General features: G+C 30.5%; 6 protein-coding genes and 3 long non-coding RNA genes across 11 annotated transcripts; 3 read left to right on the top strand and 6 right to left on the bottom strand.

Moving 5' to 3' along the window:
* Positions 1-13953: 13953 nt before the first annotated feature.
* LOC123271477 lies at positions 13954-18746 on the bottom strand. Its single transcript, XR_006510882.1, has 3 exons — positions 18732-18746; positions 18201-18651; positions 13954-14032 (listed from the first exon to the last, which is right to left on the bottom strand). It is a non-coding gene; the product is annotated as an uncharacterized LOC123271477 (long non-coding RNA).
* A 12452-nt stretch (positions 18747-31198) lies between these two features.
* On the bottom strand, positions 31199-37975 carry LOC123271713 (hemicentin-1-like). The gene is made up of 16 exons (XM_044738104.1): positions 37892-37975; positions 37675-37802; positions 37341-37554; positions 37123-37277; positions 36911-37052; positions 36703-36845; positions 36444-36633; positions 35412-35529; positions 35163-35344; positions 34941-35104; positions 34706-34841; positions 34517-34633; positions 31873-31983; positions 31579-31803; positions 31356-31511; positions 31199-31263 (listed from the first exon to the last, which is right to left on the bottom strand). Exons 1-16 carry the CDS (start codon positions 37932-37934, stop codon positions 31199-31201), a joined length of 2289 nt encoding a protein of 762 aa, XP_044594039.1. The 5' UTR covers positions 37935-37975.
* A 6607-nt stretch (positions 37976-44582) lies between these two features.
* Positions 44583-45953, bottom strand: LOC123271712. Its single transcript, XM_044738103.1, has 6 exons — positions 45809-45953; positions 45633-45728; positions 45345-45446; positions 45036-45266; positions 44813-44968; positions 44583-44717 (listed from the first exon to the last, which is right to left on the bottom strand). Exons 1-6 carry the CDS (start codon positions 45951-45953, stop codon positions 44650-44652), a joined length of 798 nt encoding a protein of 265 aa, XP_044594038.1. The 3' UTR covers positions 44583-44649.
* Positions 45954-46692: 739 nt separating this feature from the next.
* LOC123271649 lies at positions 46693-47222 on the bottom strand. The gene is made up of 3 exons (XR_006510937.1): positions 47132-47222; positions 46936-47046; positions 46693-46863 (listed from the first exon to the last, which is right to left on the bottom strand). It is a non-coding gene; the product is annotated as an uncharacterized LOC123271649 (long non-coding RNA).
* A 37-nt stretch (positions 47223-47259) lies between these two features.
* LOC123271711 (platelet-derived growth factor receptor alpha-like) lies at positions 47260-49844 on the bottom strand. Its single transcript, XM_044738102.1, has 9 exons — positions 49821-49844; positions 48951-49157; positions 48716-48895; positions 48499-48643; positions 48080-48403; positions 47891-48008; positions 47608-47792; positions 47350-47541; positions 47260-47267 (listed from the first exon to the last, which is right to left on the bottom strand). Exons 1-9 carry the CDS (start codon positions 49842-49844, stop codon positions 47260-47262), a joined length of 1383 nt encoding a protein of 460 aa, XP_044594037.1.
* An 8791-nt stretch (positions 49845-58635) lies between these two features.
* LOC123271650 lies at positions 58636-62227 on the top strand. The gene is made up of 2 exons (XR_006510938.1): positions 58636-59305; positions 61736-62227. It is a non-coding gene; the product is annotated as an uncharacterized LOC123271650 (long non-coding RNA).
* Positions 62228-65329: 3102 nt separating this feature from the next.
* Positions 65330-78452, bottom strand: LOC123271651. Its single transcript, XM_044738035.1, has 7 exons — positions 77710-78452; positions 71347-71491; positions 71114-71251; positions 70815-71005; positions 70498-70736; positions 65740-66129; positions 65330-65671 (listed from the first exon to the last, which is right to left on the bottom strand). Exons 1-7 carry the CDS (start codon positions 78268-78270, stop codon positions 65374-65376), a joined length of 1962 nt encoding a protein of 653 aa, XP_044593970.1. The 5' UTR covers positions 78271-78452; the 3' UTR covers positions 65330-65373.
* Positions 78453-88135: 9683 nt separating this feature from the next.
* Positions 88136-117536, top strand: LOC123271481. Of its 3 annotated transcripts, XM_044737829.1 has the most exons (8): positions 88136-88382; positions 97371-97617; positions 97682-97771; positions 98851-98890; positions 98956-99131; positions 100181-100407; positions 101917-102075; positions 102150-102466. In XM_044737829.1, the coding sequence occupies exons 2-8, from the start codon at positions 97561-97563 to the stop codon at positions 102334-102336; spliced, it is 936 nt and encodes a 311-aa protein (XP_044593764.1). In that variant the 5' UTR covers positions 88136-88382; positions 97371-97560; the 3' UTR covers positions 102337-102466. The 3 variants fall into 3 exon arrangements, with proteins under 3 accessions (XP_044593764.1, XP_044593765.1, XP_044593763.1); XM_044737830.1 differs by lacking the exons at positions 88136-88382; positions 102150-102466 and adding an exon at positions 117293-117536 and having other exon boundaries at positions 97204-97617; XM_044737828.1 differs by lacking the exon at positions 88136-88382 and having other exon boundaries at positions 97210-97617.
* Positions 117537-140429: 22893 nt separating this feature from the next.
* Positions 140430-141161, top strand: LOC123271710. The gene has a single exon (XM_044738101.1). It carries the CDS (start codon positions 140430-140432, stop codon positions 141159-141161), a length of 732 nt encoding a protein of 243 aa, XP_044594036.1.
* The last annotated feature ends 3018 nt before the right edge of the window (positions 141162-144179 follow it).

The raw sequence follows: 144179 nt of genomic DNA, 5'->3' as shown, positions 1-144179 counted from the left end.
ATGAACTGAACGTCGATTATAACCTTACATCTGTCATATTTATTAGTCATAGCTTAACATTTCATGGATTATAAAAGTTTTGTAACTGCGAATATTAGTTGCAGTGATAACTAATAAATTTTTATTAACATACGTATATAAAATAGTTCTCATCGATTGATTATGGATCTAAATCTAGAGTTTTCTAGACAAAGATCTAGACAAGATGACAAGATTAATGTTAAATTTTATACTTTCACGCATCATTTAATGAGCGGTATTCACTATTTGGCAGTGCGAAGAATACCGTTTGGTATACATTGCTCTACGAAATAGTGAATAGTCACTATTTCAGTTTCAGAGAATGAAAAGCTGTGTCCTGTAGAGGATCTTCGAGGACGAATAAAATAATATAAAAAAATTTGGTAAATCCAAAAGTGCACGACTCATAACGTTCATTCATTTTTTAAGAAAAAAATTAATTGTGTAATTGATTAAAAAAAAAAAATTATAATTAAGTAATTTCTTACAGAGTATTTTTTATTTTTTTTTTTTAAATATCGGCGCTCTTTTTTCTTTTCATATGCGCACGCAGTTTAAAAAAATCTAGCTTGATCAAGTGGCGCCATAGTTTTCTCGTGACAAATAAGAAAAGTTCGTTTGGCTTTGTACGGTTGTATCGTAGTGAATTTTAATAAAAATTCAATTTAAAAAAAAATACGTAAACTAGGCCACTGATATAAAATACGGACCCAGTTAATCGAATTCTTAAACTAATAAAAAAGGTCCGGTCTTGAAATATCAATTTGTTCGGGAGTAATCGTTGGTACATCTAAAATGGGGTGACATCCGGACTTAATAATAATTAAATTATTATTAATTGTTATTATTATCAAATTAAGTGTCTTGTTGCAACATAATTTAAGCCTTTTTTTTTTTAATAGACAAAGTACAATTGGAGGTAAAAGATTAAGGTTTTTTACACAATTAGCGTGACTATTTATTTTTACATTCCACGCGTGATAATGACGATCAAATGCTATCGGTGTTATACCATACATGACGAGAAAAACATCGTTCGCTATTGCATCTGCAATATTATAAATCCGTAAAAATCTAGTTGCTTGATAATAAATAATTTTTTTGAATCATAAATATTTAGTTGTTGCAGCTCAATTTTATGCTATTAAGGCTACATGAAAATCATGTGGCTACCACATGATTTTTCTCATGCTACCGCAACAATGGCTGCAACATGATTTCATCATGTTTATTTACCAAGATTGCATCATGGTGCATTTACTACAATGAAAGAAGGATTTCTTAGCATTTAAGAAGATTTCTTTGTATTTAAGAAATCATTTCTTAAACATCATTTAACAAGAAATATAAACACTCAGAAATATTTCGTAAATATAAAGAAATCTTCTTAAATGCTAAGAAATCCTTCTATCAGTGTATTTATTTTTTTCCGTGCAGTCAGTTAGTATAGCAAATGTTGTTGAAATGGCTAAATTATTTTCGACAAATAACTAATTATTTTGTTAGCTAAATTTTCTTAGAAACATTTTTCCAAGACAGTAACTAGATTTTCGAGCTCGAAGTTGTATTTTGAGTAAGAGCTACTAACTTTGCAATAGAAAAGTTTTTGAGCGTTTTGAACTTTAATATAACAAGAAATTCCAGGGGTAGCCTTTAGAGTTAACCATATCCAGGACTTTTTAATTGTTACAATAATAAACAAAATCGTAAATTATAACTTTGATGACAATTTTGGAGAAAAGCTTAGAATTTTACTATTTTTGTCAACAAAATTATTTTGTTACAGCAACAAAATGAACATAGTAATGTAGCAAAATTATTCTGTTATCGTAATATAATCAGTTGTTAGGACAACAAATTAATTTAGTGACGTAATAAACTGGATTGTTATTACAACTTGACTAATTTTGTTCAGAAAATTACTGAATCTGTCGATCTAAGAATACACATTTGTTACAATACATATTCTACCGTTCATCTGTCTTCGGTAGTTTTAAAAAAATTCCTTCTATGCTTATAAAGTAGATTATTTTCTTTCAATTTACTCTTAACATAAAATCATTTAAAAATTACATGATTAAAAATAGAGTTAGTGTCTTTCTTTTATTCCAGTAAGGATTAGTAGAGTACAGAATCATTTATAACACAATAAAAGAAGGGTCACAGCACTGAAAATTTTCTTCCAAATCACCCAATATTATTTTTATCGATAATTTATTAAAGAAAGCAATTAGTACCAATGTCACAATGAAAGTTACAGTAATCGAGTAATAAACTTCCTCGGAGTTTAACATTCAAATGTTGGGAAGAGTTATGACTTGTGACTTATAAGTTTTTAAAATAACGAGAGTCAATAACTTATAGGCCAATAAAGCAGAGATAAGAGTTGAGAGACTTTTGATGGTGCGTATCATAATGGTGGAAGTTATAATACTAACTTGTAAAAAAGAATACTTTACTTTTTCTTATTACGAGGTATGAAAAATAACAGCTCAGCTCGTATCGGGCGTTAATGTTTCTATGGGGATTGATGTCTGCTTTTATGGGTTATTTATTTAATACTGACAAATTTACCACAGTAGAATACACCATCGGCTTTTTATACCACGAAGATATTTATTCTAATACTTTTTTTTCATTACGGACATTGGAATCATATATATTCGTTATTTACCGATTTTTTTTTATGCACGGTGAGAAATTTCCATTATTTTTTATTCTGCATGGATTTTAGATATTACAATGGTGCATATTACTAGTGAACCTTATTGACTCAGAATAAAATTTTACAATGGCCCATAGTAATTTCCGAAACAAATGAAATCAGACATAGTAAATGGTAGAAATTGAAATGTACCATAGTAAAATGAAAAATGCAATAATTTAAATTTCCGAATGTACTATAGCAAAAAAAATAAGAAAACGTTTGTAAAAAATAAAAAATTTTAGAGTAAAAATGTTTTTAGCAATCAAAAAATATCAAACCAAACAAGATTTTTTTGTTTGCAATAATTTTTAAAAATATTTTTTTTAAATATAGTTTTTTTTATTTTTTTTTTCATTTTTAACAAAATGAACGTAGGATTTATTTTGGCAGTTAATTTTATTATGAATAATTATAAACACAATATATAACTTTTAAATTATTTTTTATTATTATTAGAAGTGTCGGTTGCAGGTTAACCATCAAATGTTTGTTTTCATTTTAATTTTTCACGGTAAATTATTAAATATTTTATTATTTATGAATCTTACAAATTTTCATTAACTATTCATGTGTTGATGGATTTATAAACTAATATTTATTTAAAACTTAATGTTTATTGAAATTTTCATAACACCGTTAACCACTACTGATAGCGTCTGTACACTTATGATGACAAAACAAAGCAGCACGAAAAAATGAAAGAGCGCGCGTCGCGACTGACGCGCATACGTTTACTATGGGACATTTGAAAATTTCATAGTCACAATTTTAAATTTAAACCGAGTACACGTGACTAAATGTGAAACTTTTATAAATTTTTATTGTCGACTGAGCAACAGAAATTTTACTATGGAACTATAATGGAAAGTTTTAAGCACACGAACAGTTTTTGTTCTGTCAGTTTACGAAAATTTTTTATATATGTTTATGTAACAGTTGCATGGTCAAATTTACTATGGTCCCTAGTAAATATTGATTGGTACAATATGATATTCTTAAATTTTTATGGTAATATTTTGAATTGAGTCATTAAGGTTCAGTCTTATTATGTATGCATAGTAAATTTCTACAGAAATTTCTCATCGTGTGGAGTAAAAAATTAACCGTACTAAAAATTTGTTATAAAATAATAAATTCTTTGGCTTAGTGATTTTTTTGAAAAAATAATATGAATTTTTCATAATTTCAAAATTTTTTTCGGGTCCATTTTTTCCGGGTCTATTTTTTCCGGTCTATTTTTTCCGATTACCGATTTTTTTATATTCATGATACTACACATAACGTAAAAGGCCCTATTATTGACAGGGCTCCCACTATTGACACTTTATTTAATTTTATTATCTTATTATTCAACTCTGTTGATAATCACAATTGTTGAAATTTTATGACAATTTTATATATTTTTAAAATTAAAAAATAGTAAAATTTAATTTCAAGGTATAAACTATTTACCGCAAAAAAATTTCATTTTTTCAAGTAGCCCAAAACTGCTTATACGTTTGTAATTTCTTAACAATATTGTTAAGAAATACCTTATTTTCAAATCCAGATTTCTCAATGTTTCTTTATGTAATTGCATTATTTAAAATTATTTTAGATCATTTATTGTCTAAATAACCATATAATCATTTATTTATACTTTATCGAGTTAAAATTAATTTTAAAATATCGGATGTCAATGATGGGGACACAAAAATTAACTTGCGTCAACTAACGACATAGAATATAATGTAAGGTAACCTAACCCCCTCAACATGCATATCAACGTATTAATGTTTACATACTGTCATGTGATTTTATAAGAATCAAAGTATTTGAGACTAGAAAAAATTGCTAAAAAAAACTTGGTAAAAAATATAGAAAAGATAGGTCTTAAACGAATTTTAAAATAATAAAAATTATTGAAAGTTTTGCATTAGTTAGTAAAAACAATTATTGTTAATATAAATTTAACTGTAATAAACGACCTGTCAATAATAGGGTCAATGGTATGTCAATAATGGGCTCTTTGAATTTTTTGCGCTGTCAATAATATATACATTCGACCTGTTGGTTTTAAGTTGATATAATAATTATTAAATTTATATTTACTGAATAAATAACTAAACAAATGACAAATCCCCTTAAGTAAAATTAAAAAATTTCAGATGAAATGATTTATTTTATACCATTTTCTATTCTAAAAATTTTTTCTAAGGCACGAAATTGACTGAGTGCAAAATGGTAAGTAATTAACGATGCGAGTACAGCAATCCGATCGAAAGCTATCGGAAACAACGATTTGCTTGTCTTTGAACTGCTTAACGCATTAATGAATCCAAGATCTGAAATCTTCTAGAAATGTTGTTTTAGTAGTATTACACACACTTGGAGTATTAGCATATAGGCGGTCTCTTTTATCCAACAATCGACTCCTTGTATCGACAAACTACGCGGCTCTTTAACGCACACCCCACTACACTTGCGTATTCAAAACTTTGATCTTTGAGCCGACTTATATCGCCTCATCGCACGCGTTCCGTTCCCCTCTATAACCACTTACTTTTTGACATAACTTGACTATGTGTACAAGTATATATATATATGCCTATAAATATTGCCGCTACAAACGTTGATTATGCTTTCGGATTTTTTTTTCTAAATTCACAACATAGCTCTTTTTCGCACTTTGCCATTTGCCGACTTGCTGGTGGTCTAATAATTTATATTAACACTAATCATCTTCAATAATAAGTCATAAGATTATAAATATTACTTGAGACGAGATTATTAAATTTATTAATTTAAAAAGTACTCAAACGAAGGTAAAAGCCTCTATTATTGAAACTATAAGAGTGATCATAAATATTTGAATTTTTTTATCGTGTGTGAAATTAACATTGTCAACTTTTTTTTATAGGACACCTTAATAATTGTTTTTACTTATATCATTTAATTAAGAAACTTTAATAGCAATAAATTTAATAATTATTATATCAACTTAAAACCAACAGGTCGAATGTATGTATTATTGACAGCGCAAAAAATTCAAAGAGCCGATTATCGACATACCATTGACCCTATTATTGACAGGTCGTTTATTACAGTTAAATTTATAATTAACAGTAATCATTTTTACTAACTAATGCAAAACTATCAATAATTTTTATTATTTCAAAATTCGTTTAAGACCTAGCTTTTCTATATTTTTTACAACGTTTTTTTAACAATTTTTTCTAGTCTCAAATACTTATAAAATCTAAATATATGAATTAATCTAAATTAAAATCTAATATATAAATCAAATATAAATGATTCTTATAAAATCACATGACAGTGTGTAATCATTAATACGTTGATATGTATGTTGAGGGGGTTAGATTACCTTACATTAATACCTATGTCGTTAGTTGACGCAAGTTAATTTTTGTGCCCGAATCATTGACATCCGCTATTTTAAAATTAATTTTAACTCGATAAAGTATAAATAAATGATTATATGGTTACTTACACTATAAATAATCTAAAATAATTTTAAACAATGTAATTACATAATAAAAATATTGAGAAATCTGGATTTTAAAATAAGGTCTTTTTTAACAATATTGTTAAGAAATTACAAACGTATAAGCAGTTTTGGGCTACTTGAAAAAATGAAATTTTTTTGCGGTAAATAGTTTATACCTTGGAATTGAATTTTACTATTTTTTAATTTTAAAAAATATGTAAAATTTTATGAAATATCAATAATTGTGATTATTAACAGATATTAATAATTGAACAATACAATTAAATAGGGTGTCAATAGTGGGGGCCCTATAAATAGTAGAGGCTTTTTTTTTACCTTATGTATAATGTTATGAATATCAAAAAATCATTAAGCCGAAGTTTTCTTATTCATAAACTAACTGTTACTCGCCCGCTCCGCTGGGCGCTTCATAGAATTGCATTTTTAGATCTAGACTTGAAATTTAATTATAGTATTATTTTGACTTACATAGATTCCCAATTCTATCGAATTGACATGCACCTTTTATCCATGTAATTATTCTAGTTAATATTCATTGTAACTTTAAATGTGCAATCATTATAACATTCCCGTGTCTTTCTTACAAAAATGAATAATAATTAATTTGAAAAAAAAATTGTAATGAGCATTAAAAGTTTCAGTTAAAGAAATTGCAGGTTTCATAAGTGAAAAAATCTGTCTAGTAGATAAACATAACCAATAGAGTTAAAAAATTAATTTTGAACAAATGACAATCGAATAGAATAAATTTAGTTACAATAAAAATTCATTATTTCTAAGTCAAAAAAATATAGGTTCTGGATAAATAATCACCACCATATCATATACTAAAACCTTCTCCGAAATACGCTGCTTCGTATGGTATGAGAATTATTCCGACCGGTTCAGTACACGGAAAAAAGTAAACTGTAATAAATTACACTCGATTTATAATAAGTAATGATCAACTGCTAAAAATTACCATTTCAAACAGTAAAATCGTGATTTTACTATTCACTTTATAATATTTACCATTTAAACGTTACAATTTACTCTTTACATGGAAGAAAATACTATTTCAAACAGTAATATTCGCTATGTACACAGTAAAAAATTTTGTGTAAAATCAACACAATCCTAGTGTTAGAATCCGTCAACAGAATTTTAGTGTTAATTTTCAACACAAAAAATAGTGTTGAATTTTTAACACAAGTATTGTGTCAAAATTAACAGTAATTTTGTGTCGATTGTATCTAACACTAAAATTGTGTTGATTTTACACAAAATAAGTGTTAACTTACTTATTATTTGAGTTTGAATATAAAGGTTAGGGAATTATTTAAAAATAAATAAATTTTTCATGGTTATTAAGAAAATTAGTTTATTTCATTTCTTTAAATTTGAGTCAAGTACGAATAGTCTTCAACTTAAACATATGATTTACTCATCTTAAACTTACTTAATGCTTAATTTATTTTTTATAAATTAATAACAATAATTAGTAATCATCACAGAATTTTCGGCATCCAATTCGTGCAATTCCCAGCTTTTAATGTATGGTAAATCTAAAACATTGATGACAAATGTCTGACATGTTTGTTCAGTAGCGTAACCAAAACATAAACATAATATTTCGTTGTGAACTATCAGTCATCTTTATAAAAAATAAAACTAGTGTCAGAAAATATAAAATAAAAATGCAAAAGAAAAACATAAAATCAATAAATTTTTTGATATTTTTTTTATGAATTTGTTAAATTAACAGAGAAATTGTTCAAAGTCTGTCATTTTTAATAACTATTATAAATTTTATCGTTAAATAATATTTTATTTAGTAAATTTATTATAGAAAAGTGAGGTTAGTTGATCATTTTATATGATTATAAATACAGTAAACTTTTACTTACTTTAATGAATATCAAATTTACTTTTTTTTATTGAAAACAACCTGGTACTTTTATCAAATATATTTAAATAAACTATTTTTCACAATATTTAACACTTTAATTTATACGCACGCGTGGTTAAATAGCTGTCCGGTAATACAATGCGTTTGGTGCGTAAACTGAAGAAAGAACGCGCTAACAACACAAACTTAGTGTTAATATTTTCCGCTTAGCACTAATTTTGTGTCATTTTATCTAGTAACACACAAAACGTGTTGATATCGTGAAAACAACACTATTTTAATGTTAAAATTCAGGTAACACAAAAAAAGTGTCAAATTAACACACAAAAATCAACACACAATTTTTCAACACAGACCGTTTTTGACGCAAATACACAATATTTTTTACTGTGTAAATGTCTAAAATGTTAAAGTATAATAATTAAGAATTCAGACTTTGATATTTATCATTTCGTACCTAAAAAATGATCTTATGATATGTAAAAAGTATAAAATAAAGGTAGTAAATTTCTAATACAAGCAACGTCAACATTTACAAAGTAAAATGGTAAATTTTAAACGCAACGCTAAAAATCAAACTGTAATTATTGATTTGCTTGAACTGGTAAAATGTATATTTTAAAAGTATAATTTTTACTGTTTCAAATGTTAAATTCTTCCAGAGTGAGACCCCCTTCTCTTTCATCTGAGTTCCCCTTCTCCTCATAATATGGACTATATATTGAAATGGAAATTTTTACTGTTTGAAACTGTAATTTTTTAAGGTTAAAGAGTCGTTATTTACTATAGTGACAGCTACTAATCACTTATTTTGGATATTAAATTATAAATTGTGGCTTTTATACTTTCTACATTAAGTTCTGTAATATTTATATTTTTGCCACCCCGATGTCCGCTTTACTGTTTGAAACTATAAAAATTAACCGGAATCCGAGTGAATATTACAGTTTACTTTTTTCCGTGTAGTTTTTGCAGTGTAACCGGACAAAAAAATCGGCTTTCCATTTATTAATATAGATTGTAAATCTCAGCAGTCACATCGTAATCACCGTTATTTTCTTGCTCAGTTTTGAACAAGAATAGCCAAATTCTTTTAAAAATTACCAAAATTGATTATGACAAAAAATAGAGTTTTATTTATCCAACAAACAAGATAGAAAATATGAGTATCCCCCAGACATAACCTCCTATCCATAATTTCTTATCAAGATCAGGGTCGTCGTCTTGTTCCCCCTATCACTTTCTCTTATATCCTGTTTACCCTCCCCAGAACACAAAAAAGACAAGATCACGTAAGGGACAAGTAGCCCGAGGTAATGAGTCCAAAAAAGCGTCAGCGGCGTCTAATGTCAGGAATTATAGCATATTGCCAATAAAATCCGATGGTCCAAATCGAGCCAGCCTAGTCGTTGTCGTTTTCATCCTTGTATCAGATCCCTCCCTCTCCTCTTCACATCTTGTCTCTTCTCTTGCTGGCGCTCTCACCCCAGCGACGCGAATTTCTGAAAGAGAATGCCAGCACTATTGCTGCCAGGGACTACACTAGGGTGACCGAGAAATGAAAATAGGTTGTCTATACACACACTTAATGTCTTTAGTATTAGTATATTGGCGTATACTTTTGGTTATCATATAACGAACCCTCCATTAGATTTTTTCATCCCTTGTGAGGTTATTGAAGTTAGAGATATTATTGATGATCAATGAAATGAGATAACGGGATTATTAGTCATTATGGAGGAAATATGAAAAAAAAAATATAAATGTTAGAGTAATCGCTAAATGGGGTAATGAGTCTGATCGTTATTTATGATTTAAGATTATTAGCTCGGTAATGGAAGTATGATGTATGAAATCGAGAGATAAATTTTTTTATTGGGAGTTGAGTAATTTCTGAGCCGATCTAAGAGAGTGATTAGAAATGGTAAGAATTTTAGTACTTTATTGATGATATTTTTTTTATTTATTTATTTATTTCTGCGCAGGAACAGTATCAACAAAGAAGCTGGTTTTGGCACGAAAAGAAAATTATTACAATTGTTTTTTTTTTTTATAATTATCAGAAAATTATTAATTTCTATCAAATTCGAACGCTACAAAATTTATTATAAGTAATAATATTTGATTAATAAATATTCTATTTTGCGTATGATAAGCTGCATCAAAAAATGATTTTTTTATTTTAAGACACGTATTAAAGGCTTTTTAAATTTAATGTACATTCGAGTTAAATTAAAATTTTGAATTTTTCAGATGAATTATAAAAAAAAAATTTTTTTTCAGATATTGTGAAAATTTGTTATATTTCAACAGATTAATTCTGCAAGCAGAAGCAAAGTTTGTGAAAATAGAATTGTTATTCGTAATAATAATTAAAAATTGCTTGACCGAAAGAATAAAAGTCATCCATAATCATTTACAAACTTTCGTCAAATATATTCAATATAAATTTATATTAAGTTGAACGTCAATTACATAAAAGAATTTTCAAACGGAAAACCTCTAACTGAAAAATTGTAGGTAACTAAATTAAAATCTAGTATATCAAATGATATTTGTGATTTAGAGATAACCGAAATTAAAAATGAAGAATAATTTACGCGGAAAAAAATTATTCCTGCAATCAAGTGTGTTGAAGCAAAAATTGAGAATGATTGAAAATTTTTTTTAATTAGTTTCTAAATCAGTTTTCAATTTGAAATTAAATTTAAAATAGAATTAACAATCCGAACAAAAGTAAAGAAACTAATGATGGATATTTTTTGTTGTGATAGACAAAGTAGAATTAATGAACAGAAATTTTTTATTCTTCAAATAAAAGAAACTAAATTAAAGAAAAATCGGATATAAAAAATAATATCAAAATTTTATAGTTATTAAAGTTAGAATCGTAAATTAAAATTGATTAATTTATCTGTTTAAAATAACTTGAAATTTATTAAATGCTCATAATATAGCTAGATTAAAAAAATTTTTAAGGGAATATAATAACTTGGTTTAAAGTTTTTGCAAGCGAGAAGCAAAAGCGCCTCGGTGCCGCCTGGTGGTCATTTTAAAAACTAAATTTCAAAAACGTCGTAAATGCAAAGGATGATTCTTAGGGTCAACCGTTGTCCCAATTTTTTTTTATGTAGCATGCTATTTTATATATTTTTTATTACACAAAATATATATTTACTAATTCACCATTTATAAGCAATAATTCATATTATAAATTAAACATTATTAATACGACAAATTAATTTAGTGTAATTTTCAATTTTGAGCTTTTTGTAACAAATAAATTATAACATTAAAAAATTAGAAAAAAAAAATTGACTTCTAAAAATTGTTAAAAATAAAAAATACAATTTATTAAAAATATTTTTTTGAAATAAATAAGTTTAAAAAAATTTTTTTTAATTTTAGATAAAAGTTATTGTAAAATTTCAATAAAGAAAATTATATTAAACTTCTTAAAAAATTTAATACTAAAAATTCAAAACTTTTAATAAAATAAAAAAAAAATATAAAAAATTAAATACTTAATAATAAATGTAAATTCATAACTTTTCCGAGTCGTCAAATCTAAGCTCTCTAGTGTCACCAGCAAGCCCCTCGACGTCAATCTTATATATTTAACCATCAACTACACACCACTGACACTACACCTATTAGTGTATTAGTGTTAGTGTGGCAGCAAAACTACACATGGAAGGAGACGGTGAGCCTGTACGAACTAACACAAAGTAAATCTCTGGAGTAAGAGTCTTTGTCATTTTGAAATTGTCCGTATAACAACTGACAATAATTCGAATCTGTGGAAATTAATGAAAAGTTTTGAAGTAACCCCAGTACTCCTTCCTCCTTCTCCTCCTGCGTTCTGCTCCTTTACCGGTATATATCTGTATACTCGTATATGCGCCTCACACTATACCCCATAGTTAACTTTCTCTGTTCTATAACTAAGCAGTGTTAAATATGCGCACGAGAAGATTTAAGGTCTAAAGGGGTTGAGAGTAATTTTACTTAATATCGCCTTGTGCTTTATCCAAGATCGACTAATCGTGACAAATAATACTCTATTATTCAAATTATTATCCTTTAGTTAACTCTTTCAAAATTCAATTGGTAATTAATCACATGGAAGAAAATATATTGTTGATCAGAGATTTAAATAAGTTAAAATTTATGATGCATAGAAAAAGTGTTTTTTCGGAGTTACTCCGAAATTTCTAGTTTGACCTCAGAAATTCTTTATAAGGCTTAAAATTGCGTAGAATGCCGCTAACCGCGTAAAAATCGGTTCATTTATTCAAAAGTTATTGCGGTTTGAAAATTCAAAAAATAGTGTTCTATGAAACTTCTATCAGACTTTTGAGCTCAAAGAGCTCAAAAGCATAGAAAAGGTATCTTTTTGAGCTCGGAGAGCTCAAAACAACACACAGATTGTATTTTTGAGCTCGAAGAGCTCAAAAAAAACGGCCAGGATTCACGGAATTAGCGGGAAGTTGCAGAGATAGCCTTTAGGGTCAACCGTTTTCCTATTTTTTTTTAATTGTATTATTCATATATTTTGCCGGAAAATACCCGTACAAAAAACATTTTAGTTCCTGATGAATTTCCGGATAAACTTCAGATTGTGAAACAAATATGAATTTCATCGGGAATTCCAGCTGAATTTGAAACAAATCGTGTATGAAACTTAATTATTTTAATTTGTGAAAAAATATTTGGATACAATTATATTGGAATTTTTAGTGCAACTTACACTAACTCATCATTTACGAATCTTAAACTTCTATCTGGATAAATTTTTTGGAGTAAAAGAATACAATATTAAAAATAATAATTCGAAATTAATCATGAAAGTCAGCTGGAATTCCAGATGAATTTCATAATGAATTTGAAACACATTGTATATGAAAATTAATTTTTTTAATCTGTAAAAAAATATTTGGAGACAGTTATATTGGAATGTTTAGTGTAACTTACGCTGACTCGTAATTTACGATTCTTAAACTACTATCTGGATAAATTTCTTGGAGTAGAAGAACAATATGCAAAATAATATTTCGAAATTCACCATGAATTTTAGGGCGAATTCCAGCTGAATTTCATGATGAATTTGAAGCAAATCGTATATGAAACTTAATTTTTTTAATTTGTAAATAAATATTTGGAGACAATAATATTGAAATCTTTTGTGTAACTTACACTAACACATCATTTACGATTCTTAAACTTCTATCTTGATTAATTGTTTGGAGAGAAAAAACACAATATGCAAAATAATTATTCGAAATTCATCATGAAAGTCAGCTGGAATTCCCGATGAAATTCATATTTGTTTCACAATCTGAAGTTCATCCGGAAATTCATCAGGAACCAAAATTTTTTTTTGTACGGGTAGATTGTCAATGTTACAACGGCGTACACACAATACAAAGAAGCAGACGTCGCCATCTAGCGTTGTCGATAAATACTCTAAAGCGAATCTGTAATGGTAATTCTTTACTCAGAGAATTGATTACTTCTAAATACAACTATAGAATCTTGCAAGAGTTACAAGATTGCTTCAGTAATCTCTGAGAAAATTTTAATAAATATGAAAAAATTTTTTTATTGACTTTTAGATACATAATAATATATTTCAATAATAGATTCTTTGATTAATAATAAAAAAGACTCAACTAAGAAGTAGAGAATATTTTTCGATGAACTTAAGGCTGTTCGGACAGTACTCCGTAACTCACAATAGAATCTAAATTTTTTTTTTTTAATTAAAAATTTGAATATTTGCAGAATCGATTTATCAGGACTACTATATATAAACACAACTACTGCTCATAACAACATCAACAACATAAAATATATGGCAGTATTATTGATAACTGCAATATAACCGAAACTGAAATCACAGCAGGGGCTGAAACAAAAAATTTATGATGACCTTGACATCAAAAAATTTTGCAAAGATTGATTGTTCTGTGAACTTCCTGACGTATGCAGGAGTCCGATACCTACCATTGACATGGACGTGATAATGGTTTTTAACGGTTAAGCCGTTCTTACCGCTACGAAAATCGAAGATTTTCAAAAATCGGGAAGTTATTGTTTTCACCCCGTTTTGCAAAAATCGAGTTTTCATCAGATCTCGACGTTTGAAGGTCACAGGAAGCTTCCCTGACTATCCCCGCGAGGTTTTCACGGCGTCTGTATGTATGTATGTGTGTGTGTGTGTGTGTGTGTGTGTGTGTGAAAGTATGTGAACCGCTTATAACTTTTGAACGGCTTGATCGATTTCATCGCGGTTGGTGCCATTCAAAAGGACTTGACCAAACTTAGATTTTGAAAACTATTTCGACCAATTCAGATCAATAGATTTTGAGAAATCTTAAAAAAACTGAAAAAAAAAATTTTTTTAAATGTGGTTTTTTTGGAATAACTTTTAAACGGCTTGACCGATCAATTCCAAAAACTAATCAGCTCTTAACCTCAAAAAACCACGTCGATCGCCACCAGTCTGGTCAAAATCGGTTGATTCATTCGAGAGATATCGTGAACGAAAGAAAACCGAAAAAAGTGTTTTTTCGGAATAACTCCAAAATTTCTAGCGCGATCAATTCAAAATTTGAGATTCTTTATGAGGCTTAAAAAACTGCGTCGAATGCTTCTAACCGCGTAAAAATCGGTTTATTTATTCAAAAGTTATTGTGGTTTAAAAATTCAAAAAATAGTGTCTTATCAAATCTCTATCAGACTTTTGAGCTCGAAGAGCTTTAAAGGATAGGAAACCAATCTCTTTGAGCTCGGAGAGCTCAAAATAACCCATAAATTGTATTTTTGAGCTCGAAGAGCTCAAAAACGTCATTGGTGCAATTTTAAGCACCTAAGTATGAAATTAGCGGGAAGTTGCAGGGATGGCCTTCAGGGTCAACCGTTTTCCTAATTTTTTTGGTAATCAGTACACGTGTCTCAGCTGCAAATGACGTTAAATTCCAATCGTTTATCTAAAATTGTCTACTATGGATAATTTTCTGTAGAGATTACTACTAATCTAAAAATATTTCTTCTAATTACATTTTACATAGACGTAAGTCCACTTGATATCTATTTCATCATAATTTTCTGGTGTTACGTAAACGTCTCGGAGATTCAGCTTTTTTTTGCTGGCCTCAACACATCCGTAATATCCAGTGTCTCCAAAAACTGCTTTTGGCCTTTTGAATATGAATTTTGACCCTCCATGCGCAGTTTCATTGGTGATTGATGATGGTGACGTGTCCACCTAAAAAAAATTCAATCGTCTACTTTAATAAGCCTTCATTAACAGATAAGGTAAATTCTATCGCTGATGGAATCCAAATTTGAACCAGAACGCCGGAATTTATCACCTTGAACTGTATTCTAATGTGATTTTTTGAATAGATTAAGTTATCCAACTTATCAAGCCTGGAATATTTTTCGGATAGAAAAAATCGACGTCTTCCGAAGCTGTGCAGGTTATTTCTAATAAATCGCCTTCATTTATCACAATTTGGTCAGTTGGTGCAATAGTCAGCTCTGACAAACAGACTGGAAGAAAATCAAAAATTTGTATTTACATTGTAGTTTTCAGCTGATGAAATATGAAAATGATTCAAAATATTATTGCACGCCTCATAGCGCGAAGCGTATGAGGTTGTGCTTATACTCGACTCGTCAAGATCAAGCAATTTTTGTGATCTTTAAATGCCTCTATCACAACCATATTACACTTATTCAATAATATAAGTAGATGTACACCGAAAAACATTTAAATTACACCATCTTTTACTTTCTAAAATCATTTCATGTTGCTATTTTGAAAAAAAAACGTTTTGAAAAAAATTTTACGTGAACGTCCGGATTTCACCACATTTTTGATGTACCAACGACTCATCCCGAACAAATTGATATTTTAAGACCGGACCTTTTATTAGTTTAAGAATTCGATGAACTGGGCCCGTATTTCATATCAGTGGTCTAGTTTATGTATTTTTTTTTTAATTGAATTTTATTAAATTTCACGGATACAACCGTACAAAGCCAAACGAACTTTTCTTATTTGTCACGTGAAAACTTTGGCGCCACTGGATCAAGCAAGATCTTGTTAGACTGCGTGCGCATATGACAAGAAAAAAGGGCGCCGATATTTAAAAAAAAAAATAAAAAATACTCTGTAAGAAATTACTTAATTATAATTTTTTTTTTTAATTAATTTTTTTCTTAAAAAATGAATGAGCGTTATGAGGCGTGCACTTTTGGATTTTCCAAACTTTATAAATAATTTACTTACGATAAACATTGATAAGCAGAAGTATAAAATGCTTGTTAAGTATTTTCGTTCTTTAATTTTCAATAAAGTCATCGATACCTGAATGCACGGAAAAAAAATTCTATGAAAAATTACTATAGTAACATCGTAATCCAGGACTAGACTTTCAGTATCTCGATTTTTACGATGCTGCCGTCTACAGAATACAATTTGAATTATTGAAAATTACGATGTTATTTAGTAAATTTTTTTTCCGTAAGAGCAAGTGAATAAGGACGCATACTATATGTTTTAATAAAAGAGAGACTGAGTCTAGCAGTTTGCGACGCCACCACCGAAAGATGACCAACTACTGTATCGAGGGTTTTATTATGTGACTGAACAGAAACTTTAGATAGTCCCTCCGATAGCGTGAGGGGATAAACCTTGGACTTGAGGCGGAGAGGACACCGGGTTCGATTCCTGGATGATACAGAATTATTTTTTCGGTGACCTAAACCTCTTTTTAATTTGAGTGATAGAAATTTACAATGTTGCATCGTATAAATTACGATGTTTGAGTTCTGATCCGGCACTGCAATGACCTATACTAAAAATTACGATGTTTTCATTGTAATTTTTCGTACAATTTTCTTTCCGTGTGCGCCATGAGGTTTTTATTCTTACGCAGACATAAAATATCTAGTTTAGTATCTCGTAAAATTAGTCTTTTATATTAGTTTTTTAATGCAATTTTATTACGACGTCAATGCCGATATCCGTCTTTAGAAGTGACAAAGATTGATAAAATATTGTAATACTTAGTGTTAGCTCATAGTATCCGTTAATTGCATCGATGAATTATTAGAATTAAAAAGTATTAGTAACATACATACAAGTATGCCCCAAGCGCTTGCTTTTCTTATCGGTAGAATTCGTCAGACATAAAATGACACAGTTCAAAAAATCGTATATGTTTAAGGATTCATTATATAACTCAATTAATGTAAAATCAGCTGCTTTCAAACCCGAGCACTTTTGATACAGCTATAAATTTTTTGTTTTCTTCCGTTTTATCAAAAAAATTTCTATGAAATTTTCAAAATTTTTTACCTACTTTTAATAAAGATATAAACTTTAAAAAAATTTCTCTATTTTTGAACCGACATATTTTGATAAATTTATCTTCAGGGAATTTTTTTTAAATTTTAATCTTCAAATTGACCTTGAAAAATATCGGTAAAATTATTTTTAGTTGTTAAGACCTCCGACAATTATCACTTTTTTCAGACACGCTATAATTTTTTTCTGGTTAGATATTTTTAATGTGTTGTAGTTATTTTTTACAAAATTAAAAAAATTTTGAATTTACACTAGTAATTTTCCAAATAATGGTGGTTTTCAGATTTTCAACTTCCCGTTACATATAGTTGCCGAAGATCAGCGAAATACGAAATAAAAACAACTTTTTTATTTATTAAATTTATTCAATTTTTAGAAACATTTATTGACGTTTACAAAACAACATGTGTTTAAAAGCATCACAAATTCATGGTTACAGAGAAAGTCTAAGTACAAATTACAAATGACACCTAAAATATGCCATCAAATCAACGCCGTATAGATCCATCATGACTTCTTTGATTTTAGATAGCAATTGCTTAGAATAACACTAATTACATAAAATATGCTAGCAATATTATCGACAACTGCATAATTACCGACGCTGAGAACACAGCAGACGCTGAAACAAATAAATAATTTATGATACTCATAATATCAACACACTTTCTGACGTAAGCAGAAATTTGATACCTACCATTGACCTGCAAGTGATAAAAATTTCCAATAATAAGACCATCATCCATCGTTCCTTCGCAACTGTAGTCACCTTCGTCCCATTTCGCGACATCTGATATGGTTAATTGTGATGAATGCGATTGCGATACATTAGTATAACTTATCATAATTCTCTCTAAAATTGACAATTTAATGGTTAGATTATTTATTAACTGGTTTTTGTGAATCCAAAGTGAACTTACCATCAGTTATCAACATATTGCTATTATTAAACCATTCGATATCAGGGAACTCGTCAGTCAATGCACTACAATGCATCGTGACAGAAGCACCTTTAGTTGTAATTATTTCTTGGTTTACTGTGCCTAATTTGTACAAATTGAAGTCATTTTTCTTGATAGAAGAGTTTGTCAAGTCAATATCAGATGCATTATTTTTGATATCAGGATTCTTTGATCCGGAATCAGAATCTTGATAAAACAAAATTTTGGATTACTTTCCATTTTGCAATCATCAGTGATTGGTCTATTGAAATCAATTGAATACATACCTCTAATGCCTATCTGTAGGAATCCTGCATCTTTTTCAATTGTCTCATTGAAATCAGAATTCTTGAAGCTAGTAGTAGGCTCTGGAACAGAAACAAAATTGTGTTTAATAAAATTTTATCTTTTTTTACAAGAATAGAAAAAAATTTACTTTTGATAATAATCTTTTCTCTGAGAATATCTTTGCCATGAACGTTATTTGCTGTGCAAAGAATAAAACCACCCTTATTGATAGTCACATTTACAGTAGAAGACACCTCACCGATCTTGGGTCCTGCTTCAGTAATCTATTAGCAAACAAAATGATTTTAATCCGTTTTCCGTAGATTCTTTCCTTATGATTGTTCAGTATGTCCATTGCACCAGTTACCTGATTAAATTCAATTGGTACCAAGTTTAGGTGTTCATCCCAATACTTCCATGCGATATTCGGAACAGGATTCCCTCTAGCTCGACAGTGGAACTTTGCTTCTTCATTTAACGAGTAACTCGATTGTTTTTTAAGTCCCTCGGTTTTTGGTGGTGCTAAAAAGAATATTACGATCAGTGACTGCGCTAACCAAGTGTGAAGCTTAATATTGACACTTACAGTTTACAACAACATCGAAGGTAATGTTTTTAGTTCCTGCTGAGTTATTAGCCGTAAAAGTCAATATGCCCATGTCATCCAATGTGAATTTGTGTGCTGATAGATCCACAGTGAACTTTTCGCCATTGACCTCAAAATTTTTGAACTTAGACGGAATTGGTAATTCTTTTCTTTCTGGATTGTACCTATGAAGATTTATGGTTACAATTGAAGAAATCATTCATTTTTGGATCGATTAGATTAGATTAGTTACCAGTGAAGTTCGGGCATAGGGTATGCGTCAACATCAACTTGTAAAATGGATTCTTCTTTTCCGCCTACAGAAAATTTACCATTGGGAACTGAGATTGATAATTCCAGATGCTTTCGTTCTGATTCAGAATGAATATTATTAATAAGCTGTCTTACGAAAACCTATTTTCAATGACTTACCATGAGGTGTCAAAGTGACTTTAGCTGTTTCAATAGACGCATATTTAAAATAGCGGCATTCGTAGTCACCAAAATCTTCAGCAGTCACATTTTCGATCGTCAATTGATAGGACGCATATCGAATTTCTGAATTCACATCGTGACTATAACTTGGAATCACATTGAACTTTCGGGACATGTGATTAGTCTGAAAAGACAAACCATTGAATATGAAATAATTGAGTCTTTTTTTATCGAATTTGTTTGGATCTCATCAATTATATCAGTGATTTTACCGTTTGAGGGGTCACCCAAGTTAGGAATAAGTTGTTATTATAACTGAGAGAAACTGAGCAATCCATTTTGAAAGTTTTACCGATTTCCATGTGAGTAGGGGATTTTGTGGTAATGATTGGCTTTTCAAAAAAGTTTGGTTGATCTTGAAAAAAAAAAAAAAAATTAGGTGATAACAATAAAAAAAATGCAATTATAAATGAATGTAATTGATGCAAAAATTGTTACCAAAAATCACGATTCGAAAGTCTATTGCTTTTTTCAATCTGTCATTCAACATAATGACACAAACGTAATCTAACGGACTGTCTGCTTTCAGATTTTTCATCAACATTCCTTTTTTTGGGTCAAATTCTGCGTCGATTACCTGGAAGCGGACAATATTTGAACATGTGGAATAAGCGCGTCTATTTTTAATCTATAGGACCAAAAACATGTATTATGTGTGACGTTCAACTTACTTTGCCAGCGGAATACAGTTTTACATTAAAGTCTGGTGAAGATGGTCGGCAAGGCAGAAGAACATCCTTACCCACTTCTCCGTTGACGTAATACTTACCATTGTTATCTTGGTAAAAATACGGAGAATCAACAAACAATCGGAAAGTCGCTAAAGCAGATATAGAAGTTTAATTTATAGCAAAGACATGCTTTTTAACAAATTCTAAAGAGTTCTGTGGCATTACATGCGACAAAGACGTAGATCCACTGGACGTCTGAATCGGTGTAGATATCTGGCGTAAAAGGCAAGTAACTTTCGATTGGGATTTGATATTTCTCGGGCAGATTTGAACATCCGTACCATCCACTGTCACTGTAGGTTGTCTGCTGACGTTCAAATCTTCCAGTGTGTCCATTGTCTGTTACCAAGGTGCTTATATTTTCTTGCGACGTCACTACCTATTTGATGTTCAAGTTTATGATCTTTAGCACCAAAAAGTATCATAAAATTTTACACCAGAATAAATTTTTTAAATACTCACGTTTCTATCAAATTCGGGGTAGAAAAATGTTATCTTCTTAGAACTCTTACAGTCTATAGTGAGTGGGTCTCCTACATCTAACGAAATGCTTCTGAAGGTCGTTGGTGCTTCAGGCTTCAATTCCATAGACACTAAAGAAGAATATATGGTTTTACTTTGCATTGCACCATTTTTTGAATCTACCATCAATGTTTACCTGGTACGTTAATAATTTTCACAATAGAATATACGCAGTCAACTTCATTGCACGCTGTACAAATAAGTTTTCCGGTTCTTTCCGCTTTAAGCTCGAATGTCGATTTTGTTTTGTTAACCCCATTGTTTATTGAGCTTATCTGTTAAATTTCTTTCAGTAAATATTAATTTCCAACTTTTTTAACTTATTTTAAATCTCACAAACCTTGAATGAAGAATTATTTGGTGAATTTTCGGTCAAATTAGTGAAATGATTCGAATATTTCCATGATATAAGTGGAAGTGGTTTTCCTATAACTTTACATTCGGCTTTTACTTCATCACCTTTTGAAACCTCGACAATTGGTATAATATCGGTCTCAAATATCTGCAGTTTGACTGAAAATCATAAATTTTCTAAACGTAATTCATTTTTGTCCGACTTTACAGTAAAAATTATTCAGAAAGATTAAGATTTAGTAGCGTACCTGAGATACCGATGAAAAAAGTAAAAGTATCATTGCTCGCAAAATTAGTGACTATTAATGTATAATTTCCCTCGTCCTCTAAAGTAAGACTACGAGTTTTTAATTTGATAAAAAATTTTTCACTGTTTACATCGTAATACTGAGGCGTCCAATTATTTAAAATTTCATTTCCTTTGGGGTCAATCCTACACAAAAAAAGAAACAAATGGACATGTAAATATATTTTAAAGAGAGATAAATAATTAAATTACAAGATTTTTCCTGATTTAGGGGAGAAGGGGGTCAATTGAACCAAAAAAAGTTTAGTAATTTTTTACCATTCGAATTAAAACTAAATAATAACTTTTTTTTTCTTGGAATGATAGTTTATTAAGTCTACTATCATTATCAATACATAAATTAGTTAATAAACAACGTGAATTTTTAAAAATTATTAATTTATCCAAACGCGTCGAATGGTTCAATTGACCCCCACTCGGGGGGCAATTGAACCACTGCTCGGGGTCAATTGAACCAATGACATTTATAACTCAAACCCGAACTTTTAATAAATAACATATTAATTGTTACTTTCTAATATTACTGTTGCACATTTTTAATACACATATATTATATTTAATAAATTAAAAATCGATTTAAAAATAATTTTAATTACAAATTGAGTTTATCAAATTGTTAGGTTATTTCCCTGAGTATTTTTCACGTCGAGTCAAGATGCGCGCGCATGTCCCATGCTTCTCCGTATGGTTCAATCGTCCCCGGGACTGCTGGTTCAATTGACCCCGTATAATTTTAAAACAATTAATAGTAAATAATAAATAAATAAACCATTCTATCACTATAAACAAAGTTGAGGATTATAAAATATAAGTATATACAACTACTATAATTCAAATTTTATCAATTAATTCAAAAATTTAAATATTATTAAACAATTTGTCACCAGCCGAAAAGAAAGTTTGCATGCCTAAAAATAAGAAAATCTCAATTTTTCAAAATTTATCGATCGCAATGATTTCAAATTTTGATCATATCCAAGTTTAACATATTAGAATCTAATTCTAAGAACATGAAGCGTTTTTTCAATTTTTTCGATTTTTTAAGTCGAGTGGTTCAATTGTCCCGTGGTTCATTTGACCCCCTTCTCCCCTAATAAAATAATGCTTTACCATTTAAAAGTTGGAAGTGGGTACGCAGAAACGCTTATCCAAGCATCAAGTGGTTGGCCATTTTCTATCATTGTTCCGTTGAGAGCTTCCGTGTCTTCCGTAGACACGTTTAAATAATTTTCAGCTAAAATCAAACGATTCAATAAGTAAAATCCAAATTTTTCTAAGCATCAACAGGCTTACCGTGTAATTGAAGATTCGCTTTTACGATTTGGATGGGACCAGATCCGTAGAAACTACACTTGTATTCACCAACGTCATCATTGGTTACATTTTTGATCGTCAGTTCACTGATATAAATATCTTCTCCTTTAGAATTCAACTCTTTCATTAATTTTACGATTGGTTGAGTCTGGATGTAGTATATGCTGATTAGTTATTTACAAAACAAAAAATTATCATTATTGGATTAATCTAATACCTTCCGTGGAGTTTTCCAATAGAGTACGTCATCTGTAAAGGTCCCAGAACTTGGTATAGAACAATTCATCGAAAAATTTTCACCTAAGGTAAGTTGTTGCAAAGTGTCGGTGTATATACCTAGTGCCAATTTTTGAGAAGGACCTGTAGAAAACATGAATGTGCAATTTGATGTGAATCGGTTTAAGTATTGAAAGCAGAAATAGATGGAAAGTTTTCAAATTACGTGAAACGGTTGCTTTTACTATTCCAAACTCTTTATGATGTTCTTGGACTTTACAGAAAAAGTATCTTTTGTCAGGCTTTTCGAAATCATTAATAGTGAAACCGATTTTTGGATCATATGACAATTTTTTACTCATAGGAAAAATTGTTGCAGTGTCCTGGAAAAAAAGTAAAATGATGGTAAAAAACGACGGGACATAGTAATCATGTTTTTAAAGACGAGTCATTTAAGACTTCACAACCTCAAACAAATAGACCACTTGTTATCTAGACTGATCTCAAAACGTTAATGATTAACCTAGCATAGAAGATTTGTTGTTAAATCGACTTGTTCTTCGATTTCCAGAAAATTAATTTTTTAATCTTTACTTACGACAACCGAATCAGATAGAGTGACATTATATTTTGGAGAAGTTGGTCGGCAGGGTATGACTAAATCGTTACCAGTTGAGCCCTCGATGAATTCGACGTATCCACTGAAAGTCAATGGATGGTTATCAGCTGAAAATGGTCTAATGTATCAATAATTTTATTAAGCCCGTCTAATTTTGATGTTTTATACTAATCAAAAAATGTTTCCTTAAATTACATTTTACATAGACGTAAATCCACTTGATATCTATTTCATCATAAGTTTCTGGCGTTACGTAAACGTCTCGGAGATTCAGCTTTCGCTTATTTTTGCTGGCCTCAACACATCCGTAATATCCAGTGTCTCCAAAAACTGCTTTTGGCCTTTTGAATATGAATTTTGACCCTCCATTCGCAGTTTCATTGGTGATTGATGATGGCGACGTGTCCACCTAAAAAAAATTCAATCGTCTACTTTAATAAGCCTTTATTAACAGATAAGGTAAATTATATCGCTGATGAAATCCAAATTTGAACCAGAACATGCTGGAATTTATCACCCTGAACTGTATTCTAATGCGATCTTTTGAATAGATTAAATTATTCAACTTACCAAGTATGGAATAAATTTCGGATAGAAAAAATCGACATCTTCCGAAGCTGTGCAGGTTATTTCTAATGAATCGCCCTCATTTATCACAATTTGGCCAGTTGGTGCGATAGTCAGCTCTGATAAACAGACTGGAAGAAAAATAAAAATTTTGACGTGATAACGTCTTATAAATCCGAACAAAAACAGTTTCACTGTAAAAAAATCACGCCAAGTCCACGTTCATAAGACTATTAAGAAAAAAAAAATTTTATTTCTTTACAAAAAGATATAAAATAAAAAATTTAAAAATCCAAGTAACCGATATACATAGTTGTATATGATTTTCGGAAATTAAAAAAAATTTTTTTGTAAATTTAAAAATTAAAAGAAACAATTTTAGAACGTACTTGGTGTGCGTCATTGTGTACTTCAACTTTTTTTAAAAGTCCTAGTAGATAGATTTTAGGAATTTCATAAAAAGTGAAATTTTTCGTAACCACGCATACGTGGTGTGCGTCATTGTGTATTTCAATTTTTTTAAAGTCCTAGTAAATAGATTTTACCAATTTCATTAAAAGTAAAATATTTTGCAACCACGCACACTAAATACGTTCTAAAATTTTTTTTTAATTTTTAAATTTACAATAAGATTTTTTTAAATTTTCGAAAATCATAAACAATCATATCGGTTACTTGGATTTTTTTTATTTTTAACTTCCCGCTACGAAAATCGAAGATTTTCAAAAATCGGGAAGTTATTGTTTTCACCCCGTTTTGCAAAAATCGAGTTTTCATCAGATCTCGACGTTTGAAGGTCACAGGAAGCTTCCCTGACTATCCCCGCGAGGTTGTCACGGCGTCTGTATGTGTGTGTGTGTGTGTGTGTGTGTGTGTGTGTGTGTGTGTGTGTGTGTGTGTGTGTGTGTGTGTGTGTGTGTGTGTGTGTGTGTGTGTGTGTGTGTGTGTGAGTGTGTGTGTGTGTGTGTGTGTGTGTGTGTGTGTGTGTGTGTGTGTGTGTGTGTGTGTGTGTGTGAAAGTATGTGAACCGCTTATAACTTTTGAACGGCTTGACCGATTTCATCGCGGTTGGTGCCATTCGAAAGGGCTTGACCAAACTTAGATTTTGAAAACTATTTGGACCGATTCAGATCAATAGATTTTGAGAAATCTTCAAAAAACTGAAAAAAATTTTTTCAAATGTGGTTTTGGAATAACTTTTAAACGGCTTAATAGTTCAATTCCATAAACTAATCAGCTCTTAACCTCAAAACATCACGTCGATCGCCACCAGTCCGGTAAAATCGGTTGATTCATTCGAGAGAGATATCGTGAACGAAAGAAAACCGAAAAGTGTTTTTCGGAATAACTCCAAAAGTCCTAGCGCGATCAATTCAAAATTTAAGATTCTTCGTGAGGCTTAAAAACTGCGTCGAATGCTTCTAACCGCGTAAAAATCGGTTTATTCATTCAAAAGTTATTGCGGTTTAAAAATTCAAAAATAGTGTCATCAAATCTCTACACAGAAAGAATGATTCACTTGATCCAAGAAAATATTTTTCTTGCTAATTATTTTCTTGGGCGAAAAAATTTTTTGACACAAGAAATTTCACTTATCCCAACAAAATTAATTCTCTTGCTTAAAGAAATACGTATCTTGATCCAAGTCAATTTAGTCAAATCAAGAAAGTTTTCTTGTTTTGAGAAAATTTTTCTCTTGCTCCAAAAAATTAAGTTCTTCACAGAAGTAAATTTTCTTGTCTGGAGAAAATTTTTCTCTTGCTCCAAAAAATTAAATGTCTTGATAATAAATTTTCATTAATATTTTTATTGACGTACATGTCAAATGGGAAGATCAAATAATATTGAACCATTTTCTTTCATTCAATATGTATAATTGCGTGCTAAAATAATCTAAAATGGGTATCAAATATTCAAGAGAAAAATTTTCTCAAGGTGAGAAAATTTTTTCTCAGCTGAAAGTAGGTGTCGCTGCTTCCCTAAAGTATCTAAAAATCTTTATCCAATATAAAAATTTATTGTATCAAGTATATATGATAATTTGAATTAAGAAAAAATTACTTCCACCAAAAATAGAATTTCAAGAAAAATTTTTACTTCGGCCAAGACAACTTCGGTCTTCCTTTGGGCACCCGAAAATTTATTTGAGCCAAGAATTTTATTCTCCAGTCAAGAAATTTTTTTTTCTGTGTATCAGACTTTTGAGCTCGAAGAGCTTTAAAGGATAGGAAAGCAATCTCTTTGAGCTCGGAGAGCTCAAAATAACCCATAAATTGTATTTTTGAGCTCGAAGAGCTAAAAAACGTCATTGGTGCAATTTTAAGCGCCTAAGTATGAAATTAGCGGGAAGTTGCAGGGATGGCCTTCAGGGTCAAACGTTTTCCTAATTTTTTTATTTTGTATCTTTTTGTAAAGAAAAAATAATTTTTTTTTTCCTAATAGTCTTATGAACGTGGACTTGTCGCGATTTTTTTTACAGTGAAACTGTTTTTGTTCGGATTGATGAATATCGACAGCGCTCACGAAAAAATGTAACGTTCCGCCTGAGCCTGTGCGTGCAAGCGAGAGCGCGCAACAAAGGATAGAGAGGCACGACCAAACAAACGATAGAGAGGCCCAAGCGTTGGCTTGTGTCACATATATCTCTTTTATTGCGTGACATCAGAGCTAGCAGTTAGAACACCGGTCTATAACTAATTGTTCATGATTATATTTAAAAAGAGCGTGTGTACAGAGTACACATGTTAAAAGTGAAACTTCTTTGGCAAACTCAATTTAAAATTTATTAATTAACAATAAATATTTACCACTAGCTACTATAAAAATATCTGAATGAATAAAACAGTATAAACAAACACGAGGTTATAAAATATATAATAATAATAATATTTAAGAGCAGTGTGCCTACAGTCTAAAATACAACGCATGCGCACATGAAAATAACATTTCTATAGTGTAAAAGTATAGTTTTCCTTTATATCTTTATCTTTTACTCTCCGATTACGTACATATATGCGTCCTTTAATGTGACGCTCATATTATGATTATTGTGACGCTCATATTATTATTATTGTGACGCGACCTTGAAATTTTACCCTCAACGCGCGCAAAGAAGTTTCACTTCAACAAATTAATTAAATTAAATTTTCAAAAACTGTTAATAATATTTGAAAATTAAAAATTAATGTTTTTAACTAGTTTCAAAAAAATTTATGTCAAATTATATCAATTATATCAGATTATTATTGTTGATAATATTAATGATTGTTAATCAATATCATTAATTATAAATAAATAAATTAATAATAATTGTAAACAATAAATTAATAATAAAAAATAATAAAATAATTAATATTAATTATAATTTATAATTATATCAATTATCAAATTATTGTATCAATTTTTAATTAACAATGTATCAACAAGTCCATTTTTTTGTTAAAATAATTTTTAATTATTCAAAATTTTTTAATTTTTAAATACAAAATAATGATAATTCAGTGATAATAATTCAATTCAATTCATAAAAGTGTGCAATTTTTCATCAATGTTTTTTTATGACGTTATCACGTAAAACTATCGTCCGTAAACCGACTTTACAGACAACCAATTTTTTATCTACATTGTAGTTTTCAGCTGATGAAATACGATAATCATTCAAAATATTAATAAATAATTTACTTACGATAACTATTTATCAGCAAAAGAATGAAATGCTTACCAAGCATTTTCGTTCTTTTACTTTCAATCCTTTGTTACAAGTGCGAATTCGTCGTTTAATGTTATATAAAGAATATATATCTAATATTAGAACACGCACCAATCGGTTATTGTATCAGTTTTTAAACGGAATTTTATTTGGAAGTGAATATCTGTTCTTTGAAACGACTCATACTGATAAAAATTTTATTGTATTTAGTTTCATATCATTTTATTAGTTAATTGTTATAATGAATCGTTATTACTAGAAAGCATGAGTAATTACGATAGATATTACTCACACACTTATAATTCTTATCAGTAGATTTTATTAGAAATGTAACAAGAGCTTTGTAGTTTACTATTTTGAGAATTTTGTCATTTTCTGTTTTTAGATATCGAAAAAGTACGAAGAATCGCACATATTTGAACATCTATCGCGTACCGAATGCTGGAAGGATCTTCTTAAATTATTATGAGACTCGTAGCAAAGATTTTCAAAAAGTTAGATTAACTCTGCTGCATTTGGAATGCTCTATTATTAGATACATAATTCGCGTGCCTAATGCCAAAAGGGCGTATTGAAAGTTATACGCCCTTTTGGCTTTGCAAAACCAAAAGGGCGTATAATTTTTTTTTTTTTGGTGCCAATCGTTTTGTAAACATGTTCTGAGCCAGTCCCATGGCTAAGCGGTATAATGCTTGTCATGCTTGCTTGGGACTGGTGAGCGTGGGTTCGAATCCCGGTGTGAGCTGAAATTTAATTTTCAGTGAACATCGGTGCTCGTAACTCACGCCGGGCTGTACAGGTTTGGGTTTTTCGATGGTTTCCCCAAGCCCTGTGCTACCGGTGGGGCACAGGCAAATGCGTGCAGTTTCCCCAAAGTCGGCCCATCGCCGCATTACTCTCCAGGCTGAAAAAGTATGTAATACCGCCAAACTTATTCTGCCAAATTTAATGTACCGATCAGCCTGGAGTCCCCTTCCGGTCTCGGCCGGACCCCCATCGAGACAGAAGTCTGAAAAGCGGGGTTAAAATAAAAAAAAAAAAAAAAAAAAAAAATTAGGAAAACGGTTGACCCTGAAGGCCATCCCTGCAACTTCCCGCTAATTTCATACTTAGGCGCTTAAAATTGCACCAATGACGTTTTTGAGCTCTTCGAGCTCAAAAATACAATTTATGAGTTATTTTGAGTTCTCCGAGCTCAAAGAGATTGCTTTCCTATCCTTTAAAGCTCTTCGAGCTCAAAAGTCTGATAGAGATTTGATAAGACACTATTTTTTGAATTTTTAAACCACAATAACTTTTGAATGAATAAACCGATTTTTACGCGGTTAGAAGCATTCGACGCAGTTTTTCAAGCCTCACAAAGAATCTCAAAGTTTAAATTGATCGCGCTAGGAATTTTTTCCCGCCGATAAAAACAAAAGACGAGCATTTTTCTTCAATTTATTTGTTTTTTTTATCGGCATAAAAGGAAATAATTTTTATTACGTTACTTTTTTGAGAATTTAGTTCCATATATACCTACGCGTGGGCGAATGCGTGGGTGGAAAATATACATATATAACGAAATAGGGTTCCTTTGATAAAAGTTGACGTCAAAACTACTGAAGCTATCGGGATGGGACTGCTACCTTTCGACGCAGAATTTTTCATATATGGTTATAGGCTACTTATTTTTGGATTTTATCAACCCTTTCTCATTTTTTTTAAGATTAATTTTTATATACATTTTTTCCCGCTAATAAAAACAAAAGACTCATTTTTCATTTATTTGTTTTTAATACGATTTTCTTTTGTTTTTATTACATAACCTTACTATTTGATTGATTTCACGTCATTTAAAAAAAAAGTTAAAGAAAGAAGCTAATTATGTCTGGTGAACTAAGTGTTGAAAATTTATATTTATATGCTGATCGTATGTTTGATTATGGTAAAATTGGTTTCAAGAATTAAAATAGTTAGATATCTATGAAATCTACTGAAAATGTTGTTTATCAACTAGGACTTTTTGAAACATAAAATTTAGACCCTGTCTATTGAGTTTCAATAACATTTGCTAAAAATTTCCTTGCAACAAACGTCTCTTTACCAGCGGGTAAAAAGTCATTGTAAGGTTTCCAAAACTTAACATTATATGTAGTAATTAGGTCAACAAACTTAGAATTTTACATACATGTTATTTTTGCTGATTACATAACTTATAAATTGTTCTTATTACGGGATCGAGGGAATGTTACTGATTAAAATGAATGCATTTTCCAAACACTGGGTATGTAAAAAACATGTTAAGTTTATTTTCTATGAAAAATTGATGTCGCTGAGAAAATTTTAAATGACAAAAAAATTCTTCGCACTTGAAGCTAGACAGACTTCAACTTTACTTATGAGACTTGCAATGACATTAACTAAAACTTTCAATACTCATTTGGAATCTGTGCAAGTCAAAACAATACTCTAATTAAATTTCAAGTCTAGATCTAAAAATGCAATTCTATAAAGCGCCCAGCGAAGCGGGCGGGTAACAGCTAGTTATATATATGTATATATGAAAAATATATCAAAATACATGTGGCTACTCAAATGAAAGCTCTTGATGAGTGTACTATCGGGATGAGCTTATATCTTTAAAAAAGTCAACAGTTAGGAAAGTACAGTACAATTTAACAAAAGTCATTATTTAATGAAGCAAGATTTTATTTATTTATTGTTCTTAAAAAAAAAAAAAAAAATTTTTTTGTTTATTCTATAAATAAATTATGTCGCAGGAAGCTGGCTGACCTTTATTTCTATTTTTGGTTTATCGTTCAAAGAGAAAAATTTTTATATTTTATTTTTTATTGTTGAAATTTCCGTTAAAAATATAAACTTACATTGAAAATTTCAAGTTATAATAAAAATAGATTTTTCCAGATGAACAAGCTTTTCGTATTTTTTTTTTTAAATTAACATATTATTTAATTAATTATTTAAAATATTCTCAATAGTAATCTAAAATATTTGGATAAGAATTTGTGTCATATTTTTATAATATCGATCTATCAGGACTTCATTAAGCAAATAATAGCAGCATTATCGACAACTGCAAGATTACTGACACTGAAAACATAGCAGAGGCTGAAACAAATGATTAATCTTAATCTCAACACATTAGCAAAGATTGGATGATCGTGTGCAAACTTTAATGTGTGCAAGAGTTCAATACCTACCATTGACATGCACCTGATAATAATTTTTAACAATAGAACCGTTCTTCGCCGTTCCTTTGCAAGTGAAGTCACCTTCGTCCGATATCTGGATATCTCTTATAGTCAAAAGTGACGAATGAAAAGGTGCTTCTTTGGTTTCTTTTATCACAACTCTCCCTAAAACTGATAATTTCGTCATTGGGTTATCCATTAATTGGCTGCTGAGCAATAAAAGTGAGCATACCATCAGTTGCAAGGAGATTGGTAGAGTTGTACCATTTAATATCATCAGGGAACCTGTCAATTGGAGCACTGCATTGCATTGTGATAGTCATACCTTCATTAATGATCATTTCTTGGTTAACTGTGCCTAAGCTGAATGAATCAATATCACCTGGCTTATCAGTAAGCTTCGTTGGTTCAGTTCTAGTCGCATTATCGTCACCATTACCAATCTTGGATCCAGGCCCTGAATTTCAATAAACAAGACGTTGTGAAATTTTCCAATCGAAGATCAGCTGTAATTAATCTTACGTACCTTTGACGCGTATTTTTGGTTGACTGTTATCTAAATTCACAGACTTGATAGTCTCTTTCGCCCCAACATTAGGAGTAACAAGTTCAGCATCAGGATTCCGAAACTCGCAAGCTAAAACTTAACAAACCAAGTTGATCGATTAATTGCCATCAGACGAATTTTGGAAATCAACTTATTGACAAAAATACAGTAATTCCCTCGGCATAATCGGTCGATAAGTACAATGAATGCGAAGAAACAGCCCCATAACTGATAATTATCAGATAATTTTACAAAATTGTCAAATTTAGAAATTCATTTCTGTGTCTACAAGTAAAGAAACTCATAAGAATCGTAAAAAAAGACTCTAAAGAAGATTTCCAGACCCATAATCGATCAATCCACCACAGAGACACGGAGAAACAGCCCCACCCACACTAAAAAAATATATATGCAGGCAAAAATATATGTACGTTGCACATATGAAATATATACGCCACATACTTTTTTTTTGCCCCCGTATATGCGGTATACATTTTTTTTCAGTACGGGCGTACGTTATTATTTCAAGCTTATTTTATTGGAATATGACATTTAAGAATTTAGACGGTTAAATAAAAATATGTCAGCTAATTGAATAGAAATTTAATCGTTTAAAGAAAAATAAGCAGCGAGTGGATATTACAGAAAATAATAATGCGTCAGCAAATAATTTTGACAGCAATTTTTCGATCAATCATACAATGATTCCCCAACTAGAAATTTCAGTGAGGCAGTGATTTGGCGCAAGTAAGGCATGCCGAATTCCAAACTTGCAGTAAGTGAGGCATCCAAACCAGGCCGAAGTTTGGGATGTACGCAGTTGCGAGGCTCAGCCTAACTTGGCTTCCTGATTAAGTTGCAGTTTGGAAACCAAATTCGCAACGAAGAATCCAAATCTAATTCTTTCTTGATTTTTAGCTTTTTTATTATCAAGCGAAAATTAATAATAACAAATGCTTATTTTTTTATCTTCTTTTACTATTTTAAGTATAAATATTAAATTTAGGACTAAATTTTTTAAATATTTCATGAATAAAAAAAACAAATTCTTTGTTGCTTTTATTTAATATTATTTTTATTATTTAATTTTATTTTTTCTGTAATTTTTTTTTGTTTTTTGGAGCGTTTTTTAATGTGAAGAGGTTTTTTTGATTGGTAGATTTGATAAGTCAAGGGGGAAGGAGATGATGGAGGAGTTAGATACACTAATCACACATAACACTTAACTTTACTTCACACTCGCCTTAATAAGAATTATAATTAGTAATTATTAATTATTAAAAATCGTACATGTCGAACGCGAGACTCGAACACGGTACCCGACGCAGGAGGGCCCTATACCATACCGCGACGCTACGCCGATGATGAGCGACCTCTTATTTCAAGATACTTATAAGCATAACCAATGTTCGGCTTGCCTAATTTAAAACAAATAAGATTCGAATTGGGCTAGCCTAAGTTCGGAAAGCCCAGTTCGCTCCGAACTAGCAAAACTCAGGTTATCGTTACTTGAAACCAGTTTGGCGTTCCCATGATATATCAGACTTAAGGAATCCATGAAACTTTCCTAGTTACGTTCAAATATGGCAAGCCAAACATTTCGTTCTGCCTACCTTGGTTTTTATGAGGTACAACCTAGGCAAGCCTAAGTTAGGCAAGCCAAACTTGCCCCGAATTGGTTCTTCGGCATATGCCTCACTGAAATTTCTAGTCGGGTACATGAGACACCATGTTTATATGTACATTACACAAATACTCTCATAAATACCCACTTTTATATGTATAGAACTAAAAGGCTTAACCTTGGAAAGACTTAAAGCCAAATATCTTCTCCCACTCCGTTTTAGAGTACTTTGGCAAGAAACGCCAAAGTTCGTCAAACGTTAGGAATGCCTAACTTGCAGGAAATTATAAAATCCAAAGGTCTACGGAAGTTCGGTTTGCCAAACTTGAAAGTAATTGGGGCCATCTATGGTAAAACGAAGTTTGGCGAATGTTTGGAATACCTAACTTGCAGGAAATTATAAAATTCAAAGGCTTACGAAAGTTCGGTTTACCAAGCTTAAAGGTAATTAGGGACATTTATGGCAAGCCAAACTTCGGCAAATCTTTGGTTATCGTTACTTCCAGCTATTCAGGCATTCCAAAGGTTCGCCGAAGTTCGGCTTGCCATAGATGTCCCAAATTACATGCAAATTTGGCATGCCAATCTTCGTTTTGCCTAACGTGGATTTAATAAGGCGCAAATTAGGCTTGCCTAAGTTAGGCAAGCCAAACTTGCCCCTCACTAATTGTTCAGCATTCCTCACTACAATTTCTAGTCGGGTCATTCCGCTAGTTTAATAAAGCAGACATATGCATCAAAATCATAGACTTTTTCATTTCCTGTAGGAAATATATCTAATCAAAGCATTTTAATCAACATGGCAAAAATTTTCTAGAAAATTGCTGTATCTTTAAAAATCCGAACACACAGAAATCCCGAAAAGTTCAAGGTTGCAAAGTTTCGGCAAAAATCGTGTGACCCAAAGAAATTAATGAATAAATTACTTTCAGGTATCCGCATATATATGAAAAACATCTAAGCAAAGCATTTTGATAAACATGGCAAATAAGTAAATACCTTCGCTACTTGTCTCTGGCTTTCCAATGTCATCAATTTTAAGGTTGATTGAAGCGTTCATCGATGCATCATTGGTCGGAAGTCGTCTGTCAGAATTATTGGCTATGATAATTGGATCTTAATAAAGTAAGAGTATTAGTTTGACTTCACAAATCATTTATTGTTAACCTACTTATTAAAAAAATCTACCTTTGATATCAATCTTTACTAGTTTACTATCCTTGCCATACTTATTCCGCGCTTCGCATGATACATAACCAGATCTTGAGATTCTTGTCCTCGCACTTGATCTTACTTCATCAAGTATAGACCATGATTCAATTTTCTTCAACATTTATAATGAACTACATTAGTAAGTGTGTTATTTTTAAAAATAATCTAACTATCTAACTGTTTTGTCAGTATGATAGTCGAAAACAATTACCTCGAAAAAATGGGATCCATTTTCTACAACGATTCGATACTCATCCAAATACTCCCATGTAATATCTGGTTTGGGGTCACCCATAGCTCGGCACTGAAATGTTGCGACATCATTAGTGGAATATGTTGTATGCTTCTGCTCTTCTTCGATGATGTTCGGTGGTGCTGATGAAATACATTAATTATTTTTCAGATAAAATTATCATGTTTGATATCAACATACTGTAAACCACAACGTTCAGAGAGATCGTCTTCATTTCTGAATTATTAGCGAAGACAGTATAAATCCCCGAGTCATCTGCAGTGAAGAAGCTTTTTGTTAGATACACCGAAAAACACTCGCCGTTGACGTTATAGTCGTAAAATTGCCATGATGTGACTATTTCTTTTCCAAGTGAGTCGAACCTAGAAGAATTTAGTTATTATCATGAAGCAAGTAATTTCCAGTTTTTATAGACATTTAATAGCTCACCAATGCAACTCGGGAATGGGGTACGCGTCAACATTTATTTGCCACGTGTATGACTTCTCATTTTTGATTGAATATTGATTTCTAGGATTTTGCAGTGATAGATCTAGGTGTTTTCGTTCTGGTATGAAATGAATAAGGTAAAAGGTAAAAGGTAAAACAAGGTAAAAGACCCCATTAGTGGCACTTTTAACCCCTCATTAGTAACACTTTTTCTCTCAATGAAAAAATGTTCTACTTGGAATAAAAATTAAAAATTTCTTTGATCTAAAGGTCATAAAGATTAGAAATAATATATTCATAATAGAAATTAATGATTTCATTAATTGAATAAGTACCAAAATCAAAGAAAGTGTCAGTAATGGGGTCCCCGCCACGAATGGGGTCTTTTACTTCAGTGTTATAAATAGATTTCTTGATGAAAATGGTTTCAATTAGATTTCTAAATATGAAGCTTTTAAAAAATTTATTTGAATAAGGTACCCACGGGTAGTAAGACCTAAGTGACAGAAATAATATTTAAAACAATCGCTTCCGCTAAAGGCTACTCTAGTAGAAGCGTCTAGCATAGAAATGTTACGACAAGTTTATAGAGTCCCGATACCACTTTTCCTGTCTTCTATATTTCATCATCCGTCATATGCTAAAGTAGCACAGAAAAATTCCTAAAAACCGGTTTGAGTAAATGATGATTTATAAATAAATTTAAGTGATGATTGATCTCTAGTACCAATTTTATTAATTATAGTATACCTATTTCCAGTATGTTTAATCCGCAGGTCTTATTACCCTACCCTAGCAAAATAAGGCCTATTCGTAGGGTTTTTAAAAAAGTTCAATTTTGTGTTTGTCTATGGTGATAATTGATTATTATCATCACTTCATTATATTTAATGACTAATGTATTAGAATAAAGATTAATGATACATTTGGATAATTAAATGCAATATTTTCAATTTCTAACAAAATTTTCCTTAGCTAGGTTTCATTACCCCCCGGTACCTTGGCAAAATATTGTTTTTTGTTGTTACATACCATGTGGTTGCAAATTTATTTTTCCTGTAACTACCGAAGCATATTCATAGAGCCTGCACTGATACTCGCCGAAATCTTCAGAGGTCACATTTTCAATCGTCAATTCCAGGGAAACTAGTCGATTGTTTAAAATCCTGTCTTCGAAACTATAATTTTCGATAGTCGTTAAGTTCTTGCTGGTCCGGCTAGTCTAAAAATTAGAAACCGTTCTTTATAAACTCTCTACTAAGGAAATTGAAGGTCTTGTTAAATACATTACCGATCTAGGAGTCAGCCAATTTAGAAAGTAGTTATTGTGATTCCAGAATCTGACTAAGCATTCCACGCTGAACTTCTTACCAATTTCCATATGAGTAAGCCCTTTAGTGGAAAATTTCGGTACTTTATCGGTTGGAGTTTCACCTGTTATAAGAATAAGATAAGCCACTGCTCAAATTCAGCTGAAAGACAGTCAAAAAAACTAATACCTGTTATCTTAATAACAAATTCTTTTTTCTCTCTCATCACGCCGTTGTTTTCTACAGCAATACAGTAATAGCTCAAAGGACTGTCTTTTTTAATATTTCTGATAATGATTCCTCTTTTTGGATCGTACTCTGAATCAATGGGCTATATGGACAAAAATTGAGGATGTTGTTGATTTATGCATATGATTATCAACATATCGAGCATGATTTACCTTACTATTATCAAAAGAGTAAAATTCAACTTTGTAGGCTGCAGAAGTCGGTCGGCAAGGCAGAAGAACATCATCACTTTCTTCTTCGAATAAGTAGTATTTACCATCTGTATTCTGATACAGGAACGGAATGTCAACCAACAAGTGTTCAGTTGCTAAAATTCAAGAATTGTTTGCCAATAATTCAAGACCATTGTAAGAAATTATAATTTAATTACATTTTACGAAAACGTAGACCCATTTTACATCTGACTTTTCAAAGTTGTCTGGCGTTACATAAATGGTTCCAAGATCAAGCTTCGGTTGGTTTTTACTCGCCTTGATACATCCGTACCATCCACTGTCTCCAAAAACTGTTTTAGACCTTTTGAATATGAAGTTTGACGTTCCATTTTTTGGTTCATTAACAATTGATACTGATGACGTGGCAGCCTATGAAAAAAATAAACTTTGTAGGTATATCGATTGTCATTGAAAACAGTTCCATCTAACTGTGGCTCAGGGGAACAAAAATACAGTGTAGATTTTTGAATAAATCAGTATCCAACTTACCAAGTCTGGAATATCTTTCGGATAGAAGAAATCAACTTCTTCTGAAGCTGTGCAGGTTATTTTTAATGGTTCACCCTCGTTTACCTCAATGTCACTACTGGGTGCAATAGTCAGCTCTGATAAACAGACTAACAGAAAAATCGGAATTTTTATTTACGAGGCATCAGATTATACAATTCGAAAGTTGATTCAACCATTGACACAATAAGTTACTTACGACAACTATTGATCAGCAGAGAAGTGAAATATTTGCTAAACATTGTTGATCTTATGATATTTCATCGCTTCTAAAAATGTATATAGTAATTTAGTTTTATTTCGACTTGTGCCAGACATATCTAGCGTTATAAATGGACGCATTAAGTTTTATCTACTAATAACTTTATGGACTTCCTTAAAACATTAAAACTATTTTCGACAGTGACACACATTAATATGAAACATGCTGCACACAATGTCACCGTAATAAGTTAATCAACCGCTTTCATACCTATTTTTATCATTTTTATAGAATCGAAGTACTTGAACCGTTTGATTTTGCACGCCTCATAAGCGAAGCGGATGAGGTAGTGCTTTACTGTCACCTAACAAAACTCAAGTAATTTTTTGAACTAAAATTGTCTCTATTTATTTTCTATCACACTTGTAGAGTTATACTTACACATAAATGTTATGGAAAAACGCCAATTTTAACACTTATGACATTTTTAAAAGACATTTTGCTTTTTAAATGAATAAAAAATATATTTAAAAAAATTATTTCGTGGACGTCCATGTGTCTGATGAATGTACGGAAACTGGCGTGGTCACGATGACTGCGGAAAAACTTAACTGATCAAGTCCATTTTTGATTTCCTGCTAAGAAAATTGAAAATTTTCAAAAATCGGGAAGTTATTGGCTTTACCCCGTTTTTCGAAAATCGAGTTTACATCAGATCTCGACGTTTTGAGGTCCCAGAAAGCTTCCCTGTCTATTCCCGCGAGGGTCTCACTATGTGTGTGTGTGTGTGTGTGTGTGTGTGTGTGTGTGTGTGTGTGTGTGTGTGTGTGTGTGTGTGTGTGTGTGTGTGTGTGTGTGTGTGTGTGTGTGTGTGTGTGTGTGTGTGTGTGTGTGTGTGTGTGTGTGTGTGTGTGTGTGTGTGTGTGTGTGTGTGTGTGTGTGTGTGTGTGTGTGTGTGTGTGTGTGTGTGTGTGTGTGTGTGTGTGTGTGTGTGTGTGTGTGTGTGTGTGTGTGTGTGTGTGTGTGTGTGTGTGTGTGTGTGTGTGTGTGTGTGTGTGTGTGTGTGTGTGTGTGTGTGTGTGTGTGTGTGTGTGTGTGTGTGTGTGTGTGTGTGTGTGTGTGTGTGTGTGTGTGTGTGTGTGTGTGTGTGTGTGTGTGTGTGTGTGTGTGTGTGTGTGTGTGTGTGTGTGTGTGTGTGTGTGTGTGTGTGTGTGTGTGTGTGTGTGTGTGTGTGTGTGTGTGTGTGTGTGTGTGTGTGTGTGTGTGTGTGTGTGTGTGTGTGTGTGTGTGTGTGTGTGTGTGTGTGTGTGTGTGTGTGTGTGTGTGTGTGTGTGTGTGTGTGTGTGTGTGTGTGTGTGTGTGTGTGTGTGTGTGTGTGTGTGTGTGTGTGTGTGTGTGTGTAAGTATGTAAACCTCTTATAACTTTTGAACGGTTGAACTGATTTCATCGCGGTTGGTGCCATTCAAAAGGGCTTTGCCAAACTTGGATTTCCTGACAATTTGAACCGATTCGGACCGATCAATTTTGAGAAACTTGGAGAAATCTAAGAAAAAATAGGAAAAAAAATTTTTTCAGAAGTGGTTTTTTTGGAATAACTTTTAAACGGCTCAACCGATCAATTCTAAAAACTAATCAGCTCTCAACCTTGAAAAACCACGTCGATCGCCGCCAATCCGATCAAAATCGGTTGATTCGTTTGAAAGATATCGTGAACGAAAGAAAACCAAAAAAAGTGTTTTTTCAGAGTTACTCCGAAATTTCTAGTTTTACCAATTGAAACTTAGAAATTCTTTATGAGGCATGAAAAACTGCGTAGAATGCCGCCAACCGCGTAAAAATCGGTTCATTCATTCAAAAGTTATTGCGGTTTGAAAATTCAAAAAATAGTGTTCTATGAAACTTCTATCAGACTTTTGAGCGCAAGAGCTCAAAAGCATAGAAAAAGTATCGTTTTGAGCTCGGAGAGCTCAAAACAACACACAGATTGTATTTTTGAGCTCGAAGAGCTCAAAAAAAACGGCCATGTATTAATGGAATCAGCAAGAAGTTGCAGGGATGGCCTTTAGAGTCAACCGTTTTCCTAATTTTTTTTATACGCTTCAGTATTATCCAAAACTGAGTTCTTTCAAAAATCACGGTCTAACTCAATATAGTTTAAGTATAATTAGCAATAAACTAAAATCCACTTATCGTTTGTAAATCTATATCTATGTAACTAAGGTTTGTTTACAACATATGCGCAGTAACTTTTGCAACGTGGCCAGTTGGCTCACATTAGGCAAACATCAATTTACCACCTGATGTAAATATCATCAGCAGATAACATGTAAAAATCCAATAAGAAATTAGGCGATAATCGCAAATAGTCCAAAAATCATTTGATAGTGGCGCTAGAACGTCTCCCCACTTCTCAATGCTAACATATGTACACGGAAGCCGCGTGCATTCAGTCTTTGTTCAACCTTCATAATGTATACTTCTGTAATTGATATTTTTTCTTAAAATAGTTAATTATATTTCACGGTGTTACAACGTAATGTTCGGTATTTTATTAATTTACACCGTTTATTAGATAATAACGGCATTTTAAACTATATTAGTACGATACTACTCTGATTATCAGTTTGTAACAATACTTTTCCCCAAAATTTAACTAAATTCGACCGATGGCGGAGATATCGGCTGGGTAGGGTATTTTACGCTCGCCCTTTCAAATATATAATAAATTGACCCGGAAACCCTTCAGGCTGGGTTAGTCCACATTTGGACGCCAGATAATTTTTGTGAAAAATTACCAAAAAATAATAACAATTCCAGGGGCCGTGCCGGACGGTCAATTAACGATTTAAATCAATGCGGATGAAAAGCGCAGGTTGCAGTACAATTAAAATAAAATTAGGGTAAAATACAGAGTAAGAAACAATAAGTAATTAAATCTATGTAATATTCCGAAAGATCCTGCTAAAATAAAGGACGGATGACCGGGAAGTAATCCGGGAAGTAACTTACATAAAATAAATCATTAATGAATCAGAAAATATTAACAAAAATAAATTATTTATTTATAAACGGTGTTACTTAAAACTAAATCTGCTTTCCAAATAACAGAATAAATCCTTTATGGAACAAATATAATAGATTTCAAACAATTAAACCAATATAAACGATAATTTTAGATATTAGCTTTTCAATATTATTTACAAACGTAATAATAATTAATGTAAGTGTAATACTTTAATTAGTAATTGCTGGCCATTTCAGGGACCCACACGAGGCTTTCGGGATAGGTACAAGTATTCCCTTAAAATAACCCTTACTCGCTACGGGATCGACCCGATAAATCGATAGTGAATTTAATTAAACAATAAAAGAATAAACTATTTAAGCCAGGAGATATCGGTGTGCGGATATTAATCAATCTCAACTTGTGAGTACTCACCAAAAAGGAAACTCAACCCAAGGCACCAAATCTACACTCCTCACAATAGCGGAGGTCCCGCGTGTATACCTCACACCAAGCGGGCCACCGCGTGTCTGCTCAATTTTTATCACCGTAAACCGTTCGAGGCCTCGTGTTCGACAACAATGGCCTCTCTAGCCATTTTCCTTAATTCAATAAACTCTTTGCTCGCGATCGATATTGTAGGGCCTCACCCGTGCGAGTAAAGGCGATCCGAACAAAAACAGTTTCACTGTAAAAAAGTCGCGCCAAGTCCACGTTCATAAGACTATTAGGAAAAAAAATTTTTTTTTTCTTTACAAAAAGATACAAAATAAAAAAATGAAAAAATCCGAGTAACCGATATGATTTTCGGAAATTAAAAAAAATTTTATTGTAAATTTAAAAATTAAAAAAAAAATTTTAGAACGTATTTAGTGTGCGCGGTTGCAAAATATTTTACTTTTAATGAAATTCGTAAAATCTATTTACTAGGACTTTAAAAAAATTGAAATACACAATGACGCACACCAAGTACGTTCTAAAATTTTTTTTTTAATTTTTAAATTTACAATAAAATTTTTTTTAATTTCCGAAAATCATAAACAATCATATCGGTTACTCGGATTTTTTCATTTTTTTATTTTGTATCTTTTTGTAAAGAAAAAAAAAAATTTTTTTCCTAATAGTCTTATGAACGTGGACTTGGCGCGACTTTTTTACAGTGAAACTGTTTTTGTTCGGATTTTAGTATTTTTTGTAATTATAATGAAAATTTACAATTGATAACAACTTAAATCTCGTGTTGACTGCATTTTTTACTGCAAACTATCCCCTTGAAGCTACAGTTTATGTAGATGTAATTCCAGTGCACCCTGGCGGCCATAGATGCAAGCTATGAATCACTTTTTTTTACTGTAGTTGCGTGTCTATAGGAAGGATTACTACACATTTTTATTTTATCTAGTCTGTGGCGCTGATATTCCCCATCGAAAAAAAGTCAGGATCGAAATTTCTGGGCTTACTATAGTTTGTGCTGATAAAATTTAATAATTTTAAGTGAATTAAGTGTTATAATTGATTATAATTAATTAATATCAGTAAAATAAAGTATAAATTACTTTTATAATATATCATTTTGGAAAAAGGAGAACCATATAATTAAATAAAATTTTGCAACCTCGAAATACCGTTCTGCTTACAGTAAACACAGTCGGTAGTCTGGCGCTCCGTTTACAACGGATTTGAACGGAACTTGGCGCCAGATTCTACCGAATCTGTGGATGATTTATCACTCATAGTAAAATTAGGTACTATATGACAATGATTTACGGCAATGCATACAAATAATACTAGTAATAATAAATTATAAATAATTCATTATAAATGTCTGAAATAAAGATAAAATTAATTCTTAAATTAATAACAATAATATTAGAAATTTCAAATATAAATAATACTAATAATATTAAATTCAATAAATGAATTAATAAATAAATATAAAATAATAAATGCAGAGAAACACCGAGTGTGGATCTGTTGCCAAATTTAGGCGCAGGGAGGGACGCACACAGGGAATAAATACCCTGTGACAAGTTAACAAGGAGTATATCGTACATTAATTAAATAATACGACGCATATACAAGATAAATTCGCTTGGCATGTCGTGTACTCCAGAGGTCTCGAGTAGTCAGCCATTTTGTTGAGGAAAGCGTCGTTTCATTGTTCGAGGAAGATCTTGGCTTGTCGGTCACCTCGATTAATTCGTCTGTTCCTGATCCAGTAACCGGCCCAGCTGCAGCCACGAGGAATCTACCACCGCTGGACAACGTTAAAGCACACCGAAGTGGTAGTAGTACCTGTTGTAAGTCAGGTGGTATATTGGTAAGAATTGGACGCGGTATTGAACTTACTTTGAGCTGTATTTTTCAATATTTGTATTTTAACGACCATTTAGCTCTATTTTTCCATCTTAAGCGATCAGCGGAGCAGTACGCGGCAAAGATTGGTTTTGTGTCGGAGCTGAATCTATCTTTCAACGAGTATCGCCACCCACGATTTGCCCTAGACCATATTCCTTACGCGAATAAAATTAATTTAGCTATTTGTAGCTTTGAAAGCTATCGGCTTGGTCCGCCGTAAACTCTAAAGCTACAGGCATCTGGAGCAGCATCGACTCTTATAAGCTACGGATTCGAGTTGGTTACACTCCGGGTGTAACGAGCGTGTCTTTTTGGCCCAGTTCGTATTTAATTATTAAAATTAAAATTCAGATAAATAGTTTTCTAATGCAAATTTTATTTCACTTTACGAACAGTCGAGACCAGCTACGTTACATTTTCTTTTCTGGGTGGACAATAGCGCAAAAGATTTAAAAGTATTTGTACTTTATTTTAATCAATTTTATTATGGAAAATGAGATTATGGGGTGTGCACTTTTGGATTTTTCAAACTCTTTTGATTAATAATTACAAAAATTAGAATTTATGCCATATCTTTGCAGCATACATTCATCAAGATTACTTCATGTATATACATTCAGTGCTTGAAATTACATCAATTAAATGAATGACTTTCTTAATATCTGAAAAATGATGGATAAGAAAATTCCAAGAATTACAAAAATAGTAAAATATTCAGTAAAAAAATTGTTTTATTCATTTTTGAGCTTGCAACATCATTTTCTTCAATTATTGAAAATCAAAATTTATTCTCAGGTGTTTATTCTATTTCATATCTTATTGTAACTTACAAACGCCTACGGAAAAAATATATATCCTAGAATATATGCTGGGAATATACTCTAGAATATATGCTGGGATATACGACAATTCGCCAAAAAATATATGCTAGGATATATGTGCTAGTATATATTCCAGTAAATATCCCGAATATATATATATATATATATATATATATATATATATATATATACTTGCGCTCGTATGTGTCCCGTTGTACGTAAAATTTTTTTGAGATCTACAGTCTGGTTCATAATCAATGGACGTAACACATGCATATATATCTTAGAATATATCCTAGGATATATTCTGGGATATATTCTAAGATATATTCTAGGATATATACTAGAATATATCCTAGAATATATTCTAGGATATATCGGAGGATATATTCTAGAATATATCCTAAGATATATTTTTCGGCGAATTTTCTTATACTCAGCATATATCCTTGAATATATACTAGGATATATTCCCAGCATATATTCTAGGATACATAATTTTTCCGTGGGGGTTTATCTTATTATAACTAACACTTCGAGTATAGGTACCCACTGCTTGGAATGACAGCAATTACATGAAATATGCCAGTAATATTATCGACAACTGCAAGATAACCGAAGCAGAGAACACAGCAGAGGCTGAAACAAATAAATAATTTTTGATAATCTTGACATCAAGTTTTGCGAAAATTGATTGTTCGTGAACTTCCTGTATGTAGAAGTTCGATACCTACCATTGACGTACACGTGATAAAGTTTTCTAACAGCAGAACCGTCCCTCTTTGTTCCTTCGCAAGAGTAGTCACCTTTGTCCCATAGCTGGATGTCTTTTATAGTGAGATGCGATGAATGCAAAGATGCTTCTTTGGTTTCGTTTATCTCAACTTTCCCTAAAATTGATAATTTTGTGATTGGGTTATCCATCAATTGGTTGCTAACTAACAAAAGTGAACTTACCATTAGTTGCAAGGACATGAGAGGTGTTGTACCATTTGATATCATCACCGAATAGGGAAGTTGATGCGTTGCAATGCATGGTAACGGTATCTCCTTTAGTTACGTTCATTTTTTGGTCATTTGTGCCTAAACTGAACGGATCAACATCTTCTGGCTTAGCTTTAGGCTTCGCCAGTTCAGTAATGGCTGGTTTATTCTTACCATCAGGCTTCTCAGATACAGGACCTGAAGCTTTATATACCAAAATAATGCATTACTTCCTATTAGACAATCATCTATAATTGAAAATGAAATAAATTCAATACATACTTTCGGCTTTTTTTGTTGTTACTTCAACACCTAGATTGGTAGGGTCTTTTCCGACTGTCACTGGGGTATTAGCCAGTGGAGTTAGATTTTGAACCTTAGGAACTTGAGAATAAAAAAGAATTAGCTCAATCTAACCAATTCAGTACAATTGATTTATTCTAATTTGGTTCTATTTTTATAAACTGAGGTGACACTGATGAAAAATTATAACGAATTATTGATATTTGATGATATCTGATGGAAGTAGAATCATTTGTGATTCATTTCTTAGATAATTTTAATACATACCTTCTGCCTTTTTTGTTGTTGATTCAATAACTGGATCGGTAGGACCTTTTCCGACTGTTGCTAGGGTACTAGCCACTGAAATTTGAACTTGAGGAGCTTGAGAACAAAAAGGAATTAACTTAATCTAAACAATTCATTACAATCGATTTATCTCAATATTTAATTTGATTACATACCTTCTACATCGATCTTTTCTTCTTTACTATCCTCTCCAAGCTTGTTCTTTGCTTTACATATAACGTAACCAGGCGTCAAGATTTTGATTTTTGCAATCGATGTCACTAAAGTATCATCAGAAGCTCCTTTAGCGTCCTTGAACATACAAAATTATTTCGGTTAATTTCCTATACTGACAATCTAATTCATAGACTCTCATTGAGTTTCATAATATTCTTTGCGATTAATGAGTATACAGTTCGAAAAAATGCAAAAAAGTTTAGGAAATCCAAAATTGCACGCCTCAAAATCTCTTTTTCATAATAAAATTGATTAAGATAAAATACAAATACTTTTAAATCTTTCGCACCATTGTCCACCTAAAAAAGAAAGGTACTGCACATGTGTTGTAAGTGAACCTTATTTACATAGATATAGATATACAAACGACAAGTGGATTCTAATTTATTGCTAATCATAATTAAACTACATTGAATTAGACCGTGATCTTCGAAAAGACTTAGTTTTAGATAATACTGAAGCGTATAACAAAAAATGGACTTGATCAGTTAAGTTTTTCGGCAATTATCGTGACCACACCAGTTTCCATGCATACATCAGACACACGGACGTCCACGGAATAATTTTTTTAAACATTTTTTTTATTTGTTTAAAAAGCAAAATGTCATGTGTTGAAACTAGTGTTTTTCCACGACATTAATGTGTAAATATTATCCTACAAGTGCGATAGAAAATAGAGACAATTTTAGTTCAAAAAATCACTTGATTTTTGTAAGGCGAGAATAGAGCACTATCCGCTTTGCTTATGAGGCGTGCAATAGAAGCAAAACGCTTAAATCTGATGAATAAAAGAGCGAATATGATTATATTTTTAAAAATGCAATAATTACCTCTAAAGTAATCTTTCCATTTTGTACGAGCGCTTTTTTGTCATTCAAATACTCCCATGTAATAACCGGCTTAGGGTTACCTGATGCTTGGCACGAGAACTCTACTATTTCGAATAACTTATACGTCTTCTTGTCTTGTTCTTTTTTTATGATTTTAGGTGACACTGAAGAAAAATTATAGCAAATTAATGATATTTCTTCATTAGATTCATTTCTTAGATAATTTCAATACATACCTTTGGTCTTTTTTTGTAACAGTTGATCATCCGGAATATTAACATTTTCCTTGGGTTTCTCAACGAACGGACAGCCATCACTGCCAGACTGGACAGTTCCTTCAGCAGGAGCTTTATAGATCAAACATAACAGTAAATTAAACTAAACGGCTATTTACGATTGATTAATTAAAAACCAAAAACAATCAATGTATACCTTGATTACTGATCCGTGTTTGGATAGCATCAAGTCGATGTTTATTTTTCGCTTGACAAACCACGTATCCTTGCGGGCATTTTTCTACCTTTACAATGGATGATACTTCAAATTCTTTGGCCTCTGTTTTAACGACCTAAAACAAACAGAATAATTATAGTTCAAATTTTTATCTTGAACTACGTCGTCTCATATCACGATTGAGCCGCTAATTATACTTCTAATCATAATTCTCTGTGAACAGTATTCAATTACCTTAAGTCCAGTTTCATCTCCTACAACACCAGCCTTATCCACACAATTCCAGGATATTTCTGGCACAGGATAACCTTTGGCGTGGCACTGGAAGACCGTTGCTCCTTTTGTCAAACACGCTTCATTCTGCTTGACTTCCATGACTTTCGCTGGTGCTAATGAAAATATTTACGTAAATAATTTTGCTACTTAAACTATCTATTTAGATATTAATAACATACTCTGGGCCAAAACATCGAAAGTGACCGTTTTTTCTATGTCTGAACTTTTAGCAACGATAGTATGTGTCCCTAAATCATCGACAGTGAATTGAGTCATCGTAAAATCTAACGAAAATTTTTCATCATTTACTTGGAAACTTCTTAACTTGGGTGGTTTAAAGATTTCATTTTTTTGAGGGTTAAACCTGAAAAATATTGATGTTAGTCTATCACTGATTTATTTCTACAACATTGGTCAATAAAAAATAATTATTTAACTTCTATGAGAGAGAAATACCCTTACCAGTGTAATTTAGGCAGAGGGTATGCGTCGATGTCAATTGTCCACGTGTGTTGAGCACCGCTTTCGATTACTTCACCACTTTTGGGACTTTTCAACGATAGTTTTAGATGCTTCTTATCTGAAGAATTAACAGATTAATTAGTCAGCTTCACAATTGTATCGACTCTTCTCTAATGACTAATGACTCACCATGGGGTGTTAGATTGATCTTGGCTGTTTCCACAGACGCAGATTTATAAAGCCGACATTCGTAATTACCAAAATCTTCTTTAACTACATTTTTAATCGTCAATTGAAGAGTTACTTGATAGTAACTTAATTCTTTATTTTCAGCAGCCGGGACCGAGTACGTTTTTAAATCCTTAATTATGCGATCAGTTTGAGGGATAGTCCAATCAAGAAAGTAGGTTTCGTAATTTAACACAAGACCGGTGCACTCCATACTGAAATTCTTACCAATCTCCATCAAAGTCAACGTCTCGCTGGTGATTTCAGGCTTTTCCAAAAAATTTTCTGAGAAATTAGAAATAAAGCGTTACTTATGATTTGTTACACCAAAAACATCGGAATTAGAGCGATGTGTTGAGATTGGATGTAATGCTCAATACCTATTATCTCGATTTTAAATTTCTTTGGTTCTGACTTTGTTCCATCTTTTTTTTCTGCGAGACAGTTGTATTGTAAAATACTATCGTTTTTTATTTTTTTTAGAGTTATTCCTTTTTTTGGATCGTACTCAAATGAATCAATGGGCTGTAAACGCAAGCTAATTAACATCATCGCTTACGTATGCATCTGATTATCAATATATAAAGCGTGACTTACTGTATTATCAATTGAATTGTAAAGTTTCACTGAATAGTCGGCAGAAGTTGATCGGCAGGGCAGAGTTACATCATCATCCTCCTTTTTCAATAAAACATATTCACCATTGGCATTTTTACGTAAGAATGGAATGTCATGTAACCAGTATTGAGTCGCTGAAATTAAAGTATAATTAAAATTCTTACGGAAAATTCAAGACTGTTGTAAAAAAATTGTATTTTAAATTACATTTTACAGTGACGTAGATCCATTTTACATTTGCTTCATCATAATTGTAGGGCGTTATGTCAAATTTACTAAGATGAGCATCAGGCTTGTATTTGCTCTTCTCGATACATCCGTACCACCCACTGTCTCCAAAAACTAAATTAGACCTTTTTAATGTGAACTTAGTTAATCCATTCACTCGTTCGTCTGAAAGTTTTGCTTCTGATCTGGTAATCTACGGAAAAAATAGTCTTTGTAGATTGATCAACTTTCATTAAACACAGTTGAGATAAATTTTATTTAGAATTTTGAATTCATGAGCTTCGTAACAACTCTTTAGTAGCGTGAATATTTCGCGAGCATGCGCCACCTAGCGGCAAAGCTAAGGGCTAACTTTCAAATTCCAATATTTAAAATGTATAATATAAACAATACACTGGTCACAAAAATTGAGGGATATAAAAAAAATTCTGAATTTTAAGGTGATTTTCAACGAACTTTGACTCCGAGGAAAATGATCGTGCAGCAAAAAAAAAAGCAAATTGTAGTTTCAAGTGTCTAGTTTTTAGATACGATCATAAAAATTTTTTATTTTGTTTGGATCTGGAGAAACCCAAAAACTACAAGAAAAAAAGATCTATGGACTTCAAAAATTTTTTTTCCATTGTTTCACTCAAAAGCTCTTTCAGAAAATTTAATGCCCTTTAATTTGACGTAATAAAAAAGCCCGTACGATTTTTTTTCAAATTTTTTAAAAAATCAATCTTTTTGATTGAAAAAATAAAGATTTTTGAGAAAATAAAGAATTTGAAGCTTCGAGGCGCCATGAACAAAAAAAAATCGCTGCGCTTTGAAGTTTTCAGGGATTTTTGCGGACACTTTAAGGTTGAAAAATTACTGACAATATCCTCGGTTCATCCATTTTATCTAAAATTATACCAAGTTATCCAAATACCCTTAATTGTACGAATTTTTATCTTTTTTTCAATCAAAGTTTTCAATTAAAAAAAATTTTTTGCATCAAAATCCATTCACGGTATCTTATAAAGAATATCGTGTAGTTTTCAAAACCCTTTTTTGATTCGCTATACGATCATTATTTCCAGAGTTATTGATTATCAAAATTAAATAGTATATTACACATCTAGGGCAGTAAAATAAGAAATGTCTCAGATCACATGTAATTGTTGTCCGAGGCGAAGCCGAGGTCAATAAACATGTGATCTGAGGCTTTCTTATTTACTGCCCGTGGTGTGTATACTATTTTTCTCCTCGACGGAGGCGGAAAGCGGCATTTTCGTTTAGCGCAGCGGGAGGAAAATTGACGCTTTCCGCCCGGAGGTGAGAAAAAGAACTTTTTTGCTTTGATTGATGATAATTCCGCAGCAAATCATCGTACAGGCTTTTTGATTACTTTAAAATTAAGGGAACTAAATTTTCTAAAAGAATTTTTGAGTGAAACGATGGAAAAAAATTTTTTAAATCCCGTAGACTTTTTTCAAATGAGAAAAAATTTGAAAAATTTTTTACTGTGTAGAATTTCTCCAGGTAAAAAATTTTCATGATCGTATCTGAAAACTAACACTTGGAGCTACATTCTGCTTTTTTTTTTTTGCTGTACGATTATTTTCTTCGGAGTTACAGCTCGTTGAAAATAACCCAAAAATTTAGAATTTTGTTTATGTCTTAATTTTTGACTAGTGTTAAAGTATCCAACTTACCACGCCTTCAATATGTATTGGGTAGATAAAATCGACTGCTTCTGAAGCTGTACAGCTTATTTCCAGTTTTTCGCCCTCATTTATCGCAATGTCGTTACTGGGTGAAATAGTCAGCTCCGACGAACAGACTGTAAAGAAAAAAATTTTTTTTTATTTACTACATAGTAACCAATCAATGAAATATGTCCATATTCAGCTAATAATTTACTTACGACAAATATTTATCAGTAAAAGAATGAAGTGCTTCTTGAACATTCTTACTCCTAAATTTTCGATCACTTAATAGAACAATCAATAACTAACGAGGATTTTATATACCTGAACGAAATATATCTAATGCTATAGCTCGTAAAATTAGAGTTCTATATTAGACTTCGATGAAATACCATTGTGACACCAATGTATGTTCTTAGAAGTGACAAACATAGATATAGAATTTAGTGCCACTTTAATGTCGTGGTTAATTGGATTAATGGATGATTCATTAATCGGAAATATAACAAACGCCTGGGTTTTTGCCTCGGGCATGTGCTATAATTGACTGGAATTCAATTAAAAATTTTTACCGAATAGTTTCTTATTAAAACTTTTTAGATTTTTATGATTTCAACATAATATGACATCAATTGAAACAAACAAAATAAAGTTTGGAAAATCCAAATATGCATGCCTTAAGTGTTCTTGTTAATTGTTAAGTTTTTAAAGTAGATAAAATATTAATCACAGAAAGAATAAAAAATTGATTGAAAGTAAAAGTATCACTCAACTCATCAAGTTCATTAAAATTTTTTCGCGTGAATCAGAGAAAAAACATCGAGACTACATTACCGACATTCAGTATTATACTATGGTATAGATACAGTCTAAGCTGCCTTCAAGCTGTATTAAGAAAACAAAATCTCTCTCGAGACCAACGAAAAAAAAATTTATTGTAATTAGACAAAACGGTTTCAAGCTACAGTTTTGTATTTCTTGTGTTTTCCAATAAATAATGAATTAATTAAAAAGAAAAAAGAGTGTAAAAATGGATTTTTATTAAAGTTATAGTGTTTACCCCAACAGTAATTTGCAAAAATGTACACTTCAAGTGCTTAAAAACCCCTTTTTTTTTTTGGAATTATGTAAAAATACTTATTAAGAAAAATTTTTAAATAATCAGTGATTATTTTTTTATGACAGTGTACATTTTGTATCATTTATATACATCCCGTGTAAAAAAAATCGTCTTAAAATTGTCGTTCGTTTAAGATCTTAAACGTGACACAAACTAAGACTATTTTAAGACTCTTTTAAGACGCCAAAAAAAAAAAATTCCGAGAGCAGATTTTTGAAAATTTGGTTCTCGAATTTGTTGTGAAAATTAATTTTTAGACATATTTTAGACGATTTTATGACTTTCTAACCACAATATTTTTTAGTAAGATGTTTTTAAATTGAATTTAAAATTATTATTTGACAATTTTAAGAATTTTTTAGGACGTTCCGTTTTAATGTTCCGGAGCTCTGTCGCTGTTAGCCCATCTTAAAATAGTCTAAATTTTTTTTAAGATTTTTTTAAGAATAATTTAAGATAATTTTAAGACAATTTAAAGACGCTCCATAATAATTTTCTGGAGCTGTCACGGTGATATCATCTTAAAATAGCCTAAAAATTTTTTAATAATTATTTTGATTTTTTTAAGACTATTTTAAGATTTTTTTAAGACTATTTTAAGATTTATGTCTTAAAATAATTTTTAAATAATCTTAAAAAAAATCTTAAAATTGTCATGAAAAAATTAGGAAAACGGTTGACCCTGAAGGCCATCCCTGCAACTTCCCGCTAATTCCGTACTTAGGCGCTTGAAATTGCACCAATGACGTTTTTGAGCTCTTCGAGCTCAAAAATACAATTTATGAGTTATTTTGAGCTCTCCGAACTCAAAGAGATTGCTTTCCTATGCTTTTGAGCTCTTCGAGCTCAAAAGTCTGATAAAGATTTGATAAGACACTATTTTTTGAATTTTTAAACCGCAATAACTTTTGAATGAATAAACCGATTTTCACGCAGTTGGCAGAAGTCGACGCAGTTTTTCAAGCCTCACAAAAAATCTCAAAGTTTAAATTGATCGCGCTAGGAATTTCGGAGTTATTAAAAAAAAAAAAAAAACACTTCTTTCGGTTTTTTTTCGTTCACGATATCTCTCGAACGAATCAACCGATTTTGACCGGACTAGTGGCGATCGACGTGGTTTTTTGAGGTTAAGAGCTGATTAGTTTTTGGAGTTGAACCATTATGCCGTTTAAAACTTATTCCAAAAAAACCACATTTGAAAAAAATTTTTTTTTCAGTATTTCGAAGATTTCTCAAAATGTATCGATCTGAATCGATCTAAATAGTTCTCAAAATCTAAGTTTGGTCAAGCCCTTTCGAATGGTACCAACCCCGATGAAATCGGTCAAGCCGTTCAAAAGTTATAAGTGGTTCACATACTTTCAGACACACACACACACACACACACACACACACACACACACACACACACACACACACACACACACACACACACACACACACACACACACACACACACACACACACACACACACACACACACACACACACACACACACACACACAGACATAGTGACAACCTCGCGGGGATAGTCAGGGAAGCTTCCTGTGACCTTCAAACGTCGAGATCTGATGAAAACTCGATTTTTGCAAAACGGGGTGAAAACAATAACTTCCCGATTTTTGAAAATCTTCGATTTTCTTAGCGGGAAGTTAAAAATTTTTAGGCTATTTTCAGATGACATCAAAGTGACAGCTCCGGAAAATTATTATGGAGCGTCTTTAAATTGTCTTAAAATTATCTTAAATTAGTCTTAAAAAAATCTTAAAAAAAAATTTAGACTATTTTTAGATGAGCTAACAGTGACAGAGCCCCGGAACATTAAAACGGAACGTCTTAAAAAAGTCTTAAAATTGTCAGATCATAATTTTTTAACAATTTTAAATTCAATTTAAGAACATCTTTCTCAAAAATATTGCGATTAGAAAGTCGTAAAATCGTCTAAAAAATGTCTAAAAATTAATTTTCACAACAAATTCGAGAACCAAATTTTCAAAAATCTGCTCTTGGAATTTTTAACTTCCCGCTAAGAAAATTGAAAATTTTCAAAAATCGGGAAGTTATTGGTTTTACCCCGTTTTTCGAAAATCGAGTTTTCATCAGATCTCGACGTTTTGAGATCCTAGGAAGTTTTCCTGACTATTCCCGCAAGGGTGTCACTATGTCTGTATGTATGTGTGTGTGTGTGTGTGTGTGTGTGTGTGTGTGTGTGTGTGTGTGTGTGTGTGTGTGTGTGTGTGTGTGTGTGTGTGTGTGTGTGTGTGTGTGTGTGTGTGTGTGTGTGTGTGTGTGTGTGTGTGTGTGTGTGTGTGTGTGTGTGTGTGTGTGTGTGTGTGTGTAAGTATGTAAACCTCTTATAACTTTTGAACGGTTGAACCGATTTCATCGCGGTTGGTGCCATTCGAAAGGGCTTCGCCAAACTAAAATTTCCTGTTAATTTGAACCGATTCGGACCGATAGATTTTGAGAAATTTGGAGAAATCTAAAAAAAAGTAGGAAAAAAAATTTTTTCTGAAGTGGTTTTTTTGGGATAACTTTTAAACGGCTCAACCGATCGATTCCAAAAACTAATCAGCTTTCAACCTTGAAAAACCAAGTCGATCGCCGCCAATCCGGTCAAAATCGGTTGATTCGTTCGAGAGATATCGTGAACGAAAGAAAACCGAAAAAAGTGTTTTTTCAGAGTTACTCCGAAATTTCTAGTTTGACCAATTGAAACTTAGAAATTATTTATAAGGCTTAAAAAACTACGTAGAATGCCGCCAACCGCGTAAAAATCGGTTCATTCATTCAAAAGTTATTGCGGTATGAACATTCAAAAAATCGTGTTCTATGAAACTTCTATCAGACTTTTGAGCTCAAAGAGCTCAAAAGCATAGAAAAGGTATCTTGCGGCCAGGTATTAACGGAAATAGCGGGAAGTTGCAGGGGATATTATGCCTGTCAAATACAAATTATTGTGACGAAATACGGGATCTTAATTTTTAGGCCAGAATAGAACATACCCTTGTGGAAAAATTTCTCTGAAATAACTGTGAAAAAATTTTAATAAGTACGAATAATAGTTCATAAAGTTTTTTATTTTCTTCTGCTAGAATCAACTGATACTAAACATAATTTAGTCCACGAATTTACAGTTGGATTTTTTAATATTCTTAGTTTTTAATGGATGGCATTCGGTTAGAAAATTCTTTCCTACCTAGAAAGTTGATTTAAATATTTGATAGTCTAAATTCAATACCGATTGGATTTACTCATAGAGTAATATCTGTTTCCAACAGCAAGTGCACTTCATTTGTTGTTGATGTTTTGACTCGGTCAACTATGAGTGATTCGATGCGCATCGAAGTATCTACGTGATGAAAATATTATTTTTAAAAAAATTTTTACAAAACATGCATTAATTCTTTTTAATAGTTTAATTTTCAAATTTCTTTAATTCTGATATGTAAATTTCTTTAAAAGAATTATTCTCTTTTTCTATAAAACTGAATAAGTCTTATCAACTCTTAATAATTCTTTGAGAATATATATAAGAGATATTTTTAAATTTGTTATTAATCATTTTTTGAATTATTTGATTATTTTTTTTTCTTATTTAGTTTTTGTTAAATTGGAAGCAGTTCTTATTTTTTTCGATTGTTTTATTGTTTTTACATCCAAAAATAGTGAAACACGGCTAAGAATAAAGAAAAAAAATATTTTTTTTCTAAGAAAAAAATTATATTGTGAAAACGTCGTTAATAAAATATATTTTTATTAATGACAATGTAATTGATAATAATTATATTTTATGCGTTCGGTAAACTCCATTAAAAATGTTTTTTAGTTATACTTTAATATTACTAATAATTGATAAAAAAGCACTCTAGCGTCTTATAATTTTAACACAGCAGTAATTTATTATAAATTAAATGATATATTTTATTCTAGATTTCTTCCCGTATGTAAATTTTCTATTAGTCCTTTTTTTTTTAACCTAAATAAAAAATAAAATTTTGAATTTATGAAGTATAATTATTTGTTTCCAAACTTTTTATACTATACAAATCTTCGAGTGAGTAAATAATGCATCATTGTGATAAGTTTGAATAGGATATTTGACTTTTGGTTGTCATATTCTAAATCCAAGGGGATCATTCGACTGGAGCAAGATAGTACTGAGATGCCTTGTTAAAAGTAACTTGGCTCATTGCCTCCAATATTCCTCGTACCGATCTCAATAGCCACTCAGCCAGCGCCATCTTGCTGCGACTCGAGTCTTTTCTTTATACTCCATTATTTTTTATCATTATCATTATTCTTATTAAATTTATACCGGTACTTAATATCCATCTATATTTATGTCTATACATCCTATAAAAATTGGTCAAGATACCGGAAGACTGTAAAAGATAACGCTGTCTGTTTTGTAAGTCACAAAATTCCCGATTGTACTGAGATCTATTATTTTGAGTAGATTATTATAAGGATGATCTTTATTATTAAAGTAAAAAGTTTTGAGTCGTCAAATTCTAAATTTTACCAATTTTAGCCAAATTAAATTATAAATATGACTATTTTATATTTTTTCTATCATTTGTTAAGTATTATCAGTGTATGTTCAAAGTTTCTAAACTTATTATCATAATTAAAATAACGCACAAAGTGGCTTCGATCAATTAATATGATTTAAATTAAAATTAATCATAATCCAATTCAAATAATTCTATTGTATGCCTTGAGCCAAGCGCTGAGATATGTTCTACAATCGCCTAAAAATAAAGATTATGACGTTCTGTAACATTAAATCGTATCTAACAACGATATTATACATAAAAATGATACAAAAAGCACATTTCCAGAAAGAAAAAGAATTGTTGAAATTATTAAAATTTTTTTAAATTGATTAGATGCTATTTTTACATAAAAAAGTTGTTTTAATACACAGAAAGAAAAATTTCTAGACTGGAGAACAAAATTCTTGGCTCAAGAAAATTTTCGAGTGCCTGAAGGAAAACCGAAGTTATGTTGGCCGAAGTAAAAATTTTTCTTGAAATTCTATTCTTGGTGGAAGTAATTTTTTCTTAATTCAAATTATCATAAACACTTGATACAATAAATTTTTATATTTGATCAAGATTTTTAGATACTTTAGGGAAGCAGCGCCACCTATTTCAGCCGAGAATAGTAATTTATATCATATGGCCGCAAAGTGGCGATTTTCTGACAACGACGATGTTGCGATATGAGCTTAAGGTTCGTACATTCGCGTCACAAACTTTAAAGCGCCACTCAATAGTAACTAAGTTTAAAATTTACTCAAAATCCATCGGTCGGTACACTAGAATTTGATTTATTTCGTTCTAAATTTCATCCGATTGAATAAAGACAGTACGGAAAAAAGGCGGTATGGTAGAGTCTCTAGAAATGAGTATCTTTTTGGACGCCACCCAGCGCTCAAAAGTTGAACTTTTGGAGCGAGTATAGCAAAAAAAATTTTCTCGACTCGAGAAAATTTTTCTCTTGAATAGTCGATACCCATTCTATATTATTTTAGCGTGCAATTATACATATTGCATGAGAAAAAAATGACTCAATATTATTTGATCTTCCCATTTTACATGTTAATCAATAAAAATAACAATGAAAATTTACTTCTATCGAGAAATTTAATTTTTTTGAGCAAGAGAGAAATTTTCTCAAGACAAGAAAATTTACTTCTATTAAGAACTAAATTTTTTGGAACAAGAGGTTGAATTTTCTCAAAACAAGAAGATTTTCTTGACTTAAATAAATTTTCTTGGATCAAGATACGTATTTCTTAACTTAAAGCAAGATAATTAATTTTGTTGGAATAAGCGAAATTTCTTGTGTCAAAAAAAAATTTTTTTCGCTCAAGAAAATAATTAGGAAGAAAAATATTTTCTTGGTTCAAGTGAACCTTTTTTTCTGTGTAGAAGATGTTAGTAATTTTAGTTAGACAGTAAACATAAATAAATTTTAAGGTTAGGGAACTTTTGCGGTGTTGTCAAGTGTATACCGTCAATTCAGAGTGCTATATTTTTTATTAGTCAAATAAATGTTAATAATTATTTATTGAGTAAATTTTTCGGAAATTTTCTCAACAATGTTATTAATTAATTTAAAAATTAATTTTAAGATTAATAATAAAAGTAGTTCTACGTATTATTTTCTTAGACATTCTTTACACTAGGAGGGTACTTAGATCTTCTTAACCTTGTTTGATATAAATAAATTTTTTATCTCAGGAATGTGGACAAGATAAGATCATAATAACAAATTAGATTATTATTTCTGCGACGTTTCGGCCATTTATTGATATATTCTTTCCCGCTTCACAGCATTATTTATATTTGTAAAAATGCTTACCGTAAGATGGACGGTGTGGCTTAATGTATATAGAATAAGCGCAAGGAAATTTAGTATAGACCGGATAGCTCAAATGGTAGAGTAGCCGACATGTCTTCGGAAGGTTCTGGGTTCGAATCCCAGTCCGAGCTATCTAATAATTTTTTCTCGCATATTCTATAAACTCACATTAAGATGATCCTCTCCACATTCCTTTCTCAATCCTTTCCTACCAATATCCTGTTACGTGAATGTGGAACGCTTCACGTAATAATTACTGTAACTCCTATTCTTTCCCGCTTCACAGCATTATTTATATTTGTAAATATTGTTTGATATTTTAATATCTTGTTTATATTTAAATATCTTGTTTGATATTTTTTAATTCTAAATTGCGCAAAACAAAATCAAATTTAAATTGAACTACTACTGTCACTTTCATCGGTCATAATATCAGAAGCACATATCTGTGAATATTTAAATTAAGTGGTATGATGTATTTCGCAGGGCGTAAAAGTGCGTCAAGTATGCGAAAGAGAGGAACAATATGACAAGTGCAACTGTTTAAAGAGTTTTACTACATCGCTTCCCCTTGTTATGGTTAGCGTGTTTCGTTTGATGAAGAGCTAGGATTACACGAATCTCTATCGACAAAAAAGCGTTCGCTTATGATTACAATAACAGTTCCGTACATTTGTCAAATTATCATACAGTTAAATATAAAAGCCAATAACTCAATCAAAAACATCCGTGACAAATGTCAACGCGCGCATTTATAATTCTTAAGTTACACAAACAATGGAGGTTAGTTGGCGCTAGCTGTAATTATGATAACAATACATGTTAGTTGAACGTGTGGCTATTTTATGTTTACGAGTGAGGGTATGACTATATTTTGGATACAGATTGTGTTTTGACATCGCGCCAGTTGTTGCCATTTATTTAGTCATTACACGACACACACGTACCCACACACGTTCTATGGTAGAACGCTAGTAGATATTTATACCGGCTGACAATATTGTTGTATACCCAAGTACGTTAAATACTGGATGAAAATGACGCGAGTGGTTAATTTGCATTATAAGTGTCCTTGTTATTGCTATGCCCGTTATTATTATCGGGTTATAAATTAGAGAATCGCTGAAGGCGAGGATCATTATTGTCATTGTCGCGGTACTATTGTTTTTCATTGGGTAATAAATTTTGACATTGTTTTTTTAATCGAAAAAATTTTACTGACTTTGATTCATTTTGACAGCACAATTTATATTATTATCAAGATAATAAAATTAGGGTACCGGCTTTACCACTAAAAATCCATAGATCGTTATCAAAAAGTTGTAATTGATTTTTTATTACTACCGAAGAATTTCATCAATTAAGCTCTATATTTCGTTCATTTCATTAGATGACTATTGAAAATAAATTAATTGATAAATAAGGTACAAGAGGGTAGTAAAGCCTAGCTAAGGGAGATTATGAAAAAAATCAAAAATATTGCATTTAATTATCGAAATGTATCATTAATCTTTATTTTGATACATTAGCCATAAAATATAATGAAGTAATAACAATTTTCATCATAAACAAACACAAAATTGAATTTTTTCAAAAACCTCTTGAATAGGCTTTATTTTACTACGGTAGTGTAATAAGGCCTGCGGGTTAAATACAGAGTTGTAAGATTTCTAATTAAAAAATACTGACATTACAATATTTAATATATTTACTAATGGAGAACATTTAAAATACAATTAAATTGTATTTTTTATTTGAAGTTTATTTGCAGTAAGAATAAAAAATTTAATTGTATTTGAAATTACCCATAAATAAAAATAATAATAGAACAATGATTTTAAATGATTAAATATAAAATTATAAAAAATGCTTACCATTTACTCAAACCGTTTTTTAAGAATTCTTCTGTACGACAAAAAAATAAACTGTAATAAATAACAGTCGATTTATAATAAGTAATGATCAACTGCTAAAAATTACCATTTCAAACAGTAAAATCGTGATTTTACTATTCAATTTATAATATTTACCATTTAAACGTTACAATTTACTCTTTACATGGAAGAAAATACTATTTCAAACAGTAATATTCGCTATGTAAATGTCTAAAATGTTAAAGTATAATAATTAAGAATTCAGACTTTGATATTTATCATTTCGTACCTAAAAAATGATCTTATGATATATAAAAAGTATAAAATAAAGTTAATAAATTTCTAATACAAGCAACGTTAATATTTACAAAGTAAAATGGTAAATTTTAAACGCAACGCTAAAAATCAAACTGTAATTATTAACTTGCTTGGACTGGTAAAATCTATATTTTAAAAGTATAATTTTTACTGTTTCAAATGTTAAATTCTCCCAGAGTGAGACCCCCTTCTCTTTTATCTGGGTTCCCCTTCTCCTCATAATATCGACTATATATTGAAATGGCAATTTTTGCTGTTTGAAACTGTGATTTTTTAAGATGAAAGAGTCGTCATTTACTATAGTGACAGCTACTAATCACTTATTTTGGATATTAAATTATAAATTGTGGCTTTTATACTTTCTACATTAAGTTCTGTAATATTTATATTTTTGCCACCCCGATGTCTGCTTTACTGTTTGAAACTATAAAAATTAACCGAAATCCGAGTGAATATTACAGTTTACTTGTTTCCGTGTGCGCTACTTTAGCATATCACGGATGATGAAATATAGAAGACAGGGAACATGATATCGGAACTCTATAAACTTGTCTACACAGAAAAAAAAGGTACACTTGAGCCAAAAAAATATTTTTCTTCCTAATTATTTTCTTGAGCGAAAAAAATTTTTTTTTTTTGACACAAGAAATTTCACTTATTCCCACAAAATTAATTCTCTTGCTTTAAAAAAAACGTATCTTCATCCAAGAAAATTTATTAAAGTCAAGAAAATCTTGTTGTTTTGAGAAAATTCAACCTCATGCTCCAAAAAATTTAGTTCTTGATAGAAGTAAATTTTCTTGTCTTGAGAAAATTTCTCTCTTGCTCCAAAAAATTAAATATAAAGATAGAAGTAAATTTTTATTGACTAACATGTCAAATGGGAAGATCAAATAATATATTGAATTATTTTTTTTTCATTCAATATGTATAATTGCATGCTAAAATAGTATAAAATGGGCATCAAATATTCAAGAGAAAAATTTTCTCAAGGTGAAGAAATTTTTTTCTCAGCTGAAGTAGGTGGCGCTGCTTCCCTAAAGTATCTAAAAATCTGGATCAAATATAAAAGTTTATTGTATCAAGTATTTATGATAATTTGAATTAAGAAAAAATTACCACCAAGAATAGAATTTCAAGAAAAATTTTGACCTCGGCCAACACAACTTCGGTCTTCCTTCAGGCACCGAAAATTTTCTTGAACCAAGAATTTTGTTCTCCAGTCAAGAAATTTTTCTTTCTGTATGAGTTAAGTCTTAATTAAAAAAAAAAATTATTATTATAATTTTAATATTATTGTTATTAATTTTAATTATAGTTATAATTATGGAAAATTACATAAATTTTTTTTTTTTAGGATTTCTGCAATAACTTAAAACCCCAGTTATAAATAATAAGTCTTAGTTGTCATAGGTAATTCTTGTCATTGTATTTACTGGAGCATCGCAATGTGGCCCTTGTACATAAAAAAGGGAAAAAAGATAGAAGCATGTAATGATCTGTTGGCGATTGCAAGTACAAAGCACCGCCATGCAACGTCGGTAGATACTGTTGGTACTGAAGCTGTTGAGTACCACAAGTCGCGGTCTCGCTTCTTCGGTTGCGGTCTCAACTCGGTCTTCGGTTTAAACTTGCTTAGTACAGTACAATCTCATACGTTTCATCCTTTCTCTATTTACCACCAGACATCACTATAATTCCGTCTCTCAGTACATGTCATGTCTACGTACTCGTCATCGTCTCCTGCTACTTTGAGGCCTCATACTTTGACCGGCGGTCTTGCCGCGGGACGTTTGATCTTTGTAAGCCTTGCCCTCTGGGATAAAAAAATTTCATGGGAGTTGATTCTGCTTTAAATGCTCTTTGTATTTGCAATATTGAGTAAATAAATTAATGACTGAATTATTTTTTCTACTATATTGCTGTATTGATATTCTATAATAAATTACAATTTAAAAATATAGAAAAATTATTAACCAAAACAAAATAGTGTTTGGTTCAAAGTAATCCAAATTTATATAAAATAAATATGTTCGTATTAAATACACTAAGAAAAATTTAATACGGAGTACTAAAATGATTTAGTAACAAAATTTTTAGTCATTTAATTGCGCGAAAAAAATATTTTTTACCCATCAATAGTATTTGTTACTGTTTAATAAATGATTTTTTTATTCTAAATAAATTACATCTACCGCAGGCTGGAGTATGACCTGAGACAACTCCAAATTGTGGGTAGATTTGCTCCAATATTGTAGTTAAGCGTTAACTGTAGTAAAAAGTAAGATATGCTACAACTTGCGGTATTTGTAACTCCAATTGTAGTTCAATTTACTTAACATGCGGTTGACCAATTGAGTAAGAATAAACGGTATATAACCTAAAATTTTTATAGTTTATAATTAAAAATTACTTACTGAGTTATTTATGTATAATAAATATGGTAATTATTTACAAGTTGGGTTCACCCATGCTGGGCCATGTTAATTTCTTTTTTTTTTTTTGATCAAATTGATCATTTTTTTTATAGTTCGTTTTTTTATTTATTTTTCAAAAAAAAAATAAAATATATCAAAAACATCAAAAACGATAAAATAGAAATTTCATCCAAAAACATGAGAGCCAATTTTTTTCCAACTTTTGATGGCAAAAAAGCTGTCGAAATTTTTATATTTTTCTTTCAGGACATTTTTTATCATAAATACGTCGTAAAAACAAGCAGAATAAAAAAAATTAAATAATGTTAATGCTTCACCTAGATATGGCCAAAAATAGGGTGGACCCCACTTGTACACAGTGAGAAATTTCCATTATTTTTTATTCTGCATGGATTTTAGATATTACAATGGTGCATATTACTAGTGAACCTTATTGACTCAGAATAAAATTTTACAATGGCCCATAGTAATTTCCGAAACAAATGAAATCAGACATAGTAAATGGTAAAAATTGAAATGTACCATAGTAAAATGAAATATGCAATAATTTAAATTTCCGAATGTACTATAGCAAAAAAAATAAGAAAACGTTTGTAAAAAATAAAAAATTTTAGAGTAAAAAATAAACTAATATTTATTTAAAACTTAATGTTTATTGCAATTTTCATAACACCGTTAACCACTACTGATAGCGTCTGTACACTTATGTTGACAAAACAAAACAGCACGAAAAAATGAAAGAGCGCGCGTCGCGACTGACGCGCATACGTTTACTATGGGACATTTGAAAATTTCATAGTCACAATTTTAAATTTAAACCGAGTACACGTGACTAAATGTGAAACTTTTTTATAAATTTTTATTGTCGACTGAGCAACAGAAATTTTACTATGGAACTATAATGAAAAGTTTTAAGCACACTAACAGTTTTTGTTCTGTCAGTTTACGAAAATTTTTTATATATGTTTATGTAACAGTTGCATGTTCAAATTTACTATGGTCCCTAGTAAATATTGATTGGTACAATATGATATTCTTAAATTCTTATGATAATATTTTGAATTGAGTCATTAAGGTTCAGTCTTATTATGTATGCATAGTAAATTTCTACAGAAATTTCTCATCGTGTAAGTAATTACCCTAAATATATTTAGGTTTATAAGAAAAGAAATTTTGAACGTATTTAGTGTGCGCGGTTGCAAAATATTTTACTTTTAATGAAATTCGTAAAATCTATTTACTAGGACTTTAAAAAAATTGAAATACACAATGACGCACACCAAGTACGTTCCAAAATTTTTTTCTTAATTTTTAAATTTATAACAAAATTTTTTTTATTTTCCGAAAGTCATAAGCAATCATATCGGTTACTTGGATTTTTTTATTTTTTTATTTTATATATTTTTGTAAAGAAAAAAACAAATTTTTTTTTCTTAATAGTCTTATGAACGTGGATTTGGCGCGATTTTTTTACAGTGAAACTGTTTTTGTTCGGATTTTAGTATTTTTTGTAATTATAATAAAAATTTACAATTGGTACCAACTTAAGTCTCGCGTTGGTTGCATTTTTTATAGCAAACTATCCCCTTGAAACTACAGTTTATGTAAAAATAATTCTAGCGCACCCTGGTGGGTGTAGATGCAAGCTGTGAAATATATTTTTTTAATTGTAGTTTCCCATCTAATGAAGGATTACTATGCATTCTCGAATTATTTAGTCTGTGGCAGATCACTTTGCCCATCGAAAAAAAGTCAGGATCGAAATTTTTGCGTTGCTATAGTTTGTGCTGATTAAATTTAATAATTTCAAGTAGATTAATTGTTATAAGTGAATATAATTAATTAATAACAGTCAAATAAAGTATGAATTACTGTTATAATATACAATTTAGGAAAAAAAAGTACCGTAGAATTAAATAAAATTTTGCAACCTCAAAATACCGTTCTGCTTACAGTAAATACAGTCGGTAGTCTGGCGCTCCGTTTACAGCAGATTTGAACGGAACTTGGCGCCAGATTCTGCCGAATCTGTGGATGCTTTAATTCGAATGTGATACATAACCTATTCACTGACTCAGATTATTTTCTTCAGTTCGATTTTGGGTGATTTATCAAACCTTTGAAAGCGCACATACTCCCAAATGGCTAATATGTCATTTTTCAGTTGAGTTTAGTTTAAATTTTTCAATTTGTCTATTATTGATATGTCAAAAACTTGTTTAATTTTAAATTTATAAATGTCTCAAATAAAAAATTATAATTTAATGAGATTATTTTCTTTATAATGCCTCATATTTTACTTAAAATTATTTATTTTAATTCTTTTGATTTATTTTGAGCAAAAAAGTTAGGTTATACGCTAAAATTAGTTAAAAAATTAATTTCTTTAATACCAATAAACGATTTATTGAGTTGCAATAAGTAATTTGTTAAATAATACTAAATGTTTATTTGGTGGAAATAAATGGACTGTAATAAATAATTTAGTAACTATTACTAAATATTTGGTAATGAAAGGTTTTTTTTACTAAATCATTGAGTAACTATTACTAAATCTAATTAAATAGAACTAAATTCTTCTACCAGTGTAGTTTATTAGTTACCCTATTAATTTCATGACATTTTATTCATGCTATCTCTAAAATAATAAGAAAGATCTAAATCAAAAATTTTGAATGCTAAATACCCCCCAAATCCCTTTTTGCCTCGATGAACAATTCCAACGCCTCCTACCGGAAACCCTGGACGACCTTCTACCTCCAAAGCGTCAAAAAACGGGACGGTTGATTGCCCAGCATCTTTCTTTAAATCAGATCTTTGGAACTTGACAAACTGTCCTTTTGATGAATCAACCAGATTTTTGGTTGACTTCGTCGGAAGATCTGGTTTTTTTAAAATCAGTTCGGTCCTACTACAAATGAAACGCAAGCAATGAGGATCAATACTTAAAATCTACGATTAGCTATCAAATTTACAAACCTCTGATTTTTATGTTCGGGAGACATCCAATAAGTCCGTTTATCATCATCTAAAATTTTTCTGTTTACATAATCCATGGGCGACACTCGTATTTGTAATTCAATTGAACCTTCAGCAAGCCCAAATCTTACCCCGGTTACAGCATACCCGAGAGGAGCAACTAGGTCATCAAGATTCATAGTTTTTGGGTGCCAATAATCGAGACCAAGTTGCAGTGGAGTATTGTTTCCATTTTTGAGGAAAAATTTCTCTGTGCTTCCGTCGTAGCCAATGTCTTCTAATGGCTTCCAAGGACCGTATTTGTTGAATTTTGTTGGTTCTAGTTTATCTTCTTTTATTTGGACGTGGATCATGTATCCTTGTCGAACAAATCTGACACCCACAACTACCCTGCGATGCAAAAAAATTTTGAAATGTTAATAGAGACTAAATTCATTTGATTTGAGAAGTCATGACTTAAAAGAAAAAGATATGATTTGTACAACAATAATTCTGTTTTAGGTGTGCGGTAAGTTGAATTCATTTTTAACTTCCCGCTAAGAAAATGAATGATTTTCGGAAAATCGGGAAGTTATTGGTTTTACCCCGTTTTGCAAAAATCGAGGGTTCAACATATCTCGACGTTTTGAAGCCCTAAGAAGCTTTTCTGACTATTTTTACGATGATGTCCGTACGTCTGTATGTGTGTGTCCGTACGTCTATGTGTGTGTGTGTGTGTTTTTTTTTTTTTTTTAAGGGGGGGGAATCCTTTTTACGGATTCTAGGCATAGCTGTTTGGCCTGGATATGTGGCGACTCGACGCTAGCGCCCCTACCCACTAAACCCTAAACCCCTTTTCCTCTTTCCCCTAATCTCTCATGGAAACCGCCGTCAGGCATTACTTCGTGTGTGTGTGTGTGTGTGTGTGTGTGTGTGTGTGTGTGTGTGTGTGTGTGTGTATGTAAACCTCTCGTAACTTTTGAACGGCTTGACCGATTTCATCGCAGTTGGTGTCATTCGAAAAGGTATCGCCAAACTTAGATTTCCTGTAAATAGGAATCAATTCGTACCGGTAAATTTTGAGAAATTGCAAAAAAAAAGTGAGAAAAAAAGTTGTTTTTTTTTTACTTTTTCAAAATATCTCCGAATTAGCTCAACCGATCGACTTCAAAAACTAATCAGCTCTTAACCTTGAAAACCTGCATCGATCGCCACCAAAAGCGTCAGAGTCGGTTGATGCGTTCGTGAGATATCGTTGTCGAAAAAAATTGAAAAAAAGTGTTCTTTTGTAATAATTCCGAAATTTTTCATCAGATCAATTTTTTTGTTCCAAATTTTTTATAGAGCTCAAAAAACTACATCGACCGCCAACCGGTTGAAAATCGGTTGATTCATTCAAAAGTTATAGCAGTTTGAAAATTAAAAAAATCGTATTTCATCGAACTTTGATAAGACTTTCGAGCTTGAAGAGCTCAAAAACGTCATAAGTGCAATTTTAAGTGCCTAGGTATGGAATTAGCGGAAAGTTGCAGGGGTAGCCTTCAGGGTCAACCGTTTTTCTAATTTTTTTTTATTATTTTATGATAAAGTAAACTTCTTTTTGATCGACATCAGTAACATGTCTTTAGATCTGATAAGTTTTTAGTAGATATGAAGAAATCTAATCAACTTTTAGTAGAAAGAAATAGAAAAACGGTTCACCCTAAAGGCCATCCCTGCAACTTCCCGCTAATTCCATTCCTGGGCGCTTAAAATTGTACTTATGACATTTTTTAGATTTTTGAGCTCAAAATATAATTTATATGATATTTTGTGTTCGCTGAGTTCAAAGAAATAATATTTCTTTGCATTTAAGCTCTCCCAGCTCAAAAGTCTGATAGAAGTTTCATAGAACACTATTTTTGGAATTTTCAAACCGCAATAACTTTTGAATGGATCGACCAATTTTCACGCGGTTGGCGGCATTCGACGCAGTTTTATCATCCTCATAAGTTATTTTCAGGTTTTAATTGGTTGAACTAAAAATTTTGGAGTAATCCCGAAAAAAACTTTTTTTTCGGTTTTCTTTCGTTCGCGATATCTCTCGAACGAATCAACCGATTTTGACCAGCTTGGTGGCGATAGATGTAGTTTTTCAAGCTTAAAGACGGATTAGTTTTTGAATTTGATCGATAGAGCCATTTAAAAGTTATTCCAAAAAAACCACTTTAAAAAAAAATTTTTTTCGGTTTAAATTCACAGGAAATCTAAGTTTGAAGGAACTCTTTAGAACGCCGCTTAGTAGATTCCGATCGGTTTAGTCGTTCAAAAGTTATAAGCGAGTCACATAGTCACACACACACACACACACACACACACACACACAGCAAGTGGAACACGTCTGTACGAAAGCGTCAGTAGTGAGAGCTAGTCTCGCACGATTGATGCCGAACGTCGGAGGCCCAAAGCAGAGCAGGAGGCTACTATTGTCATCAGTAGTCACATCGGTGCTCACCTACGGAATATCAATTTGGGCTGACGCACTAGAGGTGCAAGATTCATGGAGAAAAGCTGGACCAATATATCGTATGAGTGCCCTACGAGTTGCAAGCGCCTTTCGAACAATATCAGAGGAAGCAGTGTGTGTCATTTCCGGAACTTTGCCGCTCAGAGTCCTAGTTGAGGAAAGACGGAACCTTTACCAACGAAAGAGGACAACCACACAAAAGTGCCGAGGAACTCAGAGCTGAAGAACGGCAGAACAGCATCGCACGATGGCAATCGCAGTGGGACGCCGCGACAACAGGGAGATGGACACACCGTCTCATACCGAAGATCGACGTTTGGCTAAACCGAAGTCATGGCGAGGTCAATTACTATCTGACGCAGTTGTTGTCAGGACATGGATCTTTTCGGACGTATCTTTTCCGTTTCAAGCATGATGATTCACCGGAGTGCCCGTCCTGCCCAGGAATCAATGAAGACGCGGAGCACGTTTTCTTTGAGTGCCCACGATTTTACCCACAGCGAGATGAGCTGGAGATGATCCTAAAGAAGAAAATCCAACCAGAGACAATAGTAGAAGCAATGTTGTCATCAAGAGCCTCCTGGAACGCCATCAGCACATTTGCAACAGAAGTCCTTATAGACTTGCGTTCCATCGAAAGAAGAAGAGCAAATGACAACAACTAGAAGAAAGGTAAAATAACACCTTAGCTACAAGAAGAAAGAGCAGTAGCTAGATCCTCCCCTCACGAAGTAATGCCTAACGGCGGTTTCCATGAGGGATTAGGGGAAAGAGGAAAAGGGGTTTAGAGTTTAGTGGGTAGGGGCGCTAGCGTCGAGTTTTAGTATGACACTGCGTCGAGTCGCCACATATCCAGGCCAAACAACTATGCCTAGAATCCGTAAAAAGGATTCCCCCCCCCTTAAAAAAAAAAAACACACACACACACACACACACACACACATACATAAATACATACAGACATAGTGACAACATCGCGGGGATAGTCAGGGAAGCTCCCTATGACCTTAAAACGTCGAGATCTGATGAAAACTCGATTTTTGCAAAACGGGGTGAAAACAATAACTTCCCGATTTTTGAAAATCTTCGATTTTCTTAGCGGGAAGTTAAAAATTATGAATCTAATAATCCGTGCCTAAATTTAGTGAAATGTTTCTAAAAATTGTTCTAATCTGATCAATTCTTGCTAAGCCTAACAATTTTTCCAGAAAATACGATAAAGTTTATCTAAATAAGATCTAATCTAATAAAATGCCTCTTAGATTTGACAAGATTATGTCAAGTACTTTTATTTGTTCATCATCTACCAAAATTGAACAAGATTTAGTGAAATCTTGTCAGATTTTATCCCTTTTTACGGAAAAAATGATAAATTCTGCCTAAATTTGGTAAAATTTTTTTAAAATTCTCCTAATCTGATCAAATCTTAGTAGATCTAATAATTATCCCAGAAAATACAATAAAATCTGTCTTAATATGATCTTATCTAATGATATGTCTCTTAGATTTGAGAAGATTATGTCAAGTACTTTTTTTTGTTTATCATCTACCAAAATTCAGCAAGATTTAGATTTTACAGAAAAAATTATAAATTCTGCCTAAATTTGGTTAAATATTTTTATAAATTGTTTTAATCTGATCAATTCTTATTAAGCCTAATAATTTATCCAGAAAATACGATAAAGTTTATCTGAATATGATCTAATCTAATGAAATGTCTCTTAGATTTGACAAGATTATATCAAGTACTTTTATTTGTTTATCATCTACCAAAATTCAACAACATTTAGTTAAATCTTGTCAGATTTTATTACGTTTTACGGAAAAAACATGAATTCTGCCTAAATTTCGTAAAATCTTTTCAAAAATTGTTCTAATTTTTTAAAATTTTACTAATTTTTCCGACCGTGATAATATAATTCTTTTTTAACCCGTTCCTGCCTTTAAGTTAAAATAGTTTAGGTTAAAAAAGAATTGTTCTAATCTAATCAATTCTTACTAGACCTACTAATTTTTCCCGAAAATACATTAAAGTCTGTCTAAATATAATCTAATCTAATGATATGTCTCTTAGATCTGACAAGATTATATTAAGTACTTTTATTTGTTCATCATCTACCAAAATTCAAGAAGAATTAGTTAAATCTTGTCAGATTTAATCACTTTTTAAGGAAAAAATGATGAATTCTGCCTAAATCTGATCAAATTTAACAAAATAGATTGTACTCTAAGGATCTAATCTTATTTTAAAATTAGAAAAAAAAATACGCAACATGTTGTCTGCAGTGTTCGATACTTGTTCCCTGAAGCTGATAGCAGTATAAACATGGTATCCAGGCTCTTGTTTCTTGATACACGTACACATACAGTAGTCACAATTTCTTACTTTCCATCCGTCATAATAGCTTTCTAAAGATTCTTTCTGGTGACATTCTAGACTTTGATTACCATAAACAACTCCTTCAGAATCTTTGAACCACTGGTAGCGTCTTGAGTTGTAATTTTCGTAATTCTAATCAAAAATACGGTATCAAATACATGATTGATTCATAAATTATCAATTTTAATTTAAGAAGTATTAATATATTACCTTACACACTTCCAAACGACCTTTCATTAACTGACAATCACGGAATTCTTTACAGTCGCTATGATTAATTTGATATTTTATTGAACTGAGATCACAGTTGTGACTACAAGATTCTGGAATAGTCATATCTTTTTCATTGACAATTATTGTCTGGGTCATTTTTTCTAATTCATAATACCACTCTCTATTATCTGCAAAATTATATCATTAAAAGTAATATTGAAATTTATTATTATTATAAGTCGTGACTTGTCCAAGATTGTCATACACTTTAACAAAATGACATTGGTACTACTTACATTTATCAAATTTATCAGCGTCACACCTATACACAGTAAATTGGTAAAAATGAATGGTATTTTTAGTAATTCTTAAATTTTTATCAAATTTATTCAAGTAGATACCAAATAAGTTACCTAGCATTCCAGGACTATTTTCTGGGATAAAATAAAAAAAAAATAAATTAAAATAATTGAATATTAAGGATATTTGGACTGTAAACATTGCTAAGGATACTTAGCCCATGACTTACTGTCCACACATCGAGCGTTTGCAATATTTACAAACCAATATAAGACGAATTCTTTGAGGTATGAAGTCATGACTTTACGGAAAAATTTGAACAAACCTTCCCGCAATGAACTTTTTTGACCACAAGATTTCCAAAAACTTTCAAACTTGAAAAAATAATTTTATTAGTATTATAAATAATTACTTCTACGTATATGTGAACTACAAATTCTTAACATAGAAAATTAACAAACAGGAAAAAAAAAGTTTGGAAAATCCAAATGAGCATGCCTTAAGCGCTCATATCATACATAAATTATTTAGATCATAACAAAAATTATTCGTTTTTAATTTGAATTTTCCCGCGAGTAGTATTATCCCCTCTGTAGGTCGAGCTAAAGAAAAATTTTAACAGATGATAAAACAGTTAGTAATTATACCATCATGTATGTTTAGTTTCTGCTTATTTATAGTTATTTCAATTCTGTTTATGAAAAATAATATATACGGCTGCCGAAATCGCAGAAAAAGTCACCGAACTGACAATCGAAAAAAATTAACTGTATCGAAACAGAATTATTTTGACACGCAATTTTCACAAGGGTTTTGACAAACTTCCTCAGCAATAAAACAAAAAAAAATTAAATCGTGAAAGTGATTTTTGACAAAGTTGTGGTGTTATCAAGCCCAGTGCTCCCGTGAATACCACGCTCTTATTCATTTAATTTATCATAAAAACGAGTTTTTTCTGAGAAATCTTATTTAATCGATAAGAAAATTTTTTTAACGTGTTCTGTAGTTATTATTATTTATTTCAATACGCTTTGTATCCATAATTTTTTTCGTTTAAATTATGAAAATCACGTTTTAATCGAAATCACAATTTTTAGGCGAGAATAGAGCATACCCGACTAGAAATTGTAGTGAGGAATGCCGAAGAATTAGTGAGGGGCAAGTTTGGCTTGCCTAACTTAAGCAAGCCTAATTTGCGCCTTCTTAAATCCTCGTTAGGCAAAATGAAGATTGGCATGCCAAATTTGCATGTAATTTGGGACATCTATGGCAAGCCGAACTTTGGCGAATCTTTGAAATGCCTGACTAGCTGGAAGTAACGATAACCAAAGATTTGCCGAAGTTGAGCTTGCCATAAATGGCCCTAATTACTTTTAAGTTTGGCAAACCGAACTTCCGTAGAACTTTGGATTTTATAATTTCCTGCAAGTTAGGAATTCCAAACGTTTGACGAACTTCGGCGTTTCTTGCCAAAGTACTCTAAAATGGAGTGGGAGAAGATATTTAGCTTCAAGTCTTTCCAAGGTTAAGCCTTTTAGTTCTATACATATAAAAGTGTGTATTTATGAGAGTATTTGTGTATTGTACATATAAACATGGTTTCTCATGTACCCGACTAGAAATTTCATTGAGGCATATGCCGAAGAACCAATTCGGGGCAAGTTTGGCTTGCCTAACTTAGGCTTTCCTAGGTTGTACCTCATAAAAACCAAGGTAGGCAGAACGAAATGTTTGGCTTACCATATTTGAACGTAACTAGGAAAGTTTCATGGATTCCTTAAGTCTGATATATCATGGGAACGCCGAACTGGTTTCAAGTAACGATAACCTGAGTTTTGCTAGTTTGGAGCGAACTGGGCTTTCCGAACTTAGGCTAGCCCAATTCGAATCTTATTTGTTTTAAATTAGGCAAGCCGAACATTGGTTGTGCTTATAAGTATCTTGAAATAAGAGGTCGCTCATCATCGGCGTAGCGTCGCAGTATGGTATAGGGCCCTCGTGCGTCGGGTACCGTGTTCGAGTCTCGCGTTCGACATGTACGATTTTTAATAATTAATAATTACTGATTATAATTACTATTAAGGTGAGTGTGAAGTAAAGTTAAGTGTTATGTGTGTATCTAACTCCTCCATCATCTCCTTCCCCCTTGACTTATCAAATCTACCAATCAAAAAAACCTTCACATTAAAAAACGCTCCAAAAAACAAAAAAAAATTACAGAAAAAATAAAATTAAATAATAAAAATAATATTAAATAAAAGCAACAAAGAATTTGTTTTTTTTTTTATTCATGAAATATTTAAAAAATTCAGTCCTAAATTTAATATTTATACTTAAAATAGTAAAAGAAGATAAAAAAATAAGCATTTGTTATTATTAATTTTCGCTTGATAATAAAAAAGCTAAAAATCAAGAAAGAATTAGATTTGGATTTTTCGTTGCGAATTTGGTTTCCAAACTGCAACCTAATCAGGAAGCCAAGTTAGGCTGAGCCTCGCAACTGCGTTACATCCCAAACTTCGGCCTGGTTTGGATGCCTCACTTACTGCAAGTTTGGAATTCGGCATGCCTTACTTGCGCCAAATCACTGCCTCACTGAAATTTCTAGTCGGGTACCTGCGCGCTTCGCGCTTAAGGCATGAAAAATTTTAAATCTTTAAAAGGCATAAATTCAGGTCAAGAGCGTTCAAATGACACCTAATTTACATATGTAAATATTTTCTAGAGTAAAAATATGTCTGTCAAAAAATTTTCCTTATTATATTAAGTTTTTTTATATCAATAAAAGATTTAATTTGTTTGACACGATGATTTCTTAAAAGAATCTTTAGTCATACCTATTACAGAAATACAACTTTAGTGAATTTTAGAATTGCGTTTTCTCAAAAGTTTTGAATCCTAAGAAAAAACATGTGAGGTAAAATTTCGTAGATAATTGCATATGGTCTACAAATTTTGTCTGAGCTATTTTAATCATACCATTTTAATCATAGGTCTCTCTAACGAGACCTAACTACTTTAGGGTTGTTAATACAATAACTTTGGAAAAAAAATCCACTAGATATAATGATTGACGATTCATGGACATGTTAAGTCATCCACAGATTCAGTAGAATCTGGCGCCAAGTTCCGTTCAAATCCGTTGTAAACGGAGCGCCAGACCACCGACTGTGTTTACTGTAAGCAGAACGGTTTTTTGAGGTTGCGAAATTTTATTTAATTCTACGGTACTTTTTTTACCCAATTTGTTTATCATAACAGTAATTCATAATTTATTTCACCGTATTAATTAATTATATTCACTTATAACAATTTATTTACTTGAAATTATTAAATTTTATCAGCACATACTATAGCTCGCTCACAAATTTCGATCCTGACTTTTTTTTGATGGAGAAAGGTCAGCGCCACAGACTAGATGAAATAAAAATGTGTAGTAATAATTCTATAGATACGCAACTACAGTTAAAAAAAGTAATTCACAGCTTACATTTACGGCCGCCAGGATGCACTGGAATTATATCTACATAAACTGTAGCTTCAAAAGGGTTAGTTTGCAGTAAAAAATGCTGCCAACGCGAGATTTAAGTTGGTACCAATTGTAAATTTTCATTATAATTACAAAAAATACTAAAATCCGAACAAAAACAGTTTCACTGTAAGAAAATCGCGCCAAGTCCACGTTCGTAAGACTATTAGGAAAAAAAAAATTTTTTTTTCTTTACAAAAAGATACAAAATAAAAAAATTAAAAAATCCAAGTAACCGATATGATTGTTTATGATTTTTGGAAATTAAAAAAAATCTTATTGTAAATTTAAAAATTAAAAAAAAAATTTTAGAACGTATTTAGTGTGCGTGGTTGCAAAATATTTTACTTTTAATGAAATTCGTAAAATCTATTTACTAGGACTTTAAAAAAATTAAAATACACAATGACGAACGTGGACTTGGCGCGATTTTCTTACAGTGAAACTGTTTTTATTCGGATATAATACTACAGTTAGCCGACGTTTTTAATTTTTTAATTTTTTGTCATTTATTAAATAAGAACTAAAAAATATTTAAAAAAATTTGCACTTATGGTTTTTAAAGTTTTTTACGAATGAAATTTTTTATTTTATTTTTAAGTAACAATTTTTTCAATAAAAAAAAATTGTGTGTGTACTTATGTACACGCGTTAGAAGTTATACTTCTTTGGCACATAATAAAAAGAATTTTAAAGAAAAAAAATGCAAAAATGATCGAAGAAAAATGTTAAAAACAATCAAATAGGTTTTATTATAGTAAAAGTTTAGCTATACCGTATAAATATAAAATTATTAATTATCATATGAATTTAATTCAATATTATTTAAGATTTTTCTAAATCAACTAATTTTGGAACTGCAAATTATCAATAGTTTACAATCGATAATTATAAAATATTTTAATTATTATGAAAATTAAGTTTGCTGACATATAAAAATTTTTAAAAATTTTTTTTATTGAAAAAATGATTACAAAAAAATAAAAAAAAATTTTTCACTTATAAAAAAACTTAAAAAACTGTAAGTGCAATTTTAAAAAAATATTTTTTTGTTCTAATTTAATTATTAAAAATAAAATCAAAAAATTAAAAATGTCGGCTAACTTTAGTATCATTAATTATTTATTTAAAATATATGTTTCTTATAAAATATGTCATTATTTATTACTTAACCTAGTGATAATATCTTTTTAATCAATAATATCAAAAATAATATTAATTACATGAATTAAAAGACAAATATTGTAGTACGAAACTAGATTTTGGTTCCAACAAAATTCCGGAAAATTATTAAAATGGTCTATAATATAAATTTAAAAAAATATGGATAGAATTACTATATTCGATAAACAAAATGATTAATTCTGTATTAAAAAATTATGAACTCAATAAAAAGATACCTAAATATAATATTATATAGGTACTAAAATATTTATATCCGAACAAAAACAGTTTTACTGTAAAAAATCGCGCCAAGTCCACGTTCATAAGACTATTAAGAAAAAAAAATTGTTTTTTTCTTTACAAAAATATATAAAATAAAAAAATTCAAGTAACCGATATGATTGTTTATGATTTTCGGAAATTAAAAAAAATTGTGTTATAAATTTAAAAATTAAAAAAAAATTTGGAACGTATTTAGTGTGTGCGGTTGCAAAATATTTTACTTTTAATGAAATTCGTAAAATCTATTTACTAGGACTTAAAAAAAATTGAAATACACAATGACGCACACCAAGTACGTTCCAAAATTTTTTTCTTAATTTTTAAATTTATAACACAATTTTTTTTAACTTCCGAAAATCATAAACAATCATATCGGTTACTTGATTTTTATTTTTCTATTTTATATCTTTTTGTAAAGAAAAAAAAAAATTTTTTTTTTCTTAATAGTCTTATGAACGTGGACTTGGCGCGATTTTTTACAGTGAAACTGTTTTTGTTCGGATTTTAGTATTTTTTGTAATTATAATAAAAATTTACAATTGGTACCAACTTAAATCTCGCGTTGGTTGCATTTTTTATAGCAAACTATTCCCTTGAAACTACAGTTTATGGAAAAATAATTCCAGCGCACCCTGGCGGGTGTAGATGCAAGCTGTGAAATATCTTTTTTTTTTAACTGTAGTTTCCCATCTAATGAAGGATTATTATGTATTCTCAAATTATTTAGTCTGTGGCAGATCACTTTGTCCATCGAAAAAAAGTCAGCATCGAAATTTTTGCGTTGCCATAGTTTGTGCTGATTAAATTTAATAATTTCAATTAGATTAATTGTTATAAGTGAATATAATTAATTAATAACAGTCAAATAAAGTATGAATTACTGTTATAATATACAATTTATGAAAAAAAAGTACGGTAGAATTAAATAAAATTTTGCAACCTCAAAATACCGTTCTGCTTACAGTAAACATAGTCGGTAGTCTGGCGCTCCGTTTTCAGCAGATTTGAACGGAACTTGGCGCCAGATTCTACCGAATCTGTGGATTTTAGTTCAAATATTTTAATTCACGAAATTACTATTATTTTTGAAAAAATATTAATTGAAAAAAAATTATTATCAAGTTAAATAAAAACTAAAATATTTATTTAACCATTTTTTAGAATTGATTATTAATATGAATAATATATTTCATATTAAATGGTATTTCTATCGAATTTGAAAATAACAACGTTTCGTTGGATACTTTGCAACTAGCCTGTATATGAGTTAACAGTCATTTAAAAAAATATATACTTTTAATATTATATTTTATGACCAACTTCAACATGTAGATTTTCGTGTGACGGTGCTGCGCGCGCATGATAAAAATTTACTCTCATCATTTTTTCATAACACGCCTAAAGAAGTGTAACTTCAAAAATTCTAAAAATTTTTAGATGTCGGTTAACTTAATTTTCATTTAAGTCATATGCCTATTTTTATTAACTAACAACAGTAGTGTCAAGTGTTTTTGTTATAAATTCTCTGTACAATTCCAAATTGACAGTAAATTATAACCGAGTCCTTCTAACGTCATACAATAATAAAAAATTTTCAATAAACATTTAAATACTTACACTAAATCCTTGAAGAACATTATCAATAAAATTTTGATAAATTATCGCAATAGACTGCACCTGATAATCAATTTCAAGAAATCTTGTCACTCCAAACAGCAACGGACACAAGCCAGCCAAATGATGGGTATCATTACTCTTGTAAAGAGAAATCAGCGATTCAGCACGCGCGTCTATTATTCCCCAAGTTTCTTGCATGCTACTTACTAGGGGCATGAAAGATCTTCTGATCTCTTCTTCCATTATTTCTGCCTCCTGTAAATTTTTCAAAACTCTCTGGAAATTGGGAAACCAATACTCTTCTAAAATATCACCAGAAATTGTATTTAATTCTTCCAGCGCTTCCACTGCATCCGATAAAATATCTTTCAAAATTCTACTCTTTGTGTCATCGTCGGTCTTGACCTCTAATTGGTAGGTATTTCTTTCTACTTTTTTCATCAAACTTTGGACGAATCTATTTACTGCAGTAGGGTCGTAAATATCTGATTTTTCTAGCGGTTCCGCACCATGGATCGCGATAAATATAAAAATTATAGTTACTGTTACTTTTGCTATCATTCTACTGTTATTTTTTTGTTCAAATATTTTTTCAATATAATTTTTAACACTGGTTAAAAAACGTTCAATTTTGAAAGCAAACTGCACGAGTAATGACTAAGATACTGGTACGTTTTTTTTATCTATTTATTTCAAAAAACCGATGAATGGTCTCTTATCATTTACATTAAAAAAACCCGATTAGTGTTAGAGGAAAAAACTATCATTATAAAAATAGTCAATTGATAAATTCTGGGTAATTACATTTTTTTTTAATTAAAAAAATTTTTCAGATTGAAAATCGAAAATTATTATTGAAAATTAAAAATTAAATTTTTTGAGAAAATGAATATTTTTTTATTTTTCATTATAAGTTATCCCTTCTATGAAAAATTATGTTTTGCTCTTGAAAAAATTATATTAAATATTAAAACATGATAAAAATTTGGTAAATCCAAATGAATATGCCTTAAAACTCATGTTATACGTAAATCGATCAAAATAAAGTTTATATATCCAAATTTTCACTCATAACTTTAATAAAACTCTCAATTTTTTAATAATTTTATATAAATTATTGAAGTAATAAGTAAAAGTAATTCAAAATAAGTAAAAAACTCGATGTACCATTAAAAAAGATATTATTGTGAATCTTTAGTTCCTCGACGGCCAATAGATGGCAGGTGGTAGTTCATAGTTCTCCTTTGCGGAGCGGTAAATAAAAATATTAAGCACCTATCAAAAATTAAAATTTTATATTTCTTTTATTCGAAAATTGTCTTTATATTTGACATTTTTCTTTGATTAAAAAGCTTCAAAAATTTTATTGTTAATTATTTTTATCCGTAAGTAATTATTTAAGATTATTCTGCGTAAAATTATTGTAACCCGTTCTTTGATGCTCAATATAATGAGGGTGAATGAGTCATGAGATGTGTTGGTTTTGGGATCGTCAAATTTATAAATCATTTTTCTAGTGACATTTTTAATGATTGTTTTTAAATCATCGCAGATCTTTACTAAAATATATTGGCAAGAGTGTAATGAATATTAACATGAATCAAATTGTGAAAGATATTCTTAAACTGCTTGACAATAACAGTTTTTTCGATTTATTTATTTTGAAAGTGTTTAAATAAAATCTAACTCTTTACTTCGTCATTTGTCCCCAGAGATTTAAAATTTTATGTAGATTGAAATTGAAAAAAATATCAATATCAATCACTTTTTTTTCAAATATATTAATAGTGCTTTTGCAATTATTTTCATAAATTTTTAACTAAAGACAAATAATTTATTCTTAAGAAATGAATTTTTCTTCTAATTTATTCTTATGAATGAATTTTTTTCAAAATTAATGATTGACTTATGAAAAAAAAAAAAATAATTTTTAAACTTACGGAAATAAAAAATTCTGTCTTTAAGAATCTGGTTTATAAGTTGACAAAATTTGAGTAAATTAAAATGGACTGGAAGTTATTCCGTGCTTCTCATTAATTATCTATGTTATTAATTAATTGAGTCCCTTCATTATATATGTAACGAAAAAATAATGGAAGAAAATATTATTCCAGATTTAAGGTCCACAGAACATATCATTGTGATAATTATGATTTAAATTTTTCCTAAAGGAACAAAAATTTTAGAAAAACTCTTGTTGTTACCTGATAAATGATTTAATTATATATTTTCTTGCAGATCGTTTTTAATTAAATCTTCATGTGTTTAAAAAAAAACTTAAAAAAATAATATCAAGTATTTTTACGGTATGTAGTTCTGTAGCGATCGCTAGGTGGCGCAATAGAGTCTAAAGTTCTCACTTGAAAAGTAACAAATCTAGCTTTTAAATTCCTTTTACAATATTTAACACTATGTTTTTTTTCTAAAACATCTTTTAATATCTCATTTAGCTACTTAATATTTAAAATTCATGAACGTTATTGTCAGCCATAATTACTTGACATTGCAGTATTAGCGCTATGTCAATAGGACATACACCTTCAAAAAGATCGTGCATTATAACTGCAAAGTTTCTTGATTAGTGAACTTTCAACTTTACGTGAAATTAGATGATTTTCTAGAAAGATTTTTGATAAAGTATTTATCCTAAATGTTTATAGCTAATATCGTCTCGACGCTGACATTTAGATCTTGACATTGCATTGTCTTTTTTTTTTTTTTTTTTTGGTTGAAAACAACTGATGAAAAAACTTCGCATTAAAACTTTCTAAAAATCTAAAAATTAAATTATCGCCTAGTATTAAGCCTTGTTTAAAATATTTTTAATTTCTGGGCACAATCATTGAATTTAATTTTACGTCTACTTTCTTTTATTTTTAAAAATTATGATGTTGGGTATATAATAACAATAATTTATACCTCAATATATAATAATTATAATAGGTATATATAATAATTTTATACCTCAATAATTGTTATTTGAATAATTCTTGAGACACTCAATATTCCGATTTATATTAAGAAATATTGAAAAAAATATTTATTTCATCCGATTACCTTTAATCGAACGTAAATTAAAATATGGGTTAATGTATAATCATTACTAATATATGACTCGGTTAACTAGGTTGATAAATTCTTATGACTCTTTTAAAGTTTAAAAATTTTTATGTATTATTTGAGTTTATTTTTCATTTCTCAAGAATTTTAGTGGGTGATCTGAAAAAATTTGCTTAATTCAAAGATATCAATTATTTTAGAAAATTAATAAGAGAATAAGTCACAAATTCTTAAATTTCCAAAATCAATTCCCTTTTTACTTGGTTCCCAAAAAGATAAAATATTATTAAACTAAATTCGATAACAATTTTGCATTGATAATGTAGCAGAAGATAATATCAACTTCTATATGATAAAAAAAAAAACAATAATCATATCAGTATCTACGATCTATGATATCATGACGACCACTAGGTGGCATAAGATCGTCTCAAGTTTTCGTTTACAGAGTGGTTGATCGAATGTTTAAGTTCCGTTCAAAAATCAACAGACTCGATAGAGTTTGGCGCCAAGTTCCGTTCTCAAGCCAGACTACCGAGTGTGTATATACCGTAAGCAAAACGGTTTTTTGAGGTTACAAATTTTTTTTCAAATTTATTTCGATTTTTAACTTCCCGCTAAGAAAATCGAAGATTTTCGAAAATCGGGAAGTTATTGTTTTCACCCCGTTTTGCAAAAATCGAGTTTTCATCAAATCTCGACGTTTGAAGGTCACAGAAAGCTTCCCTGAATATCCCCGCGAGGTTGTCACGGTGTCTGTATGTGTGTGTGTGTGTGTGTGTGTGTGTGTGTGTGTGTGTGTGTGTGTGTGTGTTTTTATCTTAGGGGAATCCTTCTTACGGATTCCAGGCATAGTTGTTTGGCCTGGATATGTGGCGACTCGACGCAGTGTCATACTAAAACTCGACCCTAACGCCCCTACCCACTAAACCCTAAACCCCTTTTCTTCTTTCCTCTAATCCCTCATGGAAACCGCCGTCAGGCATTACTTCGTGAGGGAGGATCCAGCTACCGCTATTCCTTCTGGTGGCTAAGGTGTTGTTTTTCCTTCCTTCTAGTTTCTGTCATTTGACTTTTTTCTTTCAATGGAACGCAGCTCTGTAAGCACTTCTGTGGCAAAAGTGCTTGTAGCGTTCCAAGCAGTTTGATTCGACAACATTGCATCTACTATTGTCTCTGGTTGGATTCTCCAGTTCAGGATCCTCTCTAACTCCTCACGCTGAGGATCGAAACGTGGACACACAAAGAAAACGTGCCTTGCGTCCTCAATAACCCCTGGACAAGACGGGCACTCCGGAGAATCGTCGTGCTTAAAGCGGTGCAGATACTCTCGAAAGCACCCATGTCCTGACAACATCTGCGTTAGGTAATAGTTGACTTCACCATGGTTTCGGCTCAGCCAAACGTCGATCTTTGGTATGAGGCGGTGTGTCCATCTTCCTTTTGCTGCGGCGTCCCACTCAAGTTGCCATCGCGAGATGCTGTGCTGCCGTTCTTCTGTTCTTAGTTCTTCAGCGCTCAGTGTAGTTGACCTCTTTCGATGGTAAAGGGCCCGTCTTTCTTTAGCTAAGACTCTAAGCGGCAGAGTTCCAGAAATGACGCACACTGCTTCCTCTGATATTGTTCGGAAGGCGCTGGCTACTCTTAGCGCGCTCAGTCGGTAAACCGGACATGCTTTCCTCCATGATTCTTGGGTCTCAAGTGCGTCGGACCAAATGGATATCCCATACGTGAGGACCGATGTAACTACTGATGATAGCTGTGTGTGTGTGTGTGTGTGTGTGTGTGTGTGTGTGTGTGTGTGTGTGTGTGTGTGTGTGTGTGTGTGTGTGTGTGTGTGTGTGTGTGTGTGTGTGTGTGTGTGTGTGTGTGTGTGTGTGTGTGAAAGTATGTGAACCGCTTATAACTTTTGAACGGCTTGACGTTTTTCATCGTGGATGGTGCCATTATAAATAGGCTGGACAAAACTTAGATTTTGAAAACTATTTGGACCGATTCAGATCAATAGATTTTGAGAAATCTTAAAAAAACTGAAAAAAAAATTTTTTTCAAATGTGGTTTTTTTGGAATAACTTTTAAACGGCTTTATGGTTCAATTCCAAAAACTAATCAGCTCTTAACCTTAAAAAATCACGTCGATCGCCACCAGTCCGGTCAAAACCGGTTGATTCGTTCGAGAGATATCGTGAACGAAAGAAAACCGAAAAAAGTGTTTTTTCGGAATAACTTCAAAATTCCTAGCGCGATCAATTCAAAATTTGAGATTCTTTGTGAGGCTTAAAAAACTGCGTCGAATGCTGCCAACCGCGTGAAAATCGATTCATTCATTCAAAAGTTATTACGGTTTAAAAATTCAAAAAATAGTGTCTTATCAAATCTCTATCAGACTTTTGAGCTCGAAGAGCTCAAAAGCATAGGAAAGCAATCTCTTTGAGCTCGGAGAGCTCAAAATAACCCATAAATTGTATTTTCAAGCTCGAAGAGCTCAAAAACGTCATTGGTGCAATTTTAAGCGCCTAAGTATGGAATTAGCGGGAAGTTGCAGGGATGGCCTTTAGGATCAACCGTTTTCCTAATTTTTTTTTATATGATATTTTATAATAGTAGTTCATGCTTTTTATTACACGTATTACTTGATTATTATCAATTATCTTTATAATTTCTATTTAAAATTATTAAAAATAATCAGCACAAACTATAGCGACCCAGATTTTTAGATTTTAACTTTTTTTTTATGTAAAAAGCGGACGGCCAGAGACTAAATAATATAAGGATGCATGCTAGTCTTATAATAGATGGGAAACTACAGTGAAAAAAGACATTTAACAGCTAGCAATTTCACACGCCAGGCGGCGCAAGAATAACTTTTACATGAACTATAGCTTAAAAGGGATAGTTTGCCACCGGAAACGTATTAAATTAAAATTGTCAATTTTTATTATAATTACAAAAAATACTGAAATCCGAGCAAAAACAGTTTCACTGTAAAAAAAATCGCGCCAAGTCCACGTTCATAAGATTATTAAGAAAAAAAAATTTTATTTCTTTACAAAAAGATATAAAATAAAAAATTAGAAATCCAAGTAACCGATATGGTTGTATATGATTTTCGAAAATTAAAAAAAATTTTGTTGTAAATTTAAAAATTAAAAGAAACAATTTTGGAACGTACTTGGTGTGCGTCATTGTGTACTTCATTTTTTTTTTAAAGTCCTAGTAGATAGATTTTAAGAATTTCATAAAATGTGAAATATTTCGTAACCACGCACACTAAATACGTTCCAAAAGTGTTTCTTTTAATTTTTTAATTTATAAAAAAATAATTTTTTTTTAATTTCCAAAAATCATATACAACCATTTCGGTTACTTGGATTTTTAATTTTTTATTTTATATCTTTTTGTAAAGAAATAAAATTTTTTTTTCTTAATAATCTTATGAACGTGGACTTGGCGCGATTTTTTTACAGTGAAACTGTTTTTGCTCGGATTGGCTTTTACAACTCTTGTATTAGTAAGGTTTTAAAATATTAACTAATTCTATTAAAAAAAAAAGAATCTAAAAACTCTTAAAAGAGAAGTTGATTATTCTCTTTGAACATTCTGGTAATAATTCTATACTTATTGCAATGAAGTTAAGAGACTAGACACATGTATCATCAAATCTTTTCAAGCGTAAGTTTACGTTCCATTTTTAATTTCGAAAAAGATAAAAAAAATGTCTTAATGAGTCGTAGTAGGAGAGGGTATTCTTTCAACTTTATCATTCAACAATTTGTTTTGCATTTTTCGTGATTGTCTGAAATGAAAATTTTGGTTCCGGTTTTTTGTAATAAGTCACTAAATGTAAATTTACTGAATCTTAAAGGAAAATAATCTTTTATAACATTCAACAGTATAAGTTTAGCATTCAATTTTTATATGCATTGTAAATTAAGTTCACTATTTTTAGTAGCTAATATTACGAACATTTTCTTTTATAATATGTAAATTTTGATATAAATTTATACCGTGAATTTCTCAATAGTTTCAATCAAAAATTTGTAGGATTGAAATAATGAGTAATAGTTACTCAATAAAAATTTTATTAGCAGCACGGCTTAATTAAAGAAATAATATTGTTTTAAAATATTAAATTTCAAAATTTGGAACTGCAAATTAAAAATTATCATATACAAAAAATTTTTTCAATCTTATCTTTTTATATTGCCAATAAAATTAGGTAACTCGATGTTCGCTTTTTTAAACCATTCAGAATTTCAGGATGATTAAAATGAATTTATAGTTCGTAAGCATTTTCTGTTGTCCAGAAAATATCTCGGAAGACAAGCAACTTTCTCTAACAAATTTCAGTGGAATTTGGTTCGATTTAATTCAAAAAGAATTTGATCAAGTACGAGATAGACAGTAAGATTTCATTTTCACACAAATACTCTTGGAATTGATTTTTTTTCACAACAACATTTCGGTCGGCAATAAATATGAACAATCATGTGAAAGTTTAAAAGTTTTAACGAAATTAAAATTTTTTTATTGCCTGAAAGATAACTCTCTAGTCGATTAAATATTGATAATATTTAAAACAGCCATTTCAAAATAAATAACTAAGATAATCTAATTATTAGATTAATTTTGTTGGAATCAATAATGTTGAGTTGATCTATGTTATATTTTTGACCATTTTTATTTATATCAGCATTATTATTTGTTATTGTAGGCAAAAATTTTTGGCGCATATGATTTTAACAGAAATTAAATTTTTTTCTAATATTCACCTGGGTTCAGAAATGACTTGATAAATCCACAGATTCAGTAGAATCTGGCGCCAAGTTCCGTTCAAATCCGTTGTCAACGGAGCGACAGACTACCGACTGTGTTTACTGTAAGCAGAACGGTATTTTGAGGTTGCAAAATTTTACAGTCGACGCTCTCTGTATTAGATCTCTCTGTATTTGACCGCTCTCTGTATTTGACCACATTCTTCCTCTGTATTTGACGATTTTACACAGCTCTTATGGACAAGGACGAGTCAAATACAGAGAATGGTCCTGTACGGGCGAGTCAAATACAGAGAGCGTTGACTGTATATAATTCTACGGTACTTTTTTTCCCTAAATTGTATATTATAACAGTAATTCATACTTTATTTTACTTTATTAATTAATCATATTCACTTATAACAATTAATCTACTTGAAATTACTAAATTTAATCAGCACAAACTATAGCAACGCAAAATTTCGATCCTGACTTTTTTCGATGGGCAAAGTGATCTGCCATAGACTAAATGATTCGAGAATGCATAGTAATCCTTCATTAGATGGGAAACTACAGTTAAAAAGATATTTCACAGCTTGCATCTACACCCGCTAGGGTGCGCTGGAATTATTTTTACATAAACTGTAGCTTCAAGAGGATAGCTTGCTATAAAAATGTAGTCAACGCGAGACTTAAGTTGGTACCAATTGTAAATTTTTATTATAATTACAAAAAATACTAAAATCTGACCAAAAACAGTTTTACTGTAAAAAATCGCGCCAAGTCCACGTTCATAAGAATATTAAGACAAAAAATTTTTTTTTTCCTTACAAAAAGACATAAAATAGAAAAATTAAAAAATCCAAGTAACCGATATAATTGTTTATGATTTTCGGAAATTAAAAAAAATTTTGTTGTAAATTTAAAAATTAAAAAAAAATTTATGGAACGTACTTGGTGTGCGTCATTGTGTATTTCAAGTTTTTTAAAGTCTTGTAAATAAATTTTACGAATTTTATTAAAAGTAAAATATTTTGCAACCACGCACACTAAATACGTTACAAAATTTTTTTTAAATTTTTAAATTTACAACAAAATTTTTTTTAATTTCCGAAAATCATAAACAATTATATCGGTTACTTGGATTTTTTAATTTTTTTATTTTATATCTTTTTGTAAAGAAAAAAACAAATTTTTTTTCTTAATAGTCTTATGAACGTGGACTTGGCGCGATTTTTTTACAGTGAAACTGTTTTTGTTCAGATTGTTAAAATCTCGAAAGGCCGACAGAGGGCGAGAGACAGTCTGAAGTTTTCGCGAGCAGAGTAATATATCGAGTTATGAAAAGCCATAAAATCAATTTATTGATAATTTTGATTTATAAAATACAAATGAAAATTTTATTGTTATTGTGAGGGATTAAAAAAAAAAATAAAAATTTATTGTAAACAATCTATTTTTACGTGTCAATTTATGAAGTTTATTTTGTTTGAATTAATTTTTAAATTGTTAAAAGATTCTTTTTGTCAAGGATGATATTTAGTTTGGCAATAAATGCAATGATTTTAAAACCACAACTAAATTATTCAATAGTATGTTTTCAGAAATATTGTGAATGATAAACAATTTTATGCATGCAATAAAATCTCTGGAGCTACTTGCATTTGTGAAAAGTTTGACTTTGAACTTGACTTGTTCATCTTTAGAACCTCTCAAATGAATTAACATAAAGATTTTTGTCATTGCAAATGTGTTGATTTTTGATGACTCAAAAATTATTTTACAATCAAAATTAAATTGAAAGTTATGACGTTTTGCTTTTCTTCAGTATTTTAAGAATCAACTACTTGTTAAATCAAGCACATTTGGTCAATTTCAAAATGATTCAGCATTATGTATGCAGGACTAGATCTAAAACTTTTGAAATTCAAGTCGAGCCAAGCAGCTGTCGATTTTCACTTGATCATAAACGGTTATTTTGACCCAATAACATTAGGTTCATTAAGATGTAAAGGCTGTCAAAAATTTTTACTACTAGAAATATTAATCTATTTAGTTAAAGACAAATTCATTTCACAATATTTTTCGAATTTAAAATATTTTTTTTCTATAATTTAAGTTTTAAAGATTTAAATCTAAACAATTCATGAAGCGACAAATATCGAGAATCAAATTATGTTGTTTTTGGTCATTGAATATATAAATATTGACTTTAAAAAGGTTTGAATTCGAAAATTTTCGATGGAGTTGCTACATGTTACTTATTGATAAAAATATCGGTAATAGTAAATTTATATTTGCAAGCTCAATTTTATAAAGAACATATTTTGAAAAATTAAAAACTATTTTGAAGTTGTAAAAGAAAATTTATTATTTATTAGAGCATAAATGAAATTAATTAATTAATCCAATGTTAATAATAAATTATTGATTTGTGAATTTACCGGACTATTGCACTGGCACCACCTGCAGTCGAATTGTCCAGTTAAATTCGTCTCAATGACTTTCACATGTTCACTGATTACATTATCAATAACGACACCCTCACCCCAGCACTTGACTAGTATCTTCCTCTCTCTTGCACTATTCACTGTCTTCCATTGATGTAAATTGTAAATTACAAATAATAAATAACAAGTGTGAATAAAATCGAGGAAAAATGTGTTTATTAAATAACAAATCTAAAATTAATTAATTAATTAGTGAGAGAATTAATGACGAATGAATGAGCAAACGGAAATAACGGACAACGTGACACATTAAATGCACTCGGACTACCATACGTGCGTGTGAATTTCAGTGTGTTCATTTCAGAAGTCATTGCGAAATCATTGTCATGCACCGTATTGAGTATAATGGGTATTCTAGATTATTTATATACTATTAGCGATTATATTAAATTATTTACTGTTCGCAATGCGGAGCTTCAACATGTATGTGTTGCACACCATTAACGTGTAATCTGTGTGTTAAATTATTTTGGATTTTTATACCTTCGTTGGTGATAATTAATTAAACATAATTGTAATTTAAATAAAATTTTAAGTTCAAAAAATCCAAAAGTACACACCTCCTAATTCTCATTCATTTTTTAAGAAAATAAATTGTGTAATTGATTTTTAAAAGAAAAAAAAAACAAGTAATTTCACACAGGATATTTTATAATTTTTTTTAATTATTGGCACTGGTTTTTCTTGTCATATGCGCACATAGTCTAAAAAAAATTTGGAAAATCCAAATGAGCATGCTTTAAGCGCTCATGTCATACACAAATTATTTAGATTGAATGCTTACATTACGATTTGTTAACTTTTTCATAAAAACTTCTATACTTTTTTTTATTCGTTTTTTTGTTTGAATTTTCCCGCGGGCGATGTTATCTTCTCTGTAGGTCAAGCTAAAAAAAAATCTTAACAGATGATAATACAGTTAGTAATTATACTATCATGTATCTATAGTTTCTGCTCGTTTATAGTTATTTCAATCCTACTGTATGAAAAATAATATATATGGCTGCCGAAATCGCAGAAAAAGTCACCGAACTGACAGTCGAAAAAAATTAACTGTATTGAAACGGAATTATTTTAACACGCAATTTTCACAAGAGTTTTGGCAAATTCCCTAAGGAATAAAACAAAAAAAAATTAAATCGTGAAAATGATTTTTGACAAAGTTGTGGTGTTATCAAGCCCAGTGCCTCTGTGAATACCACGCTCTTATTCATTTAATTCGTCAGAAAAACGAGTTTTTCCTGAGAAATCTTATTTAATCGATGAGAAAATCTTTTTAACGTGTTCTGTAGTTATTATTATTTATCTCAATACACGGAGAGAAATTTATAGGAACCTTTCCAAAAATTATGGGAATGATTCCTATAATAAAATGATCATTATAGGCATCAATCTTATGCTCATTATGGGAACCATGCCCATAGTTTATTAGAAACGTTCCTATACAATAATGGAATAGATTCAATATATTATGGGAATGGTTCCTACAATATTATAGGAATGGTTCCTATATTATTAAAGGAATGGTTCCTATAATATTATAGGAATGGGCATAATGCAAAAAACCCCAAAAAATTGCAAAAAACTGCAGTCACAGCAATGAAAAAATTCTTCTGGACCCGGATCAAGTATGATTTTTATGTATCCCAATTTACTGAAACTAAATCTGAACGTTAATTAGCCCAGTGCCACGTTAAAGTTTTAAAATTAAAAAAATCTCAAAAAACCAAAAAAAATCAGGAAAATTGCAGTTACAAATATGAAAAAACAATCTATACAACATGATTAAATACTTTTCTTGTATTTTTTCACGCATGAAATACAAGAGATAATAACAAACGGAAGAAAAATTTACTGCGTAGGTCATTTCTTAATTATTTTTGTTAATTAAATTGCACTGTACGTTCTTAACTATTGACGTTTTTAAAGATATAAGCTCATCCCGTTGTTACACTCATCAAGAGCTTTCATTTGAGTACCCACATGCATTTTGATATATTTTATATATATACCTATATGGTATATAATATACATAAATACATAAAATATATGAAAAATTGATGTGGGTACTCAAATGAAAGGTCTCGATGAGTGTAATGTCGGGATGAGCTTATATCTTTAAAAAAGTCAATAGTTCACAAGATACAAGGTCATTTCTTAATTATTTTTATTAATTGAATTGCACTGTATTTTCTTAACTATTGACATTTTTATAGATATAAGCTCATTATGATGTTACACTCATCAAGAGCTTTCATTTGAGTACCCATATGCATTTTGATATATTTTCCATATATACATATACATAATATATATAAATATATGAAAAAATGATGTGGGTACTTAAATGAAAGGTATTAGTGAGTGTAACATCGGGATGAGCTTATATCTTTAATGGTGTCAATATTTCACAAGATACACCGTCATTTCTTAATTATGCAGCTTAAGCTAGAGCATTTTCGAGTCCAGCCTCAATACTTATTAATAGAAATCAACTATCGTTGAAAATGACATGAAACCTTGAAAAGGCACAAATTCCGGATACAAAATTGTTCTTCTCTATTCATAATATAGATTATAGTATAAGAATCTTCCTATACTTTTTTAAGAATAGTTTCGATAATAATGTATAAACTATTCACACAAACTTATTGGAACTATTCCATTCTTTTATGGGAATAGTTCCTATATTATGATGGAGAAAAATGAAAAATATTAATACGTTATCGAATTGTAAAATAGAATTATAAATTATAATTTCATTAAAGTAATTTGATCATCGAGTATTTTTTATTTGTATTTCCTATCACATCATTAAATTGAAACTTTTTATTTTTACTTTAAATTTGTCTCAGTATTAAATACCGATTATTTTTATTTATGGGTAATTTCAAATACAATTAAATTTTTTATTCTTACTGTAAATAAACTTCAAATAAAAAATACAATTTAATTGTATTTTAAATGTTCTCCATTAGTAAATATATTAAATATTGTAATGTCAGTATTTTTTAATTAGAAATCTTACAACTCTGATATATATATATATATATATATATATATATATATATATATATATATATATATATATATATATATATATATATATATATATATATATATGTGTGTGTGTGTGTGTGTGTGTGTTAGAATATAAAGAAAGAGTAGAACTTATTTTCATCGGTGATAAGTATGAAATACGAACACTAGTCGTATAAATGTGGCCTACTGTTGTATATATGTTATATATATCTATAGAGATAACTATATATCGATTATAAATATAAAATATTACGGGCCATTAGTATTGCTTACAAGATTACTCGGTAATGTCATATTGTGTTGGTGTGGAGGTAATAAGAGTGCATTAGTCTGATAAATAGTAATGGGTTTTATTATAGGAACAAAATCATAAGATATGACGATCGCTAAAGACTAACGTCTATCTTCTCAATTATTATATTTTATACGCTGCAATAAAAATAACTATAATAACGTATTTATCGGCCATTTATGAAATGTATCACTTATACTATTTTTCTATTATTTATCTTACGATCATTGACAACAAAAGTTTGGAAAATATAAATGAGCATGCCTTAAGCGGTCATGTCATACACAAATTATTTTGATCGTAAAATTATTCGTTTTTTTGTTTGAATTTTCCCGCGAGTAGTATTAACCCCTCTGTAGGTCGAGCTAAAGAAAAATTTTAATAGATGATAAAACAGTTAGTAATTATACCATCGTGTATGTATAGTTTTTGCTTGTTTATAGTTATTTCAATTCTGTTTTATGAAAAATAATATATATGGCTGCCGAAATCGCAGAAAAAGTCACCGAACTGACAATCGAAAAAAATTAACTGTATCGAAACGGAATTATTTTGACACGCAATTTTCACAAGGGTTTTGATAAACTTCCTCAGCAATAAAACAAAAAAAAATTAAATCGTGAAAATGATTTTTGACAAAATTGTGGTGTTATCAAGCCCAGTGCTCCCGTGAATACCACGCTCTTATTCATTTAATTCATCAAAAAAATGAGTTTTTTCTGAGAAATCTTATTCAATCGATAAGAAAATTTTTTTTAATGTGTTCTGTAGTTATTATTATTTATTTCAATACGCTTTGTATCCATAATTTTTTTCGTTTAAATTATGAAAATCACGTTTTAATCGAAATCACGATTTTTAGGCGAGAGAAGAGCATACCTGCGCGCTTCGCGCTTAAGGCATGCAATAAGCGTTAACTTAACAAGTTAATAATATGGAATGTATCAAAACCCTTTAACTTAAGGTTCTTCTTTCAAATTGCGTACTTACAGTAACGCTTAAAAGTATTTTGACAAATATATTTATTGGTTTAAAAATAAATATGAAACACATTAATCATTTATTTATTTTTTTAACAGCTTTTGCACGCCTCATAACGCGAAGCACGTGAGGTTGTGCTTTATAATCGACTCGTCAAGGTCAAGCAATTTCGTGATCTTTAAATGCCTCTATCACAACCATATTACACTTATACAATGATATAAGTAGATGTACACCGAAAAAACACTTAAATTAAACCATCTTTAACTTTCTAAAATCATTTCATTTTGCTATTGTGAAAAAAAAAAAACGTTTAGAAAAAAATTTTACGTGGACGTCCGGATGTCACCCCATTTTGGATGTACCAACGATTACTCCCGAACAAATTGGTATTTCAAGACCGGACCTTTTTTATTAGTTTAAGAATTCGATGAACTGGGTCCGTATTTCATATCAGTGGCCTAGTTTACGTATTTTTAACTTCCCGCTAAGAAAATCGAAGATTTTCAAAAATCAGGAAGTTATTGGTTTTACCTCGTTTTTCGAAAATCGAGTTTTCATCAGATATCGACGTTTTGAGGTCTTAGGAAGCTTCCCTGACTACTCCCGCGAGGTTGTCACTATGTCTGTATGTATTTATGTCTGTATGTGTGTGTGTGTGTGTGTGTGTTGGTGGGTGTTTTTTTCTTTTTTTGGTAGGGGGGGGGAATCCTTTTTACGGATTCTAGGCATAGCTGTTTGGCCTGGATATGTGGCGACTCGACGCAGCGTCATACTAACTCGACACTAACGCCCCTACCCACTAAACCCTAAACCCCTTTTGCTTCTTTCCACTAATCCCTCATGGAAACCGCCGTCAGGCATTACTTCGTGAAGGGAGGATCTAGCTACTGCTCTTCCTTCTGGTGGCTAAGGTGTTAACTATCTTCCTTCTATCTTCTGCTATTTGCTCTTCTTCTTTCGATGGAACGCAAGTCTATAAGGACTTCTGTTGCAAATGTACTGATGGCGTTCCAGGAGGCTCTTGATGACAACATTGCTTCTACTAGTGAATCCGGTTGCACTCTCTGGTTCAGGATCCTCTCCAGTTCTTCACGCTGTGGATCGAAACGAGGACATACAAAGAAGACGTGCTCCGCGTCTTCAGCAGCTCCTGGGCAGGACGGGCACTCCGAAGAGTCATCGTGCTTAAAGCGGTGTAGATACTCTCGAAAACACCCATGTCCCGACAACATCTGCGTAAGATAGTAATTGACCTCACCGTGATTCCGGTTAAGCCAAATGTCGACCCGAGGTATGAGACGGTGCGTCCACCTACCCTTCTCTGCAGCATCCCATTGTAGTTGCCATCGGCCTATGCTCTTCTGCCGTTCTTCAATTCTAAGTTCTTCCGGGCTCAGTGCAGTTGACCTTTTTCGTTGGTAAAGGGCCCGTCTTTCCTCTGCTCGAACTCTAAGAGGTAGGGTTCCAGCAATGACGCACACTGCTTCTTCTGATATAGTGCGGAAGGCACTAGCTACTCGTAGGGCACTCAGTCGGTATATTGGTCCAGCTTTTCTCCATGATTCTTGGGTTTCCAGTGCATCAGCCCTAATGGATATTCCGTAAGTGAGCACTGATGTGACTACTGATGACAATAGTAGCCTCCTGCTCTGCATTGGGCCTCCGATGTTAGGCATCAGCCGTGCGAGACTAGCCCTCACTACTGACGCTTTGGCACTGACATGTTCCACCTGCTGTTTGAAGTTGAGTCGTGCATCCAGCATCACTCCCAGATAACGGATAAATGGTTGTGATGTGATTTCTCGGTCACCGACATTAATCTTAATTGTTTCAACTTCTTTTCGGCTGGTAATAAGCACTGCTTCGGTCTTCTGCTTGGCCAGTTGTAGGTTCACTGTATCCATCCACTGGTTGATGTGTGTGTGTGTGTGTGTGTGTGTGTGTGTGTGTGTGTGTGTGTGTGTGTGTGTGTGTGTGTGTGTGTGTGTGTGTGTGAAAGTATGTGAACCGCTTATAACTTTTGAACGGCTCATCCGATTTTATCGCGGTTGGTGCTATTTGAAAAGGTTTGGCCAAACTTAGATTTTAAGTATAATTTGGACCGATTCGGATCAGTGGATTTTGAGAAATCTTAAAAAAACTAAGAAAAAAATTTTTTTCAAATGTGGTTTTTTTGGATAACTTTCAAACGGCTAAACCGATCGATTCCAAAAACTAATCAGCTCTAGACAATAAAAACCACGTCGATCACCACCAAACTGGTCAAAATCGGTTGATTCGTTTGAGAGATATCGTGAACGAAAGAAAACCAAAAAAAGTGTTTTTTCGGGATTACTCCGAAATTTTTGATTCAATCAATTAAAACCTGAAAATAACTTATGAGGATGATGAAACTGCGTCGAATGCCGCCAACCGGGTGAAAATCGTCACGTGAAAACTATGGCGCCACTTGATCAAGCTAGATTTTTTTAGACTGCGTGCGCATATGACAAGAAAAAAGAGTGCCGATATTTAAAAAAAAAATTAGGAAAACGGTTGACCCTAAAGGCCATCCTTGCAACTTTCCGCTGATTCCGTTAATACCTGGCCGTTTTTTTTTGAGCTCTTCAAGCTAAAAAATATAATCTGTGTATTGTTTTGAGCTCTTCGAGCTCAAAAAAATACCTTTTCTATGCTTTTGAGCTCTTTGAGCTCAAAAGTCTGATAGAAGTTTCATAGAATACTATTTTTTGAATTTTCAAACCGCAATAACTTTTGAATGAATGAACCGATTTTGACCAGATTGGCGGCGATCGGCGTGGTTTTTCAAGGTTGAGAGCTGATTAGTTTTTGGAATCGATCGGTAGAGCCGTTTAAAAGTTATCCCAAAAAAACCACTTCTAAAAAATTTTTTTTTGAGATTTCTCCAAATTTCTCAAAATCTATCGGTCCGAATCGGTTCAAATTAACAGGAAATCTAAGTTTAGTGAAGCCCTTTTGAATGGCACCAACCGCGATCGGTTCAACCGTTCAAAAGTTATAAGAGGTTTACATACACACACACACACACACACACACACACACACACACACACACACACACACACACACACACACACACACACATATGGAATATGCGTTTGGGCAGACGCGCTGGAGACCCAAGAATCATGGAGGAAAGCCGGACCGGTCTACCGATTAAGTGCACTGAGAGTTGCAAGCGCCTTCCACACAATATCCGAGAAGGCAGTGTGCGTCATTTCTGGAACTCTGCCTCTTAGAGTCCTAGCTGAGGAAACACGGAACATATACCACTGAAAGAGATCATCTACACTGAGCGCTGAAGAACTGAGAGCTGAAGAGCGACAACATAGTATAGCAAGATGGCAACAACTATGGGATGTTGCGGAGAAGGGAAGATGGACTCATTGACTTATACCAAGGATTGACGTTTGACTTAACCGGAATCACGGCGAGGCCAACTACTATCTGACCCAGATGTTGTCAGAACACGGCTGTTTTCGGACGTATCTTCACCGCTTCAAGCATCATGATTCACCGGAGTGTCCGTCCTGCCCAGGAATCAATGAAGACGTTGACCACGTTTTCTTTAAGTGCCCACGATTTTACCCACAGCGAGATGAGCTGGAGATGATCCTAAAGAAGAAAATCCAACCAGAGACAATAGTAGAAGCAATGTTGTCATCAAGAGCCTCCTGGAACGCCATCAGTACATTTGCAACAGAAGTCCTTATAGACTTGCGTTCCATCGAAAGAAGAAGAGCAAATGACAACAACTAGAAGAAAGATAAAATAACACCTTAGCTACCAGAAGAAAGAGCAGTAGCTAGATCCTCCCCTCACGAAGTAATGCCTAACGGCGGTTTCCATGAGGGATTAGGGGAAAGAGGAAAAGGGGTTTAGGGTTTAGTGGGTAGGGGCGCTAGCGTCGAGTTTTAGTATGACATTGCGTCGAGTCGCCACATATCCAGGCCAAACAACTATGCCTAGAATCCGTAAAAAGGATCCCCCCCCCTTAAAACACAAAAAAAGAAAAAAAAATAAAAACACACACACACACACATATACATACATACATACATACATAGTGACACCCTCGCGGGAATATTCAGGGAAGCTTCCTAGGACCTCAAAACGTCAAGATCTGATGAAAACTCGATTTTCGAAAAACGGGGTAAAACCAATAACTTCCCGATTTTTTTAAATTTTCAATTTTCTTAGCGGGAAGTTAAAAGTAAAAAATACTCTGTAAGATATCACTAAATTATAAGTTTTTTTTTTTAATCAATTACACAATTAATTTTTTTCTTAAAAAATTAATGCGCGTTATGAGGCGTGCACTTTCGGATTTTCCAAACTTCTAAATAATCTACAGAATATTGTCAAAGTGGTCCTAGTTCGTAAGAAAAGAAAATTTAATTTTCAAAGTATTAGGAAAATGGCGGCTCCAAAGTATTTTGACATTGTTGAAAAAAACTAACGCATAATGTTGTCAAAATACTTTTGAGCGCTACTGTATTATATCAACTTTGTTATATTTACAGGAAAATAAAAAAATTATTTTTATTTTTGAAATAAAGGAAATAGCTTATAAAACTCACAAGCTATCATAAAAGTATAATTTTAGATTTTTGTTATTATCGATTTTCCATTGGTTCAATTGACCCGTGGTTCAATTGATCCCCTCCTCAAATTTTCGTGATAAATTTATATGATAAAATATGACAGATCAAATTAAAACAGCTATTAATGACGCAATCAAGTTGTCCGTAAATAAATACTGATTTCATTCAGTTTAGAATTTTAATTCGAGTGATTAACTGCTTCTCAACTCATCAGTTAGTTGTTACTTAACTTTATATCGATATTTTAAAAAAGAATAGAACAATTTTGTTTTTCTCACATATTTTTATACTTTTTAAAGTAGAATAACATAATTAATTGATAAAAAGAATTTCCCAATGGTGATTAAAAATCCATTACTTTACTAAAATACGTTGAATTATCTTATCAATAATAGTTTTAGTAGGAACAAAGAAACGGTTTGATCAATTACGTCTTACACGATTTGACCAATTAGAAATCGACAACAGCTCAATCACGTGAACAAGGTGTCTTTAACCGAACGTCGATTTTGGTTAGTTATCAATCTTTGCCCGTGACAAGTTTTCAAGGTTGTCAGTTTTTTTGTTAGTTAAACCCCGGAAAAAATGAAAGGTGTTTTTGCGTTGTTGTTGGCGAATATTTTTATCGCTACAGCCATAGCCGTAAGTATTCTAAAATTTAATTAATATTTGCCGACGTATTAATTTATTTATTTTTTGGATCAAGGATAGTGACACTTACGTCTACGGTTCGAATACTCCAGTTTACTATCCAGAGAAAAATGAAGTTGGAATTAAGATCACCATGGTAAAAAATGTGAGTAATTCTTCACAATTGTTTATAAGACACCCATTTCAATTTAATTAGTTAGCATCACCACTATTTAATTAAAGTTCTTATACCTAAAATTATATATTATATTGTACCGTGATAATATAGTTACTTGAACTATTTTTAGTTAAATAAAGGCAAAATAGTCATCTTGATTAACTTTAACAGTATGTCTAGCTCTACATTTTAAGTTACTGTAACTCGATTATGCTTCGAGAGTGAATGATATACATTTTGTAGCTAATTTGTCATTGAACGACAAATTTTGGGAGAGGGGAAAAGAAAAGATAAAGAGAAGGGGGGACCACTTAGTGAGAATTTTTCGGCAACCGAAAAAATAATTCTGACAGCCCGAGCCGGGAATCGAACCCGGATGTTTTGGTTACGCACTAATGGCTCTTCCAGTTAAGCTATCCAGTTAAGCTTGTCTATTTTATAAAGAAATTAAATTAAATTATAATCAATTATTTAGATAAAAATTATAATTTTCGCCGATTACATTAAGGAGAGGTGACGTCAGGAATGACTATCTGCGTTTGCCAAGAAGTAATTCTGCTATCTATGAAAATTCTTTCCTAATTCATGGCATAAAAATTTTGAATTCATTACCGGCAGATATTACAGAAATTGACACGTCTGAAAATTTTAAACAAGCTTGTTTTAATTTCTTCTTGCAATCAATATAATTACCATTGATCTTATAATTTAACATGATAGTTATTAATTAATGTCGATTTTTAAAATTGTATTGCAAACACTGTATCAAATATATACTTGTAAACAATTAACTTCATGTATTGTTGTTGGTGCTGAAGGAGCTTAGAACTCCAGGATCAAATAAAATTTATTATCTATCTATCTATCTGTCCGAGACATTGTCCGTAACTATCTTTCAGTCACCTGATAATTTTTTGTTTACCACGATAACAGAAAAATATTTATTAAAATATAGTTCATATATATCTATCAACACTTTAACTAATGCACAATTCAAGCAACTTCAAAAAAATTTGAAGTATTTTTGGATTTATATTAATAAATTTAAATTTAATCAAAAATTTCAGCAATTCGAAAACAAGAAAGCCCATAACTCAGGAAATGCAAGTACGTTACTTATTATTTATTTCTGATAATGATTGAATCCTATTTTTAATAAAAATATTTTTCAGATGCGCTATTCGTCAAGGTGCTGATTGTCACAGAGTATGATTCTTACCAACAAAACAACGAGGATGGATTGAAGCAACAAGCAAAAAACGTAATCGATGGAATGAATTCCGTTTTCTCAACGCTTGATGCCAATCGACCTTTTGGATTTCTACTAGGCGGTCTCGTTATATTGAAGGTATAATTTCATACTGATCATCAGGGCCTGGAAGTTAGGGCAAAACAATTAAAAATAAAAAAAGAGCGAAATTCACACGACAATGCCTAGCAATAAAACAATAGCGAGCAAATTCACACGCATAATTCATGTCATAGCCTAGAAATTAAATGTCAAAACAAAATAAGTTTGGCAGCAAAAACACGTGTGTTTATATTGAAGAACTCTGAAATTAGCTGTAAAATGAAATATAAATAAATTTATTACTTGGTGCGCTTGCAGACAAAAAGTAAGACAAAAAATAATACAAAAAATAAGACAAAAAGTAAGACAAAAAATAATACAAAAAATAAGACATGAAATAAGACAAAAAGTAAGACAACAAGTAAGACAAAGAATAAAACAGAAAATAAGACAAAAAATCTGGAAATCGGTTGACCGCGCAGGCGGTATTTATAGTATAAATTTATATTATAATATTTATAGCTCAAAGAGCTCAATATATGAAAAACGGTGCTTTAAGCTTAAAAAGCTCAAATATTAACCAAAAAACTCATTCTAAGGCGCTTGAAATCCAAACTTAGCGGGAAATTCTAGGGTTGGCCTGCGCGGTCAACCGATTTCCAGATTTTTTGTCTTATTTTCTGTTTTATTCTTTGTCTTACTTGTTGTCTTACTTTTTGTCTTATTTCATGTCTTATTTTTTGTATTATTTTTTGTCTTACTTTTTGTCTTATTTTTTGTATTATTTTTTGTCTTACTTTTTGTCTGCAAGCGCACCAAGTAATAAATTTATTTATATTTCATTTTACAGCTAATTTCAGAGTTCTTCAACATAAACACACGTGTTTTTGCTGCCAAACTTATTTTGTTTTGATATTTAATTTCTAGGCTATGACATGAATTATGCGTGTGAATTTGCTCGCTATTGTTTTATTGCTAGGCATTGTCGTGTGAATTTCGCTCTTTTTTTATTTTTAATTGTTTTGCCCCAACTTCCAGGCCCTGTTGATCATGTTCAGATATTGCAATGAATGCAAAACTCCAGAGCAACTGATTATTTTTTCTAGACTTCGGGCTTATACGAACCATCCTCACGTGCAAGTGTATATGACATAGAACCTTTAAAGAACAATCGTCTGACTGATAAATATCGGGCCGAATCAATAGTCAAAGGTCGCCGAGAAGTACACTTTCGAGAAGCAACCCCAGAGTTTGAGAAGTTCACCGCTTGGTTCGAAGACAACAAGGACCAATTAGAAGCTTTCGATTCCCATGTAATCTTATACATATCTCCGTAAGTTATTTATAATTCGCTCAAAGCTAAGTAACTTCAACAATCACGAACACTTATCATTGCATAAAAAAATGATTTTGCTGGAATTTCTTGTATATTAAAGTTCAAAAGGCTCAAAAACTTTTCTATTGCCAAGTTAGAAGCTCTTGAAGCTCAAAATACAACTTCGAGCTCGAAAATCTGGTTACTGCCTTAGAAAAATGTTTTTGAGAAAATTTAGCTAACAAAATAATTAGTTATTTTTCGAAAATAAATTAGCTATTTCAACAACAACATTTGTTGTATCAACTGACTGGTTTATGTTGAACCATCAAAAATTTGTTGTTACCCGTGCAAAAAAATCCGATTCAAAATAAATTTAAGATTGAAATTCATATTTTGACACAAATATGAATTAGTTTTGAGATCAATCTAATTTAAAATTGATTTGTAAATAGAAATTAGCACGCCTATAGAATTTTGATCCTGCTTCAGAACTTTTAATAAAGACTTAAAAATATTTAGTATATAAAATTTATCCTTAATATTCTTAAATCTTTATTATAATTCTGAAGCTTAAGATCGAAAGTTGAACAGGCATGCTAATTTCTAACTACAAATTAATTTCAAATTTGGATTGATCTCAAAATTAATTCATATTTGTGTCAAAATATGGTCTCTAATCATTTTGAATCAGAATTTTTTCTTGCACGGGTATCCTGACATAACAATCTTATCATTTCAAAAGATCGATTTGTTCATCCAACTAAAATATTTTATTGAACTAAACGATTTTTCCATAATAAAACTATTTTTTATAACTTACATACAACTTATAACACTTAAAAATAATTTTTGTTACCGTTAATCTGCTTTCATTTTGTTGCTGTAACAAAATAATTTTGTTGCTGTAACAAAGTGATTTTATTGCCAAAAATAGTTGTAAAAATTCTGAGAAGCTTTTCTCCAAAATTTTCATTAAAGTTATAATTTACAATTTTGTTTATTATTGTAACAATTAAAAATCCTGGATATGGTTAACTCTGCAAAGCTATCCCTGGAATTTCTTGTATATTAAAGTTCAAAAGGCTCAAAAACTTTTCTATTGCCAAGTTAGAAGCTCTTGAAGCTCAAAATACAACTTCGAGCTCGAAAATCTGGTTACTGCCTTAGAAAAATGTTTTTGAGAAAATTTAGCTAACAAAATAATTAGTTATTTTTCGAAAATAAATTAGCTATTTCAACAACAACATTTGTTGTATCAACTGACTGGTTTATGTTGAACCACCGAAAAATTTGTTGTTATCCTGACATAACAATCTTGTTACTTCAACAAATCGATTTATTTATCCAAATGAAATATTTTGTTGAACTAAAAAATTCTGCTATAACAAACTGTTTTATTATAGCACATAAATAACTTATAACCAAGACTTTGTTATCATAACATATGATTTATCCCTACGCTAACATATAAATTTGATACAAAATTTTTTATGATGTCCTAACAAAATTTTTTTTTGCATCTAGATATTATTTGAGTGACAACAATCCGGACAAAACAAAGGCCAAGTTAGTGATGGGTCTAGCACAACCTTCAAAAATAATTTGCTCGTCCAAACCAATTGTGCTTGTCAGTGATTTGGTGGGAGATTTTAACGCTATCTATGCAATGGCTGTTTCTTATGCGTAAATATCACAGAAATTGTTATCAATATTCTCCTTCTGTAGTTCGAAAAAGGTGACTGACACATTTCTTTCAGATTGGGAGTCTCGCATAGTGAGGACAAACCGGACTACCCCTATTTCACAGGCAGTATCGTCGTTCATGACTCTAAAAAAGACGACTGGAAAAAGAAAGTTGTCGAAGTTATCCAAGCAAACTATGGACGCAATAAATATGAATGTTTGAAATCACAATCGAATAATGATGATTATGACGATGAATGATCACTCATGAGGTTTTGATTTATTTGTATTTTAAATAATTGAGCCGTTCAATTCTGTTCGATTCAGTTTATCATATAATTATAAAAAAACATGTTATTTTACATCAGTACATTAAAAATGATTCGACTAACTTTGATTGTTGCAAAGTTTTTTTTAAAAAGGAACAAATCACAGTTCCTCCTCTAAATTAAGACACTATCGCAAAAATAATTTTTTTATCATAACTACACGGAGAGAAATTTATAGGAACCTTTCCAAAAATTATGCGAATGGTTCCTATAATAAAATGATCATTATAGGTATCAATCCTATGCTCATTATGGGAACCGTACCCATAGTTTATTGGAAATCAATCATGCTGTACATTAATTTTTAAAATGTTCTCCAACTTAACAGAGAATCAATTATCACTTAATCCGAACAAAAACAGTTTCACTGTAAAAAAATCGCGCCAAGTCCACGTTCATAGGACTATTAAGAAAAAAAAAAAATTCTTTTTTCTTTACAAAAAGATATAAAATTAAAAAATTAAAAAATCCAAGTAACCGATATGATTGTATAAGATTTTCAGAAATTAAAAAAAATTTTATTGTAAATTTGAAAATTAAAAAAAAAAATTTGGTACGTATTTAGTGTGCGTGGTTGCAAAATATTTTACTTTTAATGAAATTCGTAAAATCTATTTACCAGGACTTTAAAAAAATTGAAACACACAATGACGCACACCAAGTACGTTCCAAATTTTTTTTTTTAATTTTCAAATTTACAATAAATTGTTTTTTAATTTCCGAAAATCAAATACAATCATATCGGTTACTTGGATTTATTAATTTTTTAATTTTATATCTTTTTGTAAAGAAAAAAGAAATTTTTAACTTCCCGCTAAGAAAATCGAAGATTTTCAAAAATCGGGAAGTTATTGTTTTCACCCCGTTTTGCAAAAATCAAGTTTTCATCAGATCTCGACGTTTGAAGGTCACAGAAAGCTTCCCTAACTATCCCCGCGAGGTTGTCACGGTGTCTGTATGTATGTGTGTGTGTGTGTGTGTGTGTGTGTGTGTGTGTGTGTGTGTGTGTGTGTGTGTGTGTGTGTGTGTGTGTGTGTGTGTGTGTGTGTGTGTGTGTGTGTGTGTGTGTGTGTGTGTGTGTGTGTGTGTGTGTGTGTGTGTGTGTGTGTGTGTGTGTGTGTGTGTGTGTGTGTGTGTGTGTGAAAGTATGTGAACCGCTTATAACTTTTGAACGGCTGGACCGATTTCATCGCGGTTGGTGCCATTCGAAAGGGCTTGACTAAACTTAGATTTTGAAAACTATTTGAACCGATTCAGATCAATAGATTTTGAGAAATCTTCAAAAAACTGAAAAAAAAATTTTTTTCAAATGTGGTTTTTTTGGAATAACTTTTAAAAAGCTTAAAGGTTCAATTCCAACGTCGATCGCCACCAGTCTGGTCAAAATCGGTTGATTCGTTCGAGAGATATCGTGAACGAAAGAAAACCGAAAAAAGTGTTTTTTCGGAATAACTCCAAAATTCCTAGCGCGATCAATTCAAAATTTGAGATTCTTTGTGAGGCTTAAAAAACTGCGTCGAATGCTTCTAACCGCGTAAAAATCGGTTTATTCATTCAAAAGTTATTGCGGTTTAAAAATTCAAAAAATAGTGTCATCAAATCTCTATCAGACTTTTGAGCTCGAAGAGCTTTAAAGCATAAGAAAGCAATCTCTTTGAGCTCGGAGAGCTCAAAATAACCCATAAGTTGTATTTTTGACCTCGAAGAGCTCAAAAACGTCATTGGTGCAATTTTAAGCGCCTAAGTATGGAATTAGCGGGAAGTTGCAGGGATCGCCTTCAGGGTCAACCGTTTTCCTAATTTTTTTTTTCTTAATAGTCCTATGAACGTGGACTTGGCGCGATTTTTTTTACAGTGAAACTGTTTTTTTTTCGGATTTTAGTATTTTTTGTAATTATAATAAAAATTTACAATTGGTACCAACTTAAATCTCGCGTTGGCTGCATTTTTTATAGCAAACTATCCCCTTGAAGCTACAGTTTATGTAAAAACAATTCCAGCGCACCCTGGCAGATGTAGATGCAAGCTGTGAAATGTATTTTTTTAACTGTAGTTTCCCATCTATTAGAAGATTACCATGTATTCTCGAATTATTTAGTCTGTGGCATGTCACTTTTTACATAGAAAAAAAGTCAGGATCGAAATTTTTGAGCTTGCTATAGTTTGTGCTGATAAAATTTAAAAATTTCAAGTAGATTAATTGTTATAATTGAATATAATTAATTAATATCATTAAAATAAAGCATGAATTACTGTTATAATATAAAATTTAGGAACAAGAAGTACCGTAGAATTAAATAAAATTTTGCAACCTCAAAATACCGTTCTGCTTACAGTTAACACACTCGGTAGTCTGGCGCTCCGTTTACAACGGATTTGAACGGAACTTGGCGCCAGATTCTACCGAATCTGTGGATGTTCCTATACAATAATGGAATAGCTTCAATATATTATGGGAACGGTCCCTACAATATTATAGAAATGGTTCCTATATTATTTTATTTTTATTTTTATTTTCTTTTTACACGACCCAACAGCCAAATGGCCAATAACAGGGTCTCTGAATAATATAATACAAAGTTGAATACTGTGTTGATTAACAAATTATTTAAATTATTTAAGTTAGACTAAGTGCGCAATATTAGTTTACATTTAAAGTTGTTAAATTAAGTTTATATAGATTAGTAAAGTATGTTTATAATTTACAAAAATTGATAGTATTGAATATACAGTTTTTTTATAATTATCAGAGATATGCAAAATTAACAATATACACTAGTTTTAGTAAAAATATTATTTGCGATTGTTTTTAGCAATCTAGTATTATCTAAAATTATTTAGAATTATCTAAAATTATTTAGAATTATCTAAAATTATCTAAAGTTATCTAAAGTTATCTAAGGGATACTAACAATGATGCAAGTACATTAGTGCTGTGGCTATGATCTTGATTAAAACCCAGTAGATCAACTGAATCGCAATTTTCTGTGATATAATTACTAATATTTAAAATTCTAGACAACGGCGATGCTAACATAATATTATTTCTTGCCTGTAGCAGATAGAATGGTAGGGCTGATCTAGTTTGGATCTGGGGAACAGAAATAGGAATATGTTGCAGAAATCTGGGACATATAATGTCTCCCTTTAATAGACCTGCGAGCAGGAGAACTGAAGCACAAATTCTTCTTTCCTCCAGACTCAAAATGTTAGCATCAACACATAGCTAGATAGTCAGATCCTCTTTGAGGATATGTGCCATATTTTTTATACAAGAAGTATTTCAAAAATTTTCGTCGTATTTTTTCAATACTAGATATATGTGATCTATAAGTTGGTGACCAGAATACTGATGAGTATTCAAGTTTGGGTCGCACTAGTGCAACGTAGTGTTTTAATTACATTAAGGTTTTTAAACTTTCTAGTTAATCTTATTATAAATCCGAGGGTTTTAGCTGCTGATATTATTATATGTTTATAGTGCTCTGAGAAAGTAAGCTGTTGATCAAAAATAACTTCTAAATCCTTACAATTATTTACTCGTGTGATTGGAGTACCTTCAATGGTATAATCGTAGACAATTTGAGATTTATTTCTAACAAAGGATATTATTCTACATTTAGTCTTATTAAGTAACATTTTATTGTCTCTGCACCAAAGTGAGAAGACATCAATGTTCGTTTGTAAGTAAAGACAATCTTGTATAGATTTAATAACGTCATAAAACAGCGTCATCAGTGAATATATTAATATGTATAGGTAATTATTATGTGCGTCATTCCTATAATATTACAGGAATGACGCACATAATAATAGAAAAATGTTAATGTTCATAATAATGAAGCAATCACTTCAAAAATATGAAGTAATTATTATATATTTTTTTTGCTAATAATTTTTTTTTTTGTAAATAAAAATTGATCTTTCACTAGAGTGAAAAAATTTATTTTTTATTACTCATGCGGGATAAGTAGTATCTTAGCGCTCGCTGTTGCGGTTGAAAAAGAGCTGTTTGCCCATTTTAAAATTATGCGTGAGTTTTTTCGCAAATTAAACTGTTATTTGAGTGCGAAAAGTTTACTTGTCGCACGCAAATTAAACTTGGCACACGCAAACTATCCTTGTCGTACGCAAACTGACTGCTAAATCTGCTAAAATTAAAATAAACAACAAAAAGAAAAAAAACAATCTAACTGTCAATATTAAAGAAGTGAGGTTGATATCGAAAGTTTATATTCTTATAACGATATTAAAATAAAAAATTAAAATTAAAAAAAAGGTTGAAAATGGACAATAATCCCGACTTTATTCCAGAAACCCCTGAAAGTGCCGATGAGGAATTTATACCACCTGAAATTTGTGAAAAAGCTAATGAGGTTATTAATAATTTAACTCCTGCAAAATCAAGATCGAAGTATGAAGCAGCATACAAAAAATTCATGCAGTGGCGAATGTCAAAAAAATTAAAAGTCTGTCGGAAACTGATTTTTTGAGTTATTTTGGTGAACTCACAACATTAATATTTACAATTATTCAAGATTGATTGTTTTTTTAAAGCAAAAAAACAAAGGTTTTAAAAGCCCAAAAGCTTTAACATTGAGTGCAGAGCAAATCAATCAATTCCTGCGTGAAGCTCCGGACAATCAGTACTTGCCTATAAAGGTTATTAGAATCCGAACAAAAACAGTTTCACTGTAAAAAAGTCGCGCCAAGTCCACGTTCATAAGACTATTAGGAAAAAAAAATTTTTTTTTTTCTTTACAAAAAGATACAAAATAAAAAAATTAAAAAATCCAAGTTACCGATATGATTGTTTATGATTTTCGGAAATTAAAAAAAATTTTATTGTAAATTTGAAAATAAAAAAAAAAAATTTTAGAACGTATTTAGTGTGCGTGGTTGCAAAATTCTGGGGATTCCGGGCTAAAACCGACGCCTAAACTTAACCTAGGTAGCCAGCAAAGCACCTCGTACAGAGGCTATCGTATACGAGGGCGATGTGTAAATTCCTTATAACTAACAAAAATTCTTAATCCTACAGTACCCTCATATGGAGCGTCTATACTGCATTATATACTAAATTGCTTACACTGAGAGAAAAATATGAACTCAATTATCCTTCGAGAGTGAATAATATACATTTGGTAGCTATTTTTTCATTGATCGACAAATTTTGGGAGATGGGAGAAGAAACGATAAAGGAAAAGGGGCGCCCCTCAGTGGGAATTTTTCGGTAACCGAAAAAACAATTCGGACAGCCTGGACCGGGAATCGAACCCGGATCTTTTGGTTACGTGCCAAGAGCTCTTCCAGTTAAGCTATCCAAGACATTATCCGTTACTACCTTTCAGTCACCTAATAATTTTTTGCTTAATACGATAATACCCGAGAAAAAATGTTTCTATATAATTATATATAATCATATATGACTATATATGATTATATATGGAATCACATATATAATTATATAAAATTATATATAATCATATATAATTATATATAATCATACATGATTATATATGGAATTGTATATAAGGTTATATATAATCATATATAATTATATACAGCCATACATGATTATATATGAAATTGTATATGAGGTCATATATAATCATATATAATTATATATGACTATATATGGAGCAATATACAGCCAAGCAAGATTATATATAGTTCCATATATAATTATATATAGTTATATATAATCATCCATGATTATATATGGAATTGTATATGAAGTCATATATAATCATACATAATTATATGACTATATATGGAGCAATATACAGCCATCCAAGATTATATATAGTCCCATATATAATTATATATAAGTATATATGATTATATATGCTTATATATAATTAACATATATAAAAATTTTTTCTTTGAAAAAAATTTTTTTTTTGGTAATTACAAAAAGTGTAAAATGATGTTTATAATTACGTTTAAATAATTCTGAAATACAAAATTTGTTACATTTCCTATGAGATGTTTTGGTCTGATCTGCTACTACCTAATAGTAAAATCATTATTTATTTTATTATTTAAATAAGTGTTATATTATAATGAGATTCGGTAAAATAAATAAATTATGAATTATGACTACATATATAACCAATTTATATATAATTATATATAAATATTTTTTCTCGGGTACTTCAACTGATGCATAGTTTTATCATCAATTTAACCGTAAATATAAAAGAAAATTTTTTTTAATATTTAGGGAAGAATATGGTTCTCTGAACTAAGAAAATCTAGTTAGATAGAATCATCTGAATTTAATCGAAGTTCTTATACCTAAAATTATACATTATATTGTACCGTGATAATATAGTTACTTAAACTATTTTTAGTTAAGTAAAAGCAAAATAGTTATCTTGATTAACTTTAACAGTATGTCTAGCTCTACATTTTAAGTTACTGTAACTCAATTATGCTTCGAGAGTGAATGATATACATTTTGTAGCTAATTTGTCATTGAACGACAAATTTTGGGAGAGGGGAAAAGAAAAGATAAAGGGAAGGGGGGACCACTTAGTGAGAATTTTTCGGCAACCGAAATAGCATATTACAACCCAAGGCCAGAAAGTTAGATTTCCTGGCGTACGGGATATGATGGCCGAGGCGTAGCCTCGGCCATCATATCACATACGTCAGGGTATCCAACATTCTGGTCATGGGTTGTATACTATTTTTCTTGCTATCCAGCCGAAAGTACGTAACCCCGTGGAAGGGGTTTTGCAAAACCGAGGCGAAGCCGAGGTTTTGCCGGGCGTCAGGGGGGCGCCCGCCGACTTTTGCAAAGCCGAGGCGAAGCCGAGGCTTTGCTGGTCGGGGCGGGTATAAAAAAAAAAAATAAAAGTTAATAAATTGAAAAAAAAATGTTATTTTAAACTTTACTAACAAATGCTCTGATTCAGAGTGATATCATGCATAGAATTTGTCACAAATATTTAAACTCATCCTAATTACAGAATTTATTTTTTTAAGTTGATTAAAAATTAGTTTTTAATTAGTAATCGACGGCTAAGAAAGATTGAAATTAAATTATTACAAGTTTGTAGAGTACATGGATAGTTTTATAAACATTGATTTACTAACTATCAAAATATAAAAAAAAGCAAATAAAATTCACAAAACTATTATGTTTTATTTTTTAAACTTTTTATATAAATTATTTGTGCAGTATTATTATTAAATAGTTCATTAACAATGATCTAGTTAAAAATTATTTTTATTTTTTTGACATTTTTTGGTTAGTTTATGCGCTGACATGTTACATACAGACGATGTTGTGACTGTTATATATACAGTTGAAACTCGCTGTATAGGCCGGTCTCGCCACGAAAATACGAAAGAAAGCTAGGTTCTGTGCTGCCGAGCCAGAAAATATGCGTAGCGCGCATGCGTTAGATCAGGCCATAAAAGTTGCTCTTCCTGGAGTAAATTGCTGCCAGGAAGAGCGTACTTTCGGCTAGGAGAGCAAGAAAAAATATTTCGGACAGCCCGGGCCGGGAATTGAACCCGAATCTTTTGGCTGAAATAACAAAAGACGGGATAACTGAAAAATTTGTTCTGGTAACAAATAAGTGTAGTTATAGCAACAAATCCATTAGTTGCATTAACAAAACGTTTCAAGTTGTATCAACCAACCAATTTGTTAATTCACAAAGTCAATTTGTTGCCTTAACGAAATCATTTTGTTGCTGTCACAAAATGACTTTGTTGCTGGTACAAAATGATTTTATTACAATAACAAAACTAATTTGTTGTTAAAATATTTTCCAAATCAGCTATAACTGATTATAGCATATTTTTAAATTACGTATTCTCTTAATTACTTTAACAAATTGTCTTTGTTACTCCAAAAAATTCTTGTTGTTATTTTAATAGTATAATTTTGCTGTTTCTACAAATAAATTTGTTGTACCAACTAAAGTATTTTGTCGAATTAACTTAAAGATTTTGCTATCGTAACAAAAATTTTTGTTGTTATAACATATCAATAACTTTGTTATAACCTAAATTTTGTTATTTCAACTTATAATTTGTTATCCCTATGTTAACAAATTCATTTGTTACCACAAGATATCTTAGGTTATCTTAACAAAATTTTTTTCTGCGTGCAGAAAAATATTTAATAAAATATAGTTCATATAACTATCTATCAATACTTAAACTAATGCATAGTTCGAGTCATTACAATGAAAATTCAGAAACCTATATTTTTATACTTGTGATAATTAGTAAAAATGTAAAAATTTTTATCAGATATATCTGTATAAAAATAATCATAAAAAGAATAATAATTTACCTTTTAGCCTAATGAAAAAGGAAAATAAAAATAAAACTAACGAGTAATAAAAGAGTGAGCGTAAATTGAAAATAGTGATCACAAATAACAGCCCGACAGTGAGATGTGTAGTGCATATGAAATATATAAATAAAAAGACAATAAAGGAGAGTGTTTAAAATCTAAATGAAAGTGAGAGTTAGCTTTTGATAAATTCCACTTGTACTGAGATTTAGCTCCGTTGTCGGTTGAAGGAAGGGAGTCTGCTGGATATGAGGGTGTTGAGTAGACTCGTCACGATATGTTAAAGACTAAAGACTCAAGAGAATGACTATAACTACTCTACTATATTTTATACATGTACCAAAAGAACCGGGAAGAAATGCATACCGTGTTGGAATTAACGCGAGAATGAAGATTCACGTTTTTGTTCGAGCCACGATTAAAATTGCGTGTTACTGTATATTCTGCTTAGTACTTTCTGCTGGTATATCTATGTTTATCCATTCATATGTGTGAGCATGTAGATGAAAAGGGTATAGAACGGTGGGAAATTTCTCGTATGGGCATTCTTTAGTTTTTAAAAATGTAAATAGAGATAAAGATGCTCGAGTGTTAGAAGCTTGAGAAATTTACGAATTGTTAATTCCAAATGTGGATGAGGATGTGCGATGCTAATGTAAATTAGGGGCTCGCTGATGCGATTCTACCAAAGTCACTCTTAATTCACGGATTTGTGAGCATTTATCTCTTATGGAGATTAGTATTGTTAGTATTAATTGTTATTCATGAATTTTCGTTTTTGATATAGCAATTTTTCGTGATATTCTTAATGTAATTTCTTCTTTACTAACGGAATAACTTAAAAATATACTCTAGTAAGAAATGGGTATACTTATAGCAACAAATCCATTAGTTTCCGTGGCAAAATTAGTCAAGTTGTGGTAACAAACCCGCTTTTTACGGGTTCCATGATAAGAGATCCCGCGACATTATATCCCCGATCGTGTCGCTGACTTGTCTACACGACAAATTTAACTACAAATTAATATTTGTTATTTACCGTAAGATGGACGGTGGCGTTTACTCAAGTCAGGTCTTAATAGGTGACTGAATAATAGTTACGGACAGTGTCTCGGATAGCTTAACTGGTAGAGCCTTTGGCGCGTAACCGAACGATCCGGGTTCGAGTCCCGGTCCGTGCTGTCTGAATTATATTTTTTTCAGTTACCAAAAAATTCCTACTGAGTAACAAAAAAGGTCCCCCCTTCCCCCTATATCCTTTATTCACCCAATTCCCAAATTTGTCGCGGACATTATGACGCTGACACAGCACCGCGGGATGTAATGTCCTGGGATCAATTGTCATGTAACCCTTTTTACGTCATTAAATTAATCTTTTGTCCTAATAACAGCTATTTTGTTAAACTACAAAATAATTTTGCTATTGTTACTTTGCTTATTTTATTGTAGTGACAAAATAATTTTGTTGCTGTAGAAAAATGATTTTGTTGCCATAAATAGTTGTAAAATTCTAAGAAGCTTTTCTTCAAAATTTTCATTAAAGTTATATAATTTACAATTTTGTTTATTATTGTAACAATTAAAAAATTCTGGATATAGTTAACTCTACAGGCTATTCCTGGAATTTCCTGATATTAAAGTTCAAAATGCGCAAAAACTTTTCTATTGCAAAGTTAGAAGCTCTTGAAGCTCAAAATACAACTTTGAGCTCAAAAATCTAGTTACTGTCTTGGAAAAATATTTTTGAGAAAGTTTAGCTAACAAATAATTAGTTATTTGTCGGAAATAATTTAGCTATTTCAACAACATCTACAGACTCGGTAGAAGTCTGGCGCCAAGTACCGTTCAAACGCCAGCCTACCGAGTACTATACCGTAAGCAGAGCCTGATTTCAGGGTTAGAAAATTTTATATATTTATTATAATAATTATATTAAAAGTTATGTTTTTTGATAGTAGACTACTACTTGATAAACTGTTAATCATTTACTTTTTACATACTTTTTAATGAATTCTATTTTTAATTAATAAATTTAAGCAGCACAAACTATAGCAACGTAAATTTTTAGTTTTAGAACTTTTTTCGGTGCAAAATTTGACATTCATAGACTATAAAAAATGCTTATGTGCAGTAATTTCATAGGTAGACCGGAAACTCCAGTCTAAAATTGAGTTTTAACAGTTTCTATTTCTACACACTAGAGTGCGACGCGAGAAATTTTACATACACTGTAGTAACTGGATAAGTAAACTTTAGGCGCCAAGTTTTAGAATGCCAGACGTAACTATTGGATTATCTGTTTCGGTCATTAAGGGCCAGATTTTTCTATACATAATTAAAATTATTATATTTCATAAAAAATATATTTATAATAATAATTTAAGGATGTGGCCATGTTCATAAGATTCATTTGAATAACATTGACACTTTACAAAAAGATGTGAAATCCGAACAAAAACAGTTTCACTGTAGAAAGCCGCGCCAAGTCCACTTCATAAGACTTCGAAAAAAAATAATCGTTTTTTACAAAAAAATATGAAATTAAAAAAACTCCAAGTACTGTTTATAACTTTATTAAAAATATGAAAAAAAGTTAGTAGCAAGTTTAAAACTTAATGAAAATTTTTTTTAACGTACTTGGCGTACGTCATTGAGTACCCCAAATTTTTTCGTGGGCGATATTTAACTTCATGTGCACAAACATATAGAAAACATTAATGTCTTAAGTACTAAAAATTTGGGGTACTCAATGACGTACGCCAAGTACGTTAAAAAAGATTTTCATTAAGTTTAAAACTTGCTACTAACTTTTTTTCATATTTTTAATAAAGTTATAAACAGTACTTGGAGTTTTTTTGATCCGAACAAAAACAGTTTCACTGTAAAAAAAATCGCGCCAAGTCCACGTTCATAAGACTATTAAGAAAAAAAAAATTTTTTTTTTTCTTTACAAAAAGATATAAAATAGAAAAATTAAAAAATCCAAGTAACCGATATGATTGTATATGATTTTCGGAAATTAAAAAAAATTTTGTTGTAAATTTAAAAATTAAAAAAAAAAATTTGGAACGTATTTAGTGTGCGTGGTTGCAAAATATTTTACTTTTAATGAAATTCGTAAAATCTATTAACTAGGACTTTAAAAAAATTGAAATACACAATGACGCACACCAAGTACGTTCTAAAATTTTTTTCTTAATTTTTAAATTTACAACAAAATTTTTTTTAATTTCCGAAAATCACATACAATCATATCGGTTACTTGGATTTTTTAATTTTTCTATTTTATATCTTTTTGTAAAGAAAAAAAAAATTTTTTTTTTCTTAATAGTCTTATGAACGTGGACTTGGCGCGATTTTTTTTACAGTGAAACTGTTTTTATTCGGATTTCAGTATTTTTTGTAATTATAATAAAAATTTGCAATTGGTACTAACTTAAATCTCAAGTTGGCTGCATTTTTTATAGCAAACTATCCCCTTGAAGCTACAGTTTATGTAAAAATAATTGCAGTGCACCCTGGCGGGTGTAGATGCAAGCTGTGAAATATCTATTTTTAACTGTAGTTTCCCATCTATTGGAGGATTACCATGCATTCTCGAATTACTTAGTCTGTGGCATGTCACTTTTTACATCGAAAAAAAGTCAGGATCGAAATTTTTGAGCTTGCTATAGTTTGTGCTGATAAAATTTAATAATTTCAAGTAAATTAATGGTTATAATTGAATATAATTAATTGATATCAGTAGAATAAAGTATGAATTACTGTTATAATATAAAATTTAGGAACAAGAAGTACCGTCGAATTAAATAAAATTTTGCAACCTCGAAATACCGTTCTGCTTACAGTAAACACACTCGGTAGTCTGGCGCTCCATTTACAACGGATTTGAACGGAACTTGGCGCCAGATTCTACCGGATCTGTGGATTTCATATTTTTTTGTAAAAAACGATTATTTTTTTTCGAAGTCTTATGAACGTGGACTTGGCGCGGTTTTTCTACAGTGAAACTGTTTTTGTTCGGATTCGTTATACCAACTAACTGGTTTATGTTGAACCACTAAGAGATTTGTTGTTATCCTGACATAAAAATCTTGTTATTTCAACAAATTGATTTGTTCATCCAACTAAAATATTTTGTTGAACTAAAAGATTCTTCTACAACAAAATTGTTTTGTTGTAACATATAAATAACTTATAACATAGACTTTGTTATTGTAACATTTGATTTATCCTTATGCTAACATATTCAAATTACCATATGTATTATCTTTTAGTAAAATATTTATTTTTTTATTTTTAAGGAAGCTCTAATTTTTGCTATACGTGGGACTTCGAAAGCTCTGCATTTTCTGAACCACCCAGTATTCTGCCCATCCTTCTTCTCCCCCAAACATTTCAAAATAAATTTATCTGCATCTTTTAACCATATGAAATATTCAACATCTACCATGAACGAGACTTCGACTTTTATTAAAAAAACTAAAAACTAATTAAAATTACCCATGCTCACTTGAGCCACTGGATCCACAAAATATCCAAATGAATCACAATGATAATAACAATAATAATTAAAAAAGAAAAAAACCTAATATGTTAGCGACAATTCTTGTTGGTAAAGCTGTCTACCGCAGAATCACTTCCCTTCAGTCTCTTGGCCCATTCTGGACCCTCTAGAAGTCGAGCAACCACGTTAAACGTTGGTAATGTTAACGTAAATAGATTATAACACTCTGTTTAACCGGCAGACATGCCTCGACCTCAACTCTCGACTGTGAATTATTCACGGATCGCGTGATACGTTACCCCTGTCCTGCCAACTGCTTCTATACCCTTTCCCACCTCTATTCACCCAAGCCCGTGCTCTCATAATCATACATTCTAGATTTTTTCAATATCTAATGAAAAAAGTTAATTATTTTCTTTATAATACCACTTTTGTTTAAAAACCTTTACATTTTTCGATTATTTCTATTTTTTATTTAAAATAATAATTATTAAGAGCACTAAAGTGAAGTTAATTTAGTTCCGGAGATTCCTTAATGGTTGAAAATCAGATTGCGCGCTTACAGCGCGCAATTCAAATTTCTAGTAAGTACAATAATTTAATTATTAAGGTAAAAGACTTAATTATTAACAATATAAGAAACAAAGTTATGATTTCATTTTTTTTAAGCAAAAAACATCAATATCGTTGAATTTTGTTTGTAGTAATGTCTCAAGTAATGTTTTTACTAATCAATTTCTTTTTTAAAATGATAATCAGTGATATTTACTAATTAATTTTAAATAATTAAATAGATTATCCGGATACACTAATTATTGACAGGTTAAAAAACTGATTGATCTAATTATTGAAATACCTTAGCCCCAATTATCGACACCTGTACTGCGCGAGCGTCGAATCATCTGCTTATTCTTATTTATCTATACTTATTATTAAGTAATCAATTTTATTAAAGTTTATTAATAATAATTTCTGTAAATGATTAATTACTATTAAAAATATAAAAATTAATTAAAAAATTTATTGAATCAGAAGAGTTCAAACTCTTACAGTAAATTTTTTAAGTTAAAGTAAAAAAAGGCGTCATAGCGCTGTCGAATGGCTGCAATATGAGATTCAATTGAAAAATTATGAACTAGTTATTGACACCCATTATTTAAATATTATAAAGCATACAATTAATTTCGATTATTCAATTTTATAAATTTTTCATGTATTGTTAATTGAAAAAAGAAAAGATCATATAATTAGATGAAGAAATTAATTTAAACTCGGCATTTAAAAAAAAATGCTTTTCTAGCCAAAGTTGTTAAGAAAATAGACGCTCGTAAGCTAGTTTGATGAACTAGTGCTTTTATTTTTTTTTAATAATTAATATTAAATATTTTGAACTGACAGTATTTTTTTTCAATTTTTTAATTAATTACAATTTAATAAAAATTTATGAGATAGTTATTCGTATTCCAGATAAATATATTTTAAAATAATTTAGAGTGTCAATATTTATATCCCTTTTAATAATTGAGGCTTTTATCTTATATTCAATAAAATATGAAATAAAAATTCTAAACTTAAAAAAAAAATTAACATTTCTTATTTAAAAAATATTTTACATTTTTTTCTGAGTAATAACTCTAAAATCAGCAGATTGAGTTTTTAATTATCGATATCACAATTTTTTCTAATAACAAATGTCTTGAGGCAAATTTTTTCAATATATCAAAGAAAAAAAACAATGTCGAAGATTGCTATTATGTCAGTATTTGCATTTCAATGAACCATTTTTCACGAACAGGAGGAGAAAAAAATGGGAAAACACATAACATTGAAGATCATTGTTCGACACGATAATATTTGTCACCGAAAATAAAAAAAATTAGAGAAGAAATAGAGAGCCAGAGTGGGGGCTGATTGAGAGGGTGAGCTTCAGGGTTTCATTCTAACGGAAACAATAGAAGTGAAAATTCATCAGGTTCTTTTTTATTTTTCGCCTTAATCTCAATGCGTATTTATATATATATGGTGCCATTATTATTATTTTTATTTTTATTTATATTTCAGTACTGGCGTAAATAATTTCTGGTCTATGGTCTAAGGACAGAGCAATAAAAGGGACTGATTGAGATGGAATCCGCGAATAAAATAGTTGTAAAGAAGAAATAAAACTTGGGAAAAAGTAAGTGGTCTTGTCAGAGGAAACTAAAATATAATACTGGAGTAACAAAGCAAAAGTGGGTTTTTATAGAGGCGTAAAAACTTGCTGATTTCTATCTATAGGTTGTGGTAAAATAGACTTATGGGAAGAGAGCTTTTTTCGGTTGAAATTATTATTAAAGCTATACTCAAAATATAAAATTTATTTTGTTTCAATTTAAGAAATCCATTGTTACGTTCCCAAATTTTGGGTAAATTAATTAAAAATTATTTATGTCCAGATTTTGACCTCGTTAGGATGTCAATAGACTCCAGGTGGGTCGTGTCACTGATTTATCCGCGAAGTCACTTTAAAATTTAAATTTATAAGTTTTTGAAATAACTTTAAATTTACCTGCCCTCAGGTAGATGATTTTTGAGTGCCTAAACGGTGGCTAGCACTTCGGCGATTTCACCAGGGTGGAAAACAGCTAATAAAAGCGCTTACACCCTGGGGAATAAGGTTTTAATAAAAATCCATATTCATCGATTGACAATTAATAAGATTTATTTAAAAAGGGTTAGGCAGGTTCAGCCTCGGACCAGCAGAGATTGCTCCTCTGCTAAGTCCGAGGACTGACTGTTCCAGATGAAGTCTGAAGACAGAATGTATATGGAATAATAATTACAATAAGTTTTTATAATAAGTTTTTAGCGACGTTGCATCTCAGGTTACCCTACGAGAACATAAATGCAGTCCAAATCTCACAACGTAGACTGTTTAGTCTACTGGGCTGCGTTGACGTTCGAGAAATCTCATATCTCGAGGTATTTCCGTTACGGAATACCTCGAGTAATAAGGTAAAAGCCCCAATTATTGACGGGGGTCTAAATATCGACACCCTAAATTATTTTTAAATATATTAAATTATCTGTAATAAGAATAACGATCAAATAAATTTTTATTAAATTCTAATTAATTAAAAAATTGAAAAAAATCACATTCAGTTCAAAATATTAAATATTAATTATTAAAAAAAAATAAAGTTAGCACCAGTTCATCAAATCAGCTTACGAGCGTCTATTTTCTTAACAACTTTGGTTAGAAAAGCATTTTTTTTAACTGCCGAGTTTAAATTAATTTTTTCATGTAATTATATGATCTATTTTTTTTTTTTAATTAACAATATATGAAATATTTATAAAATTGAATAATCGAAATTAATTGTATGCTTTACGATATTTAAATAATGGGAGTCAATAACTAGTTCATAATTTTTATGGTGAATCCCATATTGACAGCCAGTCGACAGCGCTATGACGCCTTTTTTTTAAGTATAAAATACGTTATATACGCGATTATATTCAAGGCTTTTAACTGTCAAATAACTCGGCGTGTTTTAGTGTTAAATAAGTTTTTAAATAAATTGTTATATTTTTCATAATAATTATTCATTCATAGAAATTATTATTAATTAACTTTAATAATATTGATTACTTTATATCAAGTTTTTGATAAATAACAATATAACCAAATGATTCGACGCATGTGCAGTAGGGGCGTCAATAATTGGGGTTACGGTACGTCAATAATTAGATCAATCAGTTTTTTAACCCGTCAATAATTGGTGTATCCAGATCATATATTTAATTATTTAAAATTAAGTAGTAAATATCACTGATTATCATTTTAAAAAAAGAAATTGATTAGTTAAAACATTACTGAAGACATTACCACAAACAAAATTCATCGATATTTATATTTGATTGCTTAAAAAAAATGAAATCATAACTTTGTCTCTTATAGCGTCAACAATTGGGGCTTTTACCTTAATTAATTAATTTATATAATAATTTATTATTTTAAAATAAATTTAAAATTTACCAGAACGTAACACCATCAGTAAAATTTAGGGTTATTTTAATTAAATTTTATATAATTACACAAAAAGATAAATTTCTTGACTGGAGAACAAAATTCTTGGCTCAAGAAAATTTTCGGATGCTTGAAAGAAGAAAGAAGTTGTCTTGGCCAGAGTAAAAATTTTTCTTGAAATTCTATTCTTGGTGGAAGGCAATTTTTCTTAATTCAAATTATCATAAATACTTGATACAATAAATTTTTATATTTGATCAAGATTTTTAGATACTTTAGGAAAGCAGCGCCACCTACTTCAGCTCAGAAAAAAATTTTCTCATCTTGAGAAAATTTTTTTCTTGAATATTTGATACCCATTTTATATTATTTTAGCGTGCAATTATACATATTGAATGAAAAAAAAAAAAAATATTATTTTATCTTCCCATTTGATATGTTAATCAATAAAAATATTAATACAAATTTACTTCTATCTTTATATTTAATTTTTTGGAGCAAGAGGCTGAATTATCTCAAAACAAAAAGATTTTCTTGACAAACGAATTTTCTTGAATCAAGATACGTATTTATTAAAGCAAGAAAATTAATTTTGTTGGAATAAGTAAAATTTCTTGTCAAAAAAAAAATTTTTTTTTCGTTCAAGAAAATAATTAGGAAGAAAAATATTTTCTTGGCTCAAGTGAAGCTTTTTTTCTGTGTAATAATAATAATAATAATAATTTATCAATATAATATAATTTCTAATTCTCTTGATAATAATTCATGTGTTTAGAAACCTCAAAAATTGCAATAGCTTGACGCAAAATCGCTAGAAGTGATAATCAAATCTATCAGTAATAAAGTTTTGACTAAAAAACTTTGTAGAAATACATTTGAAGGCATTCCATTTATTATCTTAAAATTTTGATACAGAATAATTTATTTACAACTGTTAAATACAAGTACTTGCGTGAGTTTAGAAGGGAATAATTTTAGTCTCCGATAGATGGCGCATGGTCGTAAAATATTTCTATTTCCAGAAAGTTAACTTGAAAATTTTATATTCTCAAATTAATTAATATAATCATTTGAAGTTTTTAATCATTATGGTTTCACTTGGTCTTCTTAATTTAATCTTTAATTTGATAATTTGAAATTCATTCTCTTGTATGTTCCATAGATCATTTGTAAATTATTAGTATAGATCACTTGTATAACTATTATGTGCTTATTCGATAAATGTCAAGAAATAAAATTTATTTTCGGAGTTATCCACTATCAGGCTTGATCCGTATTCTTCAGAAGTTTTAAAGTATTGAAGAATAACTCGATAAATAAAAAACTGAAGAATGGTTAGCAAAGCCGAGCATGATTTTCCAATCTATTAATCAGTTTTGAGATCTTGTTGTTCCAATTCATCAAGTAAGTGCTCTGTTCCTTGTGACCTTTTTTTGAATAGATTTAAAATTAAAATTTTTCCGTGGTTAGAAAAACACTTAAAACTTTTATATTCCTACTCAAATTACTGAAAAATCTACTTTAAAAATTTTATAGTTACAAACTAGTATTTACAACTGTAATTACTGATGTAACACTTTTTTAGGGAAAATGTAATATCCCTTAATAATATGGCATAGATAGTATAATAAGTCATTTTACGGACTTGATCTCTTCAATTTATTCTATTTATTACTTCCACATTTTTTTGGTACTTTATTACTATCTTATATAGTTGAGCGCACTCATATATTTACCAACATCCACTGATTTTTGAATTTATTAAGCCAATTCAGGTTTTTCTTTCCTTTACGTTTTTGAATAATCAGAAAATACACACCTTTAATTTTTTTAAGAAATTATTAATTTTTTTTTAATTGCGTGTAATTACGCCATACCACTCCATTAAAGCTCGTTTAGGACTGAGCAAAACTCGGAAGTACTCGGGTAACCTCGACATGTATACCTTGGCAACATACCTTGGCCCTTCACACGTAAAACTATTGAATTTATAGTTGAAAATATTTTCACTTTTATGTGAAAATTAATTTTTAAATCTAACTTGTTAAAATGTTTTAAACTATTTAAAATGATGACTATGTCTAATTTTTATTAGAATTTCTGATTAAATTTCGATGCAGCAAACAAAGTTTCTCATTCCATTTGATAGAAAAAATTCCCGAGAAAAAATGTTTCTATATAATTATATATAATTGTATATAATCATATATGATTATAAATGATTATATACGGAATCACATATATAATTATATACAATTATATATGATCATACATAATTATATATAATCATACATGATTACATATGGAATTGTATATGAGGTTATATATAATCATATATAATTATATGTGACTATATATGGAGCAATATACAACCATGCAGGATTATATATAGTTCCGTATACAATTAAATATAAGTATATAGAATTATATATAATCATACGTGATTATATATGGAATTGGACATGAGGTTATATATAATTATATATGACTATATATGGAGCAATATACAACCATGCAGGATTATATATAGTTCCATATAAAAATATATGTAAGTATATAGAATTATATATAATCATACATGATTATACATGGAATTGTATATGAGGTTATATATAATCATATATAATTATATATGACTATATATGGAGCAATGCAAGATTGTATATAGTCCCATATATAATTATATATAAGTATATATAATTATATATGCTTATATATAATTAACAGACAAAAATTTTTTTTTTGAAAAAAAATTTTTTTTTGGTAATCACAAAAAGTGTAAAATGATGTTTATAATTACGTTTGAATAATTCTGAAATACAAAATTTGTCACATTTCCTATGAGATGTTTTGGTCTGCTCTGCTACTACCTAATAGTAAAATTATTATTTATTTTATTATTTAAATAAGTGTTATATTATAATGAAATTCGGTAAAATAAATAAATTATGAATAATGACTATCCAAATATATATTAAAATCAATTTTTATATTCCATTTATGATAAACTCATATGATACATTATGTAGATCATAGAATCATTATCATCTAAGACAGCAGCACAGCAGACAGACACTTCAAGACGCACGGAGATCACCAAAGTTAAGCAGCATTGAGCAGGGTTCATAGTTGGATGGGTGACCGTTGGTGTTATAGCTATAAAATTATATCTAGATATTTTTTTTTGTATTTTAATTGGTTACACAGAATTGCGTAGGACCATATTAAATATTCTATCCATAAAATTAGCCCAATAATTAATTAGATGTAATAAATATATAATTAAATATTGTTATATATAATTATATATGATTATATTTGGCCATTTTTCATATATAACCAATTTATATATAAATATATATAATTATATATAAATATTTTTTCTCGGGTTGTGAGAGGTAAATAACGTTGGGCTTTCAGAGCTCAACGTCATAGAGTTATAGGAGCCAAACAGTATTGTTACCATAAGAATACGTTAACCTACTGGCACTTTTTACAACTAACTATCCACTATAGAGTTCCTGCAGCTAAATTTTTTTCTCCGTGTAGATAGATGAATACTTTTGATTTATGCCCAAATTTAAAAAAAAATTGCAATGACCCAACATAAAATTTCCATCGCAATTTAAAAGATTAAATTCGTATCTATTCCATATCGTATAAATCGTCATAAATATAAGAGTGATAGATTTGTAATTCATTCTCAGAGCTTACGGCAGTACGGAATGAGATATTTTGAGAAATAGAAGCTTCGGGTTGAGGGGAAAGGTAAAGATGGACGGATATCGGCAGTCTGCGGATGAAATGGCGTGTTTCACTGAATGCCCGCGGGACAACTGCCAAATCGTAGCTAGGCTTCTATTTCATCAAAACTCTCCTTTTCTCCACCTCTTCCACCCTCTCTCTTGATACTCGACTATCTTTTCCTCTCTATTTGGTCTCTTATCACCGCTCTCTCTCCCTGGTATACTTTCAGTGAATGCACTATTAAATGACTTCTAAGTCCTCAAGGATATATGACGATGTTCAATGTCGATAATTGTTTTTAATCGGCGACTACGGATGGAAAAAAAAAGTAGTACGGTAGACTTTCAATATGAGTGATTGTTATTGCTCCAGGCGAAAAGTATTACAATCTTGATTAATTTTTTTTTTATTAAATGGAAGCAGGTGCACAAGAAAATGATCGGAAATAAAAAAGATATCAGGTAAAAAAATTTTTAAGACTATTTTGTTGTAAACGAATTAATAATTTGACAATTTAAATGCATTCAATACCACGAATTAGAAATCTTTCTTTCTAAGTAAACTAAAAATAGCAATAAGTTGCTTTTCATTTTACACGCTAGAAATTATTTCTTGATAAATCAATAGGGGAGGGGGGGGGCAAAATGGGGTACTTAAGAAACCGTTATGATTTTAAGGACTTAAATATGCTGATTTTTCTCGTTTCCAGTCGTAATTGAAGGAAAATAATCAAATTTCAAGTTGCCGTAGAAAAAAATTTTTTTTTTGCGGGCAAAATGGGGTACCCCCTGAAAAAAGGAAAAAAAAAATTTCATTATCCGAAAATGAAATGTCGTTAAAAAAATAACATTTTCTTATCAATAAGTCTACGAAAGAACCCAGAGAGATGAACAAATCACCCAAAAAAAAACATTGTTATAGTTGACGCAATATACTCCTAACAAAAATTGAGGTAGCAAAAAAAATTTTTTAATTTTGTAGTAATTTTTGATGGGTTTCGCTTGAGTAAAAATAATATCAAGATAAAAAAAAGAGTTCCCTTGAGAAGATTCTAATTTTTGGATCTCCTGGTGAAAAATTTTTTAGACAGTTCTCACGCAATTCCAAGCAATAGCACGAAAAAAAAAAACATTCGTAATTTTTTTGCACTCTCTTTCTTGGTTTAGGGATTCAGGAAAATTTTTTCAAGTTGAATGATCTTGTAGGCCTGAAGATCTTACTTTTTAAATCAAATATCTTACAAGCCCACCAAATGATTTTGAAGAAATTGGCGGCCTCTGACACAGTTTTCTGAGCATTGATAGTTAAATTATGACATCAAAAATTATCTGAGAATAAATTTCGAAGTTATTTGATAAAGACATTCTTTTAGAATGATTAGTTTTCACAGAAAAAAAGGTTGACTTGAGCCAAGAAAATATTTTTCTTCCTAATTATTTCCTTGAGCGAAAAAAAAATTTTCTATTTGACACAAGAAATTTCACTTATTCCAACAAAATTAACTCTCTTGTTTTAAGAAATATGTATCTTGATCCAAGAAAATTTATTTAAGTCAAGAAAATCTTGTTTTGAGAAAATTCAGCCTCTTGCTCCAAAAAATTAAACATAAAGATAGAAGTAAATTTTCATTAATATTTTTATTGATTAACATATCAAATGGGAAGATCAAATAATGTTGAATCATTTTTTTTTTCATTCAATATGTATAATTGCACGCTAAAATAATATAAAATGGGTATCAAATATTCAAGAGAAAAATTTTCTCAAGGTGAGAAAATTTTTTTCTCAGCTGAAGTAGGTGGCACTGCTTCCCTAAAGTATCTAAAAATGTTGATCAAATGTAAAAATTTATTGAATCAAGTATTTATGATAATTTGAATTAAGAAAAAATTACTTCCACCAAGAATAGAATTTCAAGAAAAATTTTAATTTCGGGCAACACGACTTCAGTCTTTCTTCAGGCACCTGAAAATTTTCTTGAGCCAAGAATTTTGTTCTCCAGTCAAGAAATTTTTCTTTCTGTGTAAGATTTTTCTTCGACACATTAGAGGTTTACACTCACATACACACACGCCGACAGGTATCCTCGTAAGAATATTAAGAACTAGTTCCTAGGACCTTAAATATGTGAAGATCAGATTAGAACTTGATTTTCGAAAACTGGCATGAAACCAATGACCCCGATTTTTTTTTTTTTTTTAATCATTCATTTGTAAAGCGAGAACTTAAAAATTTAGAAAAAGTAATCGTAGATGTGAAAAAAAATTTATTACAATACACAATGACGATAAAAATTACTGTAAGAAAAGTTAGAAAAAAAAAATTTTTTTTGTTTTTTTAATTAAAAATTTTTTTTTTCTTTTAAATTGTAGGAAATGACGTTAAAATATATTTTAGGAAGCTGAAAGAGCTTTTTGGAAAAAAAAATTTCCTTACAAAATTTTGGGGGTACCCCATTTTGACACCCCTACTCCATTTTGCACCCCCCCCCACCCTTAAATTATAAGCATTATTGTCAAAAAATTGTGACCTTTGATGGTTTTGAGTAATCCGATAATCACAACCCAGATAGCAAAATGACGTATTAAGTTATTCCAAATGAGCTCAGATTTCTGATTTGGACGTCAGAGTCTACGTCTAAAAGACGTCTTTAAGACCTTTTGAAGAGGTCGAATGCGCCACTTATTGTAGACTTTAAGAACTCATCAAAACGAGCTCTTAAAGAGCTCTTTTTTCTGAACTCGCACAAATGAATGATTTTTTATCTCTATACGCTATTATAATGATAACAATAATAAGAACACAACAATAATAATAATAATAATAATAATAATAATAATAATAATAATAATAATAATCAGAGCCTGGAAGTTGGGGCAAAACAATTAAAAATAAAAAAAGAGCGAAATTCACACGACAATGCCTAGCAATAAAACAATAGCGAGCAAATTCACACGCATAATTCATGTCATAGCCTAGAAATTAAATGTCAAAACAAAATAAGTTTGGCAGCAAAAACACGTGTGTTTATGTTGAAGAACTCTGAAATTAGCTGTAAAATGAAATATAAATAAATTTATTACTTGGTGCGTTTGCAGACAAAAAGTAAGACAAAAAATAATACAAAAAATAAGACAAAAAGTAAGACAAAAAATAATACAAAAAATAAGACATGAAATAAGACAAAAAGTAAGACAAAGAATAAAACAGAAAATAAGACAAAAAATCTGGAAATCGGTTGACCGCGCAGGCCAACCCTAGAATTTCCCGCTAAGTTTGGATTTCAAGCGCCTTAGAATGAGTTTTTTGGTTAATATTTGAGCTTTTTAAGCTTAAAGCACCGTTTTTCATATATTGAGCTCTTTGAGCTCAAAATATATTTATTAAACTATAACTTTCGAATGCGTCGTTCGATTTTCATTTTTTAAAAAGTATTCGATGCAATTTTTTAAGCACAAAAAGAAAATTTATAGGTTCATATTGATTGGCTGAGGAATCTCAGATATTTTTTAAAAATACCGAAAAATAAATTTTGTGAATTTTTAAACAACTAAAACTTTTGAATGCGTTGTTCTATTTTAATTTTCGAAAATGCATTCGAAGCAGTTTTTCAAGCACAAAAAATGTATATATAACACAAAATATTTATAGTATAAATTTATATTATAATATTTATAGCTCAAAGAGCTCAATATATGAAAAACGGTGCTTTAAGCTTAAAAAGCTCAAATATTAACCAAAAAACTCATTCTAAGGCGCTTGAAATCCAAACTTAGCGGGAAATTCTAGGGTTGGCCTGCGCGGTCAACCGATTTCCAGATTTTTTGTCTTATTTTCTGTTTTATTCTTTGTCTTACTTTTTGTCTTATTTCATGTCTTATTTTTTGTCTTACGTTTTGTCTTATTTTTTATATTATTTTTTGTCTTACTTTTTGTCTGCAAACGCACCAAGTAATAAATTTATTTATATTTCATTTTACAGCTAATTTCAGAGTTCTTCAACTTAAACACACGTGTTTTTGCTGCCAAACTTATTTTGTTTTGACATTTAATTTCTAGGCTATGACATGAATTATGCGTGTGAATTTGCTCGCTATTGTTTTATTGCTAGGCATTGTCGTGTGAATTTCGCTCTTTTTTTATTTTTAATTGTTTTGCCCCAACTTCCAGGCCCTGATAATAATAATAATAAAAGTAAATTATGAAAAATAATTCAGAGTTTCATGAAGCACCGATGCTGATTTCGAATGTTTATTATTTTAGTTAGACCTAATATTGTCGGTTTAAAGAGAGAAAGTGAAAATCGCAATTGCCGTAACTAAGATTCGAACCCGAGTCGCGCGCGTGCTAGATCGATACCTAACCCCCTACGCTGTTTAAACGATATGTCGTTACACATCTCATTATTCTCATAAGCTAAGTTTATATAGTGATGAAATGTCGCGATCATTGTCTATATTATTTATTCTATTTGATACTGTGTATCGATAGAGAAAAAGTAACTTTTACGAATATTTATACACTAAAAAATATTCAAAAGTCTACCTGTAATATTTTTTTAAATAGTCTATATAAATTTTGTTTACATTTCACAATATAAAATCTAATAGATAAATTAATGAATATTAAAAATTCAACAATAATTAATAAGTATATAGTTATAAGATATCGTTCAATTCGAATAAAATGTTTAAAATTGATACATGCAAAGTACTCCTTAAATGTAGAAATTTCACATAATTTTTTCAGATTAGAATCCAATTTTATTATTTTATCTAAATTAGTTTGATTACGAACCAGATTTTAACATTATTGCCTATTACTTCATAATATAATTTAAAATTTTTGAAAAATTTAATTAACCTGGATTAAGAGAAATGAGTTAACCTATGCCAAGTGTATATCTATATATTAATCTGTTCAAATTGTTTTAAATCATTTAATTCGAATTATTTTTAATCATTTTCAATTTAAATTCTCAATCAGGAAAGTAATAAATAAAAAATGAATAAGATTTTGACAGCTTTATATTAAAAAGAAATTTGTGTTTTTATTTATAATGTCTATAAGCTCATTATACGCAACTCAAAAAGAAGTCCAAAAAAGGGACTCAGTTAGATGTCAGAAAATTGACTCCAAACTTATGAGTTCATTAAGAGCTCTTAGTTCTGACCTCGTAAAAAAGAGCTCCTTAAGACGTCACATTAGGACTTCTATAAGAAGTTTTTTAAAAGACTTCATACTGAAATCTTTCTGACTTGGATGCTGACTGGGAATTAATCAAGTTAACTTTTTTCTGAGAGATTTGAAAATTGTTCAAAAATTTCCGCTTGTGATTTAGAAGATTCAATTTAACTAATAAATTAAAGTCGAAGAAAGAAACTGTGATTTTTTTTATTGAAGACAAAATTTATTCATATAGAATTTCCCAAGCTGATTATAAATACTTATATTGGTCTGTAATTCTCCATCAATTGTTAATTTCTTACCGAAGTAGTTTTTAACACTAATCAAACATTTTTTTACCGTCAGTTGAAAATCTAATTTTTTTAGAATTGAACACAAACGAAAAAATGGTCTCTTAAATAAAATGTTGATTCATACATAAGCAATTATTGTATTTATCATATATAGTCAATGAATGTACTAAAAGAAATAAAAACTTATGTCGAAGAAAGAAAAGTGTCAATTATATCCTTTGATTTGATTGAGAATATAATATCTCCGAGGTAACTTTCCACCTACGGAAGAAATTATGGACGATACGCCATCTATTGGAGTACTTAGATACTTTTTAAAATTGCGCACACACTTTCTATTATTATGTCAAAAATGGTAAGATATTGAGAAAAACAAAGCCATTTACAAATAAGTTATTAATTCTACTAATTGAATTTCTCAGCAGCGGATCATATTTTTTGAAAGATTGTTTGAACTTCCAAAAAGATCTGATGAAAAACTCGATTTTGTGAAATTATGATGGTTCCATCGTGAACTTTCTAACTTTTAAATAATTAAATTTTATAGTGAAATGTTAAAATTAACTTCTGAATAAAAGTTTTATCGATTTAAAATCCACAATAGAAAATTACAGGTGCTGTGAGATGAATTCAGGATACTTATTGATCAAACAATCTGCAATTATTGATTATATTTTACCACACCAAAGAAGACTTCATGTTACGTGTAGGATGAACAGATATTTCGAATCCTGATAATCACGATAATTTTTATTGACTTATAGAATAACCGTTCAGTCATAAATTATTTTTGGTTTGCTTCAAGCAATTAAATTAAAGTTAGTAAAATTGATGAGCGACAACCTTTGAATGATTTTTAATTATTTTTCTTCTGCTGAAAAATTCGAAAGTTAAAACGATTTTTAACAAGCGACCCAAAACATAGAAATTAAATAACGAATTCTCACATTTGGAAAAAAAAATTAACCCGTATGATACATAAAACCTCTCAAAGTATGGGAAAAGTAATACTTTAATTTATTTTTACATTTAGACTAACGTTAAAAAGTCTCATATGAACACTAATGAAATTTAAGACGATACTTATTTGTTGAGAATACATTTTCCACAAACTTCTAAATTTTTCATTAAGTCGAAATCATACTTGTAAAATATGTTTTATCATCAATCAATGAAGAATATGAAACTTTTGAGTTAATTTTCTAACTACAGAAATATTTTAAGGCTGTGCGCCATCTGTCAGACTATTGAGGTACTATCCTTTAAAATACCTAGGGTATTCACAATGTAATTGTCCAAAACAATGGATATAAAAATCAGTTATACATGCGAATTGATGATGAATATTGATTCAAATTCAACAAAATTTTAAACGAATATTTGAACATCACCAGAGGTCTCATTAAAATACTGGATTTAAATTAATTGTTTGATAGTAGATTTAAAAATTCATAATAACCGGTCGTTACTTATAAATATCCATTGAAATATATGAACTTAAACCATTCAAGGATGAACTTTTGATTATCAATTTAAAATATAATATTTGTGAATAATTTGTCTGATTTCTCCAGTTTTATTTTAGCGAGATGGTAAAGCCTACATTGTTTATTTATATGTTAAGCATTTAACATATCTTCATAGTAATTTTTCAAATATTGATTATTTCTTCAGTAAAACGGAAAATTTATTCTAAATAAATGAAAATAAAAAAATTTATTCTAATTAATTAATACATAACGATAATATAAAACTTGATGATTTTTCATAACAACTAAAGAGAAAAATTATTAACTGGCTGAAATATATTAAAAATAAAAATGATCCAAATTTCTAGGAGAGTATAAATGACTGGGCTTTAGCCGAAATCAAACGGCACAAAAACGAGAATTAGATAGGAATTCACAACAACTCCCGTGAAAAAATCTATCGTAAACTACTAAATACATTATCATTATAATTAAATGTAATTGTTGTTCCAATTCATTATCTGTTATTAAATCTTCAATTACTTTTGTCGTTATATTCTCACGAAAACTGCAATTGGTGAGTCTTCAATCTAACCATCGTAGTATCGTAGTATCGTATGTTAGCCACCAAAATCTCGTGCTCAGATAACCGAGGTTTCTGATCACAGTTAGAATAAAAAGATGACAATTGATTCAAGTGAGAGTACTTTAACCAATGTTGCCAGTAATATAATCCCTTTTCAAAAATTCATCTTCATATATCATAAAACATAATTTTTCTAACTCATGAAATATGTATAAATTGATAATCGAATGTGTCACATAACTGTGAATGCACTAATATTAATAAATACTTTTGTTAAAGAATAAAACAATAACATATTTTTTTACTAATTGATTGAGAATATAATACTTCCGAGTCAACTTTCTACCCGCGAACAAAATCTCAGACAATGCGCCACCTAGCGGAGCGCTTCAGTACTTTTTTTTTATATAAAATTACGTGAGTGCACATATCATTCCTGTCATTGCGTCAAGCATAATTAAAAAATTTTTTTAAAATTAGGTTTAAAATTTATTAATTGAATATTCAATAGAAGTAGGAACAAATAAAATAGGTACAGTAAAAATTAATGGTACTTTTCTGTATTTTTACATTGTATTTGTGAATAATTATTGAAAGAATTGTAATTAGATCAGGAATTCCCGAATTTCCCAAGATTACCGTGATTTTTACGGTAATTTTTAAAGAAAATTTCTTTCCGTGTACTCGTTAGAAATCATTTCTTGATAAATCAATGATTTATAAGCATTACTGTTAAAAAATTGTAACCTTTGATAGTTTTGAGCAATCCGATAGATAATCATTTTCAATCAATCAAACTAACAAGCTTTTTGCTTAGAGATTTGGAAATCGTAAGAAAATGGTCGCTTGTTAATTTGAAAATTCGATTCAAATAATAAATCCACCAAGACAATATTTTAAATTAATAAACTTAGCAAAACAAGCCTAGGTCTAAAAAAGAAATTGCGATTTTTGCTTTTGAAGATAACGTTTATCCATATTGAATTTTCCAAGCCAATTATAAAGACTTATATTAGTCTGTTATTTAGTATCTATATCCTTATTTCCTACCGAAGTACTTTTTAACACTAAAAATCAAAAAATTATTTACCTTTAATTAAAAATCTCCTAAGTATATTAGAGTTTGTAAGGGGTTTTACAATTGTAAAAGTATTGTTTAAATAAATAAGTTTTGAAATTTAATTTTTCCTAATCATTTTTTTTTTATTTTCTTCCTAGCAATCTATCACGACCTTGTGAAAATACTCCATGTTCTGGTCTAGTTCTGGTTATTGTGAATAAAAATCCAGTGGCGCCTTATATAAATCCAGGGGCGACCAAAAAACAAACGACATCTCGTTTTATTGGCAAAAAACACAAAACAACAGATAGTTTCTTTTACTAATTATTGATTCATACACAAAGAATTATTGTATTTGTCATATAAAGTCTATGAATCTACTAATAGAAATAAAAACTTATGACGAAGAAATAAAATTGTCAATTATCTCCGAGTTAACTTTCTACCTACGGAAGAAATTATGGGCGATACGCCATCTATTGGAGTACTTAGGTACTTTTTCTAAAATTGCGCAAAAACACACTTTCTATTATTGTGTGAAAAACGGTAAGAAATTGAAAGAAACTAAGTCATTTATGAATAATTTATTAATTTTACTCAATGAATTTCTCAGGAGTAAATAATATTTTTAAAAGTTTTTTTAAACGTCATAAGATATCTGATGAAAAACACGATTTTTTAAAATCATGATGGTTTCAAAAACTTTCTAACTTGTAAATAACCATAAACTTTTTTTATACCCAAATGTTGAAATTTGATTTACAATAAAAGTATTATAGATTTTTCATATTCGTTTTAATAAAAATTACAGGTGCTATGAGACAAAATCAGAATACTTGTTGATCCTGAACAACCACCAAAAAATCTGCATATAGTAATCATCTTCTCATAAATGACGCTTGTCAACATAAATGACGACTTCTTTTTACATGGAGGATAAACAGACATGTGGAACCATTCAAGAGTAGTCATTGTTAATTTTATCGGCTTATAGAACAACTGATCACAAAATAATTTTTGATTTGTTTTCAGCAATCAAATTTAAACTTTGAAAATTGATTAGCCGCAACTTTTAAATGATTTCAAATTATTTTTCTTCAGACACAAAATTTAAGTTGAGACAATATAAACTAATAACAGACCGGAAATTTAAATATAAAACACCGAATTTCAACATTTTATCAAAGAGTAAAATCAAGGCTTCACATATCATTACTGGAAATTTTCATTAACATTAAATAAAAAATACTTTCATTAACAGAAAATCACCTACAATAAAGAACGGTAATTCTTTTGTTGATCTTTACATTCAGAATAGTGTTAAAAGTCTCACATCTTCTTACTTATGAAATTCAAGACATTATTTAACTCTTAAAAATACTTTTTAGACAATATATTTTCCTAAAATTTCTAAATTTTTCAAGTCTAAATCATACTTCTGAAATATGTTTTTAACATCATTTGATTAAGAATTTAAAACTTCTGAGTCAATTTTCTGGCTACGGAAATATTTTACGGCTGTGCGCCATCTGTCAGACTAGTTGGGTACTATCCTTTAAAATACCTAAGGTATTTACAATTTAATTGTTGGAAGCAATAAGTTATATCTGCAAAATTTATTAAGAATATTGATTCGAATTTAACAAAATCTAAGGAATATTTAAGTTTCACTTGAAACTACAAGAAGATACTGGATTTAAATTAATTGTTTGATAGGATATTTACAAATTCATGAAAACTGATCGTTACTTATAAATTTCTACAGAAATTTATGGACTCTAAAGATTCAAGAATTAATTATTGACTATAAATCTAAAATATAATTTTTGTGAATAAATTGTCTAATTTTTACAGTTTTATTTTCACGACATGGAAAAGCCCAAGCAATTTCGTATTGACATAATAAACTTTTGACATATCTTCACATAAGTTTTTCAAATCCTAATCATGGATCATTCTTCCACTAAAGTGGAAAATCTATTCAACATTTAATGCATAGAAATTGATAAAAACTACATAATTATTTTATGAAAAACTAAACGAAAGAAATTGCTAACTTGCCGAAATATCTCAAGAATAATAAGAATTGATATTTTGAAAGGAAAATAAATGACTTTGGACTTTACGCTAAGTTAAGCAGCTAAGATGAAAATTTATATTATTCTATCACAAATTAATAAAAATTGCATTGCATATACTCTATACAAATATTATAAAACTCTCCTGTTATCGTAAATGACCTTGGTACATTATTTTTAGTTTCATCAATTTTAATATACAGCACAGACTCATCCAAATTCCTAACACCATCGACCGTTAAGTTTATAAATTCTGCTCGTCTGAGTGCACCAGCTATTCCAAAAATTAAAACTGCCTGAAATATATATATATAAATCTATATATATATAGGAGACTTTCTATAGATATAGATAGTCATCACGATATCTCTGGAACTATAAGACCTAGAGACTTGAAATTTGGCAGGAATATTCCTTTTGCCAAGTAGAGGTCAGCTAAGAACGGATTTCACGAAATTCCACCCACAAGGGGGGTTGCGGGGGTGTTCACGAAAAAAAATTCATATTTTTCAATTATGGCTTTTAATAGTTCAAAACTTGGTCAGAATGTTTCAAATTACATTTAGAAATTTTTTAAAAACGAATTCTGTGACATTCCACCCCCCTGGCGTGCCCGTGCGTGGGCGTCAAATTAAGAAAAAATTCGTAAATTTCAATCTATAGCTATTAATACTTTGAAACATGGCCAGAATGCTTTTTTGGCGTTTTTGAGCTGTTAAGAATAAATTTCATTAAATTCTACCCCCACATGTCCGTGCATGGGCGTAGAATTAAAAGAAATTGTACCTTTTAATCAACCAGATTGATTTTTTTTGGAGTTTTTGAGCTGTAAAGAATGAATTTTATGAAATGCACACGTATATTAACAAAATTAATATTTTTCGCGCCTGGCGTATATTGTACGCCACGCGAAGCGGGCGGGTAACGGCTAGTATATAATATACAAGATCTAGACAGTTAACATTACCAAAAATTAATAGAACAATAAGTACTAAAAGTGCAATTTATATTGCAATTAAATACTTCAATTTACTTCCTAGTAATCTGAAAGAGCTAAATTATAATAAATGGTTAAGAAATCATATTGTGAGGTGGATAAGATCATTAATACTTTAATTCATGATAAATTGTATTTATGTAAAAATTTTGTAAAATTATTCTTAATATACTCTGTAGGGGAGAAGGGGGTCAATTGAACCAAAAAAAGTTTAGTAATTTTTTACTATTCGAATTAAAACTAAATAATAACTTTTTTTTTCTTGGAATGATAGTTTATTAAGTCTACTATCATTATCAATACATAAATTAGTTAATAAACAACGTGAATTTTTAAAAATTATTAATTTATCCAAACGCGTCGAATGGTTCAATTGACCCCCGCTCGGGGGGCAATTGAACCACTGCTCGGGGTCAATTGAACCAATGACATTTATAACTCAAACCCGAACTTTTAATAAATAACATATTAATTGTTACTTTCTAATATTACTGTTGCACATTTTTAATACACATATATTATATTTAATAAATTAAAAATCGATTTAAAAATAATTTTAATTACAAATTGAGTTTATCAAATTGTTAGGTTATTTCCCTGAGTATTTTTCACGTCGAGTCAAGATGCGCGCGCATGTCCCATGCTTCTCCGTATGGTTCAATCGTCCCCGGGACTGCTGGTTCAATTGACCCCGTATAATTTTAAAACAATTAATAGTAAATAATAAATAAATAAACCATTCTATCACTATAAACAAAGTTGAGGATTATAAAATATAAGTATATACAACTACTATAATTCAAATTTTATCAATTAATTCAAAAATTTAAATATTATTAAACAATTTGTCACCAGCCGAAAAGAAAGTTTGCATGCCTAAAAATAAGAAAATCTCAATTTTTCAAAATTTATCGATCGCAATGATTTCAAATTTTGATCATATCCAAGTTTAACATATTAGAATCTAATTCTAAGAGCATGAAGCGTTTTTTCAATTTTTTCGATTTTTTAAGTCGAGTGGTTCGATTGCCCCGTGGTTCATTTGACCCCCTTCTCCCCTACACTACTTACTTAGTTAATTTAATATTATGTATTAATTTTTAGAAATGTATTATATTTTTCTGGTGTCTATGCACAGGTGCTTCTTGCACCTCTATAGAATGTTTTATCAGAAGTAAATAAATAAATAAATATAATAACAAATAAATCATTAAAATTAATCAGTGAATCGGTAATTTAAAAGACGAGTCTTACTTACCTTGTAGCCTAAATAAACTTTATCGGATGCTTCATTTAAAAACTTATTCACATTTTCTTTAGAAAAAAATAGGGATTTTTTTATCAATGTCCTGTAGATTTTTTTTTTAGAAACAACGTTAACCGTTTATACTGCCCGATATCTATTTTATTTAATATATTTATAGTGCATTTTAACATAGAATAAGTAGCCCATAAACTAGATAGTGCATAACTTTCCGACAGATGAGCAAAATAGGCTAATAAAACGTGCCACATAAAGTCTTTTAGATTTTGCAGGCAACAAATCTAATGTTACATTTTTAGCAATTTCTCTAATATCGTTTGAAACAATATCACCACCATCGTCGTTTGATTCACTTTCCGAGCTGCTCATTGTACTCAATAATTATTACATGAATTTTATTTAATATTTTAATGCATTAGAAATGATAAAAATGATAAACTTAAACATAAATATTATGACAGCTATAGACAGTCGTTTTTTGTTCAATCGTTAACAGAAAGAAAAAAAAAAAAGAAAGACAAAGCGTTGCTGCTTTTCTTGCTCTGACATTATTTTTGTCTTTATAATTAATAAATTTTTAATTAATTTGAAATTTTTTGATTTAAAAAGTGGATTTAGGTCACTTGTACTATAAAATAGTGTACGTTACGCGGGACTTAAGTAGCCGATTATTGAACTTTGTGAACTTCACACGGTTCAATAATCGGCTACTTAATTCCCTAATATCGTAATGTACTATTATCTTCATCGTACAGCCAATTATAAATTGACATATAATTAGACTTATTTGAAATTTCTTCAACTACTTTCCATTGAATAGGAGCTTTGATGGAGGTTTGATAGAGCTTTGACGGAAATGATCGGAAATAAAAAGATTTCAGATAAAAAGTTTTTTCAACACACTTTTGCAGTAGATGAATTAATAATTTGACAATTTACATACTTCTTCCACCACGTATTAAAAATCTTTCACTTTAAGTGGATTAAAGATAACATAAAGTTGCTTTTCGTTTTACTCGTTAGAATATATTTTTTTGATAAATCACTAAATTATAATTATTTCTACTGAAAAATTATGACTTTTGATGGTTTTGAGTAACCCGAAAGAAAAAGTTTCACTGACTTTTTGTTCAAAGTGCCTCGAGTTGTACAGGAATAGTTGCTTGTTAATTACAGGATTCGATTTAAATAATGAATCATGACGACAACATTTAGAACTACTAAACTTGGTAGAGAAAAAAAATCCAGATAATACAAAAAAATTATTTTTAGAGTTTGAACACTAAAGACAGTTTTCAACAAAGTTTCTTCAACAAAATGTTGATTGATAGAAAAGGAATTATTATATTTGTCATATAAAGTCTATAAATATACTAAAATAAATAAAAACTTATATCAAAGAAATAAAATTGTCAATTATATCCTTTAATTTGATATTTGATTGAAAATATAATATTTCCAAGTTAACTTTCCACCTACGAAAGAAATTGTGGACAATACGCCATCTATCGGAGTACTTAGGTACTTTTTTCTAAAATTGCGGAGACACACACTGAGTTCTATTATTGAGTCAAAAATGTTATATTGAGAAAAAATTAAGTGATTTCTAAATTGAATTTCTCAAGAGTAAATAATATTTTCTAAGAGATTTTTAAACCTCTAATAGACATCTGATAGGAACTCTACTATTTAAATTATAATGGTTCCAAGAATTTTCTAACTTTTGAATAACTTATTCTATATCTAATTGTTAGGATTTTATTTACAATAAAAGTATAATAGATCTGGCGTATCTATTATGATAAAAATAACAGGTGCTGTAAGACGAATTCAAGATGCTTGTTGATCAAACAATCTGCCTTTGGCTTTTTGATATAAACGACAACTTCTGCATACAAGATAATCAAATATTTGAGACATTGTTGAAGTAGAAATTGTAATTTTTAACGACTCATAAAAAACCGGCATGAAAAAATTTTTGATTTGTTTCCAGCAATTGAATTTAAGTTAGACTTCTTGATTAGTCAAAACTTTTAAATACTTTTAAGTTAATTTTCTTCTGCTAAAAAATTTGAAAGTTAAATCGATTTTCAGCAAGAGTTACAAAAAATAAAAAATAAACAGCGAATTTTTACATTTTATTGTAAAAAAATCAAATGCTTCAAATCGCATGATAGAACATAAAACTATCTGCAGAATAGTAAAATAATTCTTTTATTTATTTTTACATCTACAGTAATGTTAAAAATTCTCATATGGAAAGTTATAAAATTGAAAACGAAAATTATTCGTTAAGAATACATTTCAGAAGATATATTTTCCACAACCTTCTTAATTTTTCATTAAGTCTAAATCATACTCGTAGAATATGTTTTTATCATCAATCAATTATAAGAATATTATATCAATTATAAGAATATTAAACTTCTGAACTAATTTTCTGGCTACGGAAGGATTTTATGGCTTTGCGCTATCTGTCAGACTATTGAAGTACTATCCTTTAAAGTACCTAAGGTATTCACAATGTCATTGTCTGAAGCAATGGACGTGACAATCTATATATATATATAAGCAACTTTTTTTTTTTTTGTTACCGATAAACTTGAAAACAACTAGACCGATTGGCATGAGACCATGACCATTCGACGCGGAATTAATTGTAGAAGGTTTTAGACTATTCATTTTTTGAATTCCATCAACCCTTTACCATTTTTTTTCAAATTTATGTGGATAGTCATTTATTTCTGCTACTAAAACAAATGAACATCACTTCTTCTTGATATTCGAGTGCATAAAGACCGGCAAAATGTCTAACGTCACTTCAATGTTTATAAACGCGTTTCCACACACCCTTCCACGCATCTACCCACGCATCCACAAGGTTGTGACATGAATTATTATCTATAGCAACGGTTTTGTTATGTTTAACCGATAGAAAAAACATTCAATAGAAATTTATACGAGGAGTTGCGCCTTCGGGCTTGATCGCTCCAACTCGTGTAAATTCGTGTCACACCATGGCTGTCGCTCATGCGCGCCCTGGTTAGCGGGAGAGAAGCCGGCTCGCGTGGCGGGCGAAAAGCAGTTGTGCTTGGACGCTTGTACTAGTACGACTACTCTGTGTCAATCGTTTTCTGATTTATCACGTATAATACGCATTTACTTTAACACTTAAAATTTTCATTAAATATTATTAGTTTCATTAATTTCAATTACCAATTAAATTCTCGAATCATTAAATTTCATTAGTAATTATTCAGTGAGTTAAATAAATCAAAATTAATAAGTGACGCCACGCGGTTATTGCGCGCCATTTTGAGAAAGGATTGCATCAGCCACGCGGCTTTAGTCAATCCATAGTTAATACGCAATACTTATAATAAATTACGTTAAATTCATCGTTCGACATTTAACCATCATTCTATCAAATCAAATTTCATCAATTATTCAATTCTGACGTCAAATTATCTAATTAGTTCCTACACTAATAATTATAATCTATCAGTATTTACACTGACGTTGTACGTCGATTGATTAGTATTGCACTATCAATCGACTCTAGTTAACTTAAAAGTTAGCGTCAATTCACGAATTCTGAATTAATACATTTTGCGTTTCTAAGAAGGTTGAGCTCACCTCGTGTTGATTGCGACGGCAATTTACACATAGTCTTATTCGCACTACACGCTTTGCGTTCTTACTTGTACATTTTTTCATTCGAGGAGGTTTTTTCTCAGTGCAACTGAGTTTTCCTCCTCTGGGGATAAATAAATCTTCATTTTATTCCCCTACAAATCGACGCACAATTTATTTAATATCCTAATCCCAAATTAACTATAATTTTTAAAACAATTACGGAAACTATCCTAAGTGGATAGTTTTCGACAAAACATTTGGTGCCTCCTGTGAGGTCTGAAGTGCACACGAACCCTGATTTGCGAAGACGAGCAAGACGATCCAAGGATCCAATCACTACACCACCCAGCTGCTGCCAGCATCGTTGGACTTCAACACATATGAGATAAGTCTTTGAATTATTAAAATTTATTCAATACTAACTATCATATCATTTTATCACTTGACAATATATTCAACTTATTCATTTGTAATTTTAATTAATTGTCTAAGTTTGACTGACGGATTGGTTGTCACTAGGCAATCAATTTATCAATCGAATAGTGCAATTGGTTATCATTTAAATATTTACGTACGTTATTATTCTTATTATTTACGTATAATTTAATTTAATTAATTATTTAATAATCGACAATTAATTGGTCATTGTATGGTGACTAGTTATTGTTCGACAGAATAATTAATTATTAATTAATCTCTATCTTCATTATTAATTCTGAAATTATTTATTAATTATAATTAAGTGTTCAAGTCGTTTCTTAGATAAATTGATCACCACAAGTAATCTATTTATTATAGAAATAAGACAATTAATTATCAATTAATATTTATCACGATTATTATTACTGTTATTTTTATAAATTTATCACAAAATGGATAACCCAAGGGTTTCTTTAGAACAAAAACGCGTAATGATAGCTTCGAAAATTACTAAACTTCAGGATGAACTAACAGCTGAAGGTGTTAAAACTAAGTCCATTAACTATCGCTTTACAAAAGTAAAGGAATTATTTGAACAATATGAAAAACTTATTGAGAAACTCGAATTAACTACACCAGAGGATAATGAAGTAAATCTCGCGGAAGACGTTCGTACATTATTTTACGATCTTATGGATCAATTTGAAAAGTTAACTCAATTGAATAGAACTAACCATAATAATTCACATAATGCAAACATTAGTACGAATAATACTACAGCGGGAAATACTACCTTTGTTGAGACTCAACGACTTGCTAAACTCCCTACTACTGATTTACCTAAATTCGATGGTAATTTTGAAAATTGGCTATCTTTCAAAAACACATTTAAAACACTTATTGATACACGTAATGATCTTGATGATCTAAACAAATTTTTATACCTCCGCGGATGTTTAATTGGCTCAGCAACTAACAAGCTAGCGCTTTTTGATGCGAGTGCAGAGAATTATATTAAAGCTTGGGATTTTTTAACTAAAACATATCAGAAGAAAAGAGCATTAATTTGTAAACATTATGACTCGATACTTAATCTTAATACAATTTCGATCCCAACAACAGATAATTTAAACAAGTTGATAGATGATGCTCGGCAACATATAAATAATCTACAGCTTGACTAGTCGTTCATAATTATACAACCATACTTAGAACACCGCGTTTTCAATTGATGATGAGTGCTCTCATCCAGATGCGTGATTCAGCAGGTAAATTCATACAAGCTCGCGCTTTACTTGATACCTGTGCAACAGCTAATTTTATTACTGAAAATTTGACTAATAAATTAAAACTTCCTATGCAAAATTGTTCTATTCCAATCGGGGCTGTTAATGGAATGCAAACCCTTTCAAAACATGTCGTACAAATAAATTGTAAATCTTTAAACGATAAATTTCAAAGAACATTGTCATTTTTAACCGTTGATGAAATTGCAGAATTAAGTCCGAATGAAATGTTTCCACGTAATAAAATATGCATACCTAAAAACATAATACTCGCTGATCCACAATTTCACATACCAAGACCTGTAGATGTCCTTATCGGTTCAGGTACCACACTTTCTCTTCTATCTGTCGGACAGATTAATCGCTCACAAAATGATTGTGATTTAATACTACAAAAAACACAACTGGGCTGGGTCGTAGCGGGGGGAGTCAATAATGATAAAGATGTATTTCCTGTAACTTGTCAATTAACTGATCTATCGAGTCAATTAACCAAATTTTGGAATATTGAAGACCTAGGTTCTAATGATTCTCGATCCTTTGATGATTCTACGTGCGAGACCTATTATCAAAATAACACTACTCGCGATACTGACGGTAGATACGTAGTAAAATTACCTTTTCGCGTAGACGATGTCGATTTCGGAAATTCTAAACAACTAGCTTATAAAAGATTTCTATCCTTACAGAGGAGATTAAATTCAGATTCCTCATTAAAGGCTGAATACATTAAGGTCATGAACGAATATATCGATCTTGGCCACATGGTACACGTACCGGATGATAGTGGACCTGGGTATTATATGCCCCATCATCCGATAATTAAAACATCTAGTACTACCACCAAGGTACGCGTTGTATTTGATGCTTCAGCTAAAACCGATAAAGGTATCTCATTGAATGAAGTTCTACTAACTGGACCTACTATACAAGACAATCTCTTCACTATTATTTTGCGTTTCCGCACCTTTGTTTATGCTATGACGTCTGACATCGCTCAAATGTATCGGCAAATCTGTATTCATCCGGATCATCACAAATTTCAACGAATTCTTTACTATCATAATAACAATATTAGCACTTTTGAACTTAAACGAGTTACGTTCGGGGTTTCTGCAGCCCCATTTTTAGCTATACGCACCGTAAACCAACTTGCTGATGACGAATCTCATAATTTTCCTGTAGCTTCAAAAATATTAAAACGAGATCTTTATGTCGATAATCTACTAACTGGATCTAATTCTTTGACCGAAATTTTAAAATTGCGTGATGAAATCATTCAACTGGTGCGAAAAGGTGGATTTGAACTCAGACAATGGGCTTCAAATCATCGACATGCACTGGATAATTTCGATCAAAGAACTTTAGATTTAGATTGTGCTATCAATGATGATCCAATTTCTAAAACTTTAGGCATTGCATGGAATTCTCTAACGGACGAATTTATTTACACAGTCAAACCAATTGACTCGTCGCGAAAAATAACTAAGCGAACCATCTTATCTGATATTGCAAAAATTTTCGACCCTATCGGAATTCTGGGTCCTATAGTATTAGCGGCAAAAACTATCATTCAAGAATGTTGGAAATTAAAGGTCCACTGGGACGAAGCGGTCCCACAAGAGCTACATTTACACTGGTGTAAATTTGCTGAACAATTACCTCTGATTAAAGATTTTTCTATTGAGCGCAATATTTTACTTCCCAATCCGACTGACATACAATTGCACGGATTTTGTGACGCTAGTAAAGTGGGCTATGGTGCTTGTATTTACATAAGATCAGTAAATAAACGCGGAAACGTACTCACAAAATTAGTTTGTTCTAAATCTCGAGTTGCTCCCATCAAAGATGTTACAATTCCAAAATTAGAATTATGCGGAGCATTATTACTTGCTAAATTATATAAAGACACAATTCCCTCCTTTGACTTTGATATTTCTAAAGTTACGTTTTGGTCTGATTCAACTATTGTACTTCAATGGCTCAAACGGTCTCCTAATTCTCTGAAGGTCTTTGAAGCAAATCGCGTAACAAAAATTCAAACTCTTTGCAGTAAAGTCGAATGGCGACATGTTAGAACCAAAGACAATCCGGCAGATTGTTTATCTAGAGGTCAACTTCCTTCTGAATTCTTAAATAACAAAATGTGGTTAGAAGGTCCCACGTGGCTCTCACAGGACTCTCTTAATTGGCCTAACTTAAAGCCTGCTGTTCCTTCCGAACTTCCAGGTACTCGAAAAATTACCTGTTTATTAGCCACTACTGAGAATTTGTTTAAACGATTTTCATCATATTCCAAACTTATAATTTCCCTTTCTTATTGTTTACGAATGTTAAAAATAATGCCTTCAAATACAAATCTTTAAGCGTAGAAGAAAAATTATCAACTGAAATAAAAATCTTGACTATGATTCAAAACGAACAATATCATTATGAAATCGAACAAATTAAGGAAACCGGAGAGACTAAGAACTTACGATTGCGATGTCTCAATCCATTTATCGATTCAGACGGACTACTGAGAGTAGGAGGTCGTTTGAAACATGCTCCTATATCTTTTCAAAGAAACATCCTATTTTATTACCTTCACGTCATTATGTTACCGATTTAATTATTAGAGAAACACATGAAAAATTATACCATTCAGGTATACAGAGTACGCTTTCAAATCTTAGACACAAATTTTGGCTGCTAGACGGTAAAAACCAGATCCGTAAAATTGTAAAAAATTGTGTCACATGCATTCGACATCAGCCTGTAATACTGCAAGGTAAAATGGCTAATTTACCTAGATCTCGAGTCACCGAATCAGCGGCATTTTCCCACGTGGGTGTAGACTACTTTGGACCGCTCTTTATTAAAGAACGTAAATTCAGAAACAGAACAAAAATTAAAGTCTATGGATGCGTCTTT

Source organism: Cotesia glomerata, linkage group LG9 (assembly GCF_020080835.1).
Source record: "Cotesia glomerata isolate CgM1 linkage group LG9, MPM_Cglom_v2.3, whole genome shotgun sequence".
Classification (NCBI taxonomy): domain Eukaryota; kingdom Metazoa; phylum Arthropoda; class Insecta; order Hymenoptera; family Braconidae; genus Cotesia; species Cotesia glomerata.
This window is presented reverse-complemented; position numbering and strand designations above follow the sequence as displayed.

Coding starts and splice junctions, on each gene's coding strand:
- LOC123271713 (XM_044738104.1), bottom strand. CDS start 37,934: ATGTTTAGCAAATATTTCACTTCTCTGCTGATCAATAGTTGTC. Junction 36,846..36,910: donor ATTTGTTATTAAGATAACAG/GTATTAGTTTTT, acceptor TTCTTATAACAG/GTGAAACTCCAACCGATAAA. Junction 35,530..36,443: donor AATAAATTTGCAACCACATG/GTATGTAACAAC, acceptor ATTTCATACCAG/AACGAAAACACCTAGATCTA.
- LOC123271712 (XM_044738103.1), bottom strand. CDS start 45,953: ATGTTCAAGGACGCTAAAGGAGCTTCTGATGATACTTTAGTGACATCG. Junction 44,969..45,035: donor TCATGTCCTTGCAACTAATG/GTAAGTTCACTT, acceptor TATCAATTTTAG/GGAAAGTTGAGATAAACGAA. Junction 44,718..44,812: donor TTATCACGTGTACGTCAATG/GTAGGTATCGAA, acceptor TATTTGTTTCAG/CCTCTGCTGTGTTCTCTGCT.
- LOC123271711 (XM_044738102.1), bottom strand. CDS start 49,844: ATGGATGAACCGAGGATATTGTCA. Junction 49,158..49,820: donor ATGAACCGAGGATATTGTCA/GTAATTTTTCAA, acceptor TTTTTTCCGTAG/ATTACCAGATCAGAAGCAAA. Junction 47,793..47,890: donor CCTCTGCCTAAATTACACTG/GTAAGGGTATTT, acceptor AATATTTTTCAG/GTTTAACCCTCAAAAAAATG.
- LOC123271651 (XM_044738035.1), bottom strand. CDS start 78,270: ATGATAGCAAAAGTAACAGTAACTATAATTTTTATATTTATCGCGATC. Junction 71,492..77,709: donor ATGTTCTTCAAGGATTTAGT/GTAAGTATTTAA, acceptor TATTTTTTCAAG/TTTGAAAGTTTTTGGAAATC. Junction 65,672..65,739: donor CCCGAACATAAAAATCAGAG/GTTTGTAAATTT, acceptor TTTCATTTGTAG/TAGGACCGAACTGATTTTAA.
- LOC123271481 (XM_044737829.1), top strand. CDS start 97,561: ATGAAAGGTGTTTTTGCGTTGTTGTTGGCGAATATTTTTATCGCTACA. Junction 97,618..97,681: donor TTATCGCTACAGCCATAGCC/GTAAGTATTCTA, acceptor TTTTGGATCAAG/GATAGTGACACTTACGTCTA. Junction 97,772..98,850: donor AGATCACCATGGTAAAAAAT/GTGAGTAATTCT, acceptor CAAAAATTTCAG/CAATTCGAAAACAAGAAAGC.
- LOC123271710 (XM_044738101.1), top strand. CDS start 140,430: ATGGATAACCCAAGGGTTTCTTTAGAACAAAAACGCGTAATGATAGCT.